Below are 136,136 nucleotides of genomic sequence, written 5' to 3' on the forward strand. Positions count from 1 at the left end.
TTGGACATCCCCTGAGAGGTCCCAGATTGGAGAGGGTGCAGGCTGGGCTGAGGGGGACACCCACCCGTGCACGAATTTTGTGCACTGGGCCTCTAGTGTTAGTATAAGTATTGCTCTTGTGGATGAAAGGGGCCACATGCTAACCTGACAAGCTCAGGGAAGGCCTGCATGGCGGTCTTGCAAACTCAGAGACCTAAAGTAACCACAAAGGATGGTCTTAAACTTTAACTAAAAGCAGTTATGGTGGGTAGTTACGTCCTAGGCTGGTATCTTCACTAACAAGGACAACCTTTACTTTAACTGAGCCTATCTGTCTTCTTGCATCTATAATAACATATCCTTGAAATGTCTGGGTAACTTGTAACATCCCTTTTTCTGGACCTCTTGAGGCACAACTTAATGTGCTGGTCGCCAGGACAGATACCACAAATTCCTTCATTGTTATCATGTTAATTGTTCCTGCACCCACCTAAGTATGTGTCTATCATTTTACTTTTTATCTAATCCCAGGTGTCCCCCCTCCCCTCCTCACTTTGCTTTCTTCCGCCTCTCTAATCTATCACCAATGGATTTCATCTAACCCACCTACGTCCCTTCCTTTGATTGCAATGTATAAAAATAGGTGTAACCTACCATTCTTGGGAGCATTATCTCAATCTGTTGAGGTTCTGCTTCCAGGCAATTATCGACAGGTTGGCTCAAATAAACTTACAAAAATTCTTTACGGTTTGAATGTGTTTTTTTATGTTAACAGTCTCTACGTGGGAGCTAGCAAACCTACGTGAGATCATACAGTATGTCTTTCTCGAGCTGACTTATCTCACTTAGCATAATGTCCTCAAGGTCCATCAATGTTGTCACAAATGGAAGAATTTCCTTCTTTTTATGGCTAAATTATATTCCATTTTTGTGTGTGTATATACACACCACATTTCATATATCTATTTATTTATGGACACTTAGGTTGCTTCCATGTCTTGGCTATTGTAAGTAATGCTTCAATGAACATAGGGGTTCAGTTATCTCTTTGAGATCGTTATTTCAATTCTTTAGGACAAATACTCAGAAGTGGAAGTATGAAAATATTCTTATTTTTATTTTTTTGAGGAAACTCCATACTGTTTTTCACAGTGGCTCCACCAATTCACATTCCCACCAACAGTTGTACAGGGTTCCCTTTTCTCCACATCCTTGATAACACTTGTTATCTCTTATCTTTTTGGTGATAGTCATTCTAACAGGTGTGAGATGATAGCTCATTGTGGTTTTGATTTTAACTTCCCTGATGATTACTGATGTTGAGCACCTTTTCACTTACCTGTTGGCTATTTGTATGTCTTCTTTGGAAAAAATGTCTATTCAATTCCTGTGCCCACTCTTTAATTAGATTTTTATTTTATTTTTTGCTATTGAATATGAATTCTTTATATATTTTGGATATCAACCCATTACCAGATATATAGCTAGCTCACTGTATGTTAATATAAGTACTGCTGTCTACATTGGAGCTAACAAAACTTGCTAAATCTAGCCTGTGTTTGTATAGTCCAGTGATGGCAAACCTATGACACGCGTGTCAGAGGTGACACTCGAACTCATTTTTGGGGTTGATTTTTCTTTGTTAAATGGCATTTAAATATATAAAATAAATATCAAAAATATAAATCTTTGTTTTACTATGGTTGCAAATATCAAAAAATTTCTATATGTGACACGGCACCAGAGTTAAGTTAGGGTTTTTCAAAATGCTGACACGCTGAGCTCAAAAGGTTCGCCATCACTGGTATAGTCTATGAGCTAAGAATGGCCTTTAGATGTTTAAGTGGTCAGAAAATAAATTATAAGGGAAATAATATTTTGCAAAATGTAAAATGATATGAAATTCAAATTTTTGTGTCCACAAATTAACCTGTTTTGGAACATGGCCATACCGGTTTGCTTATGTATTGTCCACGTCTGTGATGTGTTTTTGTTGTTGTTTTTTTGCCATAACGGCAGAATTGAGTAGTTGCGACAGAGACCGTAGGGCTTGCAAAACCTAAAATATTTACTCTCGAGAAATTTACAGAAAGAGTTTGCTGACTCCTGCTCTAGTGCATTTACAGATATAGCCTTACCCAGTTTTACACCCTCACCCAGGGTTTCTCTCAGTAATGGGAGAGAAGAGAGATGTCCCACAGGACTTGAAATCAAGTATTGCACTTCTGTTGGCCAAATGTGTAGATGCCACTCAATCAGGCAGGACGAGGAGGGAATTGTTCATCTAGTGTCAGAAAAAGAATGAAAGATGAACAGGATAAATGATTAAGTTGAAGATGACATTTAGCATCTAAAATGAAATGCTACAGGTCCAAAATGAGGAAAGCCCGAGGGAAAGTATGGCATTGACATTCCGAATAATGTCGTCATATTGTAGTGGGAAATAAGTCACTTTCTCAAGAGAAGCAAACACGGACAAGCTTTTGCAGGAGAACTGGTCAAATCAGCTGTTGTGTTTAAATTGGGGAAGAAAAAAGGAGCAGCTTGATGCTGTAGAGCCAGGAGTGGATGTGAAACAGAAGGCTTGGTCTTTGATGCCTGGCCTGGCCACTTACTAGCTGTGTACTACAACCTAGCTAAGCTTCTTTATTTAAGTAATAGGAATACTATCTCCTTAAAAACTTCTTGAGGGAATTAAATAAGGTAATGTTAAAAGAGTTTGGTAAATCTAAAACAGACAGATGTGGGACAATGTTAGTGTGAGAAAGCCAGGCTGTAACAATGACTATTCTCAAGGACTGAAGAATTATCCCAGGGTTTGCACACTGTACAAAGGGTTGCAGCCAAGTAGGCCAGTGAGGGCTTGCCAAGCCGCTCTGGCTTGGGCTGAATCCAGGAAGAGGAACATCTTTTTTTCATACTAAAGCATCTTTTGCTTGCCAGAGTTGCACCCATTCGGAGGAGATATCTTTTTTAAAAAACAAACAAACATATATTTTATTGATTTTAGAAAGAGAGGAAGGGAGAGAAACACTGATGTGGGCCAGGAATTGGACCAGCGACCTTTTGGTGTACAGGACGACACTCAACCAACTGAGCCACACTGGCCAGGGCCAGAGGAGGTACCTTTCCACATTCATTCTCACAAAGGTGCTGATTAGGTTACATATTTACGTGTGAATATACAGCAGTGTTGTATATTTCAACTGTAGTCAAGAGATGATGGTAGATAGTTGTTTTCTATCTTCCTCAGAGGAGATAGAATATCTTGAGCAAAGAAGAGCCCCGCCAGGCAAAGAGACACTTTCTGTTGATCTGAGAGAGCTCCGACATTAGCCCACTTGAGGCAAGAACAGAATATCCACCTTTGCAATATCTACAAAATAGAAAACCCAAGTGTCTGCCTTCTGAATGTCTCCCTGACGTTCCTGGTTCTCTGATTCTCATGTTTATCTGAGACTGGAAACCACAGAGGCTGCCAAGTGGCTTCCCCGTCTTCACTCACCAGATAATAAAATGGTTTCTTTTTCTTAATTAGATTTGCATTTATCAAACATCAAACTGTGCTGCATGGTGGTAATAAGTAAGAAGAAAACATGCAGAGAATATTTGAAACTTTTTGGAGTCTTTACAAAGGTCATATATCCTGTGCATACATCTTATTTATATTTTCCCTGACATTTATTGATTAATTCAACTTTTTAACCTAGTTTGTAAGAAATGCTTTCCATATGATGATGCTTCCTCTCCATTTGCAGGAAGCTGAGCCAATCATTGAGCAATATATGTCCACAGCAACACAGGCATCAACAGCAAATATACTGCCTGCTCTGAGCCCAGAATTGAAATAAAAGCAAACAGGTAAGCCGTTGGCCTGAGCCAGATGTAACTTTTAACGATCCCAGCATGCTGATCTCCCACTTTTGGAAATTCTCAGAAATTGTAGTTAAACAATGGCTTCCCTCTCAGAAATACTTTATGCAGAGGACTCTTTGCCTTGAACATATTTATTTTGCAAAGCAATGACCTTGTCACCTGTACAACTGCACCATAGAGAACTTTTCAGTGATGGCAAATGTCCCACAACATAAATACCATTTAAAATGCATTCAGTGACTGAAGGGGTGCTCAAGAACTTTTGCTACAGAGTACTTTACATTATATATGCCTTTCTATATTATTTAGTCTTCCAGAACAACTCTGTGAGACACAGACAAATATGGCCCTTATCTAACAGATGAGGAAATACAGTTGGAAAGAAGTTAAATATTGGAATTGGGTTCATATAAGAAGTTAGTAGCTAAATCAGTTTCAACCCATAACTCTTGGTCAGGTTCTTTTTGGCTACTCTCACTGAATAACAGGAGAAAAAAAGAAATGTATTTTTGGCTATTCTGAATGACAAATAAGCAGACACCACCACCAGTTCACATTGGATGTTCAGATTATATATATATATATATATGCATGCATGTAAGCAATATATATAGTTGATTTCAGAGAGGAGAGGGAGAGAGAGAAACATCAATGATGAGAAAATCATTGATTGGATGCCTCCTGCATGCCCCCTACTGGGGATTGAACTCATGACCTGGGCACATGAACAGACTGCAATCAAACTATGACCTCCTGGTTCATAGGTTGATGCTCAACCACTAAGCCACACCAGCCAAGCTATACTAGCTTCTTGAGCAACTCAAATTTTTGTTTTATTTTATATTGGGGCCATTTACATTGGGGAAATTTATCAGTGATAAATTATACATCATACATTATAGTTCAGGAATCCTTATGTAAGCCAATGAAATTTACTATATTGGACAACTCTTGGTCAGTTACTCTACAAAGCGCTCAATAAAATGTGAGCAAATAAAATGATGGCTCAAAAAATTAAAAATGGAACTTTAGTAATCCCACTTCGAGGAATATATCCCAAGAACAGAAAGAATATATGCACCCCTATCTTCATAGCAGCACAATTTACAATAGCTAAGATTTGGAAACAGCTTAAGTGCCCATCAGTAGATGAGTGGATTAAAAAACAGTGGTACATCTACACAATGGAATGCTATGCTTCTGTAAAAAAGAAAGAAATCTTACCATTCCCAATAGCATGGATGGACCTGGAGAGCATTATGCTAAGCGAAATAAGCCAGTTAGAGAAGGATACTGTCACATGATCTCACTCATTTGAACTACATAAACTGATGAACAAGAATAGATCCAGAGACATAGAAACGTTGAATAGACCATCAAACCTCAGAGAGAAGGCAAGGGAGGGTAGAGGAGGGTGGGGGGTAAGAGATCAACCAAAGGACTTGTATGCATGCATGTAAGCATAACCAATGGACACAGACCGTAGTGGGGTGAGGGCATGTGCTGGGGCAGGGGTGGGTGGGAGCATCTGGGGAGAGGTCAATGGGGGGAAAAAAGGAAACATATGTAATACTTGCAGGAATAAAGAATTTAAATTTAAAAAAAGGATGGTTTTGAATACCAGAAAAGACTAGATTACTGTATTCAAGATCAGATCACATTTTGGTATGGTAAGGACAAGAAGACTTTCTTTTTCAAGAAGAATAGATTCAAGGATACTCATTGAGGTGCTGTTTAATGAGGTGCTGTTTAATAGGTACTAATAATAGTCTGATCTTCATTGGTCTAACTGTGGAGGAAAAATTCCCAGGGAGAGTTAAAAAAGTCATGCAATGATTCCTGCATACCTTTATGAGAAAACAATTGGACAAGTTGCATCATTAGTCACATGTCTCCTGATTTTCTGATGACCTTGGGTCCCTTTGAGGCTATAAAAAATATCAGTTACAGCAGCTAATTGGTTGGGGCCTAGAATCCCATTTAAGCATACACTAATAGATGTGCCACAGTTAAAAAATATGTATTTTAATGAGTGTTGAAGGTGTATATCAAATTTAATATTTAGAAAGTTTGGTGGTCACTGATATTTGAGAAAAGCAAGTTTAAGTCAGAGAATTTTACAGGAAAGTAAATAGTTGAGAAGAGAGCAAAAGAGATTAGCACAAAAGGAAAGATATAAAGAAGAAAGAGACAAACAATGCATCTTAAGTCCAATGACAAGACTTTTGGCCCTGTCATTGGTGTTCATCCAAAGGTATTGAAAGGAAACTGTCTACATTTGATGTCATCTTTTCTATCCATCGAGGGTTGGGAAGAAGCCAATGACCCCCAGGAGTTGTTGGCTTCCAGAGGCCTTTTAGAGCTCCTTCAGTCAGGTATCCAGTGGTCTAGGTCGTGGGACCCAGATGGAGAATCCTAAGTGTGTTTACCAGCAAAAATGTGTCTATGACGTATGTCTTGGAATTTAATAAATTTTTTTTGTAGTTAAGAGTACTTAAAAGTACTTAAAACTTTCCATATAGTTTTAAGACTGACTTTCATCAGAGCCTGAATATATTTGGTCTTCTAAATCTGAGTCATGTGGTGGTGAATTTAGTCATGTACCTTTGGGAATTTTAGCTCACATCTGTTGGATCTATGACCACATGTCAACCTGATCATATTGGACAAGACCAGGATGTTCCAAGTGGCATCTGTCAGAGGAACAGTCAAGACGAGACTCGCGGGGCTTTGTGTAACCATTTTATACAATGAGAATTTATGAGGGATTTGACAGATCCCATTAAAATGGAAAACCAGGATAGGTTTGGTTATAAAATACCATTAGCTCATTTTATGCTCTTAGAGTTTCGGAAATAATATGTCAGTGACACATTTCTTTAAATATTTATTTGCATATTTTCACTGTAAAGTGAAATTTTCTAAAAAATAATCTGTTTTTTCCTGGGTTATGATAACTCTAGATTAAGCAAGCTGTGATCACCTGTTGAGTCTCTCAGGTAAAATTTTCCCACCCATAGTTTGTAAAGTCTGAACCAAATTTGACCCTGCCACTGCCACTAGGTTACTTCTTTAGTGCATATGCATAACGAAGTGGCTCGGAAACATCCAAGGATGTGAAAATTTTTTGAAATAATCTATTTTCTTTCTAGTGGAGTAAATTGTTATATTTGAGTAAGCCCATTTTATTCAGAAATCAGATCGAACAACTGTCTTAATGATAATAACACTTGTAAGGGTTATTTGTTTTGTGTAATAGTTGACTGATTATATATATATATATATATATATATATATATATTTAGAATGGTCGTCAGTCTTAATTACTGAGATTTTCTTTAGATGTTGGATTATTCCAAAAAGTAGACATTAATTTCCTTTTTAAAAATTTGATTGGGATGTCCAAAGATGTTAGAAAAACCCTGTTTTAAAAATAGAGTAATATGTCAAAATCATGAAAGACCAAAATATTTCTATGCATCAGGTGATGCTGTAAGATGATTTAGAGTGGAGCAGGTCTGCAGCCAAGGAAATTAGGAAAATATTGCAATGTTTTTATAGGCATACGGTGAGGAGGGCCTGTCCTTGAGAATGGAAAGGAAGAAACAGATCTGCAGTTGCAAATGAAGTGAGAACTGGCAGGATTGCCTGAGAGAGAAGGCACAGGAGAAGCCAAAGATGATGTCTAGATCCTGGGTCACTGGGATTGAGAAGGAAACCCCAGACAGAAATGAGTTGATAGTATGGTGGAGCTGGAGGGGGGTGGGGAGGAGGATGCAAGCAAGGAAAAAAAGGCAAGTGTAACCTTGTAAAAGAGGAGAAGGAAAGATATGTGTACTTTCATTCATTCATTTATTAATTACCTCATTCCACAAGGATCTGAAACCATTTATAAAATTACATAGAATATAAGTAGATGAGGGAATTGGTGGATGAGAAAAAATAAGCACAGGGAATATCAAATCCAGATGTGATGTTAGCACATAGGTTTGTGTACTATAGACACTACACTGCACGTTGCTAGGGTGATGGTATAAATTTGGCTCCAAACCTCTTAACGACCTGTGCAGGCACAGGAGCCTACTAGCAGAGGATTCCCTGTATCCATGAAAACGAATCTGCAGTTTAGTAGGGGCACAGCTTTCCATGATGCCAACGTTTGAATATTTTCCTGTCTTGCACAGAAAAAGGACACAATGATGCAACAGATGATGTAGTCTCCTGTCAGATCCCTTCAGGGATTTGAATGGGGCAAAAGAATTGATATACGATGCTGCCAGCCGTCCCCTCCTCCCTGCTCCTTAGAGAGTACTTGGATTTTGTGCACCCAGCTTCTTCTCCCCCTTCACCATTTAAAAGCAGTTTGGCCTTTGCAGACTTTCCCCCCTGGATTTTGTTGCTGACTAACTGAGGAGAAAAGGAGAGGGATGGGAAGCCAAGATATGTGTGAACTGAGGTTGGGAGAGAGCCCTTCACAGAGTTTTTGGAGGAGAGGTTGGCTCAGAGGAGCCACGAGGCATGAAAGAAGCACAAGGAGAACAAGATGGTTTTGAGAAACAGGGCTGTTGGTTATGTGTCTCCCTCAGAATGTTTGAAAAATATTAACCAGGGGCTGCTTTATTTTGAAGTCTTATTTGGTTGCCGGAGTTGTTTTTCTATGGGTGCAGGCCCCATTCAGGGACTGTTTCATTATGGATAAATGCGGGAGCTGCAGGGTGGGAGGCGGACCTGTGTTGCTGCACTCTTGCTGTGTGCTGGGCTAAATCATTGCTGCGTGCATGAGCCCGGAGCACAGTTTCCTCTTTGATGCTTAGACCCAGAGCCCAGGTGACCTTGAAACACTGGGACAGGGGCCAAACGTAAGATCCACTTGGAGTTGCAAACCAAGACATAGTGTACTGGCGGGTGTATGTTCACTGCATAGAGTTGTTTCATCAGAAACAAAACAGCACAAGACGTCTCAAGAAATGACCAAGTTGAAATTGGTTTCTATGTCAATATATTTCAATATCTACTTTCTTTTTTAAGAATTGATTTTATAGAGAGGAAGGGAGAGGGAGAGAAACATAGATTGGTTGTCTCCTGCACCCACCCCAATCGGGGATCAAACCCACAACCTTTTGGTATATGGGACGGCACGCCAATCAACTGAGCCGCGCTGGCCAGGGCAAATTTCTACTTTCCTAAGCAAACGCCAAGAAGAGGCATAAACTAGATCCACGCTCTGCATGGTTGAGACTGAGATTGTTCCAGTGGTACATTTGACGATAAGACGTTTCTTTGTGAGGGCTGCAAAAATTGAGTGTCCCTAGCCTCTCCCTCCTATCCCTCCACCCCTCTTCTAGGAAGATTCTGGGTTTGGCTGATTAGTTTTTCCCATCCCCTGTTTTTTAAACTGGGTCCTGCTTTTTGGTAAACCAGATCTTCTGAGGTTCATGATGAAGAACTGGTAGGAAAGCGGGTAGGATGGTGAAGGACAATGGGTAGGTTAAGTCAGGAATTTTCTTAGGGATTTAGCAGCTGAGAGGCTCTATAAAAACTATAGGGTATGATGGTGGAACACAGGTGGCATTTTTTCTGGAAGCTTTATTTGTTACTTCTCACAACTTTCTCAATGTATAACATACTTCAACATGCATAAACTCCACATATTTAAAGTGTACTATTTAATAAGTTTTGGTACACATGGACACCCATGAAATTATCACCACAATCAAGACAATAAATTTATAGATGAGAGTTTTAAAAACATTGCCTTTGCTATGTTTAAAAAACACAAGTTAAGAACTTGTATGATTTTGAAATTACTTTTTGGTTGCTGGACTATTTTTTTTTTTATTAGGACTCCACTCAGATTTTGGGCCATTGCTTCAGTAGGGTTCCGTATAATACAGAATTTAGGTGGCTGTTTCTTTAACATTCTTCAATTAAAAATATAACTAAAAATGTAATGCTGTGGCTGATGAGTGACTTGGGAGAGGGGAGGAGGCATAGCAGTACAGCCATGGTTGCTGGACAGCCTGCTTGAGCCAAGAGCAAAGTGTCTCATCACCAGTAGAATGATGAATTATGTGCTTGTTGGCAAGCTCCATCCTTATAACTGAGCTTTGGATAAATCTTGGACCACAAAGTTGAAAGTTGTAATATTTAGCAAAACTTTGGAGTAGAGATTTCTGGGTTCCTAATTAAAACAAGATCCAAATGCATTGGCAATCAATAGAGCTGAGGATAAAATGATGATCCTCTTACTGACATTAAGGAGCCCGATCAGGACAGTTGTCCGGACAGATACCTTCTCACCACTGATGGCAGGACCAAATTATCCTCAGGAAACAATTCTGGGTCTATTCTAATTTATAGGTGCCTCTGGGACTCCGAAGTTCTGTGGCACAAAAGCTATTAAAGAAGATAATAAGTTTCCCACAAAACTCATAGAAAAGTCTAAATAAAGTTCCCATGGAATTTCTGGTTTTAAACAGTGTACCTTTCTGGTTTGCTCTCCAATATAAATTAATTGTAAATTGTATCCCCAGGTAAACCTATTTGATTTGCTCTAATCAGGAAACTTTCAACTGCAAGTCACAGAGACCCTGACTCAGCTGGCCCAAACAATAAAGGATTTATTATCCCGTATAAAAAATGCACAGGTTGGGCATCTCCAGAGTTGGTTAGTGTAGTGACTAAAAGACATCATCAAGAACCCAGGGTTTTTCTAGCTTTTCATTGTGTCTCATGAGGATATCAGCCTCACCTCCAGGCTGCTCTTCTGTCACAAGATGGCTGCAGAAGCGTCAAACATCCTATTCTAACTCAACAACATCTGGTGGCAAAAAGTCATTCCTCATTGTTTACCTTTTTAAGATCAGGCATAATGTTTCCCAAAGCCCCTCAGCGGGATCCCCTTCATACTGCACTGGCCAGAATGGTAGCATGTATCCACACCAAAATGAATTGCTAGCACGCTGAATGGGACCACCTTGAGAGACATAGACAAATCATGGCCTAACACTGAGCCACTGGGGGAAAGGTGGCTCCTGATGCAAAACCAGGTTCTGCTAAGAAGGAAGAAGGGGAGCAACCACACCTGTCATGCAGAGTTAGGGACAGAATCTGATTGGATACTGGAAACATATGCCAAAGTTGATTATTTTCATTAAGACTTATTCTTAAGCCATTGTTTCAGGCAAAACTTTATTAGCAAGCCTAATAGTCTATAAAGCCCAGTTCTAGTATGTTGTAATAAAACCATATCCTTTGTGTAGAGATAATGTTTTTCAATTGTTCATTGCAGCCATTTAGTCATTAAAATTCAAGCTCAAAAGAAGTAGGCATAGAACATCTCTCTTTGCAGTGCTGCAAATGGTTATCTGCTCAATTAGAAGGTCAGTCTTATCAGCCCTGACCCTCAGGAGCTGTTAAAAGCTTCCTACGAGTATGATTACCTGGAGGACCTGTATTCAAGTTCATGACTATAGAACACACGTCAAAGAAAGGTCAATAAAAACTGCAAATAACTCTTGTAATTCCTGTCTTTATAAGGAAACAGAGAGCAGGATACATGTCAATAGTAGTTGTATCAGACACCTGCATCAGGTCTCACCTGGTCTTGTTCCCTCTGAGGGAACTAGCACTGGTGTGGACTCAAACATTGTACCACCGCACTCTGACAGAGCCTCACCTTCTCCGCATGCTGCACCCCTCCTTTCTCCAGCCCATAGCTTCCCTGCTGATGCCGAGGTGTGGGACAGGCCCCTCTTCGGTACTCACCCACGCACAGCCTGAAAATGCAGAAGGCAGTAATGCTCCAGGGGGCAGACTTTTGACCAATAGAGAAAAGGAACTGGTGGATAAATTCTTCCTCCTTTACTCCTGCCCCAGACCCAGTTATATCATGGCTTTTTAACGAGGACAGTGCCAACAATATCAAGGCATCAGTTGAATTTAATGGAAGAAAACTCTATTGAGTATCCTTTTTGCTCTCCTTCCTTCCCTGCATCACTCTCCTTGTCTCTCGTGTCTGCTGCCTGAGATTGTATGCTCTAATAAAATAGTAACAAATAAAGCAGCTTTGGGCTCTGCTTGCTGGGGAGCTCAGGTTAAACCAATAGAATAGCTAGACCTAAAATCTACCTGCTCCTTGTGTAAAAAAAGGGGTTGAGAAGCCCAGGCTCAAAATTAATAATGGAGAAAATCAACAGAGTTTAGAGGAGACAGTTATTTAATACATATCTTTAATACATTTAACAAATAAAAATATAATTTGGAAGGAAGAGAAAACTGCCTTATTTAAAATAGAATAGGCTACACTGGATTCTTCTAGGAAGAGGTGTAGATTTAGGAGGGTGAGTGTGTTCTGTTCACCCTCTTAGCTATTGCACCTCCTTTATGGATGCTGACTGTATAGTAGATGCTCACTTGACACTTGTTGAGTGAAAGGAGGAGAGAAAGTGACAGAGGTATTTGAAAGTGGTGGAGGGGATGTATGGTTAGAGAGCAATTGGAAGGTAGGGGGTCAAGAGGAAGAGGGCATTGCTCTAAACCAGTGTCAGAGGTGACACGCGAACTCATCTTTTTGGTTGATTTTTCTTTGTTAAATGGCATTTAAATATATAAAATAAATATCAAAAATATACATCTTTGTTTTACTATGATTGCAAATATCAAAAAATTTCTATATGTGACACGGCACCAGGGTTAAGTTAGGGTTTTTCAAAATGCTGACACGCCGAGCTCGAAAGGTTCGCCATCACTGCTCTAAACTCTGCCTGGCTGGCTCTATGATGTTGAGCAACTCACATGATGTATCTGAATCTCTAGTGCTTCATCTCTAACAGAGAGATGACATTTTACCTGAAGGTAAGGTGTAGGCCAGGTGTAGGCCTTAAAGTCCTCTCTATTTCTGAGTATCAATGGTCTTGAATCCCCTTCATTCTCACTGAGTCCCCTTGAGTCTCATTCTCTGTAGAATGAGAGTATTGAATGATATAATCTTTAATGAATCTATTTATTCATAATATGCTGTGATTCAGAAGTTCTATAGGCTTTCGGAGAAGTATGGGACTGGGCTGGAGGGGGAGGAACTGTGAAGAGAACTGGGCGAGTGGGAAAAGCCTCGCTGGGTCTCAGTGGTGAATGTTGGATGAGGGCACAAACAGGGTTCTTAGTCGCAATTAGGACCCAGCTGAGGTCGTACAAACCCAGCCAAGCCCAGCGGCCGGAGGTTGCCAGTGGAAAAGTCAAGGGCTGGAGAGACCCAAAGTCAATAACCCTGGTAAACCTATGAAGCCAAACTTTGGGGCCCAGCCTCTGCAAGGGGAGAAGTGAATCCAGAAGGAGGTTGGTGTTTGTGGAAAATGGAAGGGGAGGAGTATCGCTGCGTAGGAATTTGGTTCAAGGTTACCCTGGAGAAATAGAATTCCGAAAGTCAATTCAGAGAAGAAGACTTGAAGTTTAAGGTCTTGGAGGTGAAAAGTTGCAGTCATTGTGTGGACGGGGGAAATTACACTTGGAAAGAAGCAAAAAACAAACAAATAAACAAACAAACAAAAAACTGAGCTCTAGACACAGCCAGTTAATGAGCTGTGCAACCTCAGAAAAAGGATTTCAGCTCTTGGAGTCCTGTCAGTGGAACAAAGTGCAATTCAGTGGCCCTGCTTGTCTTTCAGGTTCCACGGTGGTGGAGCAGTGGTAGCACAGCTCATGGAGATTGTGCCAGAGAAATTCTGTATAAGAACAGAAGCCACAAACCACATAAAATCTTGATTTTACCCTGCTGTGGGTGCAAAAATGCATCATGTGCTCCTGACAGTCCCTCCAGAAAAGGAGGAGGTAGATGGCAGCAATAAAGAGGAAGTGATAGAATTTCCCCAGAACATTGGAGGACCTGCAAGGAGCCGTTTTTCCCACATTCTTCCTTCACCAGTTTATGGGGTGTGGCTTCTGGGGCTCCACCAGTGCCCTTAAGTCATGTCTGCGCTCTCCCTTTCCTACCCCACCCCTGCAGGCCCTGGCAACAGAGTGAAAAATGACTGGCCCTTCACCTAACTGCCCAACTGGACTGCCTTAAGCCACTGCACTTGGCCTCTGCCAAGGGCATCACTAGGAAGGTGACCAGCTACTCCCTTAATGATGAGGAAACGGAGGGTGTGGCTTGGGAGGGGACAGGGAATCCAGCCCTGTGGTTGTCTGGGCCATTCCTGCAATACGTCAAGAGGGACCTCAGGCCCAAGCCCTTACCCACATGCCTCCAAACCACAGATTTTTATATTTTGAATATTTCTTTCTCTGTGCTCTGTGCATTTGGATATTTTGAAGCCTTTTACATGCCAAGTTTTTGAGCTACTTTTTTTTTTAACAAAGAGGATGAAAGCCTGAAATAGCTGAAGGAGGAAGATACTCTTGTTGGCATTGATTCAAATTCTTTTCTCTGGGGGAGGCCTGCTGTGGAGGCAGGATGGGGTAGTTCATAAAGGTTGTAGCGTGTTCTGGTTTGGAGCCCAACATTGTTGAAAAATGCTCAGAGGAGACTCAGAGCACTTAGATTTTTGGCTTGAAAACTGTCTTTGTTTAGATGTTCATATTTGTTTAAATATTTTCGTCAAACAGAAACAATAAAGGAACTTACATAGAAATTTTTTTCCACGAAGCAATTTTTTTCCTAACCCAATCTGACAAGTTCACTCTAAAATTACATTCATGTTTAATATATGAGTATCATGCAAACTACGTGAAATATAATAGGGTCCAGCTGAGTTTTAAAATACTCCCGACTTTTTACAATAATAGTAACATCCACTTTCAGTTACTATTTGAGGCTTCATCCCAGGGCCTATTGTAAGTGTTTCATATACCTTATCTCCCAGAATCTTTTGGACAGTCTTTAATGATCTACTATTGTCCCCATCTTAAAGGCAGGGAACCAGACACTCATGGCTCAAGGAGCTTGCCCAGGACACACTAGGAAGTGTCAGAGTTCAGGTTTGTGTCCAGACCCCGATTTGTTTGACTTTGAAGCCTGATCTCTCAGTGGTGTGTTGGTGACTGTTCAACAACCAGCTCTCTGGTGGGGGAGGGGAAGACGGCTTTCTAGTGTTTGCCAATTTCCTGCCGTATAGGTTTTCCCACTGTGGCTGGTTTCAAGCTACTGACTTGACTTCACTGAACACAGAGTCTAGAAAAAAATACACAAAAGACACTCTTGCTGGTATCAGCTGCCTCCAGCACATATATCATGTTGTCATGAAATACATTTTAGGGCCTGGGGCAAACTTGTGTCACCCACCATTTAGTAGCAAGATCCACAGTCTTCATACTCTTTGTATTCACGTACACTTATTCTCCTTGTAGGGCTCCTTCCTGGAACACTGCTACTGAGCACCTGACCCGGCCAGGCACTGCCAGAAAGGCTCTGCATGCGTTTTCCCAGTGGATTTTCCCTACAGCCATTTTGAGGAGACTGTTGTTGTTTTCCTTATTTCACAAAATGAGGAAAGAGAGGCTCAGAGAGCTGAAGTCATTTGGTGAAGGTCACACAGCTCACAAGTGAGTGAGGTGAGGCTAGACCAAGACTAGCCCTGGGTCTGGCAGTCCTGTAGATGGTGAGCTTTTCAGGAGGAACTGGGAATGAGATGCCGGGGAGAAGTAATGTCAGCCAAGTAAGCTTGGACATAGATGACATTGTATCTATATAATGCCAAAAAAAGGACCAGTCACTTATATCTGGATGATAACAAACATCAGAATGATTAGCTGTATTTTTAATTTTTTAAATGTGGATAATCAGGGAAAAGCAATTGTGGTGCAGTGAAAAAAATGTGGAGAAATCGAAGGGTCTGGATGAATTCACCCTCAGGCAATGGATCTTGTCTGTGTCCCTTGACCCTTGACCCTTCCTAGCTTTGACTCTTCATCTCTAAAATGGTTGCATAGGCACCAGCTGAGACCATTTCAGTGAATGATGTTTAGGACCTAAATGTTTGTGTAATGTTACATTTTGGGGTTGAACAGGCACAGCTGAATAAAAGGAACATCTTTTTGTTCACAGTCTTTGAGCTTTCAAGGAAAGTTTTAAAAGTTATGAATTAGCTCAGTTACTGTGTCATTTGGGGTTGCATGCTAGAAAATGACACACAATTTTTTTTTCATGTTTAGTTTCATGGAACTAAAAAGTTGTAAGTTCACGGATGAATATTTGGAACCAATCTTCTCCAGGAGGACTTGGTCCTGTCCTTTTACTCAGTTTCTTAGACTTCCTGGTTCTTGCTGATTTTCAGGTTGGAACAGGAAACCACCTCAATCCAGATGGAATGAACTGTTGCTCCGGTCCCTTCTTGGGGCTGCCGCTCTAAACTTGCTCTGCCTGGAAATGGTAGGTGTACCTCGCCACAGGTTTATGAACGTTGTCTCACACAGACAAATCACAAGCAGTGTTAAGTTAAGACTTGATGTTTAAGGAATTAAATCCTCTACATTCTCCTTTGACCAGAAGGAATGTTGAGAAAGAAAAGTACGGCTGTTTCCCCATGGATGTGATAAAGTCTGAGACTTGCAAAAGAGCTTAAGTAGTACAACTTGTGTAAGAAGAATTCTTTGGGTGCAGTTAGTATAAACAAAGGGTCCTTGGCACGAACAGAAACTAAGCAGCTGCGAGAGATTTGCTCAGAAACCAAAAGATTAAATACTCCTAGGAGAGGCAGAGAGGAAATACCCACTAAGTTCTCTGATATTTCTTTTTTTCTTTCCTACTTCTCTATAGCATTCTAGGATAAAATATGCCTGCGGCTTAAAAAGTCCAAATTTTTTTTTTCCTTGAAAATGATCATTTTGTCAGCATTTTCTCTTTATCTCCTTAAATTTAAGCGAGCATACGGGTTTAAAGTTAAGTCACAAGAAATAAATTATTTACATTCTCTTGCCAGCGTTATCTATTCTCTATGAGATCATCAATGAAAGGACACTGATAGTAACTTAATCCCCATGAGAATATTACGAGTTAGTGGGAGTCATTGATGCAGAAAAGAATTGCCTTGAAATGAAACAACTAAAAGAACATACCAGATTCAGTTTGTTTATGATGGAAAAACCCTGGTGAGCAATAATGCAGGGTAATAAATTTCTTTGCAGTCTTGCTATTCCTTGTCATACAGCAGCTACCCTTAGGCCAAGTTTCTTAAGACATAAACATGAAATTAACTGGGCCCTGTTTCATATTTCCACATCATTTTTCTAAAAGAGCCCTTATTGCTGCTGCAACACAATCAGATCAAAGCTGGGAAATGTGCAACGTATAATTTCATCAGAGAGTTTGTACAACTTTGAAATTTTACTCAAATACTAGAAATACAATGGCTATTATGTTGAAACAGATGGAATTGTCAAAAAGTGACTTTATACCTAAAAAACAAATTTCTGTTTCATTAAAAAATATAACACAGTAGATCATTGAAGAATAAGGCACACAATTGAATACCACGACACGGATGGCTAGCCAAGTTTATTGTTAAGTGATAAAAGCAAGTTTTCAAATAGTTTGTATAAAATGCCACCATTTTTGCTGCTCTGCCAAAAAAATAGGTATACTTTTGATTCATTCCCACTGACGGCTATTGTTGTGTTGACTATTCTCATTCTTTAATTTGACAATCTAAGAGAAAGGAGGTCAGTGCCCCTGACTAAATAGTCAGGTATTGTATGTTTCAAACATTCTTGCGGCACACCGGTTGACAGTCACTGTGCTGAGTGATAGAAGTCTGACTCATAGTTGTCTGGTTCAGTTTATGTGACATTCTGGAAAAGGCACAACTCCAGGGTTGGAAAACAGATCAATGGTATCCAGGGATTAGGGGTGGGTGAGGAAAGTGAAGGCAATGTTTTAGGGTGAGGGAACTGTTCTGTGTCTTGATTATGGTGATGGCTATACAATTCTTAGCATTTGTCAAAACTTACAGAACTATACACCAAAAATGTGAATTTTATTGTATGTTAATTTTAAAATAACCTTAAAAAATAGCATTGGAAAAAGATCTAATTTTTATTAAAATAAAATCTCTTCACAAGTCTTGATGCATCCTGTAATTTTCTGGGTAGAATTAAGAAAAAGAAACTGCTTTGAAATTGACAAAGGCGGTTACCAAGTGCAAATTAACCGTGATATTCTTCCTACTTGAGGGAAGATTGGGAGTTCAGGGCCGAGCTCACAAACTCTCTATATAAATGCCAACTGTCTGAAGTGTAGACCAACACTCGGTGACTTATGAGGACAAACAGACTGTGGGTGATGTCCATTGAGCTTTAACACCACACAGCTCCCCCTTCACACCTGAAAGTTGCTTTTCCTTACCTATCAATTAATCAGATGCAAGAGATTGTTTGATCATGGATGTCTTAAATTCCGATAGTCCTCCTCCTTTTATTGAAACCATGAGTAAAGAAGGCCCTTGAGGGCCAGAGAAGCAAGCTTTTCTCCCCTGACTGCTTTGAGGACTCTAACTGCATTTATCTGCTTGGGCTCCAAAATGTAAACGGTAACGCTTAGATGGGCGGCATGAGAATAATCCCTTTAGCAGTTAGCGTGGTATTTGGCCAGTAGAAGCAGTGTTTCCAATTATCTTTTTTTTTTTTTAAGTTTGCTTGTTTAATGGAGGAGCAATCTTAAAAAAGAGGAAAAAGGAAGATGAGAAGGAGGAGGAGGAGGAGGAGGAGGAGGCCACAAAATCTGGGTCCCGAGGCCAGAACACTGAGCTCTTCTTGGTCATGTCCACTTTCCAGCTTGGCTTAGCAATGAGGCCCACCCTATTCACATGGGTTGCTAATGAGTCAGGCTAACCAACTTGGGTTTGTAAATAGAAGAGGCTGAAACAGATTGTTCCGTATAAATAAGTCTATAAAGTGGCACCCTGAGTAACGGCTATGATGTACCAGCTGTCCGTCATGGAGTGAGCACTTCACAATAATAGCGTGCCCAGGAGTCTAAGCTGGAGGAAGCTCCTCCAATGGCCTGTTTGTCGCTTTCTTTCCCTGTTTGTAATAGAATACCTCCTCCCAACTCACACCCCCGTGGGGAAATAACACCGGGCAGCCTGCTTGATGCTTATTGGATTCTGTCTGTTATTGTGACTGTGCTGCCAGATGCTTCAAGTGGGGGCTCAAAGGTCTTTTTAACCCAAACTATCAGGTTAATGCTGCCACATCTAAGTCCAGGGAGTGAGGGTCTGTTAAGCCCTTCTGATATGCTTTGTCTTTGAAGAGATCATACTGCAGCCAGGAAGCTCAGGAAAGAGCATCACTAGTGCTTTGACCTGATCTGAGAGAGGGGCTTCCTCTCACCATCTGTTTATCCCTGGCAGGACATGCGACAGAAAGGCCTGGGACTTTGGTCCAATGGTCCTTAGCCTGGGAACTTGCAGACTTGATTCTGGTGCTGTGATGCTTGAACGTGTGACTGAATCTTCCTGAGTCAAGATTTGTCACATTAAAGCCAGGGATTAGATTACAGGATTTCTCAGGCCCCTTCCAGTTCTGAAAGGCCAAGAGTCTATAAAACAAGGGGGAAATGTATGAAGCCCAACTAGATTAAATCAAGTAATGGAGCTCAAGTACACAGAATGCTCAGGATTCTTTTTTATTTTAATCTTTATTGTTGAAAGTATTACATATGTCCCCTTTTTTCTCCGATTGACCCCTTATAGCCTGCTTCCGCCACCCACCTCAGGCCTTCACCACCTTACTTACTGTCTGTGTCCATGGGTTACGCATATATGCATGCAAGTTCATTGGGTGGATCTCTTCCCACCCACCCACCAACCCACCCAGCCTTCCCTCTGAGATTTGAGAGTCTGTTCCATGCTTCTATGTCTCTAGATCTATTTTGTTCATCAGTTTATTTTGTTCACTAGATTCTACATATGAGTGAGATCATGTGATACTTGTCTTTCTCTGACTGGCTTATTTCACTTAGCAAAATACTCTCTAAACCAGGGGATTGGATTATAGGATTTCTCAGGCCTCTTTCAGTTCTGAAAGGCCACTCATCTATAAAATAAAGGGAGGAAATGTATGACCACCAACTAGATTAAATCAGTAATGGAGCTCAAGTATACAGAATGCTCAGGATCTTCCTGAATCATTAAGCTCACCTGTTTATCAGTACACTACTCATTCAACATACAGAATAAAAATGAAAGAAGTGGCAAGGGGACAAGTGACACTATTAAAGGAGGACCATTTAGATGGGGATGTTTCTAAAGTTTTAGGGCATATAGCATAATGATGTTCAATACTCAGGCTTTTGAGTCAGCCTGCCACGTTCGAATTTCAGCCTCACTATTTGGTGCCTGTGTATCCTTAGCTGAATTTCTTTCTCTGGGCTTCAGTTCATCAGATGTGAAAAGAGATAACAATATTATTCACCTCAAAGAGTTGCTATGAGGATTTAATGAAATAATGCATGCTGTCTGGATCATGAAACATTTGATAAATATTATATATTACCTCTCCTGCTGTGGCTGCTGCTACTGGTCCACGTAGAATAAAGTGAATGATATGCTCCAGAACTACGAAGAACAATGCATGGTGCTGGGGAGAAGGGACAGCTGTTGGTGGAGCGACTAAGGCACCAGACTTGACATCAAAAGTCTAGGGTTTTAGTTCAGGATAACACTGACATAAAGAATGTTCCCACAAACAAATCCCACGGTGCAAATTCCATTAGGCACATACTGCCTCTTACTAGCTGGGTGACTTTGGGCATGTCACCCACCCCCTCTGAGCTTTGGTCTCCCCGTGAGGATGTGAATGCTTATCTCCCAGAGATACTGGAATGAGCTGTGTGAGATAATGCATGTGAAGTCATGCATTGTAAACCACAAACCCCCCTGCAAATGTAAGGATCATTATGAGCTAGATATTCATTCTTCTGACACCCTGAAATACTTGGCACTTTTCTCGATGACTCCAGTTTATCTTCAGGAACATCTAGTACTGACAAATAAAACATAGCTGTCTGTGGCGCTTTACCAGTTTAACCTGCTTTCACGTACATCACCTCTTTCATCCCCACAACCTAAAAGGTACATAGGCTGTTTGTCCCCATCCTGATCCTGTCCTTAGTTCTAATCAGTGTCTTTCTTCACAGCTGCCATGGTCTGGCTTCTTATCCCACTTCTCTTTACTCATGGAGTTATTATTGGAACCAGATGTAAGAATAGCAAACACCTTGAATGCTAGGTCAAGGAAGAATTTGAGCAAGAAAGGAGCATGTTCAGGTATTTTTAAAATCTTACTTAGCATCAGCTGAACTCAGATGGACTGGAACATATGGCCTGAAGTCAGGATAGATTAGCGTGCTATTTAATAACAAGGAAAGGTGGTAAGAGCCTACACTTGAGTGATGGCAGGGAGGATGGGAAGGAGCCAAAAGACTAAAGAGACTAGGACATAACGAAATAAATCTCTTGAACTTTTTAATTTGTTCAATAAATGTTTATTGAACATTTGCCATGTGTCAGGTATTGCACCAGGGGCTGGGAACACTTATCAGTCAGACAAATTCTTCATGTTTGTGTATTTATGGTCGATGGCATTTGTCCAGCAATTGAATATCAATGAGATGGGAAAGTGGGAAGTCAAATAGAGGTGACTGGGGTTTCCAGCTCCAGTGTCTGGGGAAACGGTGTAATTGAATAGCAATGGGAGGCAGGAGGATGCCTGGGTAGGTGTGAAAAGTGACACATTCTGTGTCCAGCACAATGAACTTCGAGAATTGACATCTAATTAAAATGCTTTCCTAAAATGAAGTGAGCTCTGCATTTAACTCTTGGGCTCTGGGGCTGGCACTACATCATCTCTGTGGAACTCAGTGTCTAATTAAAGGCACACACAGGTTGGGCTGGAGACACTTTCTTTTTCCTGGCCCCAAATTTTAGGAGCCATTTTTCTTGTATCTTTATATGAGAAAACACATTAAAATAGATATTATTGAATAGAGTTATATGGAAAGATACTGAATTGTATACCAAGTTGACTTACCTCATAAAGACCTTCTATAAAAGTTAAAAGTATAAATTAAATTTTAATTCAGTCAAGGTATTTTTTTGGTGGCAGTAAGATAAAATAATCCAAGTACATTTATTTCTGATGATATAACTTAATATAGGGATGGAATATAGGGAATGTATCCTGTAGGCTGTGTTTTAAACATCAGCTATGTCCAAGAAACTATTGCTGAGGGCTGGATTTTGATTAATACCTGATTAAATTCCCTGCCTGGTACCTGACACAGCAGTATGCAGCATTGCTCATTGGAGAAAGCTCCGAAGGCCATAGATGCACATTAACACAGTTGACATGGGATTGGGAAATTTAGAAGCCTTCCTTTATTCTTTCCTAGGCTAGAAATCATTCTACTTTCTCATAGAAGTGGCCACAGAGTCAGGCAATTTTTTGTCCCCCAAAATATATTGAATCTCCTCAGACTTTTAAAGGGTTTGTTTAAACCTTACTGCTCTGTACCATAAGCTCTAGAAGAGATTATTTTATCTTGAAAAAAATATTGAGATTAGGTTCAAACAATCAATCACTTATAAACAGGTCAATGTGACCAGCGTAAGCTATTTTTAAGGTGCCTATAGAGCAGTGGGTTTTAATCATGGCTATATTTTGAATCATCTTGAGAACTTTAAAATATACTGATACCTGACTCTGGTGCCAAGGCTTCTGTTTTGAGAGTTTCAAATTTTCTCAGGTGATTTGATGGGCAGCTCTTATTGAGAACCACAGCTGTAGAGCATCTGCTTTGGAGTAAGACCACATCCCAGTGGTCCTTGCCAACATAAGCTAGCTCATAAAGTAAAGTCCAAATAAGCTGACTTATTAGAGATACTCATTCATTGTGATCCTATGCTAACTTGGTTCTTTCACTGGCTACCCTTGTGGCCCACCTGTCTTAGGGCTCATCCAGAGATGGAGTCTGCTCCAGCTTTTTGCTAATAAAACCATGCCATCAGTGTGAAGGAGGGAGCTCCTTTTCCTCTTTACATTGGCTGTGGCAATGCACCTTAGCCAGCCCTACCTGGTTTGACTCAGTGGATAGAGTGTCGGTCTGTGGACTGAAGGGTCCCGGGTTGGATTCTGGTCAAGGGTACATGTCCAGGTTGTAGGCTCAATCCCCAGTAGTGGGCATGCAGGAGGCAGCCAATCAATGATTCTCTGTCATCATTGATGTTTCTATCTCTTTCTCCCTCTCCCTTCCTCTCAGAAATCAATAAAGATTAGAAAGAAAGGAAGGAAGGAAGGAAGGAAGGAAGGAAGGAAGGAAGGAAGGAAGGAAGGAAGAAAGAAATGCACCCTAGCCAATTCATGGAGTGTCTTTATCAGGTTACATGTCCCTGCTAAGATAAAAAAGGGGAGGGGAGGGGCAGCATGGGACATAGTCCCATAGCCTACTTTACATCATTTAGAATTTGAGAGCTTGTTCTTACCCATGCTAATCTTGGTAGCAGTTTTACAATATGAAGAAACATGAGTAGTGTCTGATATGGTCATATTGCTCCTTAATGATCTATCAATATATTAATGAACCAAAGACTGAGGAGATTTTGTAGCCTTCACATTTCTGTCTTTTCTTTATTTGTTTGTTTGTTTGTTGTTGTTGTTATTTCAGATGTTCATGTTTGGAGGATTTCTGGCCCATTTTGGTGCTCACGGTCATTCTGGATGGTTTATGAACCAGGTTCCTGTCAACAGATGCATGAAACACAACTCTATTTATATTTGATGTGGCCCTTGGGGCCATCAGCTCCTAACTTAGCTACTAATAACTCTTGTAGCCTGAGCATGTCAGTTAAATTCTCAGAATCTCATCTTCCTTATCTTGTAATCTCATTTTCCTTATCTTGTAGTGTCCTTGTAAGGATTACAAATAATATATTACAGTGTCTACTGCATAATAAATTATAGCTATTATTATCTCCAAATCTAGATTGCAAACTACTTAAGGGTCATGTTTTCTCTACCTAGTTTAGATATTTATAATTCTCAAGCATGCATGAGTTGGTGCTCAAAAAATATAACAAAATTTCAACTTTACAAATGATAGGGAGTATTAGAACTAATTACCTTCATCAGGCTTGCAGAATTAGAGGTATAGTCTACAATCATGTTACTGAGCAATGTGACTGGTCCATGAGAGAATCAGATACACAGTCTTACGAGGTTAAAGCTTGGGTCCTGGAGTCACATTGCCTGAATTCTTGATCAAGTTGCTTTATCCCTCTCAGCTCAGTTTCTTTATCTACAACCTGGACATGCTCAATGGATTAATGAAATAATACACATACAGTTCTTAACTAGAAGCTGGTACATTATGAAGGTTTAATTAAGGCTTGCTATTATTATTGTTGGCTTTATTAGCATTGTTCTGATTCATGCACTAACTTCCAGAGGAAGTGACAGTCGCCAGCAGGTTACTTGCAACAGAAACAAGGTGACTCAATGTGGTAAGAAGCACAGGATGTCTAGGAAAGAAGTACAGAGGGAGCCAAAGACAACAGCCTCTGGAAACACAGCTACAGCCACTACCCAATGGAGATAGCACATACTGAGGTCACTCTTGGGCAGTCATTCAATTCAATAGAAATTGAGCAACATTTATTTATTCAACATTGTGTTAGATAGCTGCAGGAGTCTTAAAGGAAGTGAAAAGTAGAACCTTTGAGGAACTTGGAGTCTGTGTGGGGAGAGAAGTCTTTGTGAAGAAGATGGAGACTGATGTTATATAATTCAGTACTGACTTGGTGCTTCAGCCTGTGCTTGCTGTAGCAGTTAGAAGAGGAGAGCGAGCAATACTGGCCTGTCTACACCATTCTTTCTAGAGGAAAATAATGCTGTTAGTAATAACTCCTCCAAATATGATGAGCAGGGAAGGTATCTTATCTACCGACATAAAAGCCACACCATCTAATTTCTGTTTTCCAGAAACAATCCAGAATATAACAAATATGTGAAGAATCGGGAAGTGGATTATTCAGGAAAAACTACAGGAGTTAGGAAAGATTTCATTATAACACTTTCCCCAATTCAAATCCACAATGGTTCATTAAACAGCCCAGAAGACTGTCCCAGGTACTGTGCTAGACCCATGAGATTTAGAAAGAAAAAGATATGGTCCTGCCCTCAAGGGTTGGCTCACATTCTCACAGTCATGGGCAGCCTAAGTTTCACCCTAAAGGTGAGAGAGAGCTACCAAAGGAACATGGGATAGTTGGATTTGTGCTTTAGATACATGTAGAGAAAGGACTTAGCAAAGTCTCAATTAGAATTGAGTACTGTTGCATAGAACAGTGGCTTAAACCAATAGGGGGCTTTCTGACATAAGCAGAAGTTTGGAGGTGAGCAGTTATTCACTGGCTCAGGCACTCATCTTCTTTCTCTTTTTGCTTTGCCATGCTTTGGTCCTCACAGTTGTCACCTCCTGGTCAAGAGGTGCCTGTCTGAACTTAAACTATCACATCCACATTTAAGGCAGCAAGGGGAGAAACCAAGATGGCGACATAGGTAAACACCGGAGTTTGCCGCCTCGAACAACCACTTCAAAAATACAACTAAATGACAGAACAGACATCACCCAGAACCACAGGAAGGCTGGCTGAGGAGAGATTCTTCAACTAGAAGGAAAGAGAACAGTATACCGAGGCTCAGAGGAGGCGCAGTGTGGAAAATACAAAGGTATGGAGGTGCACATGGAGCGGGCTGGCGGCTGAGGGCGAGGTTGTCATTTTCAATCAGGAGGGAGTCTCAGACTCTGGGCTCCAGATCCGGGTGAGTCTCTAGGGACTCAGACTCAAACGGGAGAAGCGGGACTGTCTGGCATTGGTCGGAACGTGAGGGCAGCTTTCTCTCCAAGGTTTGCAGCGGTTGCTGGGATTCTAAGAAGCAGAGCCTCTGGGAACAGGACTGAGAGCAGCCATAACTGCTCCTTCCACCCGCCCTGTTGATCCCGTGCGACCCGCCCCGCCCAAGCCCTGCGCAGAGCCATTTGCCAAATAGCCTCAGGCAAAGGCTAGATTAGCACCTCTTCAGAGGACAGAAGTTTTCCCACTGCAGACACAGGTGATTCTCACAGCCAGTCGGCCTGGAGGTCAAATCCCTCTAGTATTAACTACAACAATCTACAACAAGACTGTGCACAAAGACCACTAGGGGGTGCACCAAGAAAGCGTAAAAAATGCAGAGACAAAGAAACAGGACAAAACTATCAAGGGAGGATATTGAGTTCAGAACCACACTTTTAAGGTCTCTCAAGAACTGTCTAGAAGCCACCAATAAACTTATTGAGTTCTACAAGAAATCTAATGAGACCCTCGATGTAGTGATAAAGAACCAACTAGAAATCAAGCATACATGGACTGAAATAAAGAATATTATACAGACTCCCAACAGCAGACCAGAGGAGCGCAAGAATCAAGTCAAAGATTTGAAATGCGAAGAAGCAAAAAGCACCCAACCAGAAAAGCAAAATGAAAAAAGAGCCCGAAAATACGAAGATAGTGTAAGGAGCATCTGGGACAGCTTCAAACGTACCAACATCAGAATTATAGGGGTGCCAGAAGATGAGAGAGAGCAAGATATTGAAAACCTATTTGAAGAAATAATGACAGAAAACTTCCCCCACCTGGTGAAAGAAATAGACTTACAGGTCCAGGAAGCGCAGAGAATTCCAAACAAAAGGAATCCAAAGAGGACCACACCAAGACACATCATAATTAAAATGCCAAGAGCAAAAGACAAAGAGAGAATCTTAAAAGCAGCAAGAGAAAGAAACTCAGTTACCTATAAGGGAGTACCCATACGACTGTCAGCTGATTTCTCAACAGAAACTTTGCAAGCCAGAAGGGAGTGGCAAGAAATATTCAAAGTGATGAATGCCCAGAACCTACAACCAAGATTACTTTATCCAGCAAAGCTATCATTCAGAATTGAAGGTCAGATAAAGAGCTTCACAGATAAGGAAAAGCTAAAGGAGTTCATCACCACCAAACCAGTAATATATGAAATGCTAAAAGGAATCCTTTAAGAAGAGGAAGAAGAAGAAAAAGGTAAAGATACAAATTATGAACAACAAATATGCATCTATCAACAAATGAATCTAAGAATCAAGTGAATAGCCCTAACTGGCTTGGCTCAGTGGATAGAGCGTCGGCCTGCAGACTGAAGGGTCCCAGGTTCGATTCCGGTCAAGGGCATGTACCTTGGTTGCAGGCACATCCCCAGTGGGGAGTGTGCAGGAGGCAGCTGATCAATGTTTCTCTCTCATCGATGTTTCTAACTCTCTATCCCTCTCCCTTCCTCTCTGTAAAAACTCAATAAAATATATTAAAAAAAAAGAATCAGGTGAATAAATAATCTGAGGAACAGAATGAACTGTTGATTATAATAGAATCAGGGACATAGAAAGGGAATGGATTGACTATTCTTGGGGGGAAGGGGGGAGGGGTGTGGGAGATGCGGGAAGAGACTGGACAAAAATCGTGCACCTATGGATGAGGACAGTGGGTGGGGAGTGAGGGCGGATGTGGGGGTGGGAGCTGGAAGGAGGGGAGTTATGGGGGGGGAAAAAGAGGAACAAATGTAATAATCTGAACAATAAAGATTTAATTTTTTAAAAAAAAGGCAGCAAGGATGGCGAAAAATGAAACTATTCCCTTTAATCCCCAATGTAAAAGGCCTCCCAGAGACTGCTGGTGGTTAGGTGAGGACTATGCTAGATGGTTACCTGTAGCTGCAAGAGATGCTGATAAAGCAGTAATCTTACTTCTCGAGTAGATTTCTGTCAGGGAGAAGGAGGTAATAAAGAAGGAGTGGATATTGTTTCCATTAATTGAAATTCTTAGTGCATGTAGTTCTCCTGGATGTGGGTGTGAGGTGTCATCCCAAGGAGATATTCAGGGAGTTGGAAATAAATTAAAAACTCAAGTGAAGGCTTAGGGCTTGGGATATATTTGGAGGTCATTAGAATGTAGGTGGGGTGTAGGAGGATGCCCTACATTCTCACAATTTCTGAGGAGTGAATGGCTTTTCATCCTCCTAACATAATTTCACTTTAGCCCAAGTTTGCGGAGACGGGCTAATTTTTCTACATGCTCACACACCCGCCCTGGAATTTAAAGGATAATAAAGTTATGCAAAGAATCACTGTGTGCAACAAAAAGCAGAACCTTTTCTGCCAAACCTACCTCCAGTACAAACATGTATACACACCAGTCAGTGCTATACATAGAACTGGCTCTTTAATACCCACATCTATTTGCCACGCTGTGGAGCAAATGTGTTTTCATTCTCTTGATTAAAATAACAAGCACTATCATTATACTGGAAGGCTTGGTATTTGTAACAGAAATATAACCACACAAAAAATACAACTGTGGAGGATCTTGCTGAGGTCTACTGGCAAGGTGTCTGGTACTATCTGGCTTGGGATGAAAATCCTGCTACTAAAATAATCTTACCTCTCAAGCAATGCTCAGATCCACTGTGAAGACTATTGAAGTCCTCTCTTACCTTCGGCCTGAAAGGGGCCTCTGCCTTTTTAGCCAGGCAGGCCGGTCACGGAAATTCTACTCTGGAACTGTGGATACAAGAGAAGCATTTCTTCAGTATTTACTCTGACCGGTGAAATAGCTATGACAAATTTTTTCTTTCCCCAGAGACACAAGGCGACATTTTAAAGGAGAAACCACTCTTTTGGTGCCATAGAGTCTTTTAAAAATATTAGAGTAAGGGCTCAAAGGAATGTCTGCTCAAGCACAGCGGTCCAAAGCCTCACATTTCAAGGAGAATTCAGCCACTTTATGCCAACAGGGATCCATTCCAGCCTCTTCCCTGTTGGATCTACTTTGTACTCAGCATCAGATTCAAAACTAGTAACATCTTCTTGGTTCAAGGGCCCCCTTTTTCCTGCTTAGCTAAGCCCATGCTATATTGTAACATTGCTCCGTGCCCCAGTCATGAGCTCCTTAAGGTTAGGGGTCACATCTTGTGCTCGGTTATTTCTTGCAGAGTTATGTCTGTCATGGTGAACCTGCAGGAAATAGTTGTTAAATGAACGAATGAAAGGATGGAGAGCAATGGTAGGTGAGCTGCTAGGCAGCCTGAGAAAGAGGATTAGAAAACTCAGGTCAGGTTAGCAGGAAAGGTGGGGTAGGGGAAAGAATGTTTTATTGAGCCAGCAGACAGAAATCCTAGCCCCAGGTTGGCTTGTTTGCCTTTACTCATTCAACAAACATTTCTTTAAGCTTCTTCCAGTGAGCCAGGCAGGCCTTGCCACAGACATGAATAAGACAAAGCCCCTGCCTTCAAAGTGCAGTGGGGGTGGTGAGGGGCACATGTGACGATCAGGGGTGATAGAGATTTGTGTGATGGAGACACGATGATGGGGCACATGGAACAAAGAGAAGAGGCTTATACGTTCGATTGTGGTTTCCTGAAAAGCTTCATGAAGGAGAAAGGTTTTTATTCAAGAATTACGATGAGTGTTGACTCGATGAGTGAGATGGATTAGGTAAAGCATCATAGGTACAGGGACTAGCATGTGAGATGTTCCAAACCATAAAATAGGAGATTGCAATTGAGAGCTAAAGTCTCAACTGAAAGATTGGCTAGATCTAGAGCTACCTTTCAAAGGGCTTTCTTGCAAGATGATTTAGTGCTTTTAAGAGCAGAGGTTTAGAAATCAGACAGAACAGAGTTCAAATCTCAGCTCTGGTAGTTACCAGCCATGTAACCATAACTGGTGTGTGTGTGTGTGTGTGTGTGTGTGTGTTTACCCCTCTAATTCTTAGTTACCTTAGCATAGTGTCTAGCTGTATCACATATATTGCTGCCTAACAAATTATCCCAAACCATAACAGCTTGAAACAACACGCAATTATTAAATCCTCAGTCTCTGTGGGTCTGCAATCTGGGCCCTGCTTATCAGGGTCCTCTGCTTCAGGGTCTCACAAGGCTGCAATCAGCCAGAGCTAAGGTGTCATCTCAAGACATAACCCGGAAGGATTCACTCCCAAGCTCACTTACATGTTTGCTGGAAGAATCCAGTGCCTTGCTGGCTGTTGGCCAGAGGCTGCCTCAGTTCCTTGCCATGTTGGCCTTCCATCATAACAGCTTCCTTCATCAAAGCCAGTGAAAGAGATATGCTACCAAGACAGATGTAGCCTAATCATTGAAGTGACTTCTCATCACGATTACCACATTATGTGAGTTAGAAGTCAGTAGGCTGGCCCACACTACAGAGAAGGGGCTTATACAAGGAAATAATCACCAGGAAATGGGAGGGGCATCATTGAAGGCCATTTTTGGGTCTGTCTGCCTGACCCACTAAATAAATAGCTTCTTACCACTAAATAAATGTTAGCTATTATTATTATACTAGAGGCCAGGTGCATGAAATTCATGCACAGGTAGAGTCCCTAGGCCTGGCCGGCGATCAGGACTGATTGGGGCCTTCCGTCTGCAGGCCAGGGCCTCCCTTCCCCAGCTGCGAGCTGCTGGCTGGGGCCTTCCTTTGTTTCACACTACCCCATGGTGGTCAGCGCACATCATAGCAAGTGATCGAACTCCTGAGGGGACACTTTGCATATTCAATTGAGAGTTGGAAAAGCTAGAAAGCCTGTGAAGGACTTCATATGAAGGAGTAACTTTAGGTGACCATGGGCAAGTAAAGTCACCTCATGTCATTGAGCCTCCATTTCCTGAATACATTGAAAAATGCCTAGCCCCAAAGAAATGAGAACACATCTATGCAAGCACAAATGCATGTTGTAACACCAAATATACAACTCTACACAGTCTGTGGAAGCAAACTGCTTTGGGCCAATTTTCCATTTTTATTTATTTATTTATTTATTTTTTATTTTTCGCTAAAAGTATTACAAAGTGTATTACATAAGTGTCCTTTTTTCCCCCCCGCCCTTGACAGACCCCTGCCCAATTTTCCATTTTGTGTGGATTCTGTGAACCTCACAGTCTGATATCCTCAACGATGTTAGGGCTTGGCTCTGTGGGCCCAAGGGGATTTGTACAACTGGAATAAACATTCACAAGAAAAAAAAAATCTAGCTATTGAGCGTCCCTTAAGCAATTCCAATGGTTTGCCTTTTACTTCTTTTTACCTTCTTTTTGCTTCCAAGAACCCCTTGGGGGACTGGAGGGAGAAAACAGACTAGCTGGGAAATTTCAAGGTCTTGATAATAAAAATGGTAATTAAATCTTGTCTGGCTCCTGATGCTTCGCAGAGGGAATGTTTATGGTGGATGGGATTCCTCCACACCCTCGCAGCTGGTTTGTGCGGGTTTCCAGTCTCGCGGAGCAGCTAGGGTTCCACCTCTGTGTGCGAGGGCGAGGGCAGCTCCGACGCCCACACCCTTAAACAGCGGGTGAGAGACCCAGGGTCCCGCGCCCCTCTGTTTGATGCCCAAACGGGACGCCTCATCCCACGCCTCAAACGGAACCGATCACACACTGTCGTTTTTCATGTTCTTCCCGGGTGCGGTTTTCCCCGGGGAAGGTAAACAGTTTCAAGACCTGGACGGAACTTAGGAGTCAGCCCCTCTGACTTCGTACAAAGACGCGCTTCTCAACTGGGCTTCTCTGGGTGGCGAGAAGCGGTCAAAGAGGGTGCGACTGCGACAAGTTCCCTTTGCTTCTCGGCCCTAGGGGTTGGCCTCGAGGACAAGGGGCCCCTGGGACCCCGGCACACACCCTGGCCCTGCCAGCCGGGTAGGGGGCACGCGCCGCCGCGGGGTTCCCCCTTCGCGCTGAGGTCACCTCCTGCAGCGCAGCTGCCTCCAGACCTAGCGGGCCCTTGGGTCCCCGGGGGTCGGGGCTCGCGGGGACCGGACGGGAGGGAGGGGGTGCCCCGGGAGGTCTCGGGGAGCGGAGGCGGAGAAGCAGGGGCAGCTCTGGGCAGCGCCGGCCGGGGGCTTTCACCTCGCCTGGGGTAAAAGCGGGGCCGCTTCCGCAACCCCTGCCTTAGCAAACTTTTAACAAGAACCAGATGTGGCGGCTGCTGTCGAATTTTCTCAGAGCCGGTGATTGGTCCCCGTGCAGGGCCGCAGCCAATCAGCGTGCTGAGAGGGCGGGGAGGCCCGCCCCCCGGAGCCCGCGGGGAACCAGGTTGGAGCTGGCGCGGCGCCGCCAGTGGACTCGCGGGCCGGGCCGGGACGGTGCGGCGGGGCAGCCCAGGCCGAGCAAGCATGCGGGGGGACCGGGCGGCCGGGCTGCGGGCGCTGCTGGCGCTGCTGGCGCCGCCGCCGCCGCCGCTGCTGCTGCTGCTGCTGCTGCTGTCCCGGGCCGCGGCGCTGGACCCCAGCGGGCTCTTCCCCTACGGGCAGTTTAGGGGGGACCAGCTCCTGAAGGAAGGCGACGACGAGAGCTCAGCCGCGGTGAAGCTGGCGAGTCCCCTGCGCTTCTACGAAGCTCAGTTCAGCTACCTCTACGTAAGTTCGGCCCCCTCTGGGTGCGGGACCGGCAGGTTTCCCGCAGCGCCTCCCCAGGGGTCCGTGCAGTGCGGGTCTCACCGAACCCTGACTTCCGAGGGGAGGGAATAGCGCGCACGCGGTGTTGTCCCCGAGCGCCCTGGGGTGGGACCAGGTTTTGCGGCGTTCCTTGCCTCCAGTGAGAGCGCTAGACCTGTTCGCGGCATCAGGAGGGTCTGGGCAGAGAAGAAGGTGGCATTGCTGGGGCAGCCGGTGGGGCTGCCAGTGAGGGCGGCGAGAAGGCTGCGCACGTCTGCAGAGCTGGGGTGCTCCCGCCGCGGACTTGGAGGTTTTCTCCAGGGTTGTGCGCCAAGGAAGGAAATATGCGAACAAGTTTTAGGGCTCCTGGACCTATTGCGTCGGGTTGTAGGTTAGGAGTGGGCGGCTGGGACACGGACCGGAGTTGCTCTGAACCAGGAGTTGGCCTCCCAGGCTTTGGGGAAGGGGGAGCGTCATGCCTGGGGCGGTTCCCTTCCCTCCTCGAGGAGCCGGGTGGGCGTGCATGTCTGGACCTGTGGTGGCCGCCCTCGGGCTCCTTGCAGATCAAGCGACCGCCACCTTTGGTCCCCCTCCTCTCCCAGGTGGGCACCAACGGCATCATCTCCACCCAAGACTTCCCCAGGGAGACCCAGTATGTGGACGATGGTTTCCCCACGGACTTCCCGGCCATTGCTCCCTTTCTGGCCGACATCGACACGAGCCAGGGCAGAGGCAGGATCCTGTACCGCGAGGACGCGAGTCCCGAGGTGCTAGACCTGGCCGCCCGCTACGTGCGCACCAGCTTCCCGCGCACCGCCTCGGATTTCACCCCCACTCACGCCTTCCTGGCCACCTGGGAGCAGGTGGGCGCCTACCAGGAGCCCAGGCTCGGGATGCCGCCCTCCGGAGAGGTAAGTGACAAGGGGTGCTTGGCTGCTGAGCCAGTGGAGGGGATGGGCTTGAATCTGGGCTGGAACCCAGGGAGCGACTTGGAGTCTTTTCTGAGTCTGGTCTTGAGCTGAACCTGACGTATCCTTTGGTGGCACCAGGCTGAAGTGGCCTGGATGTGAAGTCGTCAGGCTTCCACTGAGGATCTGAGAGGTGGTCCCTTCTAGCAGGAGAACGTGCTTAGGGGAAGAGAGGGCCCCAGTGCAGATGCTGAAGGCCCTCAGAGCACAAGGCAGTTGACTGTTTGGTTGTTTATTTTAAGAATCACCTCTAAGTATACAAGAATTATTTCTAATTATATGTTCATTGAAAGAAAAACATAAGCAAATACAGGCAGTTTTAAAAAGAACAGCCTCTCATTTTCCTACCACTCAAAGATAACCACTGTTAAACATTTTTCCTGTTTATTCCAGAAGTTTTTTCCCCCCTCTATCAATATCTATATTTATCTGTCATTTTCTATTAACAATGATGGGTTCACAGTGCACATACTGTTCTGTAGCCTACTTTCCCCTCACTAAATAGTATATTGTGAATATGTTTCAGTGTCAGTAAATCTATTTCTACAACGTTATTTATAAAGTCTGCATTATATTCCACCCACTGGATTTACCACAGTGGTCATTAAGGTTATTTCCAATTTTTTATCGTTATACCTAATTTTGTGAAGCACTTTTTTGAAGCTAAATCTTTGCGCATGTCTTCAGTTGACATTTTAGGGTTTGGAATTGGTGGGCCAGAGGGGATGAACTTTTTATAAGGTTATTGATAGCTTTTGCCAACTTGCCCTCCAGGTTTCCATGCCCCCTCATTTCCAGGAGACTGTCCTCAATTTGTTTTATAGTCTCTACCTGAGGAGCAACCCAAGCTCCCCGTCTTTAGTCTTGGCAGCAACCAAATGGACATCAGGTGGGGTCAGGGTGGCTTGGCAAATGGTAAACTGCCTCATTCCTGGAGTAGGTAGGGACTTCCTCTTATGAAATTAGACCTGAATCAAAAGTGTTATACTCCAAGGGCTAAAACACTTACAATTTATCTCTATTTTAACTCATCAAAGTGGTTCTTAGCTACAGAAAGATGCTACATCTCTTCCCTGAGAGACTAAGTAGCTTGCCCACTCTCACTGAGTATTTCAAGATGGTGGCCATTTTTATGTGTTCTGTAAGAGAAGTATTTGCTATAAGACTGTGCTAAGCAAAAAAGATTTAGAAATAAAAGTTGTTCAAATTTATGATTTTTTGGCCACTCATTTTTTTGGGTCAGGCAACATCTAGTTTTGTTTATTGAATACTTTGTAAACAATACATGGTTTGACATTTTAATTATTCAATTCAACAGAATACATTGAATTTAAACAGATATATTGATCACTTCTTTTGTGTAGGGCATTGGGCTAGGTAAAGAGTTGGAGAAAGCTGAGTAAGGTATGGCCCCCACCATCATGTTGCATTCATTCTTTCATTCATTTTTGTTTATAAGTTTAAAAAACATTTAAAATTAAGTATAGCATACTAACAATAAAACATTTAGAAAAGAAAAGAAACATTAGTTATAATTTCACTAACCAGAGGTCACCACTGCTAATAGTTTATTTTCTTCCAGTCTTTTATTGTAAACATATATCTTCTATGTGGCATATTCATATGTGTGTGTAAGTAATTTACATTTAAGCATAGTGAGATTTATTCATCCAACAAACCCTTTTTTGCATACTTACTGTATATCAGGACTGACATAGACATCATGAAAGGACATACTCTTTACTCCCAAGGATCTCATAATTTGGTAGGAACATTCATGATTATTCAATATGGTAAGTGTAGTAGCATTTTTACTTGTGGAGAATAACACTACCCCTCTGGTTAGGAGACACTATCAGGAAAGGTTTCAATGAAGAAGTAGCTTTGAGTCTGAGCTGAGCAGAGTAGAACATTCCCAAAAGGGTAGTCTATGACATATCAGCCATGTGCTGTAGAGTAGAACGTGTTTGGGGCATTGTGTGTGGTATATGACCACTGAAGAGGGGGGTGGTGGGACAGGAGGCCGGAAAGGCCATGAGGTGGGAATTAGCAGATCATGTACTGAGAGCTTGGACTTGGTTCTTTGGCGATAGGCAACCTTTGAAGGATTTAAAGCAGGGGATTGATAGTTTTTGTTAAGAGAACTCTTTTTGATTGTATTGAGAAGGTGAGGGCACAAAGGAAAGATTGACTACTTATAGAGGTTGTTTGTATAAGTTATCTAGTTCATTCTGATAACAGTATTTTTATCCTACTGTCTTCCCACAACAATCCTACAAGATAAGTACCACATGACTTATCGTTTGCATTTCACAGATAATGGCAAATAAAAGTTAAAGCTATTGTCCAGACTTGTGCTCTTAGTGAAGCAAAGGTAGGTTTAGAATACAGATTTATTGGTTCTTAGGTTTTTTTGTTGTTGCTTTTACCCAGACTTTTTTTTTTTCCACGCAAGACCCATTTCGTTGGCACAGGTGATGAAGGTAGACACAATAGTTGTGCCTTTTCCTAAGACTCCCAATAAATAAGGCTGGAGCTTTATTGTCTTGATGTGATCTTAGTACCAGAAGAGTCCTAGGAACCATAATGCGTTCAAAGGAAAAATGAGCTTGGAATGAAATGTGCTATGATGGACACTGTTGATGCAAATTAGTATCCCAACACTCTGGAGAGATTCAGCTGTATCTGCCTTACTTTTCAACACGGAATAGAAAGACTAACTTGAATGAGATGAATAGGGGAGAGGAAATCATGCTACAGCTTTAAGTTTCAATTTGGTCAGGGCTTATTTGAAATCAAAAATTAAAATACAGATAGCATGACTTTGTTAATTATTTTTCTCAATTTCATCTGTAGTGTGGGAATAATGCTCCTCTTCCCCATCTTTCCGGGTGATGTAAAGGCAATGACAATAAAGTTAAAACCATTTTGAAGGAAAAAGTGATTATGAAATGTTATCCAGTGATTTCAGAAACAATGACTCAGTCTTAGCCTTAGTTTTCTAAGCTGTGAAACGGAGTAGCAATGCCTGCCTTACAGGATTGTTGTGAGAATGAGCTAAAGTGACATTTTTATGTAGCCGCTGCCAGCACTTAGACCAGCGGTTCTCAACCTGTGGGTCGCGACCCCTTTGGCGGTCGAACGTCCCTTTCACAGGGGTCGCCTAAGACCATCCTGCATATCAGATATTTACATGACGATTCACAACAGTAGCAACATTACAGTTATGAAGTAGCAACGAAAATAATTTTATGGTTGGGTCACAACATGAGGAACTGTATTTAAAGGCCAGAAGGTTGAGAACCACTGCCTTAGACCCATCTGGTGTGGGTGCCCACCCAATCTGTGTTCCCCTTCATTGGCTTGATGGGACCAGGTTCTGGTTCTTTTATTTCTCGATCTTGCAAGGATGCTATGATGCAAGTCCTTTACATAAGGACTCTTTAAATACAAGGTTTTCCAAATTGCAGTTTCCATCCGGGCTTTTTTGGGGGTGGGGAGTGCAGCAAGATTTGTAGATTCCGTCTCTCTTTCACTTTTCTAATTAAAATCCATCTTTGGACATTGCCATATGCTGAGTTGGCTTCAGAGTTTGTTTCATTTAGAAAGGAGATAAAGATTCTGTTTAGAGAAAGAATGTTTTTTCAATTACCCGTGTTGAAGGTTGTTCTGAATACTTTAAAGAGCTCTGTGACTCGAGTTCTTGTTTTAATAGTTCTTAGGAGGTAGATTTTGGCAAATTGTCTACTTTGCTTGAAGGATTTCTACATGGCTTTCTTAAACCTTGGCATATTAACCTTATGTTGCAAAGTTACCTGAAATTTGAAGATATCAGAGGAATGGCGTCTTTACTACTTAAACAACGTCAGTTGTTGCCCTTTCTCTCCATGGATATTCAAGGTGGGTGTGACAGGATGTTGTAGCTGATACTGCAGGGATATCAAGATGTAACTGCATCTAAAAATAGGAACAAATAGTGTTTATCAACTCAGTTCATCTGAGATTCCTTGAGCTGTCATAGGTACTTCATGGAGCAAAGAAGTCAGGGTATTGACATCAAAGAGCTCATTGACGGAAAGAGAGCGAGTGTTTATTTTAGCTGCATTTTTTGGGAAGGGGAGTATCGCTTTGCTGTTGTTGGAGGGACGGGGTTACACAGATCTGTGAGGGACAGGGAATGTTTTGTTGATCTGGATTTTAAGTTGGGCTGAAAGAATGGGTCTTGAGAACGAGGCAGCAGGAGAGATAGTCCTGAGCTAGGGTATGGGAGAAGGCTGGAGAGCTGAGGCTGGAGAAATGGGTGAAGGAGTCATGGGGCAGTAACATAAGATGAACAGAAAGGTGCCCATTGGAGGCCCCTATGGGGCCTGAGGTATGTTGACTTGTTTCAAAGGCTGATGGCCATCGATGGAGGGCATTGGATCCACAGAGAAAATTTGAGGTAAAAGCAGGACGTTGTTGCCGCATTTTGACTTTTGGAGCTGACGTCCAGAGGAGGGGAGGTTTGCAGTCGATCTGAAAGAGTTTAACCTGAGGCTGAGGCATAGCGGTGAGGACATACAGAATGAGACAGATAAGGAAATTGATTAAAGAAATGCTGACGTCCTGCTAAAGACTAAAGGTCAGGAAGGGATATGATAGCACTGAGCACTTGCGTTTGATTTGGGGCAGGCTCTGTAGGATTTAGGCAGAACATGAATGAGGGAAAATCATGCATGTGACAGTATCGTACAGGTAGTGGGCGATGGAGGATTATGCCAAGGCATGGCATTCAGTGTTGACCCCAAACTCTGGAGGCCAGAAGTCAGAGATGCTGCACTGTGGAAAGCATGCGACCCTAAGGAAGAGAGGAAACTACGACCCCTTTAGGAGGCACCCTCTAGTGACTAATTTTCATGGTTGTTTTTGTAAGCCACTATAGGCCAGTCCCTTTGGGGTCAGGTTGGCACTGCTCTGATTTTTTGCCAGATGACAAATTAGTTAAATGCATTAGATGGGTATGTTTGATATCCATCAGCTTGGTTCTGCGAGTGTCCAGGCAATATTGACGGGTGGTATCCTACACCTGCAGAGGACAGCCAGACTCCTGCCTGCTTTCTGCTGAGGGCTCTGGCTTTTCTCTCTTTCTGATAACAGGATGACAGAAACCTTACAGCTCCGCAGCCACTGGCCCTGATCCTGTCTGTGCTGCTCCTCTGCCCGGGAAGGCCCCTCTCTCCTCTCTGGGATCCTGGGGGAGTTGGGAACCTGTGACCCTTTTGTGGGGTTGGGCAGCCCATCTGAGGGTTTCCCTTCAGAGACAGAGCGTGTGGGGTTCTTGCAAAGGCTTGTCTCTAGGAATGTGAAGACCTTTCAGGTCTGGAAGCCAGTCAGCGAGTGCCTTGGGAGGAGGAGCAGCCCTCAGGACTTGTGAAGGCCACTCTTTAGCAATGAGATGTAGAATTTTCTGGAACTGGGCGAGAACTTAAAAAGTGATCATTTGGTGTGTGGGTGGATTTTAAGTAGCCAAACTTTTGGAGCGTACTTTGGGACCCTAAATTCTATTTTAAAATTCTTCTTTTATTTGCCTCCGTGGAGACACGTAGATTAAATAATTGAGACCTGTAATTAGTGCTTGTCTCAGGGATGGCGTGTAAAAGACATTAAATAAATGTTCCTTGAAATGAATTTGTTGACTGGCTGACTGAAAGAATGAATAAAGTGCTAAATGCCCAGACCCCACAGTAAAAAGTCAGACCCTCCTCTTCCCAGCTGTGTCCTTTCTCCCCCTCTCCCTCCCCCTCCCCCTTCAATTCCTTCACAATCTGTAGACCCTCCTTATCTCACAGAATGTCTCTAAACTTAGAACCAGGATTTCTTCCTATCTCGGGTTTATTGTGGGCAATCAATGCCAGGAGCTTTGAAGGCTTAGCTTTTGGAAACAGGTTCTTTCTCCTTCCTGGAGTACTTTTCTTTCCCTAGCTGAGCTTTATTTATTCTCACTATAGTAAAACTCGAAAGTTCCTGGATCCACATTAATTGATGACATAGTATATATATTACATGATGTATAGACATGATGCAGAAGCTCTGGCTTCCCAGCTTTGAGAAATTCTAGGAAACATCTCTTGCCTTTTGTTTTTGGAAAACTCAAGTTTTGCTGATGAAATAATCAACAACTACAATAGCAAATATACCAGCCCCCCTCCCCTTAACTCTTTTTAAAAAATATATATTTTTATTGATTTCAGAGAGGAAGAGAGAGGGAGAGAGAGATAGAAACATCAATGAGAGAAGAGTCATTGATTGGCTGCCTCCTGCATGTCCCACACTGGGGGGTCGAGCCCACAACCAAGGCATGTGGCCTGACCAGGAATCAAACCATGACCTCCTGGTTCATAGGTCGATGCTCAAGCACTGAGCCAAGCCAACTGGGCTCCCCTTAACTCTTTAAGTGTGTGAACTTCAAGAAAGAAAAGAGCAAAGCCAAGCAAGGTGACCTTTTCAATGTCAGAGAACTGAAAGCAAGGTTGTGTGTCAATTTGTTTTCTCTTAAAGAGCATTTAAAGACCTGTGTGTCTTTGTCCTATAAGCAAAACCTCAAAACTAAACTTTGAAATTAAACAATGGAAGGAAGAATTAACATTAGGAGAGAGCACCATAGCGGACAGAACCAAAGGCAGGGCACATTCCTCTTTGCTGTTTTATTTAGCAAACTGTGATGCCCTTCTCTGTGCCTAATTTTGACAGTCTAGTTAGTAAGTTGGGGGAAATAACACTACCCACTAGTAAATAATGTTTTTAAGAGTCACATTATTTAGGAAGCAGTGGTATTTATAAATACCTCCCCAGTTCCCTACTAAATTATAAAAGGAGGGGGATTTAGTGAGAGAGGTTTTCTCAGAGGCCTAAATATTACATATTTTTTAGATCATCAAACACCATTAACAGGTCATTTTGGCGAGATCAGGGGAGATAGCTGCATGTAGATAAAAGGCAAAAAAAATGTCTTATTGAAAATATGAGAGCAAATTTTAAGGAGTAATTCTATAAGGACCTGGTGTTGAGTTTGTGGCTAATTCAGCTCCTGGCCTCTCTTTCTGGTCTGCTTTGGCTCCTGCTGTGTTTGTTAAGGTCCCTAGGACTCCTCTGCCTTGCTTCCTTAGCCTCCATGCCCTCCTCTGTAGCCTCTGCTTCCTCTTTCAATAACTCTCCTAGAATCTCGGCCGTGGCTGTCTCCCTCTGGTAAGATGTGAGACCGTCCTGGGCAGCGTCCTGGTCCCCTGCTCCTTTGCTTCTTCAGCACCAAGCATAATGTCAGGTGCTCATAGGCACTTGGCTGTTTGAATTACTGTACGAATGAGTTAATAGATGGGGTTTGCAAACACATAAATAACTAACCAGGCAAAATGAGATGACTGCAAGCTAGAAACACTCCCAAAGGTGTCACGGAGGGTCAGAGGACAGAAATCAATCTACACGGAATCACAGCACACCCCAAGGGGCAGCACCAGAGGGTTAGGAGGTTTTCAGTCTCAGGGAAATGTGAGCGCACATACAGGGGCATCAGAGTACATGGGACAGACGGGGAATGTTAAATAGTCTGACGGAGATACAAAAGATCTGAACCCGGAGGGGAGTTCACGGCAGGGTGCACCTCACCTGGAATGGCATGCTGAAGAACAGCTAGGGTGGCCTAGTCATACAGGACCTGGACTCTGAGCTGGCCGGCCAGCCACCATGCGCCAGCTACCTGACCTTAGGCCAGCCGTGGGCAAACTACGGCCCGTGGGCTGGATCCAGCCCATTTGAAATGAATAAAACTAAAAAAAAAAAAAAAGACTGTACCCTTTTATGTAATGATGTTTACTTTGAATTTATATTAGTTCACACAAACACTCCATCCATGCTTTTGTTCCGGCCCTCCGGTCCAGTTTAAGAACCCATTGTGGCCCTCGAGTCAAAAAGTTTGCCACCCCTGCCTTAGGCAGATTCATTAGCCTCTATCTCTCTTTCCTCTTCTATACTCTGGTGGGAGTGTGGAGAAATGGATGGAAGAGAAAAGAGAGTGAGGCAATAGTAAGGAGGTCTTTTGATCAGCCAGTGCCTCACACTGTGTCTGCCCACAATGGGCATTCAATAAATAGGTGAATGAATGAATGATCCAGATGAGTGCCCAGGGCAGGAAACTAGGGCAGCGGAAATGAACAAGGTAAGTTTGCTACTTGCTCTCAGCTCTGAAAGAGGTTTGAAATTGAGCATTTATACCTTAAAAGGTATTATGTTTTTAACCAGTTGTTTTTTTTACCTATACATATTTCAACTATCAATCTGAATTGACAAAATGTGATTATATATGACATAGCTTATAAAATTATATTGTTACTTGAAGAAGAAATTTAAAAGAATAGTACGTATAAAAACATTTTGGAGAAATCCTAATGAGGGGGAAAACCCTTTGTACTTTATGATGCTTTGCTTGCATTGTCTTTTTGTTTGTTTATTTTATTAAGAATATTTCCTCTTTTTCCCACAGCTGAATACTTTCCAGGTAGTTCTGGCATACGATGAGTCCAATACCTACGCCTTCTTTCTCTATCCTGTCAATGGCCTTCATTTCTTTGGAACGCGCCCCAAAGAGTCCTACAATGTCCAGCTCGAGCTTCCAGCCCGGGTGGGCTTCTGCCGAGGGGAGATCGATGACCTGAAGAGAGAAGGACCATATTTTAGCTTGACTAGCACTGAACAATCTGTGAAAAATCTCTACCAGTAAGTGCCCTAGGGCTTACGCCCTTTCCTGTTGGAATGGAAGGACCCTTTGGAGCTCCCCAAACCCAAGTGGTCATAAGACCATTAAATAATATCTTGGTGGTTTCTGAGTAAGGCATCTAGACTAGACCCTGGGAGGAGCAAGGCCACCAAATATAAAAGGTCCTTTATTTTTCTTGCCCTGTTGGCTAAAGATACCTGAAACAGAACTCGTGTGTGTGTGTGTGTGTGTGTGTGTGTGTGTGTGTGTATGTGTGTTTGCAGAGCCGCTGAGGTTTGCTATGGAAAACATTGCTCTTGGAACCACATAAAAATACCCAGTAATATAACTGCCCAGATTGAAGTTTTTCCAGGTTAATTATTTCACAGAAGGAGATGTTGTGATTTTAGTCTTTTAGACAGATAACGTGTTGAAAGTTAAATAAGAGTAAAGTAATTTGGGAAACAAGTGAACAAATAGACGGATAGGTCTTTAGCAGTGTCATGGTTTCGCTATGGCTTTATTATCTGAAATCACAGCGATTGGTTTTCCATGGAGCAGCCAGGACTGAGCAGGTCCCTCAGTCCCATCGGCGGCTTACTCTGCTCATGCAATCCAAGCCCGTTCAGTTCTCGTCAGTTTACATCACGCCAGTATAGGGGCAGCACCTCTTGGTATCTATTAATTTTAAAAATATACTTGCTTTTATTCCTTTCCTGAATATGGATGCTGAAGCCAGACAGAACCTTGGCTGCATAGCCTCCCTGCCTGCCTCTCGGTTTCACTAGAGTATTCCCGGGAAGTGAAACACTTGGCACATTTGCATGCCATCTGCTCTGCTCAGCTACCGAGGCCCTGTAGCCAAATATGGTTACTCGAACTAACATTTATTTTATTTTTTATTTTATTTTTTATTTTTTTTTGTTTTTTTGTTTTATTGCTTAAAGTATTACAAAGAGTATTACATATGTCTCCTTTTTTTTTCTCCCCTTGACCTTCCCCCGGCCCCCCCTACCCACCCCCCAGTGTCTTGTGTCCATTGGTTATGCTTATATGCATGCATACAAGTCCTTCGGTTGATCTCTTACCCCCCTTCCTGCCCCCCAACCCTCCCCGGCCTTCCCGCTGTAGTTTGACAGTGTGTTCGATGTTGCTCTGCCTCTGTATCTATTTTTGTTCATCAGTTTATAATGGTCTTAATTATCCATACATGAGTGAGATCATGTGGTATTTTTCTTTCATTGACTGGCTTATTTCAATGGAATACAATGCTGCTGTAAAAAAGAAGGAATTCTTACCATTTGCAACAGCATGGATGGAACTGGAGAGCATTATGCTAAGTGAAATGAGCTAACATTTATTGAGAGCTTAACCACTCACCAAACATTGTGCTAAACAGTTTCTAGAGGCTGTCTTAATTAAAACTCACAAGAATCCTAGGAGGTAAGTTAGATTCTTGTCTCAACTTGACAAATGAGCTTAGGGAAGTTAAGTTGCCTATAATCCCAGTTATTAAGTGGCAAAGCCAAAATTCAAGCACAAGACTGGGGCTCTGAGCCACTTATTTTGTGCTGAATCCTGGTTTTCTTTTCCATTCTTGTGCATCTGTAGGTCTCCATTTAGGTTGCCTTTTAGTCTAGGCCAGCCGTGGGCAAACTACGGCCCGCGGGCCAGATCCGGCCCGTTTGAAATGAATAAAACTAAAAAAAAAAAAAAAGACCGTACCCTTTTATGTAATGATGTTTACTTTGAATTTATATTAGTTCACACAAACACTCCATCCATGCTTTTGTTCCGGCCCTCCGGTCCAGTTTAAGAACCCATTGTGGCCCTTGACTCAAAAAGTTTGCCCACCCCTGGTCTAGGCTCTGGTGGAGAAAACTTCGCTCCTTCCTTTTGCTCCCTGGGTTCCACCTGACTCTCCCACCCTGGAGGCCAGAGGCTCTGCTCCTCAGATATTATGGAGAGCTCACAGGGGGCCACGCGCTTGAAAGACAAAGGTGTCTAAGGCACAGGCCCTGCACTAGCAACTTACCCTTTAGCAGGGTTGACAGACAAATAGATCAACAATTCCCAGCACAGGGCGCAGGAGGTGGTAGGGGCCAAAGAGCCTGTCAGAAAAGCAGTTGTGCTCCCCCACTGCAACCATTAAGGCCCCTAAGGCTACACACACAGCCCTGACCGGGTTGCTTAGTTGGTTGGAGCATCATCCCATACACCAAAGTTGGCAGGTTCAATCCCCAGTCAGGGCACATACCCAGATTGTGGGTTCAATTCCTAGTTGAGACACGTGTGGGAGACAACCGATGAATGTTTCTCTCTCATATCAATGTTTTTCTCTCTCCCTCTTCCTTCCTCTCTCTAAAATCAACTTTTTTAAAAAGTAAAATAAAAAAGAATACACACACACACACACACACACACACACACTTCCATTTTACCTCCTTCCATGCCTTCCCTCATTTTTATCTTTGATGCTTCCCAGAAACTTCTGAGTTGCTTGATGAGAGCAGAATAGTTATGGGGCCAAAATGACTAACAGAGGGATTTTTTTTAAGTGTAACTCATGCTTAATATTAAAAAACAAAATAAATTACAAACAATGCAGAATAATATGAAATAAAAGTAAAAAATTACCCAGTATCACTACTTCAAATGATAACCAGTGTTAATAGTCCTTCCAGAATTTTAGGTACAGTATATGTAAAAAATTTTAAAAGCCATAATGGTATTATAGGCCTCTTTCAATACAATATCTGTTTATATTATTATTTTGAGACTACTAAAACATGTATCATATCTATTCTGTATTATTAGGACAACTTATCAATGAACATTTCATGTTTCTGGTTTATCCTGTTGTAAATATCATTGCAGTAAACAGCATAATATACAAAGTGGGGCAAAAGTAGGTTTACAGTTGTATGTGAAGCAGAATTTATTCTTGTATTATTATTATTTTCCATATGAACAACTATAAACCTACTTTTGCCCCACCCTATACATTGCTCAGATTCTCATTTCCCTTAAAAGTAGAATTTCTGGCCCTAACCGGTTTGGCTCAGTAGATGGAGCATCAACCTGTGGACTGAAGGGTTCCAGGTTCAATTCCGGTCAAGGGCATATACCTTGGTTTCGGGCACATCCCCAGTAGGGAGTGTGCAGGAGGCAGCTGATGGATGTTTCTCTCTCATCGATGTTTCTAACTCTGTATCCCTCTCCCTTCCCCTCTGTAAAAAATCAATAAAATATATATTTTTTAAAAAGTAGAATTTCTGAAAAAGGACGTATCAAGTTTCACATTTTCATGTGTATTAACAATTGCCCTTCAGAAGCATTGCACCAACTTATATCCTCACCAGTAATGCAGGGCAGTAATTGGCAGTGTCTGTTCCCTATAGGCTTTTATCCTTTTTAATATTTGTGAATCCGAGAGGTATAAAATGTTCTTACTTTCACTCTAATTGTTTTGGTTACTAGTAAATCTGAACACCTTTCCATGTGTTTATTAGCTATTTATTTATCTTCTTTGTGACGTATCTGTCCATGTTCTTTGCTATTTTCTCTTGGGGTGTTTACAAAGAACCCTATAAACCAGGAAAAAAAACCACAACAACATGGTAAAGATCTCAGTCCTCTTCTATGCTGTGCATATTTTTTTCCAGTTGTTCATCTTTAAAGATACTCATGATCTAGAAGTTAGAAGTTGAGAGTTATCTTTTCCTTTATGATTTCAGGTCTTGAAGTTATTCTCATAAAAGTCTTCTCTACCTCCAAATTATAGAAATCTTCCTCAATTAAGTCTTCTTTTTTTACTTCTCATTATTTAAATTTTAAAAAATAGAGAAAAGTGGAGAGAGTAGCTAAATGAACAGCCAAATGCTTGTGATCTAAATTCAAGTTATTGACATTGCCATGTTCATCAATTTTTTTTTCTTTTTTGCTTAAGTGTTTTAAAGTAAGTCACACATATCATTCCATTCACTCCAAATATTGCAGTATACATTTCTAAAGAATTACGTTACTTTCCTAGTCAGTGGAATCTTTGTATTCCTCAAACTTGTTCCATTGTTATACACTCAAAGGTCATACATTATACAAATCATAGTGTGTTTGTCATAAATCTTCTGAACATATGAGTATGAATGCACACACCTGCATTTTTGGTTACACTTTTCTATTTCCTGGAAGACAGTAGTTGCTAAGTACTTACTATGTGCAAGGCCCCATGGTAGGCATTTTATGTGATTTTCTAACTTTATCCTCCCAACAACCCAGGGAGGATGCCACTGTCATCCCATTCTGTAGTCTTGTTTTTCTTTCTAGGAAATAAAATCTTTCCATCACTAAGCTTTCCAAATGACCTTGGACTTTAAGATAAACTCACATTAGTTACTTTCCCATCATGCACCATGACAAAACCAAGATAGTGATTTATAGTTAATGAGAAGGTTATTTTATTTGGCTTTTATCTGCCATAATTTGTATTTTCCTACTCTTTGAAGCTTTTATAGTTTTCTGTTTCTAACATCAAGAGGAAATTTCACAGCTGCAACACCTCCGATGTGATAATAAACTCAGTATCCTCATATCTTCAGGGGTCTCTCTTATCTTCTTTAGTGTTCCTTATTTGCTTGCCAAGAAATACCAACATTAATTCTCAGAACTTACAATGCATAGTGTATTACACAAAGGATCATAGTTTTGGTTTCTATATTCCTGTTTTCCTAAGTTACTTAGAATAGCAGCAGCAGCAACAACCATAATAACAATAACACACACACGTACACATAGAGATAAACAGAGATAGATAGATGAGAGAAAGAGAGATATCCATTCCCGAGGATATTTTTTTCTATTGATATTTAGAGAGAGTGGAAGGGAGGGGAAGAGACACAGAGAGAAACATCAATGTGAGAGAGATACATCGATTGGTTGCCCACCCTGACCAGGGCCAGGGATCATGCGTGCATGATGTGCCCTTTACTGGAATCAAACTGGGACCCTTCAGTCCGCTGGCTGCCACTCTATTCACTGAGTCAAACCGTCTGGGGCGTTATTTGTGGCATTTTGATTAAACTACTTTCTTATTTTCCCCTTAATTTTGTTCTGTGGTTGATCCACATTTTAGACTTGTTCAGTTGTATTTCTTTGAATTTTTTTACATTGACTTAACCATTCTCCATGAATTAGTTAATTGATTGGTCCATGTGACTAAGCAGTGAAGTGTCTTTAACATTCTGTAGAGTATGGTAATTCAGATGTTATAGAGTTATAATAATTCAGGTGCTGATTGATTATAGAGGATTTGTTTTCTTACGTAGAATAATAATTATTTTATAATAATATAAAGCCCAAATGTAGAGCATGGATTTTGGTGTTAGTGCCTAATCCATGCTGTCAATTATTAAGAAGATTAGTTAGCCTCTCTAAACCTCTTTTCTCTTCTATATAATTGGGCATGGCCACTGCCCCTGCCTTGTAGATTGTACTGAAGAAAGTTAAGCACTTGACAGATAACTAACTCTTAAAAGCATGTGGTAGTCATTGTTTGGCAAAAATTTTTTCAGCATACATTTTCTTTTCTTTTTTTGAGAGAGAGAGGAAGGGAGAGGAATAGAGAGATAGAAACATCAATGAGAGAGGAATAAGGATCATCATCAATCAGCTGCCTCCTGCATGTCATCAAGCCCGCAACTTGGGCATGTGCCCTGACTGGGAATCAAACCTGTGACTTCTTGATTCCTAGGTTGACACTCAACCACTGAGCCACACAGGCTGGGCAGCATATGTTTTCTTAAAAGTAGAAGAAAGATACATATTTCTGCATTCCCTCTTTGTTTTCAATCAGCCAGATTTTAGATAAAATGTGGATTGTAGAGCAGATTACAACTTGACAGCCTAGCATTCTGTGAAACACAGCCTTTGAAAGTGACTATAAATAAGAGGTTGTTTATATCAAAATTCCAGTATCATCCTTTTAGTTAACATGTAAGTCTCTTTTATTTGTTTTTTCTACACCCAGGAAAACTCTGAATCTGATCTTGATAGTCTTTTAGTTTTAAAATAAATTGCTCACCTTTGTAGGAAGATGGGTAGTGGCCATTTTTATTACAATGCACTGCCCCCCCCTTTTTTTTAGACACAGCAACCTGGGGATTCCTGGCGTGTGGGCTTTTCATATCGGCAGCGTCTCCCCACTGGACAATGTCAGGCCAGCAACAGTGGGAGGATCCCTTTCCCAAGCCCGCTCCTCAGCTGCCCGGGAGCATTCCTTCAGCCATGCTGCAGCCCTGGAAAGAAACTACAGTGAGGACGATTTGGATTATTATGGTGAGAATGAGGAGGAAACTGAATACCCACCGAGCGAACCGGAGGAGGTGTTGAAAGGCCACGGCAATATCAATGCTTCCTTCCACGCAAAGGCTGACTCAAGGCCTGTAGGGGGTGGGGTCTCTCCTCCAGGTTCCTACCTGGACTCCCCTTTGCATCCAACACCCAGAAATAGGCCATTCCATCCTGAAACAGAATCTGCCCCCTTGGACTCTCAAACCGAAGAAGGGAGGCGTCTGAAGGAGATGGCCGCCCTGGATAGAAGAGGCCAGGTGGAGGCTTCGGAACAGCCATGGACCGGAGGCCCGGCTCCAGAGAGAGAAGAACATGTACTGGATCCTTCCCAGGGAGCCCCACCTCCTGACCCTGAAAACAGAAGCATCCAGCCAGACGTAGATGGAGGGGCACTGCCTTCCGAAAGGGGTGCTGGCCCGGCCCACGGTGAAGGAGAGGTGGTCCTGCCCAGCTCCGCCAGGCCAGGTCACGCAGCGCCACGGGATCACGGGAGGCACGCGGAAGGGGCGGCAGATAACACTGCCAACACTGGGGGTAAGTGGTTAGGAAACCGGGTGCTAAGATCCCATTCTAAAAATGCTGGTTTTGCAGGGAGTCATGCTTTTTTCTCTCAGGCGAGTACGTGGAAAGTTCAGCAGAAAGAAGATTGGAACTGATTTTTAAACGCATGTTTCAGGAGATAGAGTATCTTTCCTTTGCCAAATACATCTTGGCAGGCAAATTCTGTTTGGAATCCCTTGACGATTAATCATGTTTTTGAAAAAATGGGCCTCATGGAGCGAGTGGGGAAGGACTGGCTTCCTCGTGCCAGCACCGCTCTCAAGTGTAATGAAGTATTTCGGTTTTGAAAGTTCAGCAAAGGTATAAAACATTCCGGGGCTGCGCACACATTACAGCGATGGAGGGCGGCAGACTGGTTTTAAGTGGCTAACATTCCAGATTCTTCCCCTGTGATGGGACAACCCTGTGCTCCCCTCGGTTAGAGCTACTTGGTGGTGCGTGGGAGGGGGGACCCACGGGGAAGGAAGATTGCTAACCACCTGTGTCTTGTCATTTCTGCTTCACGGCTGTGCAGCTGTGGTATTCGCCTCCCTGGAGCCTTGTCCTCATTTCATGACTCACTGACCTGAGCGAGGGGCCAGGAGGGAAGTGCCGGGAGGCGGCAGCGGTTGATTCAGACAGATGCGGAGCCCGCGTCGCCTTCTCTTCCTAGTGCAGGCTTGTCATGTCAGCTCTTTCTTCCCAGCCAGGGATGTAAACATGGAATGGGAAACTGACCGCAGAGTCATTCCATTGGTTCCAGGGCCTGCTCCTCTGACCTCTAGTGGGAGGAAGGAGGTCAGAGGTGAAAGCATTCTTCAGGACCTCCTATTTTTTTTTTTTTTTTTAACTTTTTCTGTTTCCCATCCCTTTTGCAATAAAAACATGTCGACCTAGCGAAGAGGGTCTTCTGGGTTCTTCTGCAGTGGTATGGAATTTGCATGGAGAAGCGCTTATTTCAGGAGGAAGGGACCTATTTTGAGACTGAAGTGGCACTGTGTAACGACCAGAGGGAGAGTGTTGGTGTGAGACTCAGGTGAGAATCCTGGCTGCCACATTCCTGGCTGGGTCACACGAGGCAACTTCTGTAACCCCCAAACCTCTGACTTCTCCTAAACATGTTGAGAGGATTAAATGAGATATGAAGTTCTTAGATTAGTGTCGGAACCAGTTGGCTCTTCATAAGTGGTGGCTGCTGTTACTAATTATAGAAAATTTATAGCAGTGGGAATGAGATGGGGCGGGGGGGGGGGGGGGGGGGACGGGGGGAGCGGTGGTGAGTAGAGAATAAGGATTGGGCTTGTTAAGTGGTTGTGCCTTAATTTGTGCCTAAAGACTATGTGTCTGCCCAGTTGGAGATGTGAATTTGAGTGGAAGGCTTTGGAACCTTCAGACCCTCTGGACAATTTCCTGACTTTTCAGCATAAGCTCCATAGATCTAAAGAAAATTTTAAGCTAAGTATTAAAGATTTTCAGCAAAGGAATCTTGAGGCAAAGATGTATTTCTAAATGGTGTTTGCACTTGTGATTTCCTGCCCTGGGAAGAGGTTGGAATATTAAAAAGCAGGCCCATGGAGTGATTTATTAAAGAGTGAAGAGGAAGGGGCTGTACCCCCTGCTTTGAGCTGTGAGAGGTTGAGATCACTGGAGTAAGCGGAGGAGGTTGAGGGAACTGGCCATGGAGAACAGAGGCGGCAACCATCACCCTCCTGGGGCATGAACCATGATATTTATCAGATGCTGGAAGGCGTCTACTACTGACATCTGGGAAATGGCAAGATGCATATGAAAAAGCTGGTTAATACACTGCGACATTTAGGGGAAAAAAAATCTAACGAGCAACCACTGTTAGAGAGTGGAGAGGAAAAACTTTAAAACTTGAAAGCAGAGAAGGAAAATAGGCGAGCCTCTGTTTGCACCTCAGGCTTTAGGAAGACTGTGTGGAGTATAGAACCATGCAGCAGTGAGTACCCCCCACCACCCCCAAATGAAACATTGGCTCCCTAGAGGTCTAGCTGGCAAAAAAGGACTTCCCCTGGGAAAGCTGGTGGGTAGGAGTAGCAGAGACGTAGAGCATTGCCTGCTGACTGCCAGGCCATGGCCCATCCTGCCTGGCTTTCTCTACTGATGGAATGGAGGAGTGTGGACTGTGGTGTTAGGTGGACTTGAGCTTGATTTCCAGCTCTGCTTTGCAGTTTTGTTACTGGAGGGGAGAGGTCCTCGTCTCCCCTGGATGGTAGAGGGGGTGGATTTCTTGTGATATCCCAAGAGGAATAATTTTCTGAGACCTGTGCAGGGGAATGAGAGGTAGTAGAAAGCTTTATGTCTGTGGAATTACATCCCTGAGTGTCCCCAAGTCCCATTTCCCTCAGTGCAGTCATGGAAGAAGTGTAGCTGGGGCTTAGCAGATCTGAATGCAGAGCCAGTGAACAGAGGTTCCTTTCCATGTTGGAGCAGAGGCCAGTCCAGCATCAGGCTAGCACAGTGTGTGTTCCCCACTGCAGTCCATCAGCCCATGGCACGTGGGGTCTGCAGGTCCACATGGCTATGGAGGAAACACGGGAGAATGCAAGCGAGTCAAGAGCATGTGAGCAACAAGAGAGAAAATGCCTTTGTTTAGGAGATTATGTATTTCCAAAGTTTCACTCCCTTGCAGCGGCCATGCCCATTCTGGCCGATGATCTTTGTTCCCTGATACCATTAACAGGCAAGTACTTTCCCTATGTCACCCCAACTTTACTGGGCATGCGTCTATCTCCCCTGGTTAGGTCCCTTCCTCCAGTGTTTTGCAGGGAGGAGGCCTGTGGTTCCCTGGGGACTGAAGAGTTGCAGCTTCCTGGTGAAGTTGCCCAAATGGCATGCCTATAATGTCTGGCTCCCCCCTTTGCTCTTTTCCTGTTATTAATAACTAGCTAATTACCATGGTATCAGTTTGGGGTAAAACTTAAGCTCTGTCTGGCCAACATTTTCCTTAGTTCTAAAGTGGGAAAGTTTTAGGCCTCATTAAGTCATTATGAGCATTAAAATTGGGCATCGGAAGCACCTCGCCTAATAAATTTTAGTAGTTTCTCCTTCAAGCTTCATAGTAGACATCTTGCTACAACAAGAAAGTAAGATTTAGTTGAAGCCCCTCCGCGCAATATCTCTCCCTTCTCCTTTAATTTTAATTTCTCCTTTCCCCCTTAGGGACTCTAATTATAAGCTTTCCTTTTTGTTGAGAAATCTAGATTCTTTTCAGATCATGTCTACACCAGGCAAGAATGTCCCAGTGACAAGCTAGCTCTGGCCTCAGGTATATTACCTGCCTTATTCTGTTTTCTTAGCCCGGAACCAGCAATAAAATGAGTGTGCAAGTGTCCTCTGTCCGAGGTGTCTTGTTTCTCCAGGGAGCGCTAAGGGCTGGTTGTCAAACCAGAAAGTCCCCTGGACACCTGCTGTGTGCTGTCTCTGATGGAGGCACTAGTGGGAGTTTTCCCTGGCATTTGCGGGTGCCCACTGGGGCTCCGAGAGGGGACGTGGCTGTAGACTGCGCTATCACAGTTAGTCCTCAGAATTGCCCTGTGAGGTAGTAGTATTATCCTTCCCATTTTATGGAGGAGGAAACTGAGGCCTGGAAATACTGAGTGGCTCGCCTGAGTAAGAGGCAGACCAAGACGACCAGACGTAGGCTGGGAAGTAACACAGTGAAGGTAAGTCCGCGTGTATCAAATCAGGGAAGTCGTGAAGGAGGAGGTGCCTGAGCCAGGCCTTTAGGCCAGAGCCTGTGTTTGCAGAGGGGAACAGTGGGGAAATATTCTGGGCAGGAAGGTGATGAGAGTGAAGGTGTGGAGGTGGACACGGAGAGACAGTATGTGAGTGAATGGAGGGGGTGGGCATGAGAGAGAGAGAGAGGAGCTGCCAGTGAGGGCAACCGCTGACTAGAGTAGGGACTGCCTGCATGTGGGTAGCAGAAGTGACATTGACTATGGGCATCTTAAGCCTGCTGAGGTGGTGCCCTGAGGAGCTGAGTCAACCTCAGGCTGTGTGATGAATGAGAAAGGAGGCGGGACACCTGGCTTTCGGACACCTCAGGCATTGCTGCTCCGTTGTGGGGCCTTCTTGTTTCTCCTAAGATGGCAGCCATGCGGGGAAAGCCCAGGTGTGACCGGATTTCCCTGTGGCTTCTAGTCCAGCCCTACTTTTGGCCTTGGGGAAGGCTGCAGGGATGCGTTGCTCATGCAGCTTCTACCCTGGGATGCACTGGAGCAGGCTCCACGGCCCAATGCAGCTTCCCAGCAGGAAGGCCCCTCTCTGGGGGCGCCTCCCGGCTGCAGAGGGTCAGTGAAGACCAGCGTGGGAGAGCCTGCTGGTTCATGACAGTGGATATAAATGCCCCGCCCCAGCCAGGGGCCTATTAACGGTTGGCTGGACAGCATCACTGTGCACTGCACACATTCATCAAAAATAAACAAACATGTAAACAGGAGGAAAAAGCATGCCACCATTTTTTGTTATAAATTCGGATGTAGTTTTTCTCACTAGTCTGTCATTCTGGGAGCTGGGGAAACTTAGCAAAGTCTGACAGCTGTGGAAAGGAGGGTCCTTTTCCTGGGGGGAGCAGTAGAACTCGTTTAAAAACGTCACTCCAGCCTGACCAGCATGGCTCAATGGTTGAGCATCAACCTATGAACCAGGAGGTCAGGTTCGGTTCCTGGTCAGGGCATATGCCTGGTTTGTGGGCTCAATCCCCTGGGATTCAGCCATTCAATGATTCTCTGTCATCATTGATGTTTCTATCTCTCTCTCCCTCTTCCTTCCTCTCTAAAATCAATAAAACTGTATTTTAAAAAAATAAAAAAGTTACTCCAGCTGCCTGGGGCAGCCCCACGCAGGAAGCCCTCCATCCCCCTCATGTTCGCACAATGAACTCGGTCTGTGCCTTGGCGTTTGCCCGCCTCCCACGTGGCTGGGCCAGAGCCCAGAGTGAAGGGGGCAGGCCCAGGGCTGAAGACAAGTGCTTAAGTGTTTCGGGAAAATGAAGATTGAAGGGTGGAGCCGAGCAAGTGAGGAGAAGTTTTCCGTTTTTGTGAAAAATCCCCAATTAAGATAAGTGCCAAGGACTTGGGCAGCACCTATGCTTTCTTTCCCTCTTAGGTATCCTCATCCTATTTTTCTTTCTATCAAGGGTATGAGAAGAGTAAAAAAGCATTAAATGGAAAAAAGAAGGATTTAAAAATCCTCTCATTAAGATTCCTTGAGCAACTGCCTACCCTCAGTTAACAAAGCCTTTGTAAACTGAACTCATTCACACCTGCCCGGCCTCCGCCTCCAGCCCTGTCCTAAAATGCCAGCACCTGTCTCAGTCATGTTGCCTCCAGGTCAGGAGCTCCCTGGCAGAGAGAGGGTCCCTAGAGGGTCTGGAAGACAGCCTGCCCCTGTAAGTAATTTCAGGAGAGAGGAAGCCGTGGAATAAAAACTGCTTCTCAAAGCGGGGGCTCTAGTCCACTTGCACATGAGGCCCTTGTTCAAAGCGCTGATTTCCATGCCCGGCCTCTAGCTTCTGAACCAGAATCTGCATTTTAAAACCAGGGTCCCTGGTGATTGTAAAGCCCACACTCAAGTACTACTGGTGTAATGGAAAGACATGGGATGTAGAGCCAGAATATCATGTAATCGCCGTGGGCCTCGGTTTTCTTATCTGTAAAATGGGGACAATATCTCCTTACCAGAATTGGAAGAAGTGTGTGCAAATACATTGGAAAGTATGATGTAAAGGGCATATAAATAACCACTGAACAAGAAAAATATGCCACTTTTTCTTGAGATGCTCACATCTTATCCAGCTGGGATCCAGACGCTGATTCCACCCCTTCAAGTAGTTCAGCATCTTTGAAGCACCTGCAATTCCCATAGGAATTGGAGAAGTCACATTAGCCAGAAGCTTGGCTTTTCTTGCCCTGATAGAGAGGTGCATGTGGGATCACGTTTCTCCCCCTTCATCAGGGAAGGCAGCTGGCCTCTAGGCTTTGGGTTACCTCCATTAAAGGGTCCTCACACTGCTTGCTTGTGGATCTGGGCCTAAGTGGGCCACAAGCACTGAGATGGGCTTCTCAGCTGGCCAGGAGTGAATGCGAGAGCTTCCCTGAAATCCCACACGCCCCGGGAGCTGCTCGTTGATCAGATGATCAACATTAATGAGCATCCTCTAGCTCAGAAATGGAACGTTTGTGAATACCCTGAACATTATCATCAGTGGGGAGTACTGAGGCTCAGATTCCCAAGACCCACCCATAGAGAATCGGAGTTGGTAGGTCTGAGGTGTGCTCTGAGAATTTGCCTTTTTAACAGGTACCCAAGTCCGTGGTTGGCAAACCGCGGCTCGCGAGCCACATGCGGCTCTTTGGCCCCTTGAGTGTGGCTCTTCCACAAAATACCACGTGCAGGCGCGCACATACAGTGTGATTGAAACTTTGTGGCCCATGCACAGAAGTCGGTATTTTGTGGAAGAGCCACACTCAAGGGGCCAAAGAGCCGCATGTGGCTCGTGAGCCGCGGTTTGCCGACCACTGACCCAGGTGATTCTGCTGCAATGCGGAGTCCACAGGAGAAATGCAGCTCCCTCTGAATTGGTGGAATAGCGCCTGGGCGAGGGTAAGTCCCTGTCAGAGCTGGGTTGGCACTTCCCTGCTCAAAGCTGCTGCTAGAACTGATCTCCCCCAAACCTGCTCCTCGGTCTCCCTGTAGCAGTAAGTCGGCAAGACATGGGCACCCTGTGGACTCCTCTCTGTCTCTCCCCTCTCTGCTACCTCTCTCTCCTCTCTCCACATTACCCCTCTCTCCTTTCTCCTCGCTCTGTCCCTCCACTCCATCCACCAGCAGACCCTGTCAACTCCACCGTCAGATATTCCGGGTCTGGTCCCTTCTCCTCCTCGCCACCAGCACTTCCTACTACTAAGGCATCGCTCCTGCCCGAGGTTCCTGAAGTCAGATCATGTCACTCTTCTGCTGAAAACCCTCCAGCAGCTTTCCAGCTCACTCAGCCTAAAGTCCCATCCTCCCTGTGACCTAGAGGTCCTGGGAGACCTGCAGGATTACCTCTCTCCCTCTCTCCTCTGTCCTCCCACAGCCCCACCCACCTGACAGGACAGACGGGCTGTCCCGCCTCCACTGTCCCCTCCTCCAGGCCTCTGCCCTAAGGCCGCCTTCTCCAGAGGCCTGACATTTAAAGGAGCAAATCCATCTTCCCCCTCTTGTCCTTCCCTGAGTTAAGTTTTTGCACAGCTCTTGGCACAATCCTCCATACTGAGTAATTTACCTGTCTGTTGACTCCTGCCTAGGAGATTGTAAGCTCAGGACAGGAATACATTGTCTTTTTCCCCACTGCTACAGCCCTAAGTCCTAGACCAGCACCAGGCCCATAGTGAGTGCTCAATAAATATTTGTTGAATTATTGAATGAATATTGCAACAAGCATTTACTTTTCACCTAGCAAGCCGGCCCTGTGTGAAGTGAGTACACCTGTGTGTGAAGGCAGGCATGGAAAAGGGGCCCCAAAAGCAAGCCTTACGTGCCCCCCCGATTAGGGGCGAACCTATTTGCATGCCCTGGTGTGGCTATCCTGGGGCTGGAAGGCTGAGCTTTTAATGCAGTGCTTGGTTCAGTGAATTCCATCCTGAGAATGCACTGTTCCTCACACACACCAAATTTAAAGACTCCCCAGGCCAGCTTACCAATAACTAATTTAACCCATAGTGTGTCTCATAATAGCCTTTCCTGGAAGCCTAATCATTATTTTTCGTTGTTAGAAAACTACTAGAGGCCTGATGCACAAATTCATGCACAGGTGGGGTCCCTCGGCCTGGCCGGCAATTGGGGCTGTCTTGCCCAGTCCAGATCGGGGCTGGCTGGCCAGCCAGGGGAAGGGACCATGGGAAGTTGGCTGGCTGGGGGGAGGGACCACATCTTCCAGGTTGGCCAGCCGGCTCAGGGGAGGGACTGTGGGAGGTTGGCTGTGGGAGCACACTGACCACCAGTGGCAGCTCCTGCATTGAGCATCTGCCCACTTAGTGGTCAGTGCATGTCATAGCTACTGGCCGGTCATAATGGTTGCTTAGGCTTTTATATATATAGACTTGAGGCCCCGTGCACAAAATTCGTGCACTGGGGCGGTGTCCCTCAGCCCAGCCTGCACCCTCTCCAATCTGGGACCACTCAGGGGATGTCTGACTCACAATCCGGGACTGCTGGCTCCCAACCACTTGCCTGCCTGCCTGCCTGACTGTCCCTAACCACTCCCCTGCCAGCCTGATTGATGCCTAACTGCTCCTCTGCCAACCTGGTTGCCCCCAACTGCCTTCCCCTGCTGGCCTGGTCACCCCCAACTGCTCGTCCCTGCCGGTCTGGTCACCCCCAACTTGTGGCTGTGGGCGCTGCCATCTTTGAGGGTGGGGCAGTCAATTAGCATATTCCCTTCTTATTGGCTGTGGGCACTGCCACCTTTGAGGGTGGGGCAGTCAATTAGCATATTCCCTTCTTATTGGCTATGGGCACCACCATCTTTGTGATGGTGTGAGGGTCAATTAGCATATTCCCTCCTTATTAAGTAGGATAGCCTACATGCTAGTCAGCTTAAATTTGCACAGTTGTCTCTGTACTTTGCTGGCTACATGGCTGTGCCTCTCTTGTTACCTATGTAAAAGCCATGCCTACAGCTAATTTTTTAGTTAAATTAATCTAATTCTCCATATCTGTAGTCCTCCTCCATCCCTTCTCTCCCTGTTTCATAATCCACTCTTAGAATGGGAAATGAGTTGGAGAACAAGTCTGCACAACGAAACCAACAGGGGGCATATAACACAGATCCATAAATTCCTTAATTTGGGGCAGAGCAGTGTTAGAGTTTAGTTTCATTTTGAACTGAATTTCCTGAAAATGACTACACTTTAGACCTGCATGAGATTGCTTTTTCACCTTGGTGCTCAGAGTATATTAACTTAGAAAACATGGTTTCTGCAATGAGGTGTGAGAAGAAGTGTCATCCCGATTTCAGAGATGAGGAAACTGAGAGACTGCCTTTCTGTAGTTTCCCCCCAGCAGTCTGAGCCATTGTGGGGTAAGCTCTAGAGCTTGGGACCCTCCCCCCCTGCCCCCACTCTTCCCTTGGGTTCTAGAGGGAGAGTCTGGATGGCAGCCCAGGCCGTGAGCACACTCACAAGTGTGCCAGTCCCTCCAGGTGCCACTTCTTTGCACTTAGTTGTAACTTTGAGCTGGAGAAAACAGACTTTGACACACCCAAGCCACATTCATTTCTTTTTACTTCAACTAGGGTTTTATCTCCTTTCTTAAACCAAAGGTAGACAATGATATATAGCTTCCCTCACAGGAGCCTCTTGGAATAATTTTTATCATTCTGTCTTGAGTTTTTGTCACTTTTCTGTTTTAATAACTATTCAGGGTTCGTATGCCTCGTTTTTTATTTTTATCAGGCTGGGATTTCTCAGCTATGTCATGTAGGCCCTGTCCCAAATCTTGAGTCACCAACTTCCTTCTCACTAGTTTCCCAGTCAGATGTTCCCCTGAAGTCAAGAGTCTGTGCTGCCACCCCCTCAGCTTGCTGTGTTCTCAGGAATCTAAGCAGCACTCACATGCTGTCCAAAAGCTCCTGCTCCTACTCTCACTTCCTCTTACCTGTGTTTTCCAAGGGTGCTACGATACCCATTGGATAATCTCTTCTGTCTTCTGCCATTAAGCCTGATGGCTCAAACCTTCCTTGCTGAAGCCTCCGCTGACTAGCCCCAGAGCCCTGATCAGATCCTTAACCCGCTCTCATGATGAATGGACCAGGCTTCCCTGGAAGGGTAATAGAATCCTGGGCCAGACTTCCTGAGTTCAAACCCAGCTCTGCCACCTCCTGCCCCTGTGACTTCAGGAAGGTCACTTTAACCTGTACCTCAGCTTGTTCATCTATGAAACAGGGATCAAAATTGTCCCCTGCTCTATGGAAATTAAGAGTTCAAGTTCATAGGATAGTGTCTGGCATACATTAAGCACTAGTTGAGTGTTAACTTTGTTCTGCCTGGTGGATACAAGTCTTTATGAAATTACTAGAGGCCCAGTGCATGAAATTCGTGCACATGTAGGGTCCCTAGGCCTGGCCAGCAATCAGGGCAAATCGATCAGGGCAAATCGATCAGGGCCTTCTGGCTGCCGGCCAGGGCCTTCCTACCCTGGCTGCTGGCTGCCAGCTGGGTCCCTCCTTCATTCCGCACCACCCCCTGGTGGTCAGCGCACGTCATAGTGAGTGGTCGAACTCCCATTCAGTAGAACTCCCAAGGGGACAATTTGCATATTAGCCTTTTATTATATAGGATATTGTGACATATACAGTGCTACATCTTCCCCCCACTGGTTTCTTTGTTTCTGTTCTCTGCTGGAATACTGGGAAAATACTGATTTCTTTCATTATCTTGCTTTCCCTCTCATTCCCCCCTTTCTAGACCTAGACATGGAACACAACTACCTAAACTAGGGTGTCCGTCTTCCCCGGGAGCTGGCTCCTCACAGCAGCATCAGTCTAGCACTAGAGTTCTGTGCCTTCCCTTTGGTCAGCGTGCTCCAGAGTCACCACCCAATACCAGCTCCTGGGGATGCAGGAGCAGAGGTGTGCACAGCCCCTTGGCCTCCTGGTGGCTATGCTTAGGATTGGCATCATCCCCAGTGTCGGCGAGAAAGCCTTCTCTTGTCCATCAGTGCCCACCCCCAGCCACATCCCACCTCCTTGGCCATTTCCTTTATGATCGATGGCATTTGCTCCAATTCCTTTATTTCTTGGTAGCACTTGGAAGCTTGCTTTTACCCAGGCCTACTGTGGCTTCCTAAGAGACTGTGACGGTGGCCAGGCTCTACTATCGCATGAAGTCCTGCTTGTTTCACAAGAAACTTTGCAAAGGCTCAGAGCATTTAACAGCTGGATGGATTCCCAGGTCTTTCCCTCCATCTTCTCACACACACTTTCCTTAAGGGAGCTGTGTGTTCTTTAAGCCCTTCTCCTCAAAAAAAATTTTTTTTCTGGGTAGTGAGACAAGCTATAGGCTATTCTCTTTAAGTTCAGGGTCACCTAAAAGAAGAGAAGAATGAATGGTCAGGCATAAAATGACATTTGTTTCTCTCTTTTGTCTTCCTCTCCGGGGATCATTACTATCAGGTTGAACCAAAATTGCTGATCTTTGGCCATGTTTGACCCCCAAGTTGGCAGTTTTGTACAGTTCGTCCTAACACGTTCTTACTGGTGGGCTGTCTGTTACTCCAAGCAGAGTGCGCAGCTCACGCTGGCTCACCAGCCTGGCAATGAGACCAGGTGGAAGCCCTCAGGCGTCAGCAGCCATTCTCGCCAGAAGACCAAGCAAGTTAATCCCCCTGCGTTGAATGTTATTCCTGTCTCTTAAACATCAATGCCCATGTGTTGGTTACAATCTAAACTGATGTTACGGAGCAGATACGGTGTCCACAACAAAGCTGGCAGCATCAAGGATGCTGGGGTTGCCTAGTCCTTTAATGCAAGTTTGTTTAACTTTCCAGACTTCTTGTACAGAACTCCCAACAAGGAGACCTGTGAACACAACCACCAAGCGTGCTCCCGGAACGCCTTCTGCACTGACTACGCCACCGGCTTCTGCTGCCACTGCCAGTCCCGGTTTAACGGAAATGGGGAGCACTGTCTGCCGAGAGGTGAGGCGTGCCAGCGTGATTGGGGCTGGGGGCTGCTCCGTGTCTATTGCTGCCGCTTGCTCATGTCTAGCTGCCACTGGGAGCTCTGTTTGTAGACCTTGTACCTCTGCTACCTCAACCGAAGCCCTAGCAACTCGCAGATGCTTAGTGAATGTTTGAGGAAGGGACATGTTTGGGCTGATGTCCCAATTTGAGGATTAACTAGAAATGCTTCCTCCTTTTTGCCAGCTCATTAGAGTCAAAGTGGATGGGAGAGAGGGATGATGGGAGAAAAGAGGTCGAAGACAGGTGTATTTCATACTGAGATGGATAATTGGTTGATTCGGGGAATCATGGAGATGGCTAATGATTGAGTTTGGGGGGTTGCAGTGGAATTATGTTTTCTGTGGGCCCCTCCCCAGCCTGGATGATGGTCTTGCTGTTTTTCAGGGGCACCTCATCGAGTCAATGGGAAGGTGAATGGCCACCTCCTCGTGGACCACACCCCCGTGACCTTCACGGACGTGGACCTGCATGCTTACATTGTGAGCAATGATGGCAGAGCCTACACAGCCATCAGCCACATCCCACAGCCCGCCGCCCAGGCCCTTCTCCCCCTCACACCCATCGGAGGCCTGTTTGGCTGGCTCTTTGCTTTAGAGAAACCAGGCTTTGAGAACGGCTTCAGCTTCACAGGTAAGCAGGGCCTCTGAGAGGGCCAGTGGTCACTGTGGCTTTGGTGGCATTGCTCCTTGGATTCTTAGTCAGTGGAAGAGGATTTGCCTCTTCAGTGTCCCAGAGCCACAGGTGTGTAGTTTCCTGTCTGGAGGTAGCTGGGGATGGTTTGACCTCGCAGGACTGTTTTTGAAAGACAGTGATTTATTCTAAATGTCATCTGCTCCAATTCCTTTGTTTTGGGTAGCACCAATGGCCCTCTTGTTTTCATGGGCAGAATAAGTGGGAGATGGAAGGAACTGCTGGAGCATTGAGCTACCCTGGCCCACTGTGGCTTCCTCCACGTTGTCCTGACAAATGGAATGATTCCATTTGGAGCATTTGTGTCTTCTCGCCCCCATTTGTTGAAGCTTGTTGGTCAGGCTTTTTTTAATTGAGTTGTTATGCACAGATCTGCCCAATGGGGAGGCACAGATGGTAACAATGGGGCACCTGGAGATGATAGACCGTCATGGGAAAGGGCGTGCCTTTCCTCTTCTCCCGCCCCCACCACCCTGACCTATAAGCGTAGAGACCAGAGCTGCTCAGACGTTATCCAGCACGCAGATCCCTTGGGGTCCTTGTGAAAATGCAGCTTCTCGTTCATAGGCTCGGGTGGGGTCTGATTTTGTTTTCCCAACAAGCTCCCAGGCGATGCTCGTGCTGGTGTAAGGACCACCCTGTGATAGCGAGAGTGCAGAGGGTAATTTTTGGCTTCTCTGCTCTCCACCTGAAAAAGCTTGTTTCCTGGTAGAATTATCTTATTGCACAGAAAGTGCTGAGAGAAAAGCCCCCCCTCCCATCTCCAGCTGTAGAGCTCAACAGTTGTTAGAGGATCTTGCTCTTGATAAGGGTTTGAGTCAAAACCCTTGAGTCAAAAGTAGATAAATATAATACAGTATACCCAGTTACATTTGAATTTCAGATAAATAATAAATAATCTTAATAACTTAATATAAACATGCCCCAAATATTGTGTGGGACATGCTTATGCTAAAAACATATTCATGTCCTAACCAGTTTGGCTCAGTGGATAGAGCGTCGGCCTGTAGACTCAAGGGTCCCAGGTTCGATTCCGGCCAAGGGCATGTACCTTGGTTGCGGGCACATACCCAGTAGGGAGCGTGCAGGAGGAAGCTGATCGATGTTTCTAACTCTCTATCCCTCTCCCTTTCTCTCTGTAAAAAATCAATAAAATATATTTAAAAATTTTTTTAAAGAGATAAAAGAAAACATATTCATTATTTATCTGAAATTGAAGTGTAACAGGGTATCCTGTTTTGTTTGTTAGTTTGTTTTTGCTAATTTGGGCACCCTTGGAAAGAGAACGGTCAGTGATGTTTCCAGGAGTTTATTTCTCATGGAAAATAAGCTCCTACAAAAAGAAATGGTGTGAGATGTGGCAGCATAACAACACACTCTGTAAGAGAGAGGTTGAGGAGCTGTTGTAATCGACAGCTGGCAGCACTTAGTCTTGGGTGTCACGTGATCTCCTTAGGCCTCCTCTTCATCAGCAGTGGAAATTGGGAGGTGGACATATGCACTGGTAATTATTACTAGAAGATACAAGGCCTCTTTTCATCTCTGTACTGATTTTTTTCACCCCCTCCAGGTGCTACATTTATCCATGACATGGAAGTTACTTTCTACCCAGGAAAGGAGAGGGTTCGAATCACTCAAGTTGCTGAGGGGCTTGACCCGGAGGACTATCTGATCATTAAGACCAATATTCAAGGCCAGGTGCCTTACATCCCAGCAGGTTTCACAGCCCACATGGCTCCCTACAAGGAGCTTTATCACTACTCGGACTCAGGTATGCGTAACCGGTCTTCACATCTGTAAAATGGGAATAGTACATATCTCCCAAGGTAGTTATGGAGATTAAGTGTTACTACATGGAATGTCCTTAGAATAGTGTGTGGCACATAAAATAAGCTTAATGTCGTTTTTATTATTTTTGTTGTTAATATCAAATCTATAGTGTAAGTGAGCAGAGTGTTGCTGCTATACACAAGAATCTTAATGTTCCTACCCAGTACTTTCAAATAATAATAATGTCATCAATAACAACTTTGATGGGTAGGGATGCTATAATTATATATAGTTTTTAACCATTTTGCTCTCTGTGCCATGTCAAAATATTGATTATTGGAACTGAGACTCATCCTATAACCTTATTTCAGCCTGCTTTAAAGTCACAGGCATGCTGCAGTGTTGTAAAATTCATGCCAGGTTTGGAGTCAGAAGATAGAAAAGCGTATCCTGGATTTGCCACTTAAAATAGATGGGGAAAAGGCCATCATCCGAGAGCCTATTGTCTCATCTTTAGAATGAGAATAACAACAGCTTTTCTGTCCCCCTTACATGGGGGAGATGTGTAAAGCGAGGTCTTTGTAAAACACCACCCGAATGCAGGACACTGCCAATCCCAGCTGCTGCCCTGCAACACGGCAGTTGGCTTGGGTTGTGCCTTTCCTTGGCTCTTGCTCCTCTTACTGGGTGAGGACTGGACGCCGGGCAAGAGATGCAGGGAAGAGAATGGCTGCTGAGACCTGGACTGTACACAGAATAGTGGGTGTCCAGATAACTGACCTGCACTCCTGACTTGGGACTCAGATTGAGAGAAATGACCCCTTCCTTTCCCTGGAGCCCTGCAGACTTAGGCACAGGGGGTGAGAAGCCATCACCTGTGTGATGTAGAGGACGGACTGGCTAAAATCATGGGGCGTAGAGTCAGGTGGACTTGAATTCCATTCCAGCTCTGCCACATGCCAGCCTTGCATCTTCGACGACTACTTAACCTCTATAACACTCTACCCACGATCACAGGGCTCACCTCTTGGGCTGGCACATAGTAGCACTTACTCTTCACATAGCGACAAGCAGTGACCAGACCTCCTCCCTCTCAGCACTCTGGCTCTGTGTCAGCTCAGGTTCTGGGGATTGCCTTGTAGGTTTCCATGTAAACTCAGGCACTTCCCAACCGAACATGTCCCAGGAATTAGATTTTAAAAAATCTAAGTGTATAAAAACATACTCTATGTGAAGTTCTCTGTATTGAATATTTTTCAAATTTACCAGTTTTCCTGTATCATGCGTCTGTTGCAGCTGTGACCTCCACAAGTTCCAGAGACTACTCTCTCACCTCTGGTGCCATCAACCGCACACTGTCCTACCACCTCCAACAGAACATCACGTACCAGGCGTGCAGGCACGCCCCCAGAGCCCTGGGCACCCCCACCACCCGGCAGCTGACTGTGGACCGGGCCTTGGCCTTGTACAGTGATGAGGAAAGAGTGCTTAGATTTGCTGTGACCAGTCAAATTGGCCCTGTCGAAGGTATAGCTTCCTTTTTTGTTCTTGGGCAAAATTACATGTAACCTTTCTTCATAACTTTTTGGGTCGCCTCAGAATGATTCACAGCGGTTACTAAAGGTTGCTGAGCCAGGCTCTGTGTTATGTGTTGGGTCTGAATAAAGCAGGGTCCTGTCCTTGAGGTGGAGACAGAGGCAGAAATGGAATTTTTAGAACAATATCCTTGCCAAGCTCAGGAATAGAGCATCGTATGTGAAGCTGGTTTGTAGCAATAATTGTGAGCACCAACCTGTACTGGGGATACAACTGTGAACAAGCTGGGGCCACGTTAGGAGGGAGAGTGATGCTGGCAGGTAGTTGTTATAATTGTGATAAGTACAGGGTCCTTTTAGCCTGGTCTGCAGGTTCAGGGAAGATGTCCCTAAGGAAGAGACAATTTAGCTAAAACTTAAAGGTGGGACAAAAATCCAGTGCCCTCCCCAAACACAAAACAAAATAGAGCTGACATGTATGAAAAACCTACAGTTAACACCACATGTAATGCGGAAAGACTGGATGCTTTCCCTATAAGATCAGGAACAAGCCAAGGATGTTTGCTCTTCAACATGGTTCTGTGAGTTCTAGCCAGGGCTATTAGTCAAGAAAATGAGACACTGGAAAGGAAGAAGTAAAATGATCTGTATTCTTATATAGCATGTTCTTATATGTAGAAAAAATCTAAGGAATTCACATTAAAAAACTATTAGAACTAATAAGCGAATTCAGCAAGGTTGCAGGATACAAGATCAATATACAAAAATTAATTCTATTTCTATATAGTAGTAATGAGTAAACTGAAAGGAAATTAGGGAAACAATTCCATTCCAAAAATAATAAAATACTTAGGATTAAATTATAAACTTTTAAAAACACAATATATCTACATTGAAACCTATAAAACATTTTTGAAGAAAAAATTGAAGATCTGAACAAATGGGAAAATATTCAATGTTCACAAATAAAAAACTTAGTATTGTAAAGATTGCAATACTTCCTAAATTGACCTATAGATTCAACACACTTCTGTCAGCTGGTTTTGTGTGTGTGTGTGTGTTTTGAGAAACTGACAAGTTGATCCTAAAATTCATATGGAAACTTAAGGAATCCACAAGAGCCAAAATCATCTTGAAAAAGAACAACAAAATTGGAGAATTCATACTTCCTGAGTTCAAAACTTAGAGTAATCAAGACATTGATCTGTATGTCCAACCAGCCATAAGGCTAGACATACAGATCAATGGAACAGAAGTGAGAGTCCAGAAATACACACTTACATTTACTGTCAATTGATTTTGACAAGGGTGCCAAAACAATTGATGAGGAAGAAGACTAATCTTTTTAACAAATGGTTCTGGGACAACTACTGGCTACCCAAGTATAAAAGAATAAAATTGGACCCCTACCTCACACCATGTGCTAAAATTAACTCGAAATGGGTCAAATACCTTAATGTAAGAGCTCAAATTTAGAAAAAGACATGGGATGAATTTTCGTGACCTTGGATTTGGCAATAGCTTTTAAGATAATGATATTAAAAAAGCACAAGCAACAAAAGAAAAAATAGATAATTTGGATGTCATCAAAATTAAGAACATTTGCCCTAACCGGTTTGGCTCAGTGGATAGAGCGTCGGCCTGCGGACTGACTCAAGGGTCCCAGGTTCGATTCCGGTCAAGGGCATGTACCTTGGTTGCGGGCACATCCCCAGTTAGGGGGTGTGCAGGAGGCAGCTGATCGATGTTTCTAACTCTCTATCCCTCTCCCTTCCTCTCTGTAAAAAATCAATAAAATATATTTTTAAAAAAATTAAAAACATTTGTGCTTCAGAGGACATTATCAAAAAAGAGAAAATATTTGCAAATCATATATTTAGTAAGGAATTTGAATCTAGAATAGATGAAGAACAACTTAATAATAAAAAGAAATAATATAAGTAAAAGATAGGCAAAAATTATGGATAGACATTTCTCTGAAGAAGACATGCAAATTTCCAATGAGCACATCAAAGGTGCTCAACATCATTAGTCATCAGGGAGATGAAAAATCAAATCCACAGTGCGATACTACTTTACATGAGTGGGGATGGATATAATTAAAAAACAGATAAGTATTGGGAAGGATGTGGAGAAATTGAAACCTCATACATTGCTGGTGTGAGTGTAAAATGATTGTACTTACTATGGAAAACAGCCTAGCAGTTTCTTAAAAAGTCAAACACAAAGTTACAATTCAAGCAATTCTACTCCTAGCTATACATGCAAGAGAAATAAAAACTTTATGTCCCCACAAAAATTTGTACATGAATATTCATAGCAGCATTATTCATAATAGCCAAAAGGTGGAAACAACCCCAATGCCCATCGAATGATGAATGGATTTTTAAAAATGTCATGTATCCATACAGTGGAACATTATCTTATCTAATAAAAGAGTAATATTCAAATTGACCATCACTCCAACTCACAAGATGGCCGCCCCCAAGTGGTCACAAGATGGTCAGCAGGGGAGGGCAGTTAGGGGCAACCAGGCTGGCAGGGGAGGGCAGTTGGGGGAGACCAGGCCGGCAGGGGAGGGCAGTTAGGGGCATTAGGCAAGCAGGCAGGTGAGTGGTTAGGAGCCAGTGGTCCTGGATTGCGAGAGGGATGTCCGACTGCCAGTTTAGGTCTGATCCCACAGGTAGTCGGAGATCCCACGAGGGGTCCCAGATTGGAGAGGGTGCAGGCCAGGCTGAAGGACAACCCCCTCGTGCACGAATTTCATGCACTGGGCCTCTAGTTAAACATAAAAAGAAATGAAGCTAATACACATTACAATATGGATGAGCTTTGAAAACATGCTGAGTGATGGTAACTAGTTAGGAAAGACAACATATTGCATGATTCCATTTATATAAAATGTCTGGAATAGGCAAATCCACAGAGACTAAAGTAGATTAGTGGTTGTCTAGGACTGAGGAAATAATAGGGGAATAGGGAATTGATAGCTAAAGGGTACAAGCTTTCTTTCTGGAGTGGGGGGTGGATTAAAATGTTCTAAAATTAACTGTGGTGGTGGATGGTTGCAGAACTCTATGAATATACTAAAAACCATGTAATTGTGCATTTTATTTTCAGTTTTTAAAATTTTCATTTGCATGGAATGTGCACTTCAGATGGGTGAATTATATGGGAAGTGAATAATATCTTAATTTAAAAAAATAGTTGAGGGGGAAAAAGAACCATAACTCTAAAACAGTGGTTCTCATACTTCAGTCAGCATTAACCCCACCTGTAATGCGTGATACAAATGCAGATTAAAATGTTCTAGGCCCATCAAGGCATTAAAGGACATGAGGAACCTTTCCTGCATATTGCTAAGTGAAAGAAACCAGTCTGAAAAGGCTACATCCTGTGGGATTCTAACTATGTGATCTTCTAGAAATGGTAAAACTATAAAGACAGTAAAAAGATCAGTGGTTGTGAGGTGTTCAAGGAGTGGGGGCAGTGAAGGAGAGTGATGAATAGGTGGAGAACACGGGATTTTTAGGGCAGTGAAACTATTCTGTATGCTTCTGTAGTGGTGGATACGTGTCATTACACATTTGTCAAAACCTACAAAATGTACAACACAAAGAGTGAGCCTAACATAAACGAAGGACTTTAGTTAATAATAATATTCCAATGTTTGTCTATCAGTCACCACCAATGTACCACACTAATACGAGATGTAGTAATAGAGAAAACTGTGCAAATAGAAGCAGGAGAGGGGTGGGGAATTTATACTTTCTGCTCAATTTTTTTTTAAACCTATTCTAAACTGTTCTAAAAAATAAAGTCTATTAATTAACAACAACAAAAAGTTGTAGGCAAGCCAGAGGATGAGCCTGTGAAGTCGGGGAACTGTACAGATAGGAATTGACGTTGTCAGATCAGGTGGACATTGTCATCCTGAAAACCAGTAGGTACTGTTCACTCTAGAATGCAAGAGGCAGGTGCGGAGAAAGAGAATGTCTCCTCATTCAGCTCCATATCCAGGCTGCTGAGCCCAGAATCGGCACCTCAGAGAGGTGATTCTGTACCAACAGGCCATTCTGGGAGCTGTCACTGGAGGGGAGGGCTCCTGGAGCCTCCTCGGTCTCAGTATGCAAATGTCACTTCAGCAACATAACAGGATATTAAGGTCAGAGGACGAGGCTCTTCTAGGAGGCAGAATGACTTGAAATGGGATCCTGAGTTTGCTGGCTTGGGTGGGAGTCCGTTTGGTTTTAGGAACCTTAGATGGGGCGCAGGCATTGGGTGTCCGGCGATGGGATTATAAGGTAGTGAATTGAGAGCATGGAAGTGTCACTTAATTTGAGAGAAATATGCACATCAGAGGGATGGAAAAGATCGTTACTGCCGATTTCTCATGGAGAGACTGAAACAAAAACGACTGGGAAAACATTCTTCACCTTGGAGTGTCCAGCCCAGCCCTTGGCTGGGGTGTGGGCGTTCCATCTGTGAGAACAGTGATGAGTGGAAAGAGCCTCCCAGGCCACAGAGGCCCAGGATCGTTTAGGGAAAAGATAGATCTCTGGTGTTTTTCCTAGAGACACACCAAGTAGGAGTCACAAAGGATCGGAGAAATCCCGCACACTGGCAGGTACAAGTTGCTAATTTGTCTTCAGAATCGCATATGATTTTTCCCTTCTATACCGCGTCTAATAACAAGAGTGATAGCAAAGGATGGTTTACTTGGTGCCAAACACTAAGCACCTTCACGAATTAACTCATTTAATCACCACTACAACTTCAACCGGCAGTCGGGGGATTATTACCCCATTTTCCAGACTGAGTGGAGACATGAAGTAATTTGCTGGTCACAGCTAGAAAGGGGGTGGGGAGCTGGACTCCAACCCCGGCATCAGCTCCCGAGCCCCCTCTCCACTCTCCAGGGCACTGCCCCTCCACCTGGCCTCGCTGGCCTCCAGGCTGCCTCTAATTTAGACCAACTTTTACAAGAGGGAATGCGTATTTTAACCCTTTATGTTTGCACCCTGCTTCATCCACCCCCACAGAAAACAGTGGTACTGTTTATTCTCTCCAAATAGGAAAAAAACGGGGCGAAGGGGATGCTGGCGGGATGGGGATAGGGTGGGAGGAACAAAAGAAAAAGATAAACAAAAAGAAAACCTCTTTTTCTTTCCCTTCTCAGTGCATAGCATCTTAAGAATTTCCCACTTTTCCAGAGGGAGCGACGATCTGGTCGGAAAGTCTGTGGACCGGCGCAGCCGTCCCTGATGTGGGAGCCCCTGGCTCCCCAGGGGTCCAGGAGGGGTGCTGTGGTCTCCTGCTGAGCGCTGCAGCCATTGGCCCACCCCTTCCGTGTGGGCTGGCTGTCTCCTGCCCTGGCTCCCCTTTGGGGCTCCATCTGGCGAGTTGGGGAGACTTTGGGCAGAGGGCCCCGCACTGTTCCTTTAAGGAAAACCACTCTTCCCTTCTTGATTAAATGAGAAAATGAGTTCCAGATCCCCAGTCAGAGTCAAGCTGTTTAAGAGGGTGAGGGTGAAATAGAAAATGCCTTAAGAAGGGCACCGCTGTTCTTTGCTTACTATAACAGGAGACAAGCGAACACGCCATGGGGAGTGAGTAGCCATGTGGTTTTAGAGATATACTTTTAAAATAATGCTTCTGAAAACCAAGTTTAGTAAATGGGGCCCAGTGCACAGAAGGGCTTTAACACTTGGTTTAGTGCTCTGCTGTTGTCTTCTTGGAGCGCTTACTAATTTTGAGCAAAGGGCTCCACGTTTCGTTTTACGGCCAGTCTTGTCTGTGATGTATATTTTAAATCAGTTTTTTGTAATTGTGGGCATTTTTTCCTCAGTTTCAGGGAGGCCGGTGTATCCTGTCCAGGTTTGCAAGTCAACTTTTGTGTTGCTTTCATTCTCTTTATATGCCTAGGAGGGGTGTAAGCTCTTGTATACTCACTGATCTTTGCTGGAATGTGCCAGGGTGAAAACGTGATGCCGGAAAGCACTGAACAAGAAGGCCAAGCATGAGTATTTATAAATTAAAACATTTCAAAGCGCACATCCCCCTTTGTCTGGGTAGGCCGGGCATTTAGTACAGAATCTTCTTCTAAAATGGAGACATAATCATGGGGGAGAATTGGGCTCTTGTCTTACACGGGGCCTCCGGTGAGGACATGACCCTGTCGTTAACTGAAACACAGGCTGGGACTGACTCAGGAACTTGGTCTACGTTAACCCAGAGACCACAGCCCCAGCGCTGGGCTTCCGTCCCATCTGCCAAGAGACCCGGCGGGAGGGATGAGGGGCGTCCAAGGATGCCTGCATGATATGGGGGGCTAGGCTTATCCTGGCAAGCTGAAGTTCATCAGGTTTAAAAAATGCTGGAGTCATTTGTTGGTCCTCTTGGCAAAGTTGCTGTGACTCTGGCCAGTGTCATTGAGGTGAACCAAGGAGAAATCCATGGCCTTCCTGTTTTTTTTTGTTTTTTTTTAGGCCATAATATGGGAATATTGTACTGCAGATAGAAGCATTATTGTACCATGAGGATATTGTACTGCAGGAACACACTGTGGTGTTTCTTATAAAGCAGATGGTGGGACTTTACCAGAAAGCAGCGGTGTCCCATCAGGGACTCAGCCAAGGCATCCCAGTTCACAGCAGAAAACTGGGAGAGTCCTAGTGTAGGCAGTGGGGCCAGGACTGGTGTGGTGGCCAGACATCCTGAAGGACTGGGAGGAAGTCCCGTCTGTGGGGCAGGCGACAGCAGCAAGCACTTGGGTCCAGACTAGGTGGGACTGCCACATTCTGTCTACGATGCCAAGATGCTGGCTTCTGGGGAAGTGAGGGAGCTGTTAAGAGCAAGATAAGACATGGAGTGTACTAAGCTGGCTGTCAAGACAGGGAATCAGGCACAGAAATCCAAGGCAGAAGCCCAAGTTAGCATGACTTAGATGGAGCCCCAGTGGTAGCAGAGATGGCTTGATGTAGAACCTGGGAGGTTTGGGTCAGGCTCCTGAAATCTTTCAAATCTCAGGCCAGAATTAATTCTAGGGATGGGGACAAAGATAAAACTTTAAGTGAAGAGGAAGAAGGAACACAGTCACGGGAACTGGGGAGGCCTGCCTGGGGGAGTCACTTTTCACATGCATTGTGTTGGATTTTCTTTATTTTCTTCAGCGGTTCTAGCAGATAGAAGCATTATTTGTGTTCTTGTTTTATTTTATTTATGAAATGTATTTTTAGTGATTTCATAGAGGGAGTGAGAGATAGAAATATCAGTGATGAGAGAGAATCATTGATCAGCCGCCTCCTGCACGCCCCACACTGGGGATGATTGAGCCTGCAACCCAGGCATGTGCTCTGACCGGGAGTTGAACCCTGACCTCCTGGTTCATAAGTCGATGCTCAACCACTGAGCCATGTCAGCCGGGCTGTGTTCTCATGTTATACTGGAGGAATCAGAAGTAAATGGAAGTGCCCATGGCTAATGGATTCATCCCATCTGGGTGTTTCGAACACCATCATCTCTGTGCCCTTGGCTTAGACTGGATAACTTTATGGAGTTCCTTTGGTTGTGGTTGTAGCAAAGTGGTGGAAAGCATGGTCTCTGGAGCCAGACTGCCTGGCTTTTTATCCCAGCCCCATCCATCTCTTCTGGCTGTGTGGCGGTGGGTGGGTTACTTCCTACAGTGTAGTCATGAGGATTTCATGGGCTGGGATGTAAAGGGTTTAGAGCAGTGCCTGGCATATAGTGCTCAATAAGCATTACTATTACGTTGCATGTAGAAATAAAATTATTTAGGAAAGATTTCAGATGTTAACAGTCATCACTATCTAGGGGGTGATGGGTCCATGGCAGGGTTAATCCTAAAAAGTAAACACTGCAAAAATCATTCCTCTTTATTTTGTAAAAGCAAGATTTTTCTCATGAATTTTGATTTATAGTGAATTTTAGTGAGAGATTGCCCAATTTATGAGCGGAAATTTGGGGTGTGAGTCCTTGTTGTCCCACTTCCTGGCTTTGTGAGCTCAGGCAATTTTTCCAATAGTTCTCACTTTCCTTATCTGGGAAAATTACCAATAATGGCAATGACAACCCAGCTCAGAATTACCCCAAAAATCACATGAGATGATAGACCATCTATCATAATAAAAGGGTAATATTACTAATTAGACCAGACGTCTTCGGGATGTCATTCTGGACATCCTTCCTGACAAAGCTGGGGCTGGAAGGAAGCCAGCTGGGTCCCGGGTGCCTGTGGGCAGCCCAAGGGAAGCTAGCCCGGGTCCTGGCTGGGTGCCTGCGGGTGGCCGAAGGAGGGAAGCAGCCTGGGTCCCAGGTGCCAGAGGGAAGCCGGTGCCAGCAGCCAGGGGAAGGAAGACCTACTCTTGATACGAATTTTCATGCATTGGGCCTCTAGTTTTTAAATAAAAGGATGCCATGTATTGGATATTTTTAATCCCTGGACACAAGCCTACTATAAACAAGAAAAGGTTAGTTGTCTGTAAAGTAGGCAAAAGGAAGTCATTCTGGAATTAAAAATCACCATACAAATAATGCAGCCTAGCTTTGGATATTAAAAATTTAGCAGGTTGCCATGTGGGCCCCAAACACAGACAAGTATACAGTTAGTTGCAACAAGTCTTGGATCTCCCTCCTGTGCCGTTCTCGTAACAACAGCTAGATTGTGCTTTTATTTCCTCTCTACCCACACAGAGTACTCAACCCCCGTGCCAGTGAATCCTTGCTATGATGGGAGTCACACATGTGGCCCGACAGCTCAGTGCTACCCGGGGACAGGTGTGGACTACACCTGCCAGTGTGCACCTGGGTACCAGGCAGATGGACGGAGTTGCATGGGTAAGAGCCATACTCTGTGTTCTCGCGTGGAGTCATCAGGCACTATGTTTTTAAAAGACAAGTGTCTATCTTCTTAATGATCTCCGTTGACCCATCTGGTTAGCAGCTGTTAATCTAAAGACGGGGATTTAAAAACTAAGGTGTGTGCTGGATAGTTTGAGAGGACAGTTTGGAGGTGGGTATTTGGGGACGGGACTGTGAAAAGAAGACCTCTATTGCAATTCCTGGATATTCTGAGTTTTTAAGCTTTGTAATTTTAAACCGGTATTAAATATTTCTTACATTTACTAAGCAGTACATTTTCTGGTGGTTTTTGTTTTGTTTTGTTTTTTTTCAGATTTCAGACTTTGTGTTTCTTTCACCTATTATGTCCCCAAAAGTATCAGTAGAAATCTCTTTACATTTTAAAAGAAAAATTGTTGCAGTGTGGTTTTCTTCTAAATGTTCAGTATTTTTTAAACATTCAACAACTTTTCAGAATATTTGTTCAAAATACATCTCCCTGTGGCTTATGCTTGAATGACTTGAAGTATTATTTATGATCTGCAACATGCATCCGTATCTGGTGCTTAAAATCCTGCATTTCAACTCCTGTTTAGTCCACCAACTGTGAGTCCCCTTGAAGCCTCATTGTGGTGAGAAAATACTGAGTTTCCAGACCTTTCATCTGTGGGACCCATGATTTGAGCAGCACCTTTCTGTTCTGATTTCTTCCTAGATGTAGATGAATGTGCAACTGGCTTCCATCGCTGTGGCCCCAACTCTGTGTGTATCAACTTGCCGGGAAGCTACAGGTGTGAGTGCCAGAGCGGTTACAGGTTTGCAGAGGACCAGTACACTTGCGTCTGTGAGTCCCAAAGTCATTCCTCTTTTTGGCCAAAACGATGCTGAACCTGGCTCTTTCATTTATTAACATTTCCATTTCTACTGTATGGTTTTTCTAGAAAACATAAAATTTACATTAAAATAACCCAAAGCTATGGCTCAGTTCGGTTCTGGGTTGTTTGTTTTGGTTGCTTTGTTGTTGTTGTTTTTCTCTAAAGAGACGTTTTTGGTGTTGAGATATTGAAGGATGTTCACTTCAGTTGGGATTCCCGTGTGTCTGGTATTTGGTCCAATCATGTAACAAAACTATGAACCTCTTTAATAAATAATAACAGCTCCAGGTAGAGGTCAAATATGTCTCAAATTACAATGAAATAGATCTGTAATTCCAAGATGCTTTTCCCACTTGACCAGACAAAGCGTTCCATCTATATATATAAAAACCTAAGTGATTGTTACGACTGGATGACCAGACAACCGGATGACCGGCTGATAGCTATGACTCACACAGACCACCAGGGGGCAGACGCTCAACACAGGAGCTGCCCCCTGTGGTCCCACACCCCAGTCAGCCAACCTCCGTGGTCCCTCACCTCGGCCGGCCTGCCCCGATTGGCCCCTTGGCCCTGATCACCGGCCAGGCCAAGGGACCCCACCCATGTGTGAATTCATGCACCAGGCCTCTAGTCTATAATAAAATACCATTTTCTAGGGTTCACCCCCCCAAAAAAGTGGATCCAAAAGAACTAGAATTCCAAATTCATCCCATTGCTAGATGATATTAAAGAAAATACACTTTTAAATCCACTGTTTTGATGATCTTCATGCCTAGTGCTTTAAACACAAACCCAGACCAACATTTCTCGAATTTTAATATGCATACAAACCATCTAGTGCTCTTATTAAAATTCAGATTCCCTGGCTCTGGGATGGGGCCTGAGAATCTGCATTCCTTATTAGCCTTCAGAAGTCCCAATGCTGTTGGTGTGCCGATCGTGCTGTGAAGAGCAAAGCTCACCCATTTGCAGGCCTGAACTCTTGGACATCCTCGCCTTCTTCTCTTTTTTAGTGATTGCCCCACCTCCCAACCCCTGTGAGGATGGCAGCCATACCTGTGCTCCCACTGGCCAGGCCCGGTGCGTTCACCTTGGAGGCAGCACCTTCAGCTGCGCCTGCCTGCCTGGTTACACCGGCAACGGGCACCAGTGCACCGGTGAGTACCTGCGGGTCAGCCTCAGTGACAATGGAAGGTCCCCTTGGATACATATCCCCACATAGGGAGGACCTGGTTTAGAAAAGACCCCTCCTTTGACTCACACAGCTTTGGAATTGCCAAAAGAGAAAGAGAAAGGGTGTCCTTTGAGTCAAAAAGAGGGGCCAAGGGTGGATCTCCCTTGGCTTGGATTGGTGAGCATGTCTGGTTGTCCGTGTTGGAGACGTGCCTTGAACACCAGGTGCCACTGCCGGCTTGTAACCTTCTGTGCCTTGGAGCCTTGTGTGGGAAGGAGGGACTTCGGGACAGTCATTTAGTCTCCTGTTAGGATGCCAGCTTCTTTCAATCTTTTGGTTAATGACCTAATTTAGCACTTTAAGTCATGCTTAATTTTTAGTTGCTATTCCCCTGCTTCAAGTAATATTTTAAGCAATATCTGAACATGCATATAATTCTAAGTTTTTCCCTCTCTTCTCTCTGTGGAGGTAGATAGGTAGGTAGGTAGGTAGATAGATAGATAGATAGATGATAGATAGATAGATAGATAGATAGATAGATAGATGAACTCCACAGATATAAGAGGATATTAACACTTTTATATGAGTTCTCAAAACTTTTCTCCCAGAAACCTAACTACCATTAAGACTTATAAAATCAATAAACCAGAATGCAGGACTAACTGTTCAGATTTAACTTAGAAATAATGTGTGAGGCTGTTTTTGAAACAGTAGGCATAACACTCTGGGTATAAATATTCATGGAACTGGGCTTAGTAGTGGTTTCAGCTAGAGATTGTTCGGTGTGAAGCTACATAATCCACCCAGTAGCATGTGATTGAATTGAAATTCAATTTCATGCTGTCTGTCCATCAGTAACACACAGATTATGGGAAGGAGAGGATGGTGGGAAGAGGGTTTGGAATGGGAAAAGGTCTCTCTTGGGAACAGGAACCTGAGAGGCAGGCTGTCCCCCTCTCCTCGAATTGCTGCTTGCATCTGCCCCTGTACCCCTGGGCCCACTGAGCGGGGTGCTAAGAACTGCCTTGTAACTCCTGGGAGCTCCACAAAGATCTAAGTAGCCCGGCCTTCTTCCTTCTTGCCAGAGGTTTGATTCTCATCCTTCTCCCTTTCCTTCTCTTTGGTTTCAGCAGGACAGGCTGACTGGACCAGCAGATACAACCATATATTAGTAACAGACGATGTGTGTCAAGGCAGCTCAGCCCTCCTCTCCTTTCCAGATGTGGAGGGCGACTTAGTCTCTTCTGAATCTTGCTGCCTAATCAATTAATGTTTCCTCTTCTGTCCAGAAGCTCTGTTTATATGGTTTTTTTGAAAACACAATTTACATGGAAATGACTTAAAGCTGGGTCTCAGTTCAGGCCTGATTCCCCAACCCCCTGCAAAAAACAACAAAAACCACCCCCAGATTTAGACAGAGCTCACGTGTTTCTCAAGTGAGAATGAGGTGCATTTATAATTCACAGATGCTTGTCCCACTTGACCAGCCAAAGATCTCTGTCTATAACAGATAGGCTCTTTATAGATGGGGTACCCTCTCCAGGCTTGGGGGGTCAGGGTGAGGAGCACAGACTCCTTGTTTATGTCAAGCCCCACAGTGGGAATAATACTTTGTCCACCCTTGTGGAACTTATCACTCAGTTCAATTTAACACACTACTGGTTTGAGAAATGAGAATTCAGAGAGAAAAAAAAACCTTGCCAGAATTTCATATTCAAACATCTGGCTGCTCAGGTCAGCTGAGAGGGTGCTTATAAAGTATTTAATTTCTTGGGTCTTTGGTTTAAAGCAAAGCAGTTGAAATTAATTGCAGCCTCGATGTGAGGAGTGTTAATCATCAGAATGTTAATTGAGGTTAGATGTGCCTTTGCCCTAATCCCTTCTACAATCATTCTCTCCCCCTTCTTTTAACTTCTAGCCCAGTGGTTCTCAATCTTCTGGCCCTTTAAATACAGTTCCTCATGTTGTGATCCAACCATAAAATTATTTTTGTCGCTACTTTATAACTGTAATGTTGCTACTGTTATGAATCGTAATGTAAATATCTGATATGCAGGATGGGGTCACGACCCACAGGTTGAGAACCGCTGTTCTAGCCTGTCCTGTAAGACTTTGCTCACCTCTCTTGTTCTCTGCTTTTAGAATTCTCTCTGGGACCCACAAATTTAAAAACATGCCAGATGCATCAGTTGCTTCCCCTGTGTGTTAACTATCTATTGCTGTATAACAGACCACCCCAAAATGGGGCAGCTTAGAACAATATACATTTATTGCCTTCAGGTCAGGGTCCTGCCTTAGGTGGGTCCTCTGCTTTAGGACCCTCACAGGGCTGCAGTCAAGGGGTCTGGCAGACTTGGGGTCTCATCTGAAGGACCAACTGGGGAAAGAGCCTCACATGGTTATTGCAGGATTCAGTTCCTCGAGGGACTGACTGATGGATTGAGAGCCTCAGGTCCTTTCTGGCTGTGATCTGGAGGTGACCATCAGTTTTTTGCCATACAGCCCTCTCCAACAAGGAAGCTGACTTCATCAAAGCCAGGGGCAGAGACAGAAGTTATAATCACAAAATGTCATCCCCTCGATATTGCTTTTGTGTATTAGTTAGAATCAAGGAAGCAAGTTACTCAAGTGAAGGGGATCATACAAGACTGTGAATACCAGGAGGGAAGAGAGATCTTTGGGGCCATCTGAGAGGCTGCCTCCTATAGTTAGTTACCATGTGGTTGCCTTCCAAGCTTTCAGACTGTGGTAGTAGACAATGAATAATCATTTTCCTAAATACCCATGCCATACCTAAGTCAGGCTGGGCTAATCACAGAGATGACTTGCAGGACACGTGTGTGTGTGTGTGTGTGTGTGTGTGTGTGTATTTTAAGGCATGTGTCCCAGTGGCCATAGAGATAAATAGAAAAAATACAGAAAAATAGAGATAAGGGCTCGGTTTTGTGGAGAGCATGCATTCTTAAAGCACACCTTTTTATTCCATCAAACTAGCAATAAAAGGGTGTGTGCTTATTTTCTCCAGGTAGTTTGTTAAAATCCTGGTTCCCTGGAGAGGCTTCACTTGGCTTTAGGTTCTCAATCTAGTCTGAGTCACTAGCAGGAACCATTTTATCCAAGTTGAATTAAATCATTCCTCAGCCCTGTGTTGGATCAGCCCTGTGTTGGTCTTAGTCCTGTGTTGAATCAGATGTTCCTCAGGCACATTTGTCCTTATAGAGCCTTGGCCATTTTGCCGGTGCAAAAACAGATTGTCTTGAGTTGGACCTTTCCAGGGAAGAGCAAGTGTGAGTTGAGGAGATGGGATCCAGATGGCCCATCACCCAGGGCCACCGCCGCTCAGCAGGGCCAGGAGAGGAGGTGCTTAGATTATTGTCACAGGTTTTCTGTTCTAAGGATATTCTATTGAGTAAGGTAAGGTAACGCTGGTGCAGCCACAGGAGAAGAGAACAAGACTTAAAAAGAGGAAGTTTATTATTCTCATAGGACCAGAGAAGAGTTCACCGTGTGCCATGCAGGGCCACGACCAGAAGGATGCTTGACCAGATGGGTGGGGAGTGAGAACTTGTGGGCCCTTACTGGGGGTCTGGAGTGGGAGGCAGGTTAATTGGCACCAGGAAATTTCACTGTGGGTTCGAAAGCAAAGCAGACAGAGGAGTGAGGGGAGGAGGGAGCTAGAATTCATTGATTGGGTTTGTTTTGAAGAGATTTCAGCTGGTTTTGGGTGTGTGCTTAGAATTAGGGCAGTGAGAGAATGTGGAAGCACCAAAGCATGAAGTCAAAATGGAGGATTTTCAACACATTCTCCAAACTGTTTTTTGCCAGCTTAATAGATGCTGGAAAGGAGAAGTACTATATGCTGAGACTGTGCTATCTGAGTGGTGAAGGAGCTCTACCACGCCTTGCACACTGCTGTCATGACCTCGCTGTTCTCACAGCCCCAAAGACCCTGACAGTGATTGTTTGGCATAAACCTCCCGCAGGGGTACAAGGAAAGCCCCTCCCTTGGCAAGGGGCTGGAAACCTTTCCATACTTTCTCTCCTGACACCCTGTGAAAGAGGCAAGAGTTCTCCTTACAAAAGCCCCAGTTACCCCTGAAGCCCGCAGTGTTGGCCCTCCTGAGGGGGCCACAGCCTGCTCTGAGCTCGGGACGTGGAGTGGCTGACTGGACGTGGTGTAAGCTCCTCCAAGGAGGTGGCACGGACTGTGCTTGGGGGAGCCTTAACCTTCTCCAGGTTTGGGGGGGATAAGCGTTTCTCACTTGTGATGCTTTAGTCTCTTGAGGGACTTTTCCCTGTTGGGCATTTATTGCAGTTCCTGTCTCCCCAGGACTTCAGTGTCTGCGGGGGCGGTGGGGGGGGGGGGGGGGGGGGCGGTGGCTGCTCTTTTAGGTCTGATCAGAATTCTAGACCATAGGCTTAAAGAACATAGGTGACTTGGTAGCTCTGGGGAGTCCCCTCTGAGTTCAAAAAATAATCACAAGAAGCTGATCCGTGAGTTCTAGAAATAGGCCGTGTCTCAGGAATTCCTGCTTCCTGCCATTGCCTGGGTTCCGGTTACCAGGAGAAGAGCTTTTAGCATATGTATTCTGAATAGCTTTCATTTCCTGCCTTTGGCTGGACGTTAATTTTTACAGCTTTGGTTTCATAGCCTCTTCCAGGCCCAAGGAACTGGATGGTCACCAGCTTTGCCCAACTGGGAATTTGACTTGTGCTTTGGAAGAGACGGTCTCAAGGATGACTAAATTTGACAATGTGCAGCTCCTACTCATTACATTGGAGAGAAGGTTTTCCTTGTAATTGTTTTCATTTGGCTTACTTCGGGTTAACTGAGGAGCTCACCAGAAAACCTTGTTTCTAACTTTTCAGATGAAGTTATAACTACGTTTTTGCCTTTGCAGGTGAAAGGAAGTTGACCATGGAGGCCGGTTGCTCATCTGAGCAGAGCCTTTCTGGGTGGCATTAAACTTGGTTGTGTGGAGCGTTGAGGACTTTTTTGGACTACAGGGAGCTAATTTATGTTGACTAACCTCCCCTGAGACTGAGGAATGCTAATTTGCTAATTACAATGGAAGAGATTCCTCTCCTGTGAACAGAAGGTCTGTGTTGCATGACCAGTGTGTCTGCTTGCTGGTGCCAGGACAGGAGTGGCTCAGTGAGAGTGTGGTCACAGGCAGGGTGGCGCTGATAACCCTAGAGGAGATTCCATCTGGGTCCCGGGAGGCTGGGTGAGGAGCCACGTCTGTCCTCAGCCAACTCACATCCAATTCAGGCTGTAAGTCTCTGGCTTCCCGGTCCCATGAGTCCCCGCCCTGGGTTGTACCAAGTTGTTGCAGTTCACTTCTGGGATTCCTGTTTTCTGGGTGTCACACTGATCATCCCATCCACATGTTTCCTATTCACACATTTTGAAACCAGTTTTTGGATATCATTGTGGATGTGACTATTTTCAGTGGAGCCTTGATCAGACCTACACCCTTAGCCTCCTCCTAACTCTCAAAGACTTCCTGTCTGTGAAGACAGCTTATCTCAACCACTGGGCATTGGTTTTAGCAGACTCTCTGAGATGGTTTTCTTTTTTGCTATTGTCTGATTTCAGTAAATAAAATAGGACTAGAAGTTGGCTTTTGTTTGAAGTTTCAGGTTGTTGTAGGTTTGAGAAATAGGAAAATTCTCATGGTGCTATGTAATAGAGTGTGTGTGTGGGGGGGGGGTCTGAATTGTTTATACTTTGTAAGCCTGATAAATTAAGATTTTTTAATGTGTTGTATCGAAACCTCTGATAATATTTTTCTTATACTTTTCTATTTCTTCTGAAAGTGGAAAGCAAAGAAAAATTTCTGGTGAATTGGGCATTCTAGACAGTAGGACTCTGACTGGGCAAGACTGTATGTGCTTCTAACTTTGTTGAAACCTCATTGGACTTCTCTGCATCCATAAATCAGTGTCATAGGGACATGGTGCCAGCAACAAAAGGGGAAAACCATTGTTACATATGTTTATTGTAGTGCTACTGAGAGGAATTAATGATTTATAGTCTGAAGGTTAGTTCGCAGGTAATAACTTCTTGGACTTCACTGTGGATGAAACTGCTGTAGCAATATACTGCAGGATCTATTTTTCTGAGTGACCACATGTTTAATTTCTACACTGAACATTCGAATGGACTAACTCACAGGGCCTTGACCTTATACTGTTAGGTGTGCCTTTCAGCGTCAGTAATTTCTGCTCATGCCCAAAGGTCTTCTGAAGTTGACCCCTCATGGTTGATCCTCCTGTACTAAAGGCCAGGTAGTAGCACAGATTGAGTGCAGTGAAGTCACATGCCCCCACCTTCCCGTTCTGACACTGCAGATATTGATGAGTGCTTGGAGAACAGATGTCACCCCTCGGCTACCTGCTACAACACCCCCGGCTCCTTCTCCTGCCGCTGCCAGCCTGGCTATCATGGGGACGGACTTCAGTGCACACCTGGTAAGGGGGAGGCCAGATTAGGCACAGAGAACTGGCTCCTTCAGCACTATTTTTCTATAGCACTTCAGCCCACTCTGATTTCTCCAGGTAGGAGGCTGTAGTTAGTGGATCTTCAGGCTCTGGATATTTCCCAGTTACCACCAGGGCTCGGTTTGTTGTTCATAGCTATTTGCGAATTCTGGGAAGCCTGGGGTGTGGCACATCCATTGTCCTACCTATGAGCAGTTCTGGTTAACTGCCCTAATGACCTGCTTTGCCTTGATAAGTGCGAGTTAGAAGTATTGAGACTCAGGTTACTAAGCAGGAGTGCTGCGCTCTGGCGAGCTGGGCGCAGCCTCCCCTATGACTGCTCTGGGACTTGGCCCGAGGGGCAGTCTAGTGACAGCTGTTGACCTGGGGCTCCTCAGACTTAAACTCTGGACTCGGGGACAAGCTGAACTGTTTCCTCCTGAGCCTCTGGGATGTTTGGACCAAAGCCATGGCTGCTCTTCATTTTATCCAGACAGTAACAGGAGCTAGAGGCGGACGGGAGGGGCCGCTTCACAGTAAAGTTAGCCTAGGCACTTACAGGGCGGACTGCGAGAATTAGGGAGGTGTTGGGTAGTTAGTGGCAGAGCTAAAATAAGAATCCAGGACTCCAAATTCCCAGTAACTTGCTCATTTTCCCACATTATGCTGCCTTCCAACTATGGAAGAAAAAGCCTCCAACAGGAGACCTTGAGGTTGGCTCATAAAAGTGGGTGGGTAGCAATGCCTTTTATTCCTCCTCCTCCTTGTGTCTCCTCTAACCCCGCCCTGAAGACTCCACCTCAGGACTGAAAACCTGTGAGCGTCAGCAGCGCGCCGCCCAGGCTCAGCACCTCTACCCGGGCGTCAGGATCCACATCCCCCAGTGCAACGAGCAGGGCCACTTCCTGCCACTGCAGTGCCACGGCAGCACCGGCTTCTGCTGGTGCGTGAACCCCGACGGTCATGAAGTCCCTGGTACCCGGACGCCACCTGGCTCTAACCCACCTCACTGCGGACCCCCAGGTGAGCCAATCCAGAAAGAAACCTTGTGCCTGGTTAGGCCTGGGGCTTGGGGAGCAGAATGGCACTGGCTGTGGGTAGATTATAATCCCTGCCCAGACCACGCAGATTCAGGGCTGATGACCATCCTTTATGACACCATCCTCCTTCCTTCTAGGAACACTCAAGTGCATGCACTCAGCTACATGCACATTCACATTACAGGGGCATAGAGACATGCACACACGATATATGTGATCCCGGCATGCATTGTACTCCAGCCTCCTGACTCCTGTCTAATACAAAACTCACTTGCATGATGGGACCAGCTTGAAGGGAGAGAATGGGTTCTACCCAAGATTGAGATTGAGTGTGTAGGTCAGGCTGAGGCCACTGCCCTAGACCTGTTAGGGCAGCTTAGAGATGTCAGACCCAGAGGGTCTTGCCAGACCAGCTTTTTGTCCAAAAGAAAAATTGCCTTTCCCATATAACTGTCGCTTCACTTGGCCTTCTGAGTTACAGAGAACTGCCTGAAGGCTGTTTTAATAGCATTAGGAAACATAAGTATGTCATTTGTGGGTGGATCCAGCTAGTTTGCTCTGAGCAAATAACCCCAGCTCCCTCTAGCCAGCCCAACATGTCCATGGGGAAGTCACCACTGGCCCAGCTGCCTTCAAAAGAGAAGCAGGAACCTGTTTTATTAGCCCCTGTGATCTGAGATGCTGATGATAAACGTGTCTGTTTTCATTGTCACTCCCCATCCGGATGGGGCATGGTTATCAAGTGCTCACAGTTTACGCCAACCACAGGTTGCCAAGGCAGGTTTCTACTCCTTGCAGAACTGTTCAGAGATGGGAAGAACTTCATTTTTTAAAAACAGAAGAACTTGATTGTGAAGAACGTAGAATTTGGTGTGATACCGTTTCAGCCAAAGTAATTCCTCTATCAATGCGCTTGCTATATTCAAAGATCCATTCTTAGTGTTGAAAAGGTTTCCATAAATACTAGTCTTGGCTTTTAATGTATGTGAATATGAAAAACTAGAGAATTACTAGCAGCTTTGATCCTTTTAAAATATTAATTATTATGGCCAGGACATTAGTGATTCATCTAGGTAAAAATTGGTAATGCTTCATCTAGCTCAGCGGTCGCCAACCTTTCGGACCTCACGGACCGCCAGTGGTCCACGGACCATTGGTTGGCGAACGCTGATCTAGCTGTTTCCACAGTGACACTCCTAGTTCCTATTTTTAGGAAAAGATTTTGCAGCCTCCTCCCCCCACACTGCCCGCCCCCCCCCTCCAAAGAATACAAAGAAATCCCGTTTCACTCATGCCTACTGGTTCTGACTCCAGCTGGGATTTGAAGGAATCAGATGTTGGGAGGTTCCTTGGGGGAATGGTTCAGAATTCTGTTGCATTTACGAAGACAAGCATGTGTTAAGGACAGTGATTCAAAAGGGAGCCGAGAGCATGGGAAGTTCATCGCTAAAAGAGAGGCATGTTCTTTTGGGCACTCTTCCCTGTGGCCCAGACTTCCCTCTTGGCTGCCATTTCTGACTGGTCTCATCTACATGATGGAGTCAGCTTGAAGGGGGAGAGAACAGTTTCTGCCCACAATTTCAAAATATTTAAAACCCTGCCAACCAGACACAGAAGGAAAATAAAGCCATGGTCAGATTGAGAAGGAGCTTCATATAGTCGGGCATGAGAGGGATGCCCACGTGTGAGGGAGGTGTGGTGCCATTTCCCAGAAGCTGACTGTGCTGTGTGTCCTCATTCCAAACAAAGACATTCCTCACTGGGTGGTCCCTGAACCAAGAATGGGTCCTCTGAGTTTGGAATGTGGACCAGTGGTGGTGTTGGGAACTTCTCCAGGGATGGAGGGCAGGCGTTTGAGAAAGCAGCACATCCCTCTCTGGGTTCATTGAGACACATCTGGGTGAGGAAATCAGTTTTTCCTTCTGCATGAGGTTTTAACAAGAGCTGTGCTTCCGTGAGTCATGAGCGATGGTGGGTCTTGTAGTTGAGCCTGTTGGGTTTGAGCCCTGATTTTATTCCCCATCTTCCTGCTTTCCTAGAAAAATTGTAGATGTTGGAGCCCAACTATAGTGTTTCCAGCTTGTTCTTTGAAGCTGTTGGAGATTTTGATCAAAGGAATGACATGAAATGACTTGTTTGTTTGTTTTTTAAATATATCTATTGATTTCAGAGAGGAAGGGAGAAGGGAGAGATAGAAACATCAATGATGAGAGAGAATCATCGATTGGCTGCCTCCTGCATGTCCCCTACTGGGGATCAAGCGTGCAACCTGGGTATGTACCCTTGACTGGAATCGAACCTAGGACCCTTCAGTCCACAGGTTGATGCTCTATCCACTGAGCCAAACCAGACAGGGCTTGAAATGATGGTTTTAAAGGGACTCTTTCTGGCTCCGGGTTGAATTTACACTAAGGGGCAAGAAGGAGGGGAGAAGCAGGGAAAGCAGCTGTGGCACGAGGTAATGGGGCGTGGACCAGGGTGATGGGCGTGGATGTGGGAAGATGTGAAGATATTCTGAATGTATTGTGAAGGTGCAGCTGATATTTCTTGACATAAGTGAGCGAGAGAAAGGAGTCCAGGATGGTTGGACCTGAGCAATGGAGAGGTGGAGGTGCAATTACTCATAAGGGAAAGTCCAGGGGCCCAGATTTTGTTAGTCCTCCTCTGAGATTTCTGTGATACATCCAAATGGCAGTGCCAGGTAGGCACGTGGCTGTCTCTTCTGCACACTATAGGCTGTGAGTGGCAGGAGATAAAAACAGGAGCTGCACTTTCTGTTTCAGGTCCTTTGGGCAATCCTCCCACAGGTGGCTGTGCTATAGGCTGTAACAGAGCCCTCTCGGACAGAGAACTGGTGTTTGGGACAGGCCACGACAGCCCTGTGGAAGCAGTCTGGGGTATTGGGGGTAGAGAAACTGCTCTGCAAGAGAAGCTAGTGGAGTGTAAGCATGGTAGTGAGCGGGGAGGGTGGGAAGAGGGGCAGGGTGCTGGAGAAACATGGTGGGAAGGTGAAGCCTATTTCAGCTTTGAGATAATACCAGGAACAGCATGGCCAGACAACTTCCAGGAACTGGAGTGTCACTACCTCTCTGTGCTCCCATATACCAATTACGATAAGTTATGCTTTCACCAGTGTAGTCCTCCAGTGGACAGGTACTGAGGGCTGCATAGGTGGACATTCAGGAATGCTTTCTAAGACAAGCACTAGCCAGCCAGCCTGAAGATAACCCTCTCAGATGCAAGTCCTAGAGTTTGAAGCAAGTGGGAAAGAAGCAAAGAGTGCTTTAAGCATCATGTAGGCCACTGCGCCCCACAGTGTTCTGTTAGCAGAGGCCCTGGGCCTCTCCTGTCCAGAGTGAGCTCACCCCCTTCCCAGGCTGAGTGAGCCCTGCACCTGATCTTAACCTCCTCTTGTTCTTTCCCGACGTGGTGGGGCCTTGATGGCAGATCCTCCTGGCCTGGGAAGATGGGAGCATCCAGAGGACCCCATTCTCCTGGTTCCTGTGGAGGACTTCTTAGAGCACTTGACTGCTCTGGTCTGTGTTCAGGGACTTGGCGGAGGCCCGCTAATGCACATGAGGAGGAGGGAGGCCAGGCGGCCAGGCTGCACTCTGTCCTTGGCTTACAATCAAAGGCTTTTTTGTCCCATCTGCTCAGCGCCCACCCAGAGGCCCCAGACCATGTGTGAGCGCTGGAGGGCAAACCTGCTGGAGCACTACGGTGGCGCGCCCAGGGACGACCAGTACGTGCCGCAGTGCGACGACCTGGGCCACTTCACCCCCATGCAGTGCCACGGGAAGAGTGACTTCTGCTGGTGTGTGGACAGAGACGGCAGAGAGGTGCAGGGCACCCGCTCCCAGCCAGGCTCCACCCCTGCATGTAAGCACCCGGGGCAGCCCTCACTCACCTCAGCGGCCTCTGAGGTTTCTCTGTCGGGAGGCTGTGTATGAAGGTGGGCAAACAAGGGGTTAACAGATCCAATGAGACAAGTCACTACTGTGTGGTGCTGGTTTATAATCTGATCCACCCAAGATCCCAATTTGGACTTAATGTTTGATTTTGTCATTAGCCGTTTCTGTAACTAGAACATCTGGAACTCAGCTCAGCATGCAGTTACTCCCCTTCCCCAGCCCAGGGTGAAAGGGGACGTGTGTCACCCCGGGGGCCCCAAAGAGAAGCTGACACAACTCTGGCTCTGGTTTCTTTCCTTTAAAAAGAAGGGAAAAAAACCAAAAAAAAACTGCTTTGTTCTGAGGGAGATGTGTTGTTGTCTTCCTCCCTAGTAATTGGCAGTGATTTACATAATTGATCCTTGAAAAAAAAAACCCCTAGAAATTAGAATTTCCTTAAAGGAACATCTGGAGCACATCTGTCTAGGTTTAAGAACTTTTGATGTTTTTGGAGGCTCTGGTCTATGGGAAAGTAACTGTTCTCTCTCCCCGCCCACCCTTGTTTCCTTTTCTCTCTGCTCACTCTTTCCCACGGCAGGTATACCCACGGTTGCTCCACCCTTGGTCCGGCCCACGCCTCGGCCTGATGTGATTCCTCCGTCCGTGGGCACCTTCCTGCTCTATGCCCAAGGCCAGCAGATTGGCTACTTGCCCCTCAGTGGTACTAGGCTTCAGAAGGACACAGCCAGGACCCTGCTGTCGCTGCATGTAAAGAGGATTTCTCGTGTGGGACGGAGCTGCGTGGGGGTTCAGATCTGGGGAGGGACCTGAGATGGAGGGAGGTTGTGGAGGATTTCTGAGCTGCAGTCTGTCTTCATGGGCCTGACACCAGCACCACCGGAAGTGGGGCTCCCTGTTGCTGGGTCACGTCTGACCAAGGCTGCCGCCTCGTTGGTTCATGGGGTTTCCAATGTGTGGAAAGGGCATTTCAGGGTTGTGAGGCAGTATGGTGAGCCAAGGGAAAACTGACTTTTAACCCCAGGCCCCAGGGTGCTTTCAATGCCCCCCACATTTCCAGAGATCTAGAAATCACGACAGCAGTGGCTGTAGGGTGTGGTTCCGGGGGTCAGATGAGAATCCCAAGTGGAAATCCATTAATGACTGCCTCAACGTTACTCCCCTCTCCCCTCCCATTTTGGTTCTTATCTTTGGCTCCTTCTAGATGAGTTGGGGAGAGAGTGATGCTGGAAAAGGAGTGGACAGCTCTCCCTTGGGATGCTTGCCGCTTCCTGAGCCAGCCACTCCCTGTTGTAAGGCACTTCATTTCGGAGGAGGGACTCTTCTCTCAAATGGAGAAGAAAAGGGAGGTCACCAAAAAGGCAGTGCCACTTGTAGTGGAAAATGGTCTGGTTCCCTTTCTAAGCTCCACGCTCCAGGTACTTGCTTATATAACAATACAGTGTCCGTGTTTACTTCTGTTGATGATGAACCCCTATCTGGTTCCAAAGAAGTTTAGAAGCAGCCAGTGTTTAGAAAAAGATGTTTTATGTCTTCCTTTTTGAGTTTTTGTGTGTTTTCTTGGCAAACACTAAGCATACTCTTTTTTATAAAAGTTTCTCTAGAAGAGGTAGAAACTCAAAAGTTATCACAAGTAACCATCTATTTATTCTAGCCATGTCACATGGCTTCTCTGCATTTTTGAATTTGTCTCTGATGAGGACAGGGTGGTGGTGGAACTGAAATAGAAATGGAACACGGGTTATAAGCACACCTTGGGGAAATTTACTAAAACGGGGACTTTTTTCTCCAAATAACTTTGAAGTCATTACATGGGCTAAGGAATCCCATGATTCCCTGGGTTAATGGAAGCCCATGTGGATGTGTACTCTTGCCTGAGACACATGACTTTTTAATTTTCAAGTAAAATTGTATTTGACCTTCAGACCCTCCTACCCCATATAAACTGTTCCCTTTTCCACAGGAACCATATCCTGCTTGTATAGTGGTTCTCATCCTGACTCCTCTGCCAGAGGCCGTAAGTCACGCCAGCCCCAGGCTTGTTAGGCAAGAAGGAGCTGGCGTGGCCTCAGGGACAGCCAGATGGCCCCTAGATGTTGGCTTTGCACGTTCGGCTGGGCTTCTCAAAGCAGGAATCTGGGTTGGAAATCAAATGAAGCAAGTACTGTGCAGACTTTTGGAAAGGAGTATCACTGACACAGCATTTTATAAGACTTTGCAGTGTATTTAGCAATACGGGAGACGAAACCTCCCTAGCCAGAAGTTGAGGGACGACCATTCCCCACCCAGTTCCTTAACCCATCAAACTGTAGACTTTCTTTTACCCAAGAGTACAACCAAAGAATTGCTTTGCAACGAGAGAGAGAGTTGAGGGTGACGGCACCTGGGCTAGGGGAAAGAGCTCATATCACAGGGGAGGGGAGCATAGATTTTGTTGTTATTTGTTAGCAAATTTTAGAAAGCTTGTTCAAAAAGTGCTGATAACATTTGAAAGGAGTCACTGTTTTTTGTCCGTTAAAATATTAACACTCCGGTGTGGGGTGAATTTCCCGCCAAAATATAAGATGGCGCGGGCAATTATTTAGGTTTCCCGCGCAAAATCAGGGATTTTTATGATACCTATTACCCCAATGGGTATGAAACGGTTCGCATACGCAGGTAGGTATCTTTGTGAACGGCAAACAAACAAATATTTGGTAATACGCAGTTACAATCGGCCCGAGTTTACACGTTTCCCGCACTCCACCGCAAATCTATATGAACCGAGTTAAGACGGCTCCCGCGGAGTACGCGCAATTCACGCGAGCCGACTTAACTCGTTTCCCCCACTCCAAGTGTTAAGACCTTACTTTGCTGAGACTAACATCTGTCCTTCAATCACTGAATGGGCTAATTTTTTTCATGCAGTCACTTTTGCTTTTACTGCCAACAATTATAGTGAGTATTGAGAGCTTACTGCATATTCATTTCTGATTAGGACACTTCACAAGAATTTATGGTATTAATTCTTATAGCAGCCATATGAAGTGTAGGTAGTTACCTTCATTTTGGAAATCAGGAAACCAAGACACAGAAAGCTTAAGTACCAGAATTGCACAGCTAAGTAAGTGGCCAAGCTTGGCTTTGACTTCAAGAAGTCGGCCTGCAGAGCCTACATGTCTAACCACTGAGGTTGGCTACCTGTACAGTGCAGGGTTGTTCACTGCAGACATGCATGTGTGAGGCAGCTGAGCGTGAACTCAGGGGAAATGCAAGGAGTCCTAATTCTTCCAATTCTGTGTTCTGGCCCACACAGGGCTCCATAATTGTGGGAATTGACTATGACTGCCGAGAGAGGATGGTGTACTGGACGGATGTCGCTGCGCGGACAATTAGCCGTGTCAGTCTGGAACCGGGAGCAGAGCCTGAGACAATCATTAATTCAGGTCAGCAGCTTCACCCAGAAGACACTTCCCATTTCATTTGATTCCTTGAAGTCCAAGTTATTTTTGCCTGTTTATCCCAAAGTCTCCCCTCTATTTTAACCCAATAGGGGAAACTAAGTTCTATGCAAGTCACTTGTGCACTGTACAACATCCTCTTTATAAACAAACATGTTCATACATAAGGAATAAGAAGGTGATTCTTGCTGTGGGACCTTTCTATTGAGAAGTTGGGCCCCCAGAGGAAAGGCTCACAGTTAAGGATTCAGGGTGAGGCCACACTGATGCTGCCTGGGACACCAACTCTGTGGATGCCTGGTGCATTCAGGCTGCTAGGTCTGTTCATAGACCAGTGGTTCTCAACCTTCCTAATGCCACGACCCTTTAATACAGTTCCTCATGTTGTGGTGTCCCCCAATTTCATTGTTACAAATTGAACATAATTAAAGCAGAGAGATTAATCACAAAAACAATATGTAATTATGTATGTTTTCCAATGGTCTTAGGCCACCTCTGTGAAAGAGTCATTCGACCTCCAAAGGGGTCTCGACCCACAGGTTGAGAACTGCTGGTCTAGACCAGCGACTTTCAACTGGTGTGCTGCAGTTTTTAAAACATGCAATACCTGACTATTTAGTCAGGGGCACTGACCTCTCTTCCCTTAGATTGTCAAATGAAAAAATGCTATCAGCCAACACAACAGCAGCCATCTGGTGTGAATTAATCAAAATGATACCTTTTTTTTTTTTGTCAATTCGGCAAAAATAGTATTTTGGCTGTGCCCCAGAATTTTAGCAATTAGTTTGTGTAACCTAGTTCTTCCGACTTAAGGGACTCTTAGGACTTTGTTGTTGTTGTTCAAACATAAATTTGTTTCAGGTTCACCTGCTCCAGTCCTGCCTTTTTTTAATTTCCAGATCTGATAAGCCCTGAAGGCCTTGCCATTGACCACTTTCACAGAACGATGTACTGGACAGACAGTGGCCTGGATAGGATAGAGAGGGCCATGCTGGACGGCTCTGAGCGCAAGGCTCTCTTCCACACGGACCTGGTGAATCCCCGAGCCATCACTGTGGATCCTATCCGAGGGTCAGCTGGGCCTCCCTAATTCTCCATTACCTATATATCCTGATTTGAAGTCCTTGGATTTAAATGCGGTGGGGAGTCAGAACAAAAGCAGAAAGAAAAGCCCACATGTGTTAACAGTATTTATTGAGGAGCTACTAGGTGTCAGGAACTGTTCTACTTTTTATCAGATGATAAGGTAGGGCCTGTCTGAGGTCAATACTTAAACTAGAATGAAGTGGGTCTCCTTCAGCAACACAGTAGGAAGTCAGTGTTAAAACCACAGTAGGGTTTATGCCCATTAAATGGTAACCAAAACTCACACCTGGCATTTTATTTCTCAGACCTCTTTCATTGTAGCAAAATGAAGAAAATGTTCCCTGTCCGTAACTGCTAAGGTCATCACTGGGACATATAACTTGGTCAATGTTTCAGTACTTGTTAGAACCAGGGAGGATTGCTTTATCTTGAGAAGCTCTTGCCATATTTAATGGGGCTTCTACCAAATGAAATTCCAGATAAAATCCTCAATAAGTGAAGAAAACAATGTTTTTGACTCAGAAATACTTAGTGAAAAGCCTCAAAGAAGGTTCTGAAGTTTGACTTGTACACACTCAGGGTGCTTCTTTTTCTACTCCATTTAATTTATCCACAGCAACTTGTACTGGACAGACTGGAATCGAGATGCTCCTAAAATTGAAACGTCATCTTTATATGGAGAAAACAGAAGAATTCTGGTGAATAATGACCTTGGACTACCCAATGGTTTAACCTTTGACCCCGTGTCCAAACTGCTCTGCTGGGCAGATGCAGGTAATACTACTGATGGGATACAGATACAGAATGCTTCATTACAGTGGTGCCAGTCCTTGATCAGATTTTGTAACAAAACAAAATCCCATCTTTTGGCTTAAATTTGTGACAGTACAGCACATAGAATCTATTCCTTTGGTATGTAAACTTTCAAAGGACATTTTGTAATGATGCTTACAATGAACTTCCTAGGGTTTTAGGGTGTGTGAATATGAATTCGGCAGTTAAGTTTCAGGGGTAGTACTATGTCCCTCATTTTTGTATTGTGTGCCATTTCCCCACATGAATACTTGGCATGCTTTCAAAGTTAAAAAGAAATATTACCCACTATTAGAACTGACCGATTTAGATAAATGAACAAGAGGTTATAGGTGGTTTTCCTTTGGCCCATGTTATAAATTTCTAAGTATCTGTCTAGCGGTCAGTATGCCATTATGCTGAGGACATTCTTGAAAAGCAGTATGGCAGCTTCACTTCAGTAACAAGTTCAGATTGCCGATAGCCAGGCTAACGTTCTCTGTTGTGTGATTTCATCATGAGCACTACTGAAAGGATGCAGTATGTCTATATACCACAGAACATGAAAACGGCCGTTCCTAAAGAATTTATCATCTAAAAAAGGGGACTAAAATGCACGTAGGTCACTATTATAACCTAGTTGTCCAAACAGTTAACATTTTTTAAAGTATTTGAAATTTAAATCCAGGTCCCATAAGAAATGTGAAACTTGGAAATTTTTCACTTGTTTAGCTATGGCAAAATTTTCCCAGTTGGCTTCCTTTAAGTTGAAAAATAGAAGTCATGTTCCCCTTTAGTTACTTTTTATTTCTACCTAGAAACTAGTTAAAAGGCAATCTTGGCTATTATACATTACTTACAAAGTGCAAATATTTATCCAAATGTTATGTTTACACTTGAAATTAATTATAAAAAAGCTTCTCTCTAATGCCCTACTTTGGGAGAAACTTGGCTAAATTTCTGTAAAAGCAATCCTTTCTTCCAAAAAAGGAGTAAGAGTTTAAACTATTAAAAACTGCAATGTTATTAAACAATTTAAAGACTGGTAATAGAACAGAAAATTTTAGTTTTTAATTTGTATCACTGCAATGGGAATAAAATAGCTATTTCTTATTCTACCTTTCTTTAAGATGAAATCTATCAGCCACTATTATTTTTGGCAAGTTCCCTCTTCTCTCCCCCATGGCGTGAAAGTATCTTTTTTCCTCTTCATTTTCAAAGGAACCAAAAAACTGGAGTGTACACTGCCTGATGGAACTGGACGACATGTCATTCAAAACAACCTCAACTACCCTTTCAGCATTGTTAGCTATGCAGATCACTTCTACCACACGGACTGGAGGAGGTGAGCCTGACACATTCTGGATGAGCCTGAAAATGCAAACCGTTCTGGGGGATACATCGCTTGTTTCACCCAATGTTAGCTAGTGACTTCAGTAATTAAGCCCTCTACTGACGTTTTCATTCTGTTATCTTTATTAGTAGATAGCATCTTTTAAACGTTACCCAGAAATTTAACGGTAATGCTCACCTGTGGCTTAAAAGTGGCAGAACTATTAATAACTATCCAAAAAGAAAGCGCTTTAATCTAAATATGATCTTCAGAGTTGTAACTGGCCTAAGTGGCACCATGAAGTATATGATTTAAAATGACACTGTGGACTTACTAGTTATCTACCAGTTCTCCAAGGAGGAATTGGGGAACAGTAAAAAAATATATACAAGGTTGGTAAAAGTAGGTTTACAGTTGTTTGTGTGGAAAGACATGAGTTATTATTATAGTTTTAATTCAAAAGAATGTCACAGATCTACTTTGCCCACTCCTGTAGTATCTGAGCCCTTCTATCCTAAACCCTGTAATTTTGATTTAATTGATCTTGTATGGGGCCCAGGCATCAGTATTTTAACAGATCTTCATGATTCCAACACCCAGTTAGTGGTCCTCAAACGTCAGCGTGGATCAGAGTCATTCTGAGGGCTTATCCTATATAATAAAAGGCTAATATGCATATTGACCGAACGGCAGAATGACTGATCACTATGATGCGCACTGACCATCAGGGGACACTCAACACAGAAGCTGCCCTCTGGTGGTCAGTGCACTCCCACAGGAGAAGCACCACTCAGAAGCCAGGCTCACAGCTGGCCAGCGCAGCGGACCTTAGCTGTCAGTCAGACATCCCCCGAGAGCCCTAGACTGCAAGAGGGCACAGGCCGGGCTGAGGGACACCCACCCCTCCCCCGAGTGCACAAATTTTGTGCACCAGGCCCTCTAATTAAAACATATTACTGGGTCCTATATCCCAGAATTTGATTAAGTCTGAAGAAGGGCCCAAGAATTCACTTCACACTTCTACCAAGTTCCAGATGATGCTGGTCTGAGGACCACTTTGAGAACCACTGCTACAAACCTTCTGAATCTAAATGAGTCAAACTCATTTTGTTATATTAATTTAAAATATGTATTCTAAAAAGCTGTAGAGATTTTTCTCTTTTGAAACTTATGACTTCATGTTTCCTTTCTTTTTCAGGGATGGTATTATATCAGTCAATAGAGACAGTGGCCAGTTTACTGATGAGTATCTCCCAGAACAGCGATCTCATCTCTATGGGATAACTGCAGTCTACCCCTACTGCCCAGCAGGTAAACAACATGCTCAGGCTGCTCCTTTGGATTAGCAGGGGAGGGGAGGACAGATCTGGTAACTGATTACCCTTGGTCCTGATTCTGGCTGCTGCCTCTGACACTGCCACCAGTGAGAGCCACTTTGAGCTGGAAAAGTTAATGGCCAACCCATGGGGTGACCAGTTTTTACTACCTTAAGTCTACCTAGCTAAACTATACACAAAACAGGTCAGCCTATTAGGATATTTCTCCTTTAAAAAGACTTACGTTGCAACTCAGTTATAAAAAATACTCACGCACTGTCCTCTCCCACACTTTCCCTTACAGGAAGAAAATAAATATAGCATCCTAAAGGACTTGAGTTTACAATCAGATTCTGGACCCTAAAGAACATTTACTGCAAACAAAGGTGAAGAAAGTGAAAAAGGAATTGGCCATTAAAAGTTCTGGGACATACAAAATGGACATTTTCAGTGCAAAAAGACTAAGTATATTTTGTGAAAAGTTTATACCTCAATCTTTACTACTGTATTTTTAAAAACAAAAATTATTGCAAGTTTAAAAGAGGTAATAGAATTTTAATTGTTGATTATTAAAGCAACTTTTTATAAACATTTATGTCATATTTAAAAAGGTCAAATTCGTTCAACTAAGAACCAATTAGAAATATGTCAAGACCCTATATGAGTTCATTTTGGCCAAGAAATTAAAGCACAAATGACCAGTATAAAAATAAAACCCTAAAGATCATAAATTTGACACAGAGAAGGCTATGCAGAACTGATGGGAAAGAACCAACTTATTTATAGTTTCCCAACAAAAGTTCTAAGACTTAAAATATTTTTTACCTCTGCATTACTTCATTTCTATTTATATTAAAAGGTGCTAGAACATTTCAGTTTGTATTTCCTGTAAGTCCCTCTATAGAATAACCCACAGAAATTACTACATTTACAAATACCAAAGATGTATCAGTCCTCAAATTTTCTAGATTACTCTAATAAAATATTTTAAGTTTTCTTATGACTTTTTGAGGATGTGTATTGTTTCTATAACAAAGCTGGGTGTTGGCATGTACCTTAATTACAAAGGAAGAAACAGATTAATTATACATAAACATAACACATAGTCAAAAAAAAATCTGCTTTCCCAAACTTTATTAAAGAAAAAGCAATGATGGTAAATCTCTAAAACATAGTCAATTTTCTGGGACTCTTCCCTTGAAAATGTGATGTTTGATTTTGAAACACATACCACGGTGTGCATGGTTCCCAACTGTACTAAATAGGTGAGAGGCTGAAATCCTAACAGGTTCATCTTCCAACTTTCCCCAGTCTGTGGTCTGTCTTTGGATCAGCAATAATTGCCTGAACAGCTACTATGGCTTCATTAATTTTTGTCTGTAGCTCTCTGAGCTCTTCTATATGCAGCAATCGCAGAATTTGAGCAGCTTCATTAAGAACTGCATCTATTTATAAGAAACATAGCAAAATTAATAACTTTTATATTTCAGACCACTCACTTCCCCCAAAATGTTCACCAAGTTTCTAAAATATTTTGAATTAATCATCAAAACAAAATCACTTACCTCCTGTGTCAAATCCAAGAATATGCTTGTCTAAAGCAACAGGCAACCCCTTTAAAAAAAAAATGGACAAAATGAGGCGATAGTTAAGTATCACCTCTTTTCTTATCTAAAACTAAAGAGCAGCTAGCTATTATTTTAACCCTTTTAGTTACAGTAGCAAGGGGAATGAGAGTTCTCTTAAATTTGCATTTTGATGTTTGTTTTTCCCTACTATAACCGGTGAGGAAAGAATGGCCTTAAATAAAGTGGGAGGTTAATTCCATAACCCATCCAATCCTTTAAGACCAGGCATATAAAATAGCTCCTTTTTGCTGTAGTGCCCTGTCACTACTGCAGGGCTGCTATTATTCTGTTTTACCTACAGTAAGCAGCAGTGTACAGGGCAAATGGAATAGAACTACTTTTAATATCACTTTCCCGAGCACATTAATTTGTCTGCAAATTGCACAAACCTAAAACATAGTTTTTCAGCCAGAAATTTTAACAGATTATCTATATGCAATATATATAATTTAACTTTCAACAGTTCATTTTGAAGTTACTTTGAATAGAATCTAAACCATAGCGATACTTCAATGCTATCAATGCTAAGTTGTCACTACTCAATTCTTGCCTAATCCATTAAGGAAAATCTACCTAGGTTCGATCTGCTTCAAAATAGCTAATAAACACACTAGAAACAAACTGGTATGGAAACTCAGTGAGCAAAACTAAAGAGTAGAATTGTACTGTGCTAGGCTGTACCAGAGGCTCTCTTTCCCCTTTGTCTGCTCCAAAACCAAAAAATACCTCTGTGGCTGAAGATGACCACATGCTAGTTATGAACAGTTACAAACAAGAACACAACTGTAAAACTTCTCCACTGTATTATTATTTATAGCATGGAATCTTTTGAGATGACATTAAAACTAAGATTTATTTGGAGCACTGAGAATAAAACTAAATTTTACTTTGTAAAGAGCAGCAGTGATTTGGCTCTGTCCTTATTTGCACTGCCTTCCAAACCATAGCTTTACTGAATGAATTTACTCTCTGTTTATAGTGTGGGAGAAATAGGCTGACCTTTAACACAATTTCCAGTGGCTGGATTCACACATAATTAATAAGCCAGTAAGAACCTTTAAAAGAAACTGTCTTTTAGAGGGAGTACACTTACCTGGCATCAATAACCTTTTAATAGAGGACAAATGACATTGGGGAACTGAGGGAGGCAAAAAAAAAAAAAAAGGACCAGGGTTCAGGATGGTGGTTGTACCAAAGGCTGTCGCTGCAACATCTGTACAGCAGGAAGGGAGCATTACCAGGCAGCTGCTGCTAACCCGTGAGGACATTCTCTATATTGCCCCGTAGTCAATGAGACTTTTGGGACATTTAGATTTATGGTACAATTTATCTCAAAACTTCTCAGAATTATTAGATAGTTATGCTGTAGTTTTCTCATTCTACTAAGATGAGTTTTACTCACCTGTAACCTGAACCTCACACTCTAGTAGCCTCTCTATCCCCAATTCACCTAGTCATCAACCAGCTCATGTAAACCACCACATACGAATCCTTGTCTCAACCACGTATCCGCTAGGTGACCTTATGCAAGTTACTTAGGTTTTATGCTAGCAAATAGAAAAGGTAAAATGAGATTTCTCTGAAGAAACAAAAGAACAAATGTAGGATTTAGGTCAAAAAGAAAAATATTAAGAGAGGTTGTGTCCTGTTCCCCAGCAATTAGTCAAAATAACCCAGTATTTTTCACAAGTGCACATTCCTTTAAATAAACTTCAACTAGGTAGATGCAGTGGTTTACACTGGTAGACTGGATGTGCCATTGGCAGCTTCTCTAAGGTGTGAAGGGAGATAAACATGAGTTCATTTTTCACTCAAAATGGTTAGACACAATTTGCTTAGAAACCACATTCAATCCCCTTGAAGTAAGCTATCCTTTCTCTGGGCAGTTCTAACACAGAATGGATATCTTAAGCAGTAACATGCAGAGTTTAAACCCATGACAACACTAGAAGAAACTTTCATTAATAATTACTTTAGATTTTACTTAAAAAAATACATACCTCTTTTGCTTGATTTGCTTTAGCAACTGCATCCTGTGTCAGGCGTTCCTGGACCAAAATGCGAATTGCCTAAGAAACCCAAAAATACTGTTTTTAGTTTTCACTGGCTGTTTGTCATTTTTTCTTCTCTGAGTCTAGATAAGAAGGATGCCCAGTTTGATCAAGTTAGGATGACCTAGTTCATTAACAAACTCCCCATTAAAAAAACATATTGTAATAAAAGTTCTCACATTTAATATTTAAAATGTGAAATGATACCCAAAACAATTTAAAACATTTTTTGAATAGGTAACTCATGTGTGCAGTAAAAAAATAAATAAATAAATAAATAAATAAATAACGACACATGGTTAAAAGTAGGTCTCCTTCCTTGTCCAAGCCTTAGCCAGCCCTCCAGAAGACAATCATTGTTACCAGATCCTTGGATTCTTATTAAAAGTACAAGCATACTCAGGCAAACATGTGCACACACATGCAATCTCTGACACGAAGGGTAGCACATCACATACACTGTCCTTGCTTTTTTCTCTTAATTATAGTAAAATGTTTTCAGGTCTTTCATAGAACATGTTTTTTTCATCACCAAGGAATTTTATTCCAGCAGTCTCAAGTGCATACATGCACTTGCATAAACTAAAAAAATAAGATTTTAAATGGAATTTTAACTAATGGATGACAATTACAATTCAAAAGTAAGTGAAAACTGGAAATTTTTTTAAATAATAAAAACAAATTAAATGCTACATTTGAGAAGAATTACTTAAACCAATCTTTAACAGTGATTGCAAATGTAAACAGTGTGGTGGTCAAACAGTTAATATATTGATTCTCACAGTTGGCAAATCTATGAAGATGTTTTCCATGTTGTTATGCATTGTTTGAATGATTCTTAAAATAACTCAAAGGACAATCATACAACTAGGATTAGAATTTTATTAAACTTATGATTATAGCTAACTTTTACTTTTTCCCATTGGGTGTTTAAAGTATAACAAAGAGAACCTCCAAAATGCTAAATTGTCTTTCTCCTCCCAGTTTATGATTAAAGCTGATGTGAATACTGTAGAACTGTTCCAAATAATTTACATAATTGCCTAGGTAAGGAACAAGCCTTTGAAAGGGCTAAATTTCACTAAATACAACTTTTTGTCTCTTGACATCCAATCTGAGTTGAGAAAATCCAAGTTGACATTCAGAGTCAGCACACAGAATAATAATCTAGGAACAGAATAGTCTTTCCCTTGTTACAACTGCCATTTATTACATACAATTCTAAATAGTAGAATAAATTAATCTAATAATAGAATTAAAAAATAGAGTAAGGCTTAATCCTTCTTATGGGTAGAGTGAAATTTATTTAATTCACTGCAAAGCAATTTAAAAGTAATTTACATGTGCAAGGTGTAGATTTTTATGAGAAACTAAAACTTTAATCAAACTAAAATAATGTCCAAGTCTGGTATTGTAAGTACCACTCCCCTCTCCAGGAGATCCCCACTATACTGTCACAATTACTTAGCATAAATTTTCTGAAATACGAGTATATTTTTCCTGTCAGAAATAAGAGACCTTTTTCAGACTACTGGAATCCCTGAAGTGGAGGTATGAACTAAGGGCCTATCTAGGAAGGGTGACTTGGAAGACAGAAACATTTTTTTCTTCCTCAAAGACATTTTGGAATATGTACTTTTGGCCAAATTCACCATTACTAATTTGGCATATTCCATTATCTTAATGAATAGGGCGATTTAGGAAATATAGAAACGACAAGGTCAGAATGCCTACATTAAAATCCTGGCTCTATCATTTTTTGTGTCATCTTGGACATTTATTCTCTTTAAGTCTACTTCTTCATATACATATTAAAAAGAAAGACATTAGCATCTACCTCTAGGATGCTGGGGAGGATTGGATGAAATCATCTTTGCAAAAGGATGTAAACAAAATGGCAGGCACATAGTAAACACTCTTTGATATTAGCTGTTATTAGATCACCTAAAACAGATGAAATCTGCTTTGTGTGCCGCATTCCTCCACATTTTAGTCATCAACCATAAATTTAAATATAAAAAAGTTGATTTTCATTTTATTTTATTTTTTTAAAATATATTTCATTGATTTTCTACAGAGAGGAAGGGAGAGAGACAGAGAGTTAGAAACATCGATCAGCTGCCTCCTGCACATCTCCCACTGGGGATATGCCCGCAACCCAGGCACATGCCCTTGACCGGAATCGAACCTGGGACCCTTCAGTCCGCAGGCCGACGCTCTATCCACTGAGCCAAACCGGTTTCAGCAAGTTGATTTTTAAAAAATTGAGTTTAAATATCTATACTAATAAAAGGGTAATATGCTAATTAGAGCAGATGTCTTCCAGATGTCCACCTGGACGTCCAGCTGGACAAAGCCACAGCAGATGCGAGGCCTGGGGCTCAGGCAGTCGTGAGCCCCGGCAGCTGCGAGGCCTGGGGCTCAGGCCTCGCAGCTGCGGCAGTGGCAGCAGCAGCCGAGTGATGGGGGCGTCGCCTTCCCCTGATCAGCCCGGTCACCTCCCGCAGAGGGTGGCCAGACTGTGGCTTAGGCCCACTCCCCACCACAGGGAGCGGGCCTAAGCCGTCAGTAGGACATACCCTGAGGGCTCCTGAACTGTGAGAGGGGGCAGGCCGGGCTGAGGGATTCCCCAACCCCCCAGTGCACGAATTTTCGTGCACCAGGCCTCTAAGATACACACACACACACACACACACACACACACACACACACACACAAAAATATCTGTCAAGAATCAAGAATATGAAGCTGACCTTAAGCATTACCAGGTAATCATCATGACGCTGAATCTGAAGGAGGTTAGCCAAAGCCATTACACCAGCCTTAAAATCAGGATTATTAACTAGAAAAAATTTAAATGGAAACTTAGAGCTCTGCAAACATATAATTAGATATGTAAACATAAATTTACAAGAAACATTTTGAATTTTCCATTAACAACAAATCTCAATTTTTAAAACTTCTGACTGGAGCAGTGCAGGGGCATCAACAACTAGGCAAAATGATAAGATTAATGAATTTCTTACTAATCAGCCAAACTGAACAATCCAATAAATAACTAAATTAACTCATAACTTTTTCTGCAAGGCCCATTTATGCAGCACTTTTAATTAACATTTCTTTCCAAAGCTATTGATTTTAATACATAGACCCCTTCAATGGACAGTTTTCCCAAAACCTTTTCTCTAAGCAGCAGCTCTCGAGTGTCCAAGCAGCTTATTAATTCACAAGAATAACTCAAATTATAGGTCACAATGAATCAGTGAAAGAATTATTTAAAGTATTATTATAATGTAAGTAATTAGACTCTTTATACTTTCTAAAGCAGAATTACTAAAAGACATCTGGATTTAAATAATGAAAAATTTTACCACTTTCTCATAGTGTCACATTAGATTAGAAAAAATATTGTTACCAGGAAGCAAACAATCATCACCATGATTAAATACAAATAAAAATCTCCACACTACTATGAGAAGATCAAAGAAAAGCATTTCAATATTCAGATATTCAATTATAAGAGGAAGGAGACAGCACATTGTAACTGACAATAAAAAAAACCATAGAGAATAAAATATCCTCACAAATGCTGCCTGCATGAAGTATTTACTAAAACCAAGTAAACACAGACTTCATTTTAGAAAATAAAAATCATTTAGGAAACCAAAAATGTTGATCATTATTATGCATTTACATAGTCATCTCCCCTTATCCAAAGGAGATCCATTTCAAGACCCACACTGGATGCCTACAACTGGGACAGTACCTAACCCTTTATATACCATGTTTTATATGTATACTAGAGGCCCGGTGCACAAAAATTTGTGCACTCGGGGGAGAAGAGGGGGTCCCTCAGCCCGGCCTGTGCCCTCTCGCAGTCTGGGACCCCTCGGGAGATAACGACCTGCTGGCTTAGGCCTGCTCCTGAGTGGCAGAGGGCAGGCCCAATCCCTAGGTGCAGCCCCTGGTCGGGCTCAGAGCAGGGCTGATTGGGGAGTTGGGGCGCCGCCCCCTGTCATGCACAGAGCAGGGCGGATTGGGAGGCTGTGATGCCACCCTCAGTCACGCTCAGGGTAGGGCTGATTGGGGGGTTGGGGCACCGCCCCCTGTCACACTCAAGGCAGGGTCGATGGGGAGGTTGCGGCGCCACCCCCTGTCACACACAGAGCAGGGCCAATCAGGGGGTTGGGGCGCCACCACTGTCACACTCAGGGCAGGGCCGATGGGGAGGTTATGGCTCTACCCCGTCACACACAGAGCAGGGCCCGTGGTGGGGGGGGCAATTGGGGCACCACCCCCCTGTCACACACAGAGCAGGGCCGATCAGGGGGTTGGGACGCCACACCCTGTCACACACAGAGCCGCAGGGCGATCAGGGGGTTTGGGCGCTGCCCCCGTCATGCTGATCTGGTGCCAGGAGGCCTCGTGGCTCCGCTGATCCCTGTGCTGGGAGGCATATTACCCTTTTACTATATAGGATAGAGGCCTGGGGGCCGGCTGGTTTGCCCTGAAGGGTGTCCTGGATCAGGGTGGGGGTCCCCACTGGGGTGCCTGGCCAGCCTGGATGAGGGGATGATGGCTGTTTGCAGCTGGTCACACACCCTTCAGGGTGGGGGTCCCCACTGGGGTGCCTGGCCAGTCTGGGTGAGGGGCTGAGGACTGCTTTCAGGCTAGGGGTTTTGACTGAAGCTCCCAACCACTCCTTTTTTTCTTTTTTTTTTTCTTCTGGGCCAGCTTTAGCTCTGGCTCTAGCTCTGAGGCTTCCGCTGCTGGTTTGTTTGCCGTTCTATAATCGAAACAATGTATAACTTCAGCTCTGAGATCCCAGCCGGCTATATTTGTTAGAATGTTTCAAACTGCCAGCTCAGAGTCCGGCAAGTCAGGCGGGGAACGTTGCAGTCTGCAGTCACTGGAGCAAGCAAGCCTCATGTTCGCTTCCAGCTGCCTGGCTGCCGGCCGCCATATTGGCTGACAGTTAATTTGCATAAGGATACACTGATTAGCCAATCGGAAGGGTAGCGGTCGTACGCCAATTACCATTTTTCTCTTTTATTAGTGTAGATTTTGTTGTGTTGTGTTTTTTTAAGAAGCTTTTTACAGCTTCTCTTTGGCATATCCAAATTGCCAACATCATGTCTCATGTTTTGGGGCCATTAAGTAGCATAAAGGTTTCCTGAACACAAACACTGGGATACCATGACAATTGATCTGATAACCCAACGGAAACTAAGTGATTACAGTGTGGATATGCTGAGCAAAGGCCTGATTCATAAGCTAGGCAAAACAGTGCAAGACTTCACCATATTACTCAGAACGGTGTGCAATTTAAAGTGAATTGTTTATTTCTGAAATTTTTCATGTATTATTTTCAGAAAGCACTTGACCACAGGTATCTGAAAGCATGGAAAGTGAAAGTGCGAATAAAGAGGGTCTACTGTACTTACCATCCAAATTGATCAATGGCTCTGCATTTTTAGCTGCATTGTCAGCATTTTTTGTATTATCAGATACCGAGTCCTTATATTTTTCAGCTGAAAAATAGGCAAAAATGCAATTTGTAAAACTGCAACTTAAAACAAACATTGTTTATTTACTGAATCTGAGCCAAACTGGTTATTATAAAACAACTCATCCAATCAAAATTATTTTTGCTGTTTAATTAATCTAAAATGATTACTGAATCCTTACACAGGATCTTTTCAATAATATCTTTAAAAGTAATATATATCAAACATTATTTAAATCAAACATGTCAAACTCACAGCCCGTGGGCCGCATGCAGCCCACAATGAATACTTTTATGGAAGAAACGCAACTTAATTTTTATAATATCCTGTTATACATTATTAATAACGAACTACAACATTCAATAATGACTGATTACTATAATCATGTTGCATTCATTTTCCTTACACGCCTTACGTGCAGGCGCACCATTTCTCTCTACTAATACTCGCAGTGAATATTTTAGCAGCCAATTGCCACGTCATTAGTCTTGGACTGACTTGTTTGGTGTGTGCAACAGGAAATATTTTGCTTTTGGAGAACCAAATAAATAGATTTGCGTTACGCTTATTAATTTGTGCAGTTATTCAGTGTCTGGTAAGTTAATGTTCAAAAAAAATTATTAATTTTTATTAAAATGTCCTATCATTTTATGTTAACGATTACTCATTTATTTCAGCTCTTTGTATTCAGCATGTCTCTGTCGAAATAAACCTACGTTTCTATGAAAATTGAAGCTTTTGTTTTTTTGCGGCCCACATAAACTTAAATCTTGTTTATTTGGCCCATGTTAGTTAGCCTTTGAGTTTGACATGCTTAATCTAAATGCTTGCAAACAAAGTATGCTTTCAAGGCTTCCTCTACAACTTGTAGGGGTAAGGGTAAATTTAAGTTACGTGAGATTAAATGCAAACAAACTAAAAAGTAAGTTTCTTCCCAAATCTTTTGAAAGCTGTACATAGAACACAAAAACTTTTCTTTCTAAAAAAATCAGCACTTCAAATAATACACCATCATATACAAACCTAAACCTATTTTATGGAAACTTGAAAGCCAGAATTCCAAAGGTAGAGTTTGCAATTTTTACTTGAAAAATATTTAATATACTGAATGTAATGTCCAAATGCCATCTTTTGCTATAATGCTTAGATGATTTGCTATTGAAACGAGAGAAAACAAAAGCGTTAAGATTTAAATCAGACAGAAGATAGCTTACAGGAGCTCCCACTGGCCAAATCTGGGATAGCATAAACATCAAGATACACTGTTAGCCCTAACCGGTTTGGCTAGTGGATAGAGCGTCGGCCTGTGGACTGAGGGGTCCCAGGTTCGATTCCAGTCAGGGGCATGTACCTTGGTTGTGGGCACATCCCCAGTGGGGGTATGCAGGAGGCAGCTGATCGATGTTTCTCTCTCATTGATGTTTCTAGCTCTCTATCCCTCTCTGTAAAAAAAAATCAATAAAATATGTATTTTTTTAAAAAGATACACTATTAACAAAAAAAGATTGTAAGCCATTGAGTAAAATAAGAATCCACATATACAAACTAATCTAAATAAACAAACAAACTGGAAAGACAGGAAAAGTTCCTCATTAAAAAGCCAACAAGTAAATGTAGAAAGAATGATGGAATTACAAAAACATCATTTGGCAATCATCATCTGCATAATTGACTCAGATGAGACTCATCAAATGGAGCTAAACCTAGACGAAAAAGTTTGAGGAATAAAAGCATACTGACATTATCTCAAAGTATCTCCCAACAATAAACTTATTTATTACAAAGGGGAAATAGTAACTTTAGAATGGAGAAGCCTTAACCATGTGATCAAAGTAATAGCACCAGTAATAGGGACATATTACTAACACATGCCTCCTGATACCGTGCACTTAAAAGAACAAAACATCACTTCTGTGTTCTTAACAGAAGTACAAACCCTGACTCTAATCATGAGGAAACATCAGATACACCCAAACTGAGGAACAGTCAATAACCAGTTAACTGCCACACGTCCAAAACTGAAACCATCCCCACATAGACACTTATGACATACAAAGGGTTAAATAAATGCCAGTCTCATGAAGCACAAATAAAGAATGAGGAACTTTTCCAGATTATAGGAGACTAAAGAGACATAACAATGGAATGCAACACATGATCAAAGAATGCATTTTTGTTTTTGTATGAAGAATATTATTGAGCCCAGCCAGTGGTTGAGTGTTGACCTATGAACAAGTCAGGGTTCGATTCCCGGTCAGGGCATATGCCCAGGTTGTGGGCTCGATCCTTAGTGTGGGGCATGCAGGAGGCAGCCGATCAATGATTCTGTCTCATCATTGATGTTTCTCTCTCTCCCTCTCTGAAATCAATAAAAATATATTAACAACAAAAAAAAATATTGAGACAATTTATAAAATGTGAAGAACAGCTATATAGAAGAGTAGTGAATCAAAGTTTATTGCCCGATTTTGCTAACTATCCTGTAGTTATGTACATTTAGGAAATGCACATTAAAGTACTCAAAAGCAAAAGAGAACCACCTACAACTTAGTATCAAATGGTTTAGAAAAAATTATGTATGTATATTATATATAGAGAGAAGGACAAGGCAAATGAATTAAATGTTAATATTTACAGAATATGAGTACTAGAAAATTTGTTGTATTCTTGCAATTTTTTGTAAATCTTAAATTATGCCAAAAAAAAGTTAAAGAAAAATTTAAGTCTGATTTTAATCACTTTAACTGACAAGCTAACAAAAACCTTTAAAAGTACTAAAGCACAATACAAATTTATAATGGTTTCATCAAATAAGGACAAACATTTAAATAATTTAAAAGTCAAGAAGAATGCAAGGAGTTAATGTAAAACCACAAAAATACAACAGTGCCTTCTACTGATAAGGGACAGTACTACCACTTTAGCCCTTTTCCCCAAAAAGTCTGTTCTTACAATTCTGAATTTTAAGATTACACAAAAACTTGTTTTCTAGTTTAGACTTTTAATATACTTTTGATATAATTTACCTTTCAACTATAATTCAGCTAAAATTTCAAATAAAATTCAAGTATAAATTTCAATATAAAAAATTTACTTTGCCGAAACCGGTTTGGCTCAGTGGATAGAGCGTTGGCCTGCGGACTGAAGGGTCCCAGGTTCGATTCCGGTCAAGGGCATGTACCTGGGTTGCGGGCACATCCCCAGTGGGAGATGTGCAGGAGGCAGCTGATCAATGTTTCTCTCTCATCGATGTTTCTGACTATCTCTCTCCCTTCCTCTCTGTAAAAAATCAATAAAATATATTTTTAAAAAAAAATTTACTTTATTTCAGATCCAACATCAGTGTATTTCTTTTATTAATTAAAAAAATATCATGCTAGCCCAAGCTGGCATTGCTCAGTGGTTGAGCATGGACCTATGAGCCAGATCTGCAGGCTCAATTCCTAGTGTGGGGTGTGCAGGAGGCAGCTGATCAATGATTCTGTCTCATCATTGATGTCTCTCTTCCTCCTCCTCCATTCCTCTCTGAAATCAATAAAAATATATCTGATATCTATAGTTCCTGGTACATAGGTAATCTAAATTAAAGTATTATAAAAATGGACAAATGTGAAATAAATACAGTAAAAGTAAAGCAGAAATAAATTGAAATATGACTACAATTTCATTTGGAAATAGCTGACATACACTTTTGAAAAGCTGGAGAATACTCTGTTAGAAATTAACATAGAGTTACCACATCAAAGCAGAATAAAGACTTCCCTAAAGGTCCTAAAAATCAACTAATGCCACCAAGGCTTCTGATTACAACATTTATTCATATATATTTTCATTTTAAACTAAAATTCAAACTGGAAAAAAAAAAGGGTTGGAGCTTTTAATATTTCTGCCATAAAGTTTCTGAAATTTAAGTCTGGAGCTGGTTGGTGCTCTGTATTAGAATATGTGAACATTCAAATACTGTATTTGCCAAACATTAAAAGTCTTCTATTATATGCAAAGAAACAGAATCATGACTGCTCACTCCCTTCCAAAGATGCCCATATTCCCAATTCCTTAAACTATGAATGTTACCTTACATGGCAAAAGGACTTTGCAGATGTGATTAAATTAAGGATTATCCAGGTAGGCCCAATGTAATCACAGCACCCTTATAAGAGGGAGCAGGATGATCAGAGATGTGACAATGGAAATAGAGTTAAAGAAAGACTGAAGACACTATGCTGTTAGATTTGAAGATATCAAGGGACAACGTTAAGGAATACAGGCAATCTCCAGAAGATAGGAAAGACAAAGAAAGAAATGGATCTTGCCCTAGATTCCCGAAAAGAATCTGTCAACAACCTGACAGTAAAACAAATGGCTGGGCTTCTGACCTCCAAGACTGTAAAATAATAAACTGTGTTTAAAGTCACTGAGTTTGTGGTAATTTGTTACAACAGCAATAGGAAACTAATACAGGTACAGTACCATGTAGGAAGTAAAACTGAGTAAGAGCTTACAATTTAGTGGGGCAAATAAGACATAAGTCAAAATGGAAAGTGAATGACTTAAAAGGTATAGAGTTAAAAACTAAGAAAGTTCAGAAGGAAATGCTAATTGGTATTTGTGCTGGATCTTATAAGGATGAGCAGGATTTAGAATGTGTAGAGAATAGAGTGAAATGGCATATTAGTCAAAGGAATATGTAAGCCAAGAAATCGAGGAAGAAATAAAGAGATGTAAACAGGAGTCAGCATTAATCTAGTTTGGCTGGAATATCAAGCACATGAATACTGGCTGGACACCAGTTATCAAAGGCCTTGAATACCAGGCTAAGGAGCCTGGAGTCCCTTTTGGAGAAAAATGGAAAAGCAATGATGCTTCTGAATATAATAGGATGTGCTTTTTTGGAAACCAACCAGAGCATTCTAAAACAGATTTGTTTAAAAAAGTTAGCTTGATGGCCATGCTGATGAGAATAGAGGGTGATGCTAAGAGACCAGTATGAGAGAGATTATAATAATCTCAGTAGAAAATGATAAGGGACTGAATTAGGGCAATAGTAGTGGGAAGGCAGAACAGATATAATAGACATGGGAAAAAATAGATGGGAACAGGATGGCAAGAAAAGGGACTCAAAGATATCAAAAAGGCTTAAAAAAGCAATGATTAAGAGAACTAACTGAGAGCCGCATAAGAAGGAACAACACAAAACACAGAGGGTGGAGGTAAGACAAGATAATCGGATCTTGCATTTAGATATTGGCAGGCCTTTCAAAATGAAATGGTCTAATGAGAGGAAACGTTATTTTTTTTATAGATATTAGTATTTAAAAGCGTCCTATAAGTATCTGTAATAAAATGATTATTACATATAAATAATATATTTTGACCTATAATGTATATCAGCATTAGACATATGTTTCAGTCTCTTGTGAAATGACCTGCTGCAATCAACATTCTGAAATCCTATCAATTCTTGAACACTAACAATTGAACTTAAAAGGCTAAGGCTAAGGTACAGACTGTGAAAGATGAAAAATTTATTAATGTAATAAATACTACTTTTTCAGAAGGCATAAAAATGCTTTCTCCAGAAGACACCATTTCTAAATTCTAAAAAAAGACAAAACAAAAATCTAAATACCAATGAAAGACAGTACTTTTAACTTCTTATAATAATAAAAAGGCTCTAATTTTAGAAAAGAAAATTCTTTCCCAGACAATTTAGGAGTTAGGGGGGATGGGAGATGGGTATTAGACACAGAAGAATGGTTACCAAAAATTAAGTGTTTAAATAGATACTGAAAAGGAACATGAGGATATATAAAACTTAAAATGAACCAAAAGTAAAGACAAAGAAACAATCTGGTATTCCCTATATTTTTACACTCCTTTCCCAAATCCCCCCTCCTCTCTTTAAAACATACACTCCCCACAAAACATACCGTTATCTCCATATTCAAGTCTAACGGCTAAACCAAGAAGCCAGTCAATTGCTTCTTGTCGATATTGAATCTTGAAAGGACAGCTAACATCTGTGAGATACTGTTGAGAGAAAAAAGAAAATCACTTTCATTATTGCTATAAAGTCACAGAATCAAAAAATGATAAAATTAAAAGATACCTTAGTTTGGATCTCAAAGAATTTCTCATAACATTTAAGTGTACCACCTTAAGTGAAGTATTTCCATCATGCTTTTTGAAATTTTTCTTTTGCAGATTCCAGATTTAGAACAACTTCCTCATTGAATAGATAAAAAAATTGAGGTTAACACTTGCCAACATCTGGGACCTGAATCTAAACTTTCTGATTCCAGGTCTCAATACACATAGAGCAATTAAATAAAAAGGACTCTAAAAAGAAGAACATAAAAATAAAGCAAGAGATAGAATTTTTAGTTTGAGGAAATCTTCTGGAAGAAGCAAGGAGAAATAGCAAAAGATAAAAGCTAAGATGTATGAATTAATAAGTTGCTATTTAGACAAGAGAGCTCCAGAAAGATAGAAAATAATGCAAAGAATGTAGTGTTTTTAAAACCACTGGAAATAAATTTCTTAGATTTCATTAAACATAGAAGAAACAAAATGGAAGAGATTGGAGATTAAAAATGGCGGCAGACTAAGTGTATGCTTCACGGACATGCTCCCAGGAACAAACTGGTATTACAACTAAAATACTGAAAAACTTCCTGAATAATCTACGGAAAACTCGCAGGAGAACCCTGACAACCGAGAAGGCAAGTGGAGACAGCAAGTGGAGACAGCATAGAGACTGGTAGGAGGGATGGAGGTGCGAAAGGGCTGGCTGGGCGCCCATAGAACTGCAACTGAAGTCCCGGAGAGATATCTCAGCTGTGGGGGGTTGCCACTGAGAACTCTGGGTCTAATCCCTAAGATGCCCACCCCGCCGAGCAGAGAACACCAAAACTGAGGAGGGCACCCACATAACATCTGGCTGTGAAAAGCAGCAGGGTGCTGTCTGCCAGAGAGTAACAGCTGAAAATTTAGGCACCCTCTTAAAGGGCCAACGCACAAAATTCCCTGTGTAGCCACCCACCTTGTGCTCCGGCAGAGGGAGGGTGAAGTGGACTGGATCTGCAAGAGCAGAAGCCAGGACTGGGAACGGGATAGAGCTCAAAAGGCAGACATCCCATATCACTCAATCAGAAAACCAAAAAGAAAAAACAGGTGGAAAGCTTCAGTGTGCTGTGGAACAACGTGAAACTTAACAATATAAGAACAGCAAATGTGCCAGAAGAGGCAGAACGGGAGAAAGGCATAGAGGAGGTGTTTGAAGAAATAATGGCAGAAAACTTCCCTAACCTGGTAAAGGAAAAAGGCACAAGTTTAGGAGGCACAGAGAACCCCAAACAAGAACTCAAATAGGCCCACGCCCAGACACATCATAATTAAAATGCCAAAAATTAAAGACAAAGAGAGAATCTTAAAAGCAGCAAGAGAAAATTGTTACCTATAAAGGAGTTCCATAAGGCTGACACCAGAAATTTCTCATCCGAAACTCTATAGGCCAGAAGGGAATGGCATGAAGTACTGATTAGCCAGACTCATCAAGAAACAAAGAGAGAGGACCCAAATAAATAAAATCAGAAACGAAAGTGGAGGAGTAACCACTGACACCACAGAAATATAAAGGATTATAAGAAAATACTATGAACAACAAGCTGGACAATGTGGAAAAAATGGACAAATTCCTAGGAAAATACAATCTCCCAAAACTGAAACGGGAAAAATGAAAAAACCTGAATAGGCCAATAACAACTGATGAAATAGAAGCAGTTATCATAATACTCCCACCAAACAAAAGCCCAGGTCCGGATGGCTTCACAGGGGAGTTCTACCAAACATTCAAGGAAGAACTAACACCTACACTCCTCAAACTATTTCAGAAAATCCAAGAGAAAGGAACACTTCCAAACTCTTTTTATGAGGCCAGCATTATCCTAATTCCCTAACCAGATAAAGACATTACAAAGAAAGAGAATTAAAGGCCAATATCCCTGATGGACATAGATGCTAAAATCCTCAACAAAATATTAGAAAACTGTATCCAGCAATATATTAAAAAGATCATACACCATAATCAAGTGGGATTTATTTCAGGGATGCAAGGCTGGTACAATATTCGCAAATCAATAAACGTGATACATCACAAAAACAAATTGAAAGACAAAAATCACATGATCATATCAACAGATGCAGAAAAGGCATTCAGCAAAATCCAACATCCATTTTTGAAAAAACTCTCAGCAAAGTGGGAATAGAGGGAGCATATCTCAACATGATAAAGGCCATCTATGACAAACCTACAGCCAACATCATACTTAATGGGCAAAAACTAAAACCATTTCCTGTAAGAACAGGAACAAGATAGGGATGCCCACTTTCACCCCACCTGCTCGACATAGTACTGGATGTGCTAGCCATAGCGATCACAAGAAGAAGAAATAAAAGGCATCCAAATTGGAAAAGAAGTAAAATTGTCATTATTCGCAGATGACATGATATTGTACATAGAAAACCCTAAAGACTCCATAAAAAAACTACTAGACTTAATAATGAATTCGTGAATGCTTACTTTAAACAGCTTGATGGAGAAAATTGTGGCTAAAAAATTCACATTTATGGCCACTTTGCTTTGGCCCAGGAAAATCCCCAAGAAGGCTGCTTTTTTATTCTTTTAAATCTTTTTAAAAATATATATATTCTTATTGATTTCAGAGAGGAAGGTAGAGGAAGAGAGGTAGAAACATCAATGAGAGAGAATCATTGATTGGCTGCCTTCCGCACTCCCCACACTGGGGATTGAGCCCACAACCCAGGCAGGTGTCCTTGACCAGAATCAAACCCAAGACCCTTCAGTCCTCAAGCTGATGCTCTCTATGCACTGAGCCAAACCAGCTAGAGCCAGAAATTTTTTATATAGTAGTCCCCCATTATCTGCAGGGACTATGTTCCAAGACACTCAGTGGGTTCCTAAAACCTCAGATAATGCCAAACCCTACAAATATATATACAGTGGGGCCTTGACTTACGAGTTTAATTCGTTCCGTGACCGAGCTCGTAACTCAAATTACTCGTATGTCAAATCAAAAAGTGAACGAGACACGTGATGCTGGGCTGATGTTGTGGCGTTCACTGTGACGTTCGCTGCGTCAACTAGCGGTGGGGTATCTGAAGCTGGCTCATAACCCGAATTTTAGCTCGCAATTCAAAGCAAAAAATCGGCCGAGAGACGACTCATATCTCGAAAAACTTGTTAGTCGGGACACTCGTAAGTCAAGGCCCCACTGTATATATGTGTATGTGTGTATATGTGTGTGTGTGTGTGTGTGTGTGTGTGTGTGTATTACACCTATGATAGTTTAATTCATAAATTAAGTACAGTAAGAGATTAACAATAGAACAACTACAACATTACTGCAAAAAAAGTTATGTGAATGTGATTTCCCTCAAAATCTTACACTGTATCCTCTTCTTGTGATGATGTGAAAGGATACAATGCCTATATGAGATGAAGTGAGATAAGTGACATAGACATTCTGATGTAGCATTAGGCTACCACTGACCTTCTGTCAATTAAGGGTTACTTGAACACAAGCACTGTGATACCATGACAGTTGATCTAGATAATGGAGATAGCCAGTAAGTGAATAATGGGTGAATAAGTATATACAGCATGGTTATGCTGGAAAAAGAGATGATTTACCTCTGGGATAGGGCAGAACATCACAAGATGTCACCATGATACTCATAATAGTGTGCAATTTAAAATTAATGGATTATTGCTGGAATTATCCATTTAATATTTTCAGAAAGTGGTTGACTGTGAGTAACTGAAACCTTGAAAAGTGAAACCACAGATAAGAGGGGACTACTGTATTCTTCAAATACCCTCTGTATGGGAAACTTTGTATACAGTTTTATACACATGAATTGGCTGAAAATAAGGTGATATAACTATAAAATCTTAATATATTTCAAAATTTAAAGAAGCCTATAAAAATTTTCAAAAAAACTTTTTAGGAGCAAAGGAAAATAACCTAGTAGTAGCAATAACAGTAATAGAGGCAGTGGAATAAGCATATAGCATTTGCTTAGCATTTGCTGTGGGCCAGGCACTCTGTAAACAGGTATATTATAACTGATTAACAACACAAGCCACCACTATGAAAAAGGTACCACTGTTATCCCCATTTTCTGCAAAAGTGTTGTTAAAATTAAACTAAGTCAATGTAAAAATTATTCTAGCCACAAAAATAAGGGATACATTCAGGGCCTTTTAGGATTATTTCTATTGTACACAACAAGGGACATGTGTGTACGATAAATATAATCATAAATAGGACAATCTTCGTTTTCAAGCATATCGATGTCTCATCCATACTAACAAAAGGGTAATATGCAAATTGGTCACAACACCCTCACATTCATGACCAGATTGCTAATTAGCCACAACCAGTATGCACATTGAACATTACTCCAACACACAAGATGGCCGCCCCCTAGTGGTCAAAGATGGCCACCACAAGATGGCCTGCAGGGGAGGGCAGTTGGCGGTGACCAGGCCGGCAGGGGAGGGCAGTTGGGGGCAACCGGGCCAGCAGGGGAGGGCAGTTGGGGGCGACCGGGCCAGCAGGGGAGGGCAGTTGGAGGCTATCGGCCGGCAGGGGAACAGTTAGGCGTCAATTGGGCTGGCAGGGGAGTGGTTAGGGGGTGATCAGGCTGTCAGGCAGAAGCGGTTGGAGGCAATCAGCAGGCAGGCAGGTGAGTGGTTAGGAGCCAGCAGTCCTGGATTGTGAGAGGGATGTCTGACTGCCCACTGTGATCGGGCCTAATCGGTTCCCAGATTGGAGAGGGTGCAGGCTTGGCTGAGGGACATTCCGCGCCCCACCCCTGCCAGTGCACAAATTTCATGCACTGGGCCTCTAGTTTATCTATATAAACAGGGAATATGTAATTAGCCGAGCATCACGACCGCTCAGAAGGAGCTGCGTGGGTACATGGGCGGGAGAAGACTGTGTGCCACCCCCACCCCAGTGTCCGCAGGGAGGCTGGGGCTGGGGGCAGGCCAGAGTGGAGACACCACACACAAGAGGCTGGGGCTGGGGGCGGGCCCGAGTGGAGACACAACACACAGGAGCGCCTGCCCCCACCCCAGCAGAACACAACACGGCAGCGGGGGCAGTGCTCAGAGCAGCCACTGCGCAGCTTGGAGCTATGTGGGTCAGGCGTGGGTCCAGGCCCCCCACCGGGTGCCTCCTCACATGGCGGGAGGCGGGGCGCCTCCTCACGCAATTTCAATTGCATGCTGGGCCCCTAGTTTTAATATAAGTATACTGCTACATTTTTAGTCTACTGTAGAAATTCTTATTTTGGCCATTTTTTACCATTTATAGAATATGTGTACTGGTATATCACTGTTTATTTAAGAAACCTCACAATGTTTCCAGACAAAAATATTTCTATCTAATACTGAAAGCTTGGTAGAAAGAGGGAATATAATTTACTCTAAAAATAAAAGAAAAGTAGAATCCTGAAATCCAGCATTCTAACACTGATCATTATTTTTATTTGAAAAGAACAAAGTAATTTGAAGCATGTCTGTCTTCACATAATTTTTAGAAAAGCTCTCTGTACTTTTATTTTACTTTCGAATTCATTACCTTTTCAAAGAACTTGGGCCAGTCACTGCTGTGGATGTTTCTTAAATTACCTCTGTCTTCAATCTTGTAGTGTCTGATTTTCTGGTCTTCAAGCCAAACAATAAAGTTTCTAAATTCTGTTTCATCTGCAACAAAAAAACACCATATAAATTACTAGGAGCACTTCCTTCACCTCCAATAAGTGGTTTTGTGGAACTTTCAACTCCAAAAACAAGAAGTTAATTGAGCTGCTCAAAGTAGAGGTTTAAAGTGCAGACTTTGGGTCAACAGATTAAAAAATGTTCTGCTCATATCTTGGATTAAATTCAAATTCTGGTGCCAGACACTTAGTGGTTGTGTAAACTTGGGCTCACCACCTTAATTTTCTCTGCCTCAGGTTCTTGAGTTACAAGATGGGGGCAATAATAGGGCTTACCTTATAGAGCTGTTATGAAAATTAAACGAAATAAGATTAAAAATGTCTGGTAGATAGTTTTGGCTACTTCAGTGTTATTATTCCAGTTCCTTTGGAGAGAGGGACGGGGCAAGGTTCAATGTGCAGCAAAGTAATAATAAAGCAAATGATGCCCTAACCCAGCCGTGGGCAAACTACGGCCCGCGGGCCGGATCGTTTGAAATGAATAAAACTAAAAAAAAAAAAAAAAAGACCGTACCCTTTTATGTAATGATGTTTACTTTGAATTTATATTAGTTCACACAAACACTCCATCCATGCTTTTGTTCCGGCCCTCCGGTCCAGTTTAAGAACCCATTGTGGCCCTCGAGTCAGAAAGTTTGCCCACCCCTGCAACCGGTTTGGTTCAGTGGATAGAGCGTCGGCCTGCGGACTGAGGGGTCCCGGGTTCGATTCCGGTCAAGGGCATGTACCTTGGTTGCAGGCACATCCCCAGTAGGGGGTGTGCAGGAGGCAGCTGATCGATGTTTCTCTCTCATCGATGTTTCTAACTCTCTATCCCTCTCCCTTCCTCTCTGTAAAAAAAATCAATAAAATATTTTTTTAAAAAAATAAAGCAAATGACAAAATAAAAAGAGGATACCGTTGTCACTGTTACAGCACATTAAGTGCACACACGAGAAACTACATGTTGTTTCATGTAATCCTTCCACACGCTTTTGAGGTAATAGCCCCCCTTCACAGATGAGAAAAACTGAGGCTCAAATCCTGACCGAAACTCTATTGCCACCGACCCTTTTTTTGTTAAATAAAAGGCAAGACAGAAAAACAAGACTCTCTTCAATTGATATGCTTCTATGGAGAGCAACAAGACACTGTTACTCCTGCTGAGAAACTATTTTCTCTCTCAAAGTCCAGCTCCCACTGTGAAGTCCGGAGGCCTAACTACACCAGGAACGGTCTGAGGCTCGCAGGCCGTGCACCTGGGCCCCTTCCGGGCTGTGCTGGGCGGCAGTCAGGGAGCCGTGGGTGGCCATGCCAACGCCTCAACACGTTTTAATGCTGGAAAACCCAAACGCCTTCGTATTTACAACCCAGCCACCCCGTTCACCTGCTGTCAACCTTCTCGTACGACCCACACCAGGGAATTGGCCCGTCACTGCATCGCTCACTCCAACGCCATCGGTCCCGGTCCGGTCCGGTCCGGGACGGGCTGGGTGGGCTCCGGGTGCCCCCACACCCACCCTCGCCCAGCAGTTCCCGGCGGGCAGGGAACTGGTCTCCAAATTACTCAGCATCTTCCTCAGCTCCCAGCTCGGCGGGGCCCACAGCAGGTGCTCAAGGTGCCGCCCCACCACCCGGAAGCCGTGGAGTTGAAGGACCAAGTGAGAAAGCGAGTCTCTCTCTATAGTGCGCTGGGGGCTGGGGGCGGGGGGCGGGGGTCATGTTGGGAGTTTAGCAAGTGCAGAAAGTGACGGGGCCGAGTGGGGGAGGGGGGGGAAGGGGGCTCCGAAGCCCGGGCGTGGCCGGGGGTCGGAAAACAGAGGTGCTTGGAGGCCGGGAGGACCGCGCGGCCCTGCGGCCCCGGGGAGACGGCCGCGGAGGGTCCGGGGAGGGAGCCCAGCCCGGGTCGGACGCCGAAGAGCGCGCCGGCAGCGGGGTCCCGGGCCGCGGGGCGGGCCGGCCGGCGCCTCACCTTTGCAGTTGAAGCCGGCGGGGTTGTGGTAGTCGAGGGCCGTCAGCTTGCGGCGGAACATGGTCCCGACTTCCCGCTCGGTCCCCCGGGCTCCGGCCGGGAGAGGAGAGAGGCGAGGAGCGGCTGGCGGCGAAGCTCCCGGCGACGCGGCGAGAGGGCGGGCCGGCGTGCGGACGCTCTGCAATGACGGCAGCCTCCACCAATCGCGGCTTAGAACAGGCGGTCGCCGGCGAACGTCCACCAATCGCGGCTTCGGCTGGGGAGGCGGGGCCACGTCGGGCACGTCGACGCTCAAATAAACTTTATTGTCCGCTTCCTAGTTGCACAATAGGCAGAAAGCCCCTGAGAAGCCACTTTCCTCTTGTGTTCCAAGCCAGTTTCCTCTGGTTTTCCTCGCCTTCTTCATACAGCGTGCAGAGAATAGTATTTCTACAATGGGACACCGCTCATCGGCTCATAGAATTACTCTTCAGTATGTTCAGTGTATCTATTCATTCATTGAATGCCTCCTACATAATAGGTGCTCTTCTTACACGGCTAATACAAAGATCCCTTTCAGACTAGTTTGGAGTGATCCGCAGGTAACATACAGCCATAATATTATATTACAGTTACAAACATCACCAGTTATATATGTTTCATTTCATTTCAACAGATTATAATTACACAGTTTTAGCATTTGTGGGTCATACAAATGAGCAAGATATTTTCAGGAAGTTTAATAGCAAAAGTAGGCGTGTAAATAGATACTTATAGATGCTTGTAATCTAGAGTTAGAAAGTGATGTTATAAGTACTAAGTTATAGGTTATAAGTACTAAGTGTGCCTCTGATCAGAATACAGATCAGAGGCACCGTGAGACAAGGTATTTTCCAATTAAAATACTTTCAGTCTGAAGCAAGTAAACCAACTTCAAGAGTGTTTTTGCCTCAAACAAAATTTTATCAAAGTTGCAGCTATAATCACACACTGTGGTGTACGTTAGTTATATAACTAATGAAATGGTTATATATTTTTTAAAAAAGAACAAAAATAAACCTTTCAAGGAAGGGAAGATAATAAAGCAATCGCTTATATACAATTGCAGATAATACACTTTTTTTTTTTTATAAAGGGGAGAAAAGCAGCTCTTACATTTTATTTTCTGGAATTGACCCTTCAATGAAACTAAGTTGTTTGCTCCTGACGTTGTCCTTCCATTTCAGAACCCTAAGTTGTCAGCCACTTGAAACTGGTCATCAGCCCTGGCCACCCCCAGGTGTATGGGAAAGTTAGAAGAGGATTCAGACACACTGAAGGGACCTACCAGAGTTGAGGAGGAGATAAAGCTAATTTTGGAAAAGAGATACTACAGATTATAAACATTCACCTCTTTTGTATAAAAGACTTTTGTCCTCCCCTCTCCCCCCACCCCCTGCCCTTGCATTTGAAGAAGTTCTGTGGCCTATTTAGAATGAAGTGTCCAAGAAGTGCATCTTAGGCAATTCCATTTCTGAAGACTAAGCCCTCTATGCACTTCAAGAAGGGGAAACAAACTTTTATTATCAAATGTCCTGAACTCCAGTCTAATGGTTGATCGGAGGTTTTGTAGGTCATTAATCCATCTGTGTAATTATTTAACACAGTTATCGTCTGCATGCCAGGCAGTCTTCTAGCCACTCTGGATTCACCTGTGAACTTATACACAATATCCTCTGCCTTTAGAGTGCCTGCCACTTGACAAGGGAAGACAAACAATGTAATTATAGCCCTAACCGGTTTGGCTCTGTGGATAGAGTGTCGGCCTGCGGACTGAAAGGTCCCAGATTCCATTCCGGTCAAGGGCATGTACCTAGGTTGCCTGCACATCCCCAGTAGGGGGTGTGCAGGAGGCAGCTGGTCGATGTTTCTCTCTCATCGATGTTTCTAACTCTCTGTCCCTCTCCCTTCCTCTCTGTAAAAAAATCAATAAAGTATATTTTTATTTTTTAAAAAATATATTTTATTGATTTCAGAGAGGAAGGGAGAGGGAGAGAGAGATAGAAACATCAATGATGAGAGAGAATCATTGATTGGCTGCCTCCTGCACGCCCCCCACTGGGGATCAAGCCCGCAACCCAGGCATATGCCCCGACTGGGAATCGAACTGGTGACCTCTTGGTTCCTAGGTCGACGCTCTACCGCTGAGCTACACCCGGCTGGGCGAGTATATTTAAAAAAAAAAACACACAATGTAATTATAAGTAAGTAAATTATTTAGTATTTTAGAAGGTGAAAAGTCCTATGGGAAAATCATAACAAGATAAAAGGAATAAGGAGTGGGGGCAATTCGGAATGATGCTGGCTGCAGTTTTAAACAGAATGGTCAGGTTAGGCTCACTGAGAGGGTGGAATGAGCAGACGTGAAGGAAGTAAGGGAGTTAGCCACGTGAATAAATGGGGAAAGACAGTTCCAGGTGGAGCAACCAGTGCAAACAAGAGATAAGAATAGTTTGCATATTTTTAAATAGTTGAAAAATCAAAAGGAGACTATAGGGTGTCCCCCCAAAATGTAGACACACATTTTGAATAATTATAAAGGCAGTGAGCTATCTATCAGTTGTTAAAGTGCATAAATATGTTTGGGACACCCTGTGTTTCATGACACATGGAAATTATATGAAATTCAAATGTCAGGGTCTATAAATAAAGTGGGATAGGAACACAGCCATGCCCACTTGCTAACTGGCTGCTTTGGTGCTTACAGGGCAGAAATGAATAGTTGCAACAGAGACCATCTGCTCCACAAAGACTAACTGTATTGTTTCAGAAAAGCAGAGGTGACAATTTCACCATTATTACCAGGCCAACACATTATCAAGCGAGACAGCAAATCAGAGATACCAAAAATACAGGTTGTTCTTTGAAGGTTAGTTTCACTCACAAATTGCAACATTTTTTAAAGTCCTGGCAGTTTTACTAGACCCCTTTGTTTAAATGATTCTTCCAAAGACAGTGAACAGAACAAGTTGGTAACACTTCAGAATATACACAAAGTCTCTATACTGAACAGAAAAACAAGCTTGATGTTCTAACAAACGTTATTAATTTAACGCTCCATTAAATCAGATCTTTTTTAACAAGTGATAAATGCAGAGAAGCTTCGGGTCTTCTTCCTTGGAGCCTCCTGGAGAGAGTACATCTCCTTCATCTCTTTCTGAGACTCTTTTTGTTAATTATGAAGACTTGCTTCTTCTTCATTTTTTTGTATTTTTTTAGGTCAGATTTTGGAATTTCATGATTTAAATTAAAAGTAAAAAGCAGGCCAGTAGAGCTCAATTTTAATGGTAGAAATGGAATAGGCATTTCCTTAGTCATACCGGGAGCATGAAGCCTTCGCCTCCCATACTGGATCCTACAGGGAAAAGCTTGCCTGACAATGAAAACAACACAGAGAAAACAGACCCAAGGGTTGGAGAAAGGTAAATCCTGAAAATGTCTTCCCAGGGCCTAGATCCTGCTGTTCAGATATGTGAACCAGTGCATTCCTATTGGTGCTTGAGCCAGATTGGGTTAGGGTTCTGCCACTTAGAACTACAATAGTCCTAACATGAGGACAGATTCCAGAGAGAGTTAAAGGAAATGACCCACGTGCTGGTGGGACTCAGCATGGATGAGAAGGAAATGATGGCTTCAAGATGACCTTGGGAATGTCACATCAGAGATTTGAAGAAACAGTGGATGCAGGCATAGAAACAGGAGCACTGGTATAAATGAACCAGACGGAGAAGCTGAAGAATCAAGTTCAGCACCTGTTGAATTTGAGGGGATGGTAGATGTAGCCCATGAAGGAAATCAGAATATGTCATCCCAAAATATGCCTCTTTAACATAAAATTTATTTTGAGCTGAAGGCAATTAAGAAACAACAAACCCACCCTAGCTGGTTTGGCTCAGTGGATAGAGCATTGGCCTGCAGAATGAAAGGTCCCGGGTTCAATTCCAGTCAAGGGCACATGCCTGGGTTGCCAGCTTGATCCCTAGTAGGGGGCATGCAGGAGGCAGCCAATCAATGATTCTCTCTCATCACTGATGTTTCTACCTCTCTCTCCCTCTCCCTTCCTCTCTGAAATCAATAAAAATGAAGCAACAAACCCAGAAAAAGGTCCCCCCCTTTTTTTTGCCTAAAGGCAGGATATAAATTTTTATTTTATTAGAGACAGTCTCTTATCATCCCAGAGACTTAATAGAGGATTCTGCAAACAACCCTTATTTCATTAGTTTCCTCCCATTTTTTACTTTCCCATAGTTTGTGGCCTCTGGAAGACTAAAACTGCTTTCCCCTAAATTATTCCACTTATATGAGGTACCTAGAATAGTCAAACTCATAGAGATAGAAATTGGAATGGTGGTTGCCGGGAGCTGGGGTGAGGGGAAGAATGAGGTGTTATTGTTTAATGGGTACAGAGTTTCCATTCTTTAAGATGGAGTTCTAGAGATGGATGGTGGTGATGGCTGCACAACAATGTGAATGCACTTAATACCACTAAACTGTGTACTTACAAAATGGTTAAGCCCTGGCTGTTGTGGCTCAGTTGGTTCCAGCACTGTCCCATACACCAAAAGGTCGTAGGTTCCATTCCAGGTCGGGCCCACACCCAGATTATGGGTTTGATCCCCAGTCAGTCAACAGATCAATGTTTCTCTCACATTGATGTTTCTCTTCTCTTCCCTTCCCTTCCCTTCCCTTCCCTTCCCTTCCCTTCCCTTCCCTTCTCTCTCTCTCTCTCTCTCTCTCTCTCTCTCTCGTTCTCGCTCTCTCTCTCCCTTCCTCTCTAAAATCAATAACAACATATCCTTGAGTGAGGGTTTTTTAAAAAATGGTTAAGATGTTAAATTTTATGTTATGTTTTGTGTATTCTTCCACAATAAGAAATTTTTTAAAAACTGCTTTGTCCTGTCATTTCTCTACTAAGGTATTATTCTTTGTTGAAGATGCTAGAAAAGCTGGAATTCTAAGCCTCCACTTTGTTTCTCCCACATGATGTGCTCTGCATGCATTCATCAACTGTTTTTCTTTTGTTAATCATTTAGTAGTTTTTCTTACAGGGGTCTCAGCCAAGAACTCAGAACGGGAAAGGGAAAATTATATTTCCTCCTCTATACCTGTAAACACTCCTGTAATTTAGTAATGAGCCTGAGTGACTGGTCCAGTCAAAAGAGGCCATCGGAGGGGTCATCAGCATAAAGTTGTAGTTGAAACCTCCGTGTAGAATGAGCTCCCTGAGAAACCAGGGGAAGTAAAGAGAGCTGACAACTGCATTTCAGGAAAACCCAGTGATCATACTCAATCAGAGTAGGAAGAAGAGCCCTGGAAAGGTGACTTTCATGAAAAAAGTGGTTGGAAGGATAGAAAGAACCAGGAATACACAGTGTCCCAAAAGGCAGAGAGGAGGTTAGAGAGGCAGGGTTAGGGGTGGGGCAATGGAGATCAACATTTGGGGCTAGAATTCTATGAAGGGTTCCCCTAAGAATTATAGAAAAGCCATCACTGAATGCTTGAAAGGCAGAGATTATGATCTCATAGATTAACCAACATAGTCAAATTTAGATAATCTGCTTACAGATCTCCCCAAAATATCCCGATTCCCTTTCCCTCTTCCCAACACCTAAATGAGCCCTCAGGCAGATTTTTTTTACAGTTTTTTTTCCTTTATTGAATAAGATATTACAAATGTGTCCTTATCCCCCCAATGTCCCCTCATCCCCCCAATCCTGCCCTCACCCTCACTCCCTGTTGTCCACATCCATCACTTACGCTTATATGCATGCATACAAGTCCTTTGGTTGATCTTTCTCCCACACCCCCACCTCCCCTGCTTTCCCTCCAAGTTTTGAGCATCTGATCGATGCTTCTCTGTCTCTACATCTGTTTTTGTTCATCGGTTTATGTTGTTCATTATAATCCACACATGAGTGAGAGCATGTGATATTTATCTTTCTCTGACTTATTTTGCTTAGCATAATGCTCTCCAGTTCCATCCATGCTGTTGCAAATGGTAGGAGTTCCTTCCTTTTTACAGCAGCGTAGTATTCCATTGTGTAGATGAACCACAGTTTTCTAATCCATTCATCTGCCCTCAGGCAGATTTGCTAATGGTCTGAGACTCCCACAAAGACTTGCCATTTCCCTTTTTTCAAATTTCCGAGAACTGGTCTTTCTCCAGGATGCTGGGGGTCCTGCAGGGGTTTCTACTGCAGACCCCCCATTGTGCTGAGAAGTCAGGTTTCTCAAAGGGCCTTTGATCATCTTGGAAAAGGCATGGTCCTGCGGGTAGGCTCCAAATGTAAGCTTCGCTTTGGGGCCAGACTTCCCAGGGCTCCTCCCTGTACACCTCAGAATTGGAGCTCGGCCTGCAAGGTATAAGGTAGGCAGGTGACAGTGAAGTCCCCCGGGTTTGCCCTGATCCCGTACTGGCTCTACAGTATGAGGACATTTTAAGTAAAATTCTATTTTGATGCAGGAACACAAATTCTCTACCTTCTGCTTCTAAGTCTCACAGAACTCTCCTGTGCTCACATGACATGGAAAGCCCTGGGTAGCTCACAATGGGTCAATTCTGGAGGAAGTGAGAAGTGGGTAAGGATGGAGAACATTCATTATCAGTAGATACTTACTGAGCATCTGTTATTTACCAGGCTAGACACTTGAGATATGTTAATGAAGACGGATATGATCCTCACCTTTATGGAGCTTTTTGCCAAAAAGGGAGATGGGAAACAACAGCAACAAGGCAAAAGAGGTAGAGAAGAACAGAAAGGGATCTACTTTTCTTTTCTTTTTTTTTCTTTTTTTTAAGAGAGAGAGACATTGATTGGTTACTGGGGACCAAACCTGCACCTCAGGTGCATACCCTTGACTGGGAATTGAACCCGAGATCTTTCAGTCCTCAAGCCAACACTCTACCCACTGGGCAAAAGGGACCTACTTTATTTTTTTAAAAAAATATTATTTTATTGATTTTTTACAGAGAGGAAGGGAGAGGGATAGAGAATTAGAAACATCAATGGGAGAGAAACATCGATCAGCTGCCTCCTGCACATCTCCCACTGGGATGTGCCCACAACCAAGGTACATGCCCTTGACCGGAATCGAACCTGGGACCTTTCAGTCCGCAGGCCAACACTCTATCCACTGAGCCAAACCAGTTAGGGCAAAAGGGACCTACTTTAGATGGGTTGATTAGAGGAGGCCTCTTAGAGGAGGTGACATTCAGAGTGAGTCATAAATATGAGCGGTTCCTGGATGTCCAGAGGAGAGAAAGGGCTGAGAAACTAGCATAAGTAAAAACATTTTTTGTCAGGAAGGGTGTGATATGGTGGAACTGAAGGCAGATCAGAGCAAGGTGTGTGGGCAGATGCATGTCAGATGAAGGGGAAGTGATGTAGGGGAAGCGCAGTGACAAAGATTCTCTTCATGACCAAACTCTAGCCAGGCTTCTCTGAACCCTCCGCTCAAGTCGGTTTCAATCTTGGTCTATAAAGACTTAAACAACCGCTAGCATCGTTTTAAGGCTGCATTCCAAGATAACTAGCCCCCTTGAAAGTGCCGGCCTAAAAACTCAAGGCTGTCAAGAAAACGTTACTGTGTGTTCTAGCCATCACCTGAGGAGAAGGTCTGTCTCCCGGGAAGACAGAATCCTAACTCTGAGAGTTGCTAGCCTGCAGACACAGCTGGCCTAAATACATGGATACTGACTAGCCCTTTGTAATCTTTCCCTTCTCTTACTGTCCTAAGCCCTTGTTTGCTTCCCCTCTCTACTCCCTCATTTGTCCTTAAAAACCCCAATTCAGCCTGGCCGGTGTGGTTCAGTGATTGAGCCTCAACCCATGCACCAAGATGTCACTGGTTCGATTCCGGCTCAGGGCACACGCCAGGCTCAATTCCCAGCAAAGGGTGTGCAGGAGACAGCCGATCAATGTTGATATTTCTTTCTCATCGATATTTCTCTCTCCCTCTCCCTTCCTCTTTTTCTAAAATCAATAAAAACAGATTTAAAAACAAACAAAAAACTTCCATTCACCTCTACAAATCCAGGTTGACTTCAGCTCAGGATGGCTTTTTTTTTCCATTGCAGTAGTTATTACTGATTAAAATCTGTTCTTCCCACTTTAACTATTGCCCAGCATTGTTTATCTTTGACACAGGTCAGCAGGGCCATAAAGGTCATGGCGAAAAGTCTGGGTTTTATTCTAAGTGCAACAGGAAGTCATTGAAGGTTTTAGACAGGGAGTGGCAAGCAGTGACTTGGGTTTTCAGATCCTTCTGGGAACTCTGTGGAGAAGAGACTGTAGCTGGTAAAGAATCAGGGGACCAGTTGGGAGGCTGCTGTGGTGGTTAGGTGCGTGGCAATGGTGAATCGGAGCTATGCACACTATAATGTGTACAAGAGGGATTAGCTGTTGCAAATTACCTTTTAGTCTCTTTTCAGCCACCGCTGTGGGTGATCGAGAGTCACCCCTGTGCACTGTTCACCTCCCTACTTCCCATTCATCACTCAGCATTGTTGGAAGAGCTGGATAGCCATTTGGATAACTTTTCAATGACAGAAAAATAAATTCTAAGGTTGAGAGAAGGAGCCCTTGGAAGAAAGGGAGAAATACAGCTGCTATCAGTCAGGACTCACATTTCCCAGCTCTCCCATTGCAGCTCTTAATGAACATAGATTTTCATCTTCTTCAGTGAGATGCCGGCCCCCGTTTCTCTCCTAGGCTCGGGCAAGCACAATAGTTTCCTTACAGGTTTCCTTTTACAAAGCTCCCTAACAAGCATTGTAAATGTGCGACTACATGGGGTTTAATAATAAGAGGAAAATGTTTGCTCTTTATACTTATTAGCCCTTGAACACTTGTTTCTCTTTATTTTTTCCATTTGCTGGGTCATTCTTACTTTAGCTTTAGCAAATGGGAGCCACGGCAGCCTCCTGAGGATTTAGTGGCTCATAGTCAGGGCTGGGCACGGGCGTTACAACAGGACATGCAGCCTCTCCCATCCTGTCCTTCCCAGCTGCCATTCCGCCGTCACCCTGATGGCGTCGCTGAAGCTGAGGCCTGACTTCCTTGGTCCCGCTAACAACTGTGTAGGAATAAACCATTTAGATGGCTAATGAGGGTCTGAGTCATTTCCCCAGTGAATCCAACTTTCTGGCAGCTTTAGCCTTCAGGGCTCAGGGAGTGTATGTCTAAAGCTGCTGCGGTTTCCATGCTCTTTCCTTACAGTCAGGAAGCATTTGGAATTTGGTTTTCAAAAGCCAAGTGTCGATCTGCTGCTGAGTGGGCCTTGTTATGCCCAGATTTCAAGATTCCCAAGAAACCACATCAGGAAGCCAGCCAATCGGATGCAAAAGCATAAGAATCTGTATTTCAAGCTAGCTTGAGCTCCCCTCCACCAGACTCACAGACACAACGGCAAACCAAGTGGCCGAGAGCCAGAACCCCGCCTAGAGACGGGTTTTAAAGGGGGGGTTGGAGTAAGGGGAGGAGAAAGGACTGTGCTCTGCCGATTGGCCAGGCGCAAGTCGATGTCTTGTTCCTGGGTGTGGCTAGCAGAGTCTTAGACTTCCGGGAAGAACCTTCTTGCCAAGCACGTGGCCAAGGTAAGATGGAGGACGTAGCCCTTACCCTGGGGCAAGGTGGAGGGTGTAGCCTTTACCCTGGGGCAAGGTGGAGGGCCTAGCCCTCACCCTTTCAGGCCTCTCTGATAGCACCCCTGGGAAATCAGTCGGTCCCAGCCTGTCCGTCCCAAGCATTGCTGGAGAGTGATATATAGCCGTCCACAGTGGGAATCTCATGTCTGCTTTGAACCTCCCTTCCACGCAGGAGAGAAGCTAAATCACAGTCAATTTATAATACGAGGAGCCCATGTTGGTCTCTTTTTCTAGGGCCTGCACCTAAGTTGGGGGGGGGGATTCCTGCCAAGGAGTGGGTGGCAGGTGTCCTCAGGACCCCCACTGGCATTAAGGAGGAAACTGGTCTTGCAAGGCATGTCAGGCCATAAAAACTGTGAACAATGCATTGCCCTTTGGGGAGTGGGGAGGTCGTTATCACTGGCCCCAGGACAGATCATCGACACTGGGGGGCCTTCCTGTAAGCCCACGAAAGGGGGTGGGACCATATCTGCAAGACAATCACCCCAGAAAGTTATAAAAATCAAAGCCTCTGTGTGTTACTTCACTCTGATTTGGAAATTATTCCCGGAGTCCGCCAGTGTAATTAAAACAGTGTTCCTCCACTTCTTCAAAGCATCGCTTGGTTTTTCTGGGTCTTCTGCAACAGCATCCATGGGACCTTCTCATTCAGTACAGTCTTTGGTTGCTGGTGCACAAGTCACTGCTGTGCCCGCCTCCTGCCCACTGGCCGGAATCCAGGTTCACTCTGCTGTGCTGCCCTCAGTTGTTTGAAAAGATCTCACCGCTCCGGCACCATCCAAGTGACAGGAACTCCATTTCCATGGCCTCTGGGGCCCATGGGACCACAGCACTGATCCTCCGCTGCAGCCTGTGAAACTGAGGAACTAACTCAGCCCCTTCTGCCTGCATCAAAGGTTGCAAACTGCTGGCCACATGTGGCCCTCGGATATGTTTTATTTGTCAGTCTGGCTGGCATGGCTCAGTGGTTACACATCCACCTCTGAATCAGGAGATCACGATTCGATTCCTGGTCAGGGCACATGCCCGGGTTGTCAGCTCGATCCCCAGTTTGGGGGTGTGCAGGAGGCAGACTATCAATGATTCTCATAGATGTTTCTATCTCTCTCTTCCTCTCTGAAATCAATAAAAATATGTTTTTAAAAAAGAAATAGTTTTCAAACAAATGCAATAAAAAATCTATAGGCAGGGATTGTATATACATATGTGCATGTGAGCCAATGATCCGGTGGAGGGCCTGGGCCATCAGCAGGTGGGGAAAGGGGGCCGTGCAGGGCCATCCTACGACAGGAGGCCCCTCTGGGTGGTGGAAGGGGACAGGGTTAAGAGTGAGACCAGTGGTCGGCAAACTCATTAGTCAACAGAGCCAAATATCAACAGTACAACGATTGAAATTTCTTTTGAGAGCCAAATTTTTTAAACTTAAACTATATAGGTAGGTTCATTGTTATTAACTTAATTAGGGTACTCCTAAGCTGGCCTTTGCTAAAAACGTCCTCAATCTGATTGAGGTACGTTCACTGAGGTCGACCCCTCCAACTCTCCCATCCACACTCGTCTTGTATACTTGTTTTGTCCATCTCCTTTCCGAAAACCAACTTCTGTGCATGGGCCGTGAAGTTTCAATCGCACTGTACGTGACGCCCACATGTGGTATTTTGTGGAAGAGCCGCACTCAAGGGGCAAAAGAGCTGCATGTGGCTCACGAGCCGCGGTTTGCCAACCACTGAGTTAGGGGAATGGGTCCAGCTCTCCATGTGAGTGCCCTGGGCACCTTCTGCTGTTCTTGTCTCTGTAATGCTATAGGTTGTAGTCATAGCTTTGCTCTGAATTTGACCGTGATCTTGATCTCTTAACTTCAGTTTCCTCATCTATAAAACAGGACTCAGTTAACTGACCTCGTGAGGACACTCTGCTGTAGTCACCTCCACTGCAAAACTGGCTGCTTGACTGTGGACATTCTGGCTGGGCAGTGGCCCTGCCTTTCCCACTGTTAATTCTCATTCAACCGACCCCTAACTACATAGTAAGTGTGAATGTAAAATCATTTCCTTTTTATGCTCATAGTTACTATTAGTCATTTGCATACCACTTTCTGATTTTCCTATATTCAAATTTTGCTTAGACTACTTTTAAAATATATTTTTACTTAAATTGACTCATTTTTTACTTATACAACCACTTTTGCCTTATCCTAAACAAGGATATTCTTAAACTCATGAATTTGATATGCAAGTGGTACTTTTTTAAAAATTGTTTTAAGTATTACATATATCTTCTTTCCACGCCCTCCCCCCCCCAGGTGATTCCCTACCCCGCCACTCCCAACCCCCAGGACCAGCCCCCACCCCCCCCAATGTCCATGTCCATTGGTTATGCTAATATGCATGCATACAAGTGTTTTGGTTGATCTCTTACCGCCCCCACCCTCCCCAACCCCGCCCACCTCCCCTGCCTTCTCTCTGAGGTTGGATGGTCTGTTCAGTGTTTCTTTGTCTCTGGATCTATTTTTGTTCATCAGTTTATGTTGTTCATTATATCCCACATATGACTGAGATCATGTGATATTTATCTTTCTCCGACTGGCTTATTTCGCTTAGCATAATGCTCTATACACATGCAAATATACACATGGTTGTTACAAAGAATAATATTCATCTGTGGCTTTCTGCAGTCATCTTGGGGATCTCATAGACCAGACGTTCTCAAAGGGTGATCCCTGGACCAGCAGCACCAGCAGCACCAGCAGCACCAGCAGCACGCGGGAACTTATAGAAATGAACCTTCTCCAGCTCCATCCCAGACTCACTGAATCTAAGACTCTGAGGGTGGGGCCAGCAATCTTGTGTTTCAACAAGCCCCCCAGGGGATGTGCTCAAGACTGAGAACAGCTGCCAGAGAACTCTGGGGGGTCCCAGGAGCTGACCTCATGCACACAGAAGAGTTCCCAACACAGACCCTTTCCTCGGCTTTGGCTCAGCCCCGCCCTCCTTCAGGACCACCTACTGTTCAACCATGGAGACCTGAGCACCCTCCAGGCACACAGCTGCATCTCCACAGAGGCAGCCTTCATTCGGAACAATTTCCTTCCCGCTTCTATTGTTTCCCAACCTTTCAGGCATTGAGTTGATTAAATTCAGAGGAAGAAATAGGTCAAATCCTCTGTTCCATAAAAACTAATTACCTTCTCTGTCCTCCTGCTTCTGTCCTGTGAAGTGGGGGAGTTCTTTCCCTCCTTTTTTCTGAGCATAGTCCTCTGTTGTCCATGGCCCGGCCTATGGGACAGGTGGCCCCAGGCCCCAGGTGTCCATACCTGCTCTCAGATGCTTTCTGGTCCTCTGACAAGAACCTCTGTCCCTGGAGGGAGACGTGTAGCAACTTGGGAGGCATCTCACTTTGCTTGGCCACCGATACCGCAGCATAAGTATCGCTGTTTCATCATCTTTGTTCTTCCCTCTGTCATTTGCTGACTGCAGCTATAGCAGTGATGGCGAACCTATGACACACGTGTTACAGGTGACACGCGAACTTATTTTTCTGGTTGATTTTTCTTTGTTAAATGGCATTTAAATATATAAAATAAATATCAAAAATAGAAGTCTTTGTTTTACTATGGTTGCAAATATCAAAAAATTTCTATATGTGACATGGCACCAGAGTTAAGTGAGGGTTTTTCAAAATGCTGACACGCCGAGCTCGAGCTCAAAAGGTTCGCCATCACTGAGCTATAGACACACCTCGTTTTATTGCACTTCGCTTTATTGCCCTTCACAGAAGTCGCATTTTGAAGGCAAAGCCCTTCTCCTAGCAAAAAGACTATGATCTGCCTTATTGCGGTGGCCTGGAATCAAGCTGACAGGATGTAGGAAGTATGCCTGTATTTCACGGCTTCAGCAGTCTACCTGTCAGGGAAGCCTACATCTGTCTGTCCAATCCCCCTCTCTCTGAGAAGCTCTGATTCTGCCATTCCTGGGCTGGCCTTATCCTCTACCTCATAGCCTATGTGTCCAAATTAAACATACCACTTTTGAAGAGAGGAATACAAAATTTTCCCGCTACCCTCCTAAATTCTCAGCTGGGGCCCCTATTAGATAAAAGATAAAAGACAGCCTGGCTGGCATGGCTCAGTGGTTGAGCGTCGACCTATGAACCAGGAGTTCACAGTTCGATTCTCAGTCAGGGCACAAGCCCGGTTGTGGGCCTGATCCCCATGGTGGGGTGTGCAGGAGGCATAGTCTCTCTCATCACTGATGTTTCTAACTCTCTCTCTCTCTCTCTCTCTCTCTCTCTCTTCCTTTCTGAAATTAATAAAGAAATATATTTTTAAAAAGAAGACAAAAGACAGATAAACAAGAGAAAAGCAAATAGTTTATTAATATGCATCACTCATGTATACATGGAAGGCATCCAGGGTAAAAAATCAGTGCCTCTCCAAGAGGAAGCTTAGACTTCAGGCTGAAATACTATCTTTAGCTAAAAACAAACAAACAAACAAACAAACCAACAAACAAAAAACCCTCTGAAAACCACCAAACAATGGTGCAGGGACTAGCAGTCTCTGGGAGATGGCCAGGAAAAGATGAATGAGAGTCAGGTTTGTTACGCAGACTTAATTCGGTGCCTTAGTCTCTAGTGATTTAGTCACCCTTCTCTGCCAGGTACAGAGAGGGGGATTTCCTCTATAAATGTCAATTTCCCTTACAAAAGGGCAACTTCTGTTTTCAGAGCTTCTCCTGTGTCTGCTGTTTCTCAAAAGGAAGCTTTTGCCAAAGGGGCATATTTCAGGGTGGCTTATTTCCACAATAAACCCACTTGTTCTCCTGCATTTCCCATCTCAGCTAATTAAACACCTACTGTATCATCCAAGCCAGAAATCCGCTTCCTCATCCCCAGCGTCAGTGAGTCACTCAGGGACAGTGGTTCTACCTCTTCACCGTAGATCGTTCCCCCTCTCCGTCCTCTAAGACACTCTCTCGGGGAGGGTCTCTCCGTCTATTATCCCAGCAATAGCTTCCCGGCTGGGTAGTCCTTTTTTTGCACCCACCCACTCACCGCTCTGCAGCTGGAGCGGAATGCTAGATAACAAGTCAAATCACATTTAGTACTTTGCTACTAAACTTTTTCAGGGGCTAAGACATCCTGGATCAAGTTCAACACCTTTGCAAGCAAGGTCCTTGAGCACCTGGCCTCAAAGTTCATTTCCTATGTTGTTCCCCAAACACACTGGGTTCCAGCCACACAGAACACCTTGGGAGGTTTTCGGGCATCTGAACCTGAGAAGCCTCCTGGCTGCCCCTCCTTTTTTAGATTGGTGAGTTCCCATCATGCCTTGAATCCCTGACGTCTCCCCTGGGCACTGTCCTCTGTGCATCTCCATTCTCACTCCCCTTGGTCCCTTCAAAGCCAATGCAGATACTCAAGTCAAACCAGCACCATTGTAGTCTATGGAGATCAATCCTTTCCCTGTTAGATGTAGGGGAGGAAAACATTTCTCTTGACTCCCGTGGGGTTCCAGGCTAGGTCCGAAAATTAAACTGACAAAGGCAGACTAAGAAGAGACATTTTATAGAATTTTTACATGAACATGGCATCTTCACCAGAGAAGGAAGACTTAAAGAAGTGACCAGAGCAGAACGCTTTTGCAGGCATGCTTCAGAGAGATTGCGGGTTTGGTTCCAGACTACTGTGGTAAAGTGAATATTGCAATAAAGTGAGTCATAATCTTTTTGCTGGTGGCATGTCCCGCCTTCAATTTTTAAAAAATGCAACACTGTGAAGCGCAATAGAATTAAGAAAACAAAAAGGTCTGGGCTAGGGTCCTCCAACTAGGGCTAGGCCTTCGTCATCTTCCTTAACTAGGAAGATAAGGGTTAGTTTAACAAGGTTTGGCAGAATCCCCTGGTGCCCTCTCTCGGCTGATAAGTGTCTGTCTCCAATAAACAGAAATTTATTTCTTGCCTTTAAGCCAGTGGTTCTTAACCTTTGGCTGCACATTAGAATCACCTGGAAATCTTTTTAAAATTCTGATTTCTGGGCCTCATCCTCCAGAAATTCTGTGTCTTTGTTATGGGATGGGGCCACAACATTAGTAACAAAGACACAGAATTTCCGGAGGATGAGGCCCAGAAATCAGGATTTTAAAAAGATTCCCAGGTGATTCTAATGTGCAGCCAAGGTTGAGAACCACTGCTTTAAGCAGAAAAGGGGAAGCTTTTTCTGCATTTATTGCTTCTTAATTGCCTTCAGCTCAAGAAAATTTTCATGCCCAAGTGCTGTAGGCAGTTAGATAGACCTGAGCAGAGCAAGGATGATGGGCCAGGTACAGAAGGTCATACGCAGGAAAGCTACCTGGTGGGTAACAATGGACAATCAATTGTAGGGTGGGACCTCGCCCCCAGTGCGACTTTTCTTCCCCTAGCTGCTAGGGGCCTAGCATATGGACCACCTGACCTTTTCTCCCTAGAGGTAACATCTAGGCCTCTGTTGTATTTCAGCTCTAGGCCCAGATAAGCAACAATCAGCCATGGCTGACATCAGGACCAGCTGCATTGAATAATGACCTCCTACCCTGGTGCCTGCCAATCAACCAGTGGAGACCACAACCCTGTAAGGACACACCTGGAAAACTGCTGAATATTCTGTTAAGATCTTTCGCTGGGACCTCCCCTAAAATCTCTGCCCTTAAAACCCTTAGGATGGAGAACCAAGTGTCCTCTCCCTTCCGGGAGCACGGCCCCTCCCCCCAATGTTACCATTAGCTTCCTCACTCCCAATCTCTAAGGGCCCTTCCTTTACCTCTAGAACTTGTTTGCTAAGCCCATTTCTTTTAGAAATTACTTTTTCTACCTCTGTAACTTACCCAATAAATGTTCTATTACAGTTTGGATCTTGCTTTGAATTCTTCCTTAGCCAGAGCCCAAGTACCAAGGTTGCTGAACCCAGGTTTGGTCTGACCCCACAGGGCAGACACCTGGTGCCGTTCCTGCAGCCTACAACAAAAGAGGCAAACAAATTTGGGGTGACATATTCAGGTTTCCTTCACAGGCTACCTTGTAGCCACAGAGTCCACACACCCAAACATTAAAGTTGTGGACACATTTCTATTCACTCCTACAAATCTGGAAGCTCAGAACAGGCCCAACATTTCGTCTCAGTCTCTAGGGCATTAGCTATGCCCACATCCCATCCATACTGAGCCTCTTGGACCACAGTAACCATTTTTAAGAAGCTGAGAATCAAAACCCTCTATCTCCTCACCCCCACAGTTTACTGTCTACATGAACATATCCCGACTATTCCGCCACCCTCATTAGAATAACTTCACTTGTTCAGAGACTCTTACCCTGGAAAAGCAAACTTGCAAATCTTTGTTTCATTGTAGAAATTTCTGGAAAGTCTCATCAAGTTATCAGTGGACAGCTGACATTCCTAGACTTGGCTTACTTGTGTCCACCAACCCTAAACAGCTACATCATGATCCTTACCCAATCCTAATCCCTCTCCCAACATGAAAAGATCTGCTGTAAACCAGACCTCAAACTCTTGCTAAATCACACCTTGCCCTTCCCTTATGGAGACTCAGACTTCCTTACGGTGTTAGGCAATACATTCAGTTTTGCCTTACTAACAGGCCAGCTAGCATTCCACAAGGCTTTGTGCCCCAGACCTCTCCAGCCTGACTAAGGAAGACTGTTAGTTTGCATTCAAAGGGAGTTTTGTTCTCTCACCAACTTAGACAAGGAAGAAGTTCTGTATCTTCAGATGCTGATAATCCACTTTGAAAAACTTGACCAGGCATGGAGATAATACTTGGCTCTATATCAAAATCGCCTTTGGCGTCTTCCTGCAGATGTAAACACGCTGAGGTGGTGCCTTCTGGGAAGTGACCAGCAGAGGGTGCTCTTGAGAAAGAAGAGTTAGTTGGAAGCTTCTTCCTGTCAGGGACTGGAAAATTCCCACACAGGAGGCACCACTTAATTTTAATTATTGTAATTAATGGTAAAGGCAAGCGGAGCTTCCACAGGACATAAACCAGAACAGCCACAGGGTGACAGAGGTGCCAACAATGGGAAGCCCAGCAGAGAACCTGCCCAAAGTGGTGCTCAGAGGAGGATTTCAAACCTCTAGTGGGTTTTGCGTTTTTACCGAGACTCCTGCAATCACAGAATTTCCCCCAAGTAATTCTGAAACCTGACACATTTAGGTCATGCCATCCCGAAGTCCTTCAGAACGACTTGTTCTGGGGCTCCTGAGAAATTATTCTTAACATTCACGTAGAAAAAGTCACTCTAAGCCAGGAGTTGGCAATTATTTTTTGGTAATAATAGATATTTTCACTCTTGCAAGCCACACAGTTTCTGTCACAACTTCTCACCTCAGCCCTTGTAGCTTGAAATCAGGCTCAGGAAACACAAAACGAACAGGTGTGGCTGTAGTTGAATGAAACTTCACATATAGACCCTGGAATTTGAATTGCATATAATTTTCACAGGTCACAAAACATCATTTGTCTTTCTTTCCTCCCGCCC

The 136,136-nt window shown here is 43.6% G+C and overlaps 2 protein-coding genes across 2 annotated transcripts; one reads left to right on the forward strand and one right to left on the reverse strand.

The window, feature by feature from the left end:
* The first annotated feature begins 32,099 nt into the window (after window positions 1–32,099).
* NID2 (nidogen 2) lies at window positions 32,100–97,521 on the forward strand. Its single transcript, XM_070419667.1, has 21 exons — window positions 32,100–32,342; window positions 32,963–33,271; window positions 41,844–42,076; window positions 48,199–48,938; window positions 60,501–60,650; window positions 61,080–61,325; window positions 62,956–63,156; window positions 64,452–64,682; window positions 73,403–73,546; window positions 74,265–74,393; window positions 75,441–75,584; window positions 81,956–82,075; window positions 82,877–83,107; window positions 86,782–87,003; window positions 87,613–87,782; window positions 90,328–90,457; window positions 91,372–91,543; window positions 92,175–92,332; window positions 93,572–93,695; window positions 94,882–94,994; window positions 95,304–97,521. The coding sequence occupies exons 1-21, from the start codon at window positions 32,100–32,102 to the stop codon at window positions 95,312–95,314; spliced, it is 4,221 nt and encodes a 1,406-aa protein (XP_070275768.1). The 3' UTR covers window positions 95,315–97,521.
* Window positions 96,117–118,098, reverse strand: RTRAF (RNA transcription, translation and transport factor). Its single transcript, XM_070419680.1, has 8 exons — window positions 117,945–118,098; window positions 115,855–115,979; window positions 110,116–110,215; window positions 104,123–104,209; window positions 101,432–101,520; window positions 98,628–98,696; window positions 96,565–96,613; window positions 96,117–96,444 (listed from the first exon to the last, which is right to left on the reverse strand). The coding sequence occupies exons 1-8, from the start codon at window positions 118,003–118,005 to the stop codon at window positions 96,290–96,292; spliced, it is 735 nt and encodes a 244-aa protein (XP_070275781.1). The 5' UTR covers window positions 118,006–118,098; the 3' UTR covers window positions 96,117–96,289.
* Between the last annotated feature and the right edge of the window lie 18,038 nt (window positions 118,099–136,136).

This window comes from Myotis yumanensis, unplaced genomic scaffold (assembly GCF_028538775.1).
Source record: "Myotis yumanensis isolate MYYU_CA2020_CCGP unplaced genomic scaffold, mMyoYum1.0.hap1 SCAF_1, whole genome shotgun sequence".
Classification (NCBI taxonomy): Eukaryota; Metazoa; Chordata; class Mammalia; order Chiroptera; family Vespertilionidae; genus Myotis; species Myotis yumanensis.

What these genes read in the sequence shown, in the direction of transcription:
- NID2 (XM_070419667.1), top strand. Translation starts at nt 32,100, where the DNA reads ATGCGGGGGGACCGGGCGGCCGGGCTGCGGGCGCTGCTGGCGCTGCTG. An exon ending in CTCAGTTCAGCTACCTCTAC is followed by an intron (nt 32,343 to 32,962) that starts GTAAGTTCGGCC and finishes CTCCTCTCCCAG; the next exon opens with GTGGGCACCAACGGCATCAT. An exon ending in TACCACACGGACTGGAGGAG is followed by an intron (nt 93,696 to 94,881) that starts GTGAGCCTGACA and finishes TTTCTTTTTCAG; the next exon opens with GGATGGTATTATATCAGTCA.
- RTRAF (XM_070419680.1), bottom strand. Translation starts at nt 118,005, where the DNA reads ATGTTCCGCCGCAAGCTGACGGCCCTCGACTACCACAACCCCGCCGGC. An exon ending in GGCCCAAGTTCTTTGAAAAG is followed by an intron (nt 110,216 to 115,854) that starts GTAATGAATTCG and finishes TTCTCTCAACAG; the next exon opens with TATCTCACAGATGTTAGCTG. An exon ending in GCCATTGATCAATTTGGATG is followed by an intron (nt 101,521 to 104,122) that starts GTAAGTACAGTA and finishes AATTTTTTCTAG; the next exon opens with TTAATAATCCTGATTTTAAG.